Here is a 144,179-nt window from a genome sequence, read left to right on the forward strand (position 1 = left end):
TGTAATACCTTTTACATTCTGTCTTTCATTTGCTGTGGATTCTTCTCGACCCTTTGCACCACCATCTGCTCTTTTTATCAGATGTTTTGCTTGCACTTTCAATTCACCTTGGTAAAATGAAATGTAAGTGGTTGCCGTTGCAGTTAAATTCAACGCTGTTTGAATTTTATTATCCTGCGTTCACAGAGTGCTGTGCTCTGTTGTTTTCAGATGGAAAATCTTTGGTGATTTTTCCAGACCTATAATTTAATGCAACCTTAGAAATGGTCTTGTCAGTATTCTCATGCTGTCCTTTCATCATCTTGTGATTTGGTAGAATAGAGTAGATATAATTATTGCATTATTTTAATTGGTTTAAAATGGTATCATTTGGCATATTTTGTGTGTTTAAGTATTTCAGGCTAGAAAAATAGCTTCAATATTATTCTAAATGCATCTTTTGTGCTTTGTATCTGTCTGAGCTAGGCTTCAAGGAAATAACAGGAACATTAACAACACAGACAAAGGAAATGTTACTCCTATTTGAGCCTTTCACGTTTGAAACCACATTTTCAGACAGATTTTTCACCTCTTCCAAAAATTCATCTAAGGTTTTTGAAATCAAAGTGACAATGAAATACAAAAGCATAAATGGTAAAGAGGATATTTATTTATCATCACAAATAAAAAGAACCATGCTTACTCATCACAGAAAGAAAAAAAGAGAGAGAAGCGCTCAGTCTTTGTATCTTTGCCGACCTTACTGTCGGATGGTTTTTTGAGAATGTGAGTAATAGCACTCTATGAAGTTTGAAATTCATTTAAAAAAAAAAAATCCAAGCCTATACCCATACATTAAAGCCCCCAACCCACACCTCCCATAGTCTGTGCCCCCCACCTCTGACACCCCAGAACAATAATCACAGCATTTTTTAAATCAGTCAGTCTGAGGGTCCTCAGTCTCCAGAAGTCTTAATAACCTGGAAGAGTGTGACATTGTACAGCACCTGGTGTCCGTTGTTCCAGGTATAAAGGACCCTCTCCCTGGGGTTATAGTCCATCATGGAAATATGGGAGTATTGATTGTGGAAGGGGATGTCTGTGTACTCATAGCTTGATGTGTTGGTGTAATAAGCAAAATAGATCTTGGCACCAGCCAGGTGGGAGTTGGTGACATATAGTGTGCCGCAGATCATAAAAGACTCTCCAGCACTGCGCTTAGGAAAGCCTGTGTCCCAAGTCTGCAGCACCTCCAGACTCTGAGGCTCCAGGCGGCTGATGACAATGTTTCCAGCATTAGGGATGGTGGTGTAAACAGCCCATAGGCCATTCTCGTCCGCCATCAGGTCGATGTCAGAGGAGCCACCCCAGGAGTAGGGAAAAGTGTTGTTATAGCCGGCCCCACTCAAACTGCGCTGCACCAGCACACTTCGAGAACGGAAGTGGTACTTGATGATAATGTTGCTCTGGTACTTGTTGTAGTACAGTGAACCATTGTAGACCACATGACCAGTGCCAGCCCAAGGGTGTGGCAGCAAGTGTTGCACAAAGTTCTGGCCCTTCATGAAATCATTCATTGTGCGATATTCCAGGACCCGACGTCCCTTGAAGTAACCGTCCATGGACCACACCTGTGGAAAAAGGAAAAATGAATAACATCGGAAAAAAAGGTCAGAAAAATAAGTTAATGAGAAGGTCTCAAGATTACTGGAGAAAAATATTGTTGTGTTAAACTTGACCTTTCTGTAAGAAAATGTAAGTCACAGTTCATTATCAGTAGCTGCAATGGCCTAAAATAAGAATGTTTAGTGTGCTTGTTTGAGTGTGTGTGTATATCGATTCTCTGAGTTGTGCATGCATCGATGTGTGTGCAGAGCTACTGATCTGCCAGGCATGTGGGAGTGAAGATGTTGCCTGCGCTTTGCAGTCAACCACTGCTTGTGCTCCTTGCCCTTTCCAGTCCACATTTACAGAAAATCAATCCATTTAGCAACTCTATCTTTTTCCTCAAGCACTCTCAGCGGATCTCTCCACTGACATGGCCCCTCTCTGGCTGCATTTCCCATCTCATTCCCTCAGTGCTCTCACTGAGGCACAGTTCAGCTTTTAATTGATTCAATTAAACTGCAGTTGGCTTAGATGGTTATTTTTCTCTTGAACATTTGAAGGAAAGCTTTGCTACGATCTACTGCTTTTTCTGATTCTCTTACTGCAATTTTTCTTTCTTGTCCCACTTTTGCTTGCTTCTCCATTGTAGAGTAAGTATTTTCAAATGCACAGAGGAGAAAGGAAGGGTATGGGAGGAGCTGATGGTGAAGAGACACAGCGGCTGAATTATGTAGGAGGGGAGATTATAGAGCATTAAGCGTTGTTTCTCCTATGCCTGCTAATTTGGGTCTCTAGAATAGAATAGGAGACAGAAATTGAGTAAAGCAAAGCTCTTGCACATTCCGATTTTTTCCTCCTTTGCCTTTGGCTCATGAGCAACAATGAAATTTCCCCAGAATGATTATGATTATTGCTGCGGATCTTAATGTGGCATTGCTGATGTATCTGCCTATTAATACTCGGAGAGATTGAAGTGATTGAGCCAGGTGATTAAAGACAAAGATCAGGACATTCAGTCACAAAAATTGACCTTTTCTGTCCACAACACCTATTTAGGCTGTTATGATTCATTGCAGGAAAGAAAAAGGCCAAGCTCATCTCTCCTCTTAAACTTAATCAGTTTCCCTTCTCTTCTACACATGGCTAATAATGCAGTCTTCCACTTTTCCAACACCACCATTTCATCTCAGTCACCATAGACCACCCTTAATCTTCTATATTATTCTTCCCTTGTCTCTTTCCTGCTGCTTCTTGCCATGTGCCTGGCCGTACAAAACTGCATGTCATGTCTGATCAGCTGAACCCATTACTATATCATTTGGGTCCAGAGCACACTCCTGGTAATTACCCAAGTGATTTGGAAAACTTTTGCCCAAACATCTCATTCATTTCTCCACTGATGATGAAGTGATTAATCAGCTGGAGTTGTAGTGACAGAGGAAGACAGGGAGGAGGGAAAGATACGCTATCCATCAGTGGCACAGCTTTGGATTCCCATTTTTCTCACTCTCTCTCCCCCTTGAAAGCTCATGAGAAGTCATTTTCATGGAAAACAGTGCATCAGTCACTGAAGTGCCGTATAGTGGCACTGCCCTGACACATATTTTCTTCTTTTTTTTCCTCACTGAGAAGGTTGACTGTGGTTATCCTCTTTGCTTGGTTATCCTAATAATAACAACAACAATAATAATAATAATAATAATAATAATAATAATCCTGTGTTCCTGTATTTGTGAAATGCAGCAGTTGAGAAACTCACTCTGTTGTCGGAACTGGGTATCATAGTATCTGTCATCCAGGAGCCGAACCTTGACCCTGATGCACGTACTGTGATGGGATTACTGACGCCAGTGAGCTTCCCACAGCCTGGAGGTCAAAGAGGCAGAAGAATTAAGAAAGCATGTATGCCTACATACCTAAGAGGCCACACAGACGCACATGCACTCAGGTGATTTCTCTATCAGATCACACTAGTTTTCTTTTATAATTCATCTGAAATATGGCATTGCATTTGTTTTGGTTCAGATTGTTCAGTTCAATTGTTTTCACTGTAGAAGTTTAAATTTTTGTACACTAAGAAAATGTACTATTTGTATCATTATCTCAGATAAATGCGTAGATAAATATTTTGTGCAGTCATCTTCTGTTGTCTTGTTTTCATTTGTGATTCTCCACAATGCGATCTTGTGTTTGCTTTTTGAAATCTGTAATACACAAAAACTGGTTCACCGACTGACTTTGCGGCATCATTTTTATATTTCCATTGTTGTTTTACTGTCCTGGTTTTTACCCAGTACTCAAAAAGTGAGCATTATTTTTTTTTTTTAATTCTCTTGGTTCATTTTCAAATGTAAAACTATAATAAAACGCAAATTAGCTAAGGGCTAAACTGTAACTGCAGTCTTTTTTGTTAACTCATCAGTTTATATGTGTGGGGTTTTTGTAAAATCATCAGTTTAAGCTAACATATTACACACAAATGCAATCTATTATTCATTCCATTTTTCTAGGCCAGTTTTTCTCAATTTATGCAGATCATTTGAGATCAGAGCAACGTGGAAATGTTAACTACATGCTACAGAGTTTTGACCAGCGATGATCCTAGTGTAATCATTAATTCTGTTCTGTGCAACTGTTGTCAAATTGATTAAATGCTGCAATGATATATGGTAATACATTTTTAATTGGGTAACAATGACCACATACAAACACCCACAATCGTTTCCATATATACCAAGTTTCTGCATGCAGGAGTGGAGTCTGGTTTCAAGTAGCAGGACTCTCTGTCGCAGCTCCTCATAATCGTAGGCCCCCATCTCCTCTTGGATAGCCATAAGCACCAAGGACAGATTCCTTACTTCCTCCCGAAGACGCAGGATCATCTTGGCATCAGTCTTGTACTGTTCCAGCACTGGCAACAGGGGGAGCAGCTGGGTCACCTTGTCTTTTAACTCCTGTGATAGTTATCACAGAAAAGGGGGAAGAGGATTACACCCTTAGAGAATAGTCAAGATAGGGGACACAACTGCCCTGTGATAGTCAGTACATGGGAGTGAGTGCAATCTTCCCTTGGTGTTTGTGGTTCATAAAGCTTATGTCTCCATTAGGTTCTGGTTTATCTGTTCAAAACTATAGACCTTTGATTTTTAATGAGATGTACAACGTCTATTCTTAATATTTTATGTCAATACCCTGAAATTAGATGTCCTTTTATCTTCTTTCAAGGACAAAAGGAATATTTTATCTATTTAAAAAGCAAATATTTTGTTTTTCCATGTCTGTAAATACAGTTTTACTTCCTTTGAAAATATTTTGGATTGGAAAGCCACCTATATGAGAAACACTATTCAAATTGGCCAAACGCCTGTGATCTGTTTTGGGTGATGAAACTTCACCTACTTGCTGCAGTTGCAGAGCTAGTTGTAAATAAACTTGGACTGTGACTCATCGTGTGTTTAGAAGTTAAAAGAACAACATGTCCGTAGGAGTACAGGAAGCTGCAGGAGAACCTGGCTGCCTACGTGGAGAGAAGTGGGTTCAAGAGAGAATTGGGCGCATCAATAAAGTGTGGCCGCCACAGGAGGGACTGTTTCCTCCTTGTTAAGGTTTATCGTAAATCTGGTGATGGAGCAGCTCTCAGCCCTGTGGCGCCACATCATAAATCTCATTTTCACTTTTTCAAGAAGAGAAAATTCACTCTCGTTAATCTCCCGCACTCTGCCATCGGCAACTTTAAGCTGCACGCATTCATCAGCCAACCTGGTCTGGACAAATCCAGCTTTTTCCCCTCTTTGTTGAATTAAGATAGATCAGAAGATATAACTCATTTCATTCTGCATATTTTAGTCATCTCAGGCAGTGCTGATGAATTGGTTAATTTTATAAACATCTTCATTACCTTCTTTGGAATGGCTTTCATAAAACACACTGAAAGCAAAACACAGGCATTCGTGCTTGTCCTTGTGCTGCAGTATGGACCCAGCAGTAAAGCACACTTATCATTTATCAAGCCATCTTTTAATCAAACTATTTTATGGTCCATCTAATATCTGTAAGAGTGTGAGAAATGTTAAAAAACCCCAGTAGGACAGCCTGCTGACAGGAAGACAAAAAGGCTTACTAATAATGGCAGCTAAGCCCTAGCTTGTAGACAGATAAGGTAGAGATAAATGTGAATGTATGTGCCTGTTATCTAAAGGCAGACAGCAGAATGTTAAGTATATCAAGTAGTAAGCTCACTGAAGATAGAGAACAAATGGATACAAAGAGACAAATGCAACCCCCCTCCCCCCCATAAAAAAACCCCATACTTTTTCTAGGTCCAAGAATTTAATCACTCATGAGTGTGCGATTTACTTGGATTTCTCTGTGCATGACAAAAGAACTCATATAAGACTGGAAATGAATTTGTGTACCTATGTTTATGCTGCAGTGCATCGCGAGTCATACAAAATTTTATTGTCTGTGAAGAGCAAAAGAGATTGCAATGCATAAGTTTGGCGAGCAGTGCCAAATCAACAGTGTCTGCATTCACTTGACAATAATATACACACATATAAACACCAACACACACACTGTACATGAGGAGACACAGAGCCAATTACCTGAAAGCCCTTTGGATTGAGGCTGCGGGGATTTTCAGAGGCCACCTTCAGCTTTCCATCTACCACTTTCATTAGACTCTCTGTGTTTCTGACATACTGTAGATCCCTGTACGTCCTTAGGTCCAGCACCTCCATTGACTGGCTGATGTTCTGAACCTGCGTCACAAAAACAAACCCACAATGACACTAATGATCGCGGGTTATCTTAGAGGAGGAGTTTTTTTTTTTCTCATTTTACACCTCAATCACAGATCATTTATTGTAAGTTTCATTTTTGCAGTTGTTCATTATTTAGTTTAAATTGCAGTAAATGAGTCAGGCAAGAAAAAAAGTCCTGCTGTAATCCTGCCTTCGTAGTTTGGGGTTGGCATGGGTTTTCCAGATACACAGGTGGGGTGAACTGAAAACTTTGTGGCCTCAGCTGTGAATGTGAAATGTCTATAAACTTGTCCTTTACTTGTCTGTAGGCATCTTTTTTGTAGTACTCGTGTGCAGATACTAAAAAAAAAAACTAAAAAAAAACTTCTGCTCCCATTTCGTTCATATTCCAAGTTAAATATTACAGCCAAAGAAGAATGTGGAGGTGGCTCTGTTTTTGAATTTAAATATGTTAAGTTAAAGAAGTTGGTTGAAACTACATAATCTGTACTGTTTCATTCATAAGCTGTAAAAATTACTGAAATAAAGAATGGGCTTTAAAATGTACACTAATCACACTGAATATAGAATTAGGCATACAACTCTCAGTTTAAATAATTATGATGACAGGAATATTCAACAGTGATGACAATATTATTTCTATGGTTAAGAAATACAACTTCACAATCTATGAAATTTAAGAACATTCTTGAAGAGGTAGCTGCATCATTGTCACATTCTACAATCAAGAAATGCCTTCACGATAGGAAATACAGAGGGTTTACAAAATGTTACAAAATTGGTACAATCAAACACAGGAAGGCTCGACTTGGCTTTATCAGAAAACATTTCAAAGAGCCTACAAAGGTCTGCAAAGAAAAAGAAATCTACCTACCGTCTGTCAAACATGGTGGAGGCAATGTTGTGACATGGGTATGCGTGCTGACCAGTGGAACAAGGCAACTAGTGTTTATTGATGATGTGACTGCTGATAAAAGTAGTAGGATGTATTGCAAAATTTAAAGGGCTATATGCTCAGCTCAGATTCAACCAAATGGTGCAAAATTGTCAGATAGCACTTCCTAATGCAAGACCCAAAACATATTGGAAAAGAAACCCAGGAGTTTCTCCAGGTTAAGAAATAGGATATTCTTTACTGGCCAAATTATTAACCTGAAATCAATCCAACAGAGCTTGCTTTTCAGTTACTCAAGACAAGCCTGATTGCAGAAAGGCACATAAAGAAATGGCTAATGAAGGTGGCTGCAGTAAATGCCTAGTGGGGCATCTCAAGGGAGGGAATGTAGCTTTTCAGCTGAGTCTCTGAAAGTGGGGGACTATGTGCAGCTAATCTAATAAAACTAATCAAAATTAAAGCTGAATGTCTCTACTTTAATCACATTTTCACTATCTGGTCTATAATCCATGGCAATGGTGTGCAGAGGCAAAATTACATTAAAATGTGTCATTTTTCAAAAGAAGTGATATAGGGGTAGGATTTAGTCTATAACTGCTAACTGTGTGATTTGTGGACTTTAATACATTTAATGTGCTGCTAAACATTTTTAAATGTGCGTTTTGGCAATTTGAGCACCACAAGGTCTTTTCCATTTCTTTTATTTATTTTCAAGGGAAGGCAGGCATTTCTACAGCTGAAGGTGTGCAAATCGCACATAAAAAACACTACAGGTCAGAAGAAAGTTATATATGCTTTTATTTACTGTCAATTTTTATATATATATATATATATATATATATATATATATATATATATATATATATATATATATATATATATATACATATTAATAAAAATAAGTAATGAAAAAGAAAGTTGGCAGCATGGGGAGGTTAAAAAGCAGCACAGTCCTATCAAATCTGTCGAGATAATAAACAAACAACGCAGCTATACATGACTTTCAACATGCAATGAAAGTCAACAAGTTTCACTCATATAAAAATGCTACAGCTATGAAAATAAGGATAGTAAGCTCATGATCATGACAGCGTGCAAAAGGTAATGGATGCCTATGAAATGTTACTAAACGAACCTCGTGGAGGAGCAAACATGCTGTTAAGTAGGCGTTTATTGAACACTCAGTTTTGCACTATGTTTAATTTTTACTAAGTACTCAGCTTATTCACTTTTGACAGCCCACTCTGTTTCTGCATAACCAACCTACTGATTCATGCACCCCCTCATCTCCTGCACGATGCACTGAACTGGCCAGAAATCAGTTGAACATTGATAAATATTACTGGGCTGTCGTGTATACTGGAGGCGTATGGGTACATATGTACAACTCCCCACAGCAACAGACGCCCACCCACAATGACATGCGCAATCAAAACTCCAAGCAAGCAAAATATACTTATTCATATCACTCCTAACATAAACAAAAAACAGGCCAAGCTCTCAAAGGTCAGCGTTTGGAACAAATTCTACTTTGCACCAAATGCTTTGCTTGCCTACTCTCTGACAACCCACTCAATTACTTTGTGTCCCTTGTTTTCTACAACCAGTTCATTCCTCATGTGCTTCATGAACCGTTCTGGTTATATTTGGTCAGAAAATATATCCCTTCACTAATTAAAAGTTGCTTTACAGCACTACATGTGCATTAGATGGAAGAATGTGGAAGGGTAAAATGTTCCAGCAGGATGGACTCTAAACAAATGCAGTGTCACCACCCTCCAGGGCAGTTGACAGCTGGGACCACTCAGTCCTCTGAGTTGTGGCATTTCATGCTTACCTTTGGTCACATAAGATTCTCTCTACACTCACCAGCTCAGATGAATCAGTCACAGGTGTATCTGCTTCTTGTCCAGCGCGATGACTCACTTTGTAACAAATCCTAAAAACTGTCTTTATGTGTATGGCTGACTTTGGCCTCATATCACTTTTTTTTTTTTTTTTTTACCTCAACACAGTTACATAGAGAGGTTAAAAGAGTCCATAAGGTGTTTAAAAGTATGTTGTGAGCACTCTTGCACAGTATTCTTCAGGTCAGCTCTGCATTAAATGGCATTTTGTCTGGCTTTACAGAAAGCTGAATAGAGATTTTGCACAAGGCTACTTTAAATTCTTTGAACAGAGGGGCTGTTTTGACATTGTTATTGTATCCTTGGCTTTCTTTGTCAGAGAGAGATTTTGTGGATCTGGTCCAATCAAACATTTCACCCGAATGCTCTGAGTTCAAATGAGGATGCTTGGTGGGCATGGAACTATAATGTGCTTATACACAGAGAATAACACGTAGTCTTTAAACTAACGTCTTGTGTGCAGCTGAAACAGCATTGACCCCAGGTGTCCTCAAGCTGGGCTGTGGACAGTAGTAGATGGGAGTGTTTGGTTCTAATAACTAGTGTCTTACAAGTAGTGTGCATGCAAGAAATTTAGTTTTTTCTTTTTTTTCTTTTTACAATGTTGCATAATTCCATTTGAGCATTTCACCCACCACAGCAATTCAATCAGGTCGATGTCTGGACTTTGACTTGACCACTGCAAAACACTGATTCTTTCAGTTTTTAGTTGTTCTGCTGTAGATTTGCTGCTGGGTGTCTTGTTGCATGGACACATTTTGGACAAGGTTTAGCTTTCAGACAGGTGGCCTTACATGAGCGTTAATATTTAACATGCTAACTGATGCCTGTAGAGTCTGAAATGTAGCTCTCGGGTTTTTTTGCCATTTCACTGAACATCACATTGGGTGAATTTGTTGTGATATCCACTCGAGGGAAGATTGGCAACTATCTTTTCCACTCATGCATAATCTTTCTCATTGTAGAATAATGGACTTTAAATAGTTTAGAAAGAGCCTTAGAGCCATTCTCACCAATATTTGCTTCTTTGAGATCATTCCTTTGTCTTTTCTCCATGGCATTGTGTTAACACACACCTGGCCAGGAAACTACCTCTGCCGTTATAGAGGTGTCCACATTAGATGGTCAATTAATCAAGTGCATTTGATTAGAAGGACTTGTCTGCTACTTACCCTCTTCATTTCTAAAGAAGCAATGTACTTAGTTTTTCAGAAGACTGCATTTATATATGATTGTATGACTCATTTGAATCACTAAGGGGAAAAAAATGGCAAAGTACTGTAAGCCATTTATTTATTTTAATTTAATCAATCGCTTACTGTTAATCAATGCAGGCTGCTTTGTTACAACAGTGAAAAATAAAAATCTGGAGACGGGCAATAAACAAACTGACTTGATCAATCCATGCAACACTACTCCAGCCAGTCAGCAACAAAGGGGTGTTTGTACTTGTATGCAGGGCAGGAGGCCAGCGGGGAAAAAAGCTGACACCTTGCTTATACTGAACTCCAGGACATATTTGGAAACAATCAAAAAATAAAAGGTCAAAAGGGAAACCACTGAAAGAAACCACACTGGGATCTATGTCGGAAATGCTAATTATAATTTTACAATGGCATGCTACTGAAGAAAAAAAATCTATAAGAAACTACAAGCTTATTTTAATAAAATGTGTCATCCTCCAACCTGGATTAACAACACCGGTGCAACTGGCTGTGAGATAAGTACTCAAGAACTGTATGCAAAGTACAACACCAAAAATTATATGTCGAAAATGACTTCACTTTCGTTAAATGGGTGGCACCAAAATCGAGCAGCCCTCTACATGCCGGAACATGGAATTAAAGGAATTAAAGGAAAAAACTCAGACAAAAGAGGGGGATGAGGAAATAGTATTAATGTGCACTTGCTTTGCGTTCAGAATTAATCTAAAGTTTTCCAAATATAAACAGTATTTTATAATATGCACTTTTCATATACATTTTACCAGGTTATTTTTTTCCCAAAGGTTCAGAATGAAAATGAACTGAATCCTGTCAGTTCCCAAAGAATTATATTTACCAAAAATGAGGGGGAAAAAACATCAACATGCAAACAGACTAGTGCATTTTTATAGTGCATTATTATAAAACTGAACTTGCAGTCTTTTAATATATATAAAAATCTATTCTTTACACACACACACACACACACACTGTAAGAGCAAATATGGAGACTATAAAGGAATATATACTTTGCATCGCACAAATGTGTAGGTGAACTTCTCTCACCAGTTTTACTGAGTTTGTCTCTTTATGTTCAAGGCTCTTCCTTTTCTGTCGGAATATGCTTCGTTTCAAGTGTGGATGAGTGTGGATTTTGTTAGTGTGAACATGTGCTTTAAACAGGAGCAGACAGAGACTGTCAGGGGAAAAGGGAAACTTCAATGAGAATGAATGCAATATGTGAATTCAGGTGTCTCATTGATCCATCAGGGCCTCGGAGCTTATTCAGCATCTCAATTTACCACCACCTCTCCTCACAAGACCACATCAATGTCAACCCCTCCTGTCTTTCCTCTCCTCCATTCCGCTTCTTTGCTCCTAGGCTTTCAGTTACTCGGTGAAGCCAGCCTCTCTTTCACCTACTCACTGGTTTTGATTGTCCAAGAAAAAAAATCAACTGTACTATGAATGAACTGGAGAGCAGACCGAAGATACTCTGCCATAGCCCATCAAGTACTTGAAAGGTGTTTAACATCATTTCTCTGGTTTCTACTGTTTAAACAGACATGAATACAAATTAAATGAATTAAATAAATAAAAAGAGACAGGTGTGCTGCCTGTAGATCTGGATATTTAACAAGCCTCTGCGGGTCATTTATGAACCTACCTGTTGCCTGACCTTAGTTGTGTGTTTGTGTTTGTGCACTAGGTATTAGCATGCTCTACGTGTCAGTCAGTAATGCTTTACTGCATCTAAATAATGCCTAGATTTATTCTCTGCCTGTTGAAAACTGCATTCATAATACACACTACATCATTAAATGCTATCAATATCACAAGTAAGCACAAAAGCTCTAATGAAATGTCCTAATCAACCCAGATTTGGTGACACAGTATTTAATTTACAAGTCTCCACCTAAAGTACTTGTAATCTTCACTGACTTGTTAAAAGTTAATTTTATTAATTTCTATCTCATAAATTTATATTTATAATAGAAACATTGTAAGGCTAAGGTTCAGTGAATTCAATTACATGGGTTGGTTTTTGGATATTTTTCATTAGCAATTCATAATTCATTAATTTTCAGGTACTCAGCTGCTCAACAACAGTCTTCTGACTGGTGTCGTGTTCATATGCACAACTGATCAACTGCGGCGTAAAGGAAAACCGTTCACTTCAGCAGCCTTTATGTGACAGACGGCGTCAGACACGAGCCCATTGTGGCAGTTTGTGCTTGCATGTCTGTGTGGGTAATACTCGTGTCCCAGTGTGGGTGTGTTATTGACAGCTGTCACCTTCTCCATGAGCTGGCGAAGCTGCCTGCTGCGTGGGTCGCGGTTACACATGTTCTGGGCTGGTGCAACGACGGTACAGATACACTTCCCATCTGCGTCCTGTGCTGAACTGTAGATCTCCCAGCCCTCCTCTGGTCTTGGGTATAGAGCCTGCAGAAATACAGAGACACATATATCTTACAGGCATAAAATAAAAAATAAAATATGGTTGTTTATGTCTGCAGTTGTTTATCTGTGCTACTACCAAATTGGCTTTTCAAAATGCATGAGGGCAGACAAGATATTTTATTCTGCCAGCACGCATCAACGGTAATCTGAAAAGTGTTCCACCCTTATAAAACGTGTCTAAGACAATAAATTTATCTAATACTTAAAAGTGTTGCATAAAGCCTTTTGAAGAAAATAAAAGACTCTTTTATACATCCTATATCATGATTGGTTGAGCCTATTCTGTCACCATAAATTAGCTGCAAAGTCATAATTTCTCTATTACATTACTTTTTTCTTTGTGACTCTTTCAGAAATGAATCCTCTCCTAAGAAAATTAATGACAATTGCTCACCCCAACTATTCAAAACCATTTGCAGTTTAATTTCAGTTTTAACTGGAGATGAAGAGACTGACAGAGCTGGTAGTCACAGTAATAAAAGACACCAGCAGGGAGAGATAGAGGATAGAAGAGTCATCTAGAAGATAATGGAGAGGGTGAAAGCTGAAATGGGTGTCGATTAAGATAAGACAAGACAGACTGGTGGAAAATACACAAATGGATGGAGAACACATTGACGTGACAAAGACAGAGCAAGAATTTTGTGGAGGATGAAGAAAGACAAAGATAAATTGGTGGAAAATGGGGATTTCAAAGAAAAGAGGAAGGAAAAGGGATCAGAACAGGCTGTACAAAAGCACAGCATCTAATAAGTTTGGACACAGAAAGGAAATGGAGCTGTTCACGATCGATAATGCAGCCCCTTACCAGTGAAGGAGGGGAGAGGCTAAAAGGATGGATGTCTCTCTCTCTGTCTAATCCAATCAAAAGCAGCGCTGTGCGCTTGCAATCACACATGTATGCATTACACAATTTACGCAAAGGTTTTTCTATTCTGATTTGCTCATTTACATTGCATCTAGCATAGCCAGCATATGACGCAAGCTGTAATAAGACAAGAAAGAGCCGTTTTGGAGATGCAATTAAGACCCATCCATATAAGAGGTCGGAAAAGTCTAGAAATAAAATGTTATGTCTCAGCTCTGTGCCTGTCTCCTGCTTTCCTCTGAGCAGTGTTATGCTGTGATCTCGTCTCCTTGGGTCGGGGGATCAGATTAAAATGTCTTGGGGGACAGGGGGACTGTGTGATTGGAGTGTAAAGTAGCAACCACCCTGCGAGCCAATGTGCTCACTGTCACATCTTGTCATTCCTGCCAATCCCTTGGCACTCCACCCCCTCTCCACTCTTTCTGTTCCCTCTTTCACTGCCTTCTTCTTCCCTTGCAGTTGCAGAAAGAGCGTATCTTAAATCTGACTTACTTTAAATCGAGGGATGGCAAACAGACTATAGCTATGTGAGAGACTTAAATATCCTGTGCCAATAGCAACAATAAAGTTCTACGCGTAATTCTTATCACATTTTCTCTTTTTCATTATATTCAATGCATATTAAATAGACTCATGAATTATTTATATGACTGCATCTAAATTTAATTAAGCTAAGTAAGGAGAAATATTCTATTCATATAGTATTAAATAGATATATTAGCTATATTTCAGGATGACTGAATTTCTACTTTCCATGTGAAAGACTCACCGTGGAACGTATTGGCACACTGGTTAAAATATCTTTACAGTATTATCAGTTTTGCTGCATATTTTCCAGTCCCTGCAGTGACTTGCACTTTTTTCTGTCACTCAGTGCCTTTCTTATCATTAGTCTTCCTTCTCCGAGGCAATCGACCATCAAAAGTCTATAATATGGTGATACAGAGGCACAATAGCCAAAGCCAGAGTTAAGACAAAAGAGCCAGTCGCCACAGCAGAACCTTTCATCTTTGTCTGATGGTCTGTTTCATTCTGCCATTGCCTTGGCATGAGGGAGTTTGTATGTATGTGTGTGGGTGTGGGTGTGTTTGGTGGGGGGTGCATCTTTTTCAGCATCTACTTCCCTGCTCACGTCTCACTCACTGTCAGGTTTCTGTATGTGCTGAAGTCTGTGGCTATTCTCGCGTGTGAGAGCGGTCATCTGTGCTAAAACTTGTTCTGTCATAATGTCTATGTATATCAGTATGAGTATGCTTCAACATACAGTACTTACATACATTCTTGTGGAATAATACATACATTGTGGGATCACACTGAAATGCAACTACACATCTGATCCACACCCTCAAGATGCTATGTTTGGAAATTCCTGCAGCTGTAATGCATGCTTACTTCACAACTATAGAGTCTATGTAATGGCTGATATAATACTGTGAATGTGTGTAAAATACTAGAATGTGAAGTCACAGCTGGTTACAAGCACTTTCATTAAAACTGGTACCCTGCAGTGTGAACAGGTGGAGGTTTTCTAGATACAAACGGCAAAATCTACTTAAGCTGCTAATTCTTAAGGTGTCTGCAGTCTTTGGTAAAATAATTCTGCATATCCACACACCTAGGGCTTGTCCGCTTATGCACGAGATATTCACTTTGGGCTTAGCTAGATTTTTGCCAGTGGATGCAGAAGTGTGCATTAATTTTTCATATTGCTATCAGCTTCAAAGGGAGCCACGGTCGGTGTCGCACCAACTTTTTTTTCTTTCCCAAATGAAATCTTACGTAGCGGGCAGTAGAAATTCAGCAAAATAAAATCAGAGGCACGTTGGGTTTCGTCAGAAAGGCATCTACTGTAAAAACTTTGCCAAATAAAACATGTGGAGCTACTTGCTGTGGCGACCCCTTGCGAGTAAGGGAGCAGCTGAAAGTAGCTTCTTTTAATATCAGAGCCATGTCAGCCTATTATCATGCTTTCTTCATTTTCCAACATGTTTAATATCACGCTGTGCTCTTCCTGTGCTTTTCCAAGCCAGAGAGCTTTCACAGCAACCAATCTTCTCTTCTGTTCATTAAAGTTTCATAAATGCTGAGCTGAAATTAAGAGCTTACTTGAATCACTTCCAGTTTCATTACCACCCACCTATCCGTTCAGCACTAACTTCACCGTGACAGTTTAGGGAGCAGGAGAGAAAAGGTAATTCTTAAATGCAAATGTGCCTTGTCCTTATATGCTTTGTGCCCAGACGGATCTTTATATCAGAGCTAGTGATCTCTCACATTGAACATAGCGTCATAAACTTAAATATGTTTTGGAATGTATTAATATGATATTAATATGAGGCATCTCTACAGAATGGGTCATTGACATTGGTTCATTTAAGACAGTCAAAACTATGTAGTCTAGCAAACATCTCATTAGTAATGAAAAAGGCTAATTTCTCAATATCTTCCTTTATCCATAATTATGTTCAAGATATGCAGAGTGAAAACGAGTGTGAGTAATGTTTGCATACTGTATGCAGCTCGTGTATTAGTTTGCTACACTTGAGTAGAGACGATAACATAACCTGAGCTGTCGCCGTGCTATCAGTGCGGCTATCTGGAGTACCTAAGGTTTAAAGGATGATCCTTTTCTCCCAGACACAGATGGTGGTTTCAGCAGAGGGAAGGCGTTTAGCTCCCTATACCAGAAATTTATCCATTAGATGTATGGGATGAAATAAAATATGTAATGGACAGGTTTGAAACTGTAACATGGCTGCTATGTAAAAGCCCATTAATGGCGAAGACAGCAGCAATGAAAACAACAGGAAACCACAAAGGGTTGGAGAAATTAAAAATCAATTGGGTTTGCTCACTAAAATGAAAATTACTCGTTAATATTTCTGGATTTCCCACTTTGTGCCAACTCAGAGTCTCCTCCATTTCCATGACCTCATATCAGATAGCCTGGATGCATGACGTCCCATCACCATCAGCTGCAAACATATCTTCAAACCACAAACTTCCATCCTCCCAAGGGAAAACTGATCAAAGGAGGAACAGCTTACTTTCATAAGCAGAAAAGGAGAAGTTGTGCTTTCAGAAAGGCTGACGGAGAAGAGAGAAGTGGCTCTAATTTCCTCTAGCTTGGTTTAAACGGTATTCAGTTACAATGCTGATTGACAACTTTAGGGGAATCTGTGCTGAGATAAGTGAAGATTAGATGCTTCTCCACTGTTTCCTGCTGCAGAGAAATCAGAGCTGATTCCACCAAAAAAAACTTACTAAGTTAAACCATTATCTGAGTGATTCTCTGTAGCACAAAGAAACTAAGACTGCTTGGTTTTGTTAATGATTAGCAAAGTTTAGAGGTATTATCCAATTAGACATTTGAGCTGGTGGTATCACTGCTGATTTGCAGGATGGACTTCCTCTGGCGTTTCATTAAACCAACCCTGGAGCTTGCTGCTGTAAAGCCAGAGTTAAATGAGATCATAAATCTACAGCTCCCTACTTTATGAGCATGACGGGAAGTCTATTATAACTTTCATAAGCAGCAGGCAGAAGGGGCAAACAGGCAGAGGCAGGCACAAGTTGTGAGATATGGAAGAGAGCTGACCACTACACTGTGAACTGTCAACACGGCTGAGAAATTGCAACACTACCGAGGATGGACAGGTTAAGAAGAGGAGGAGAGGTCGAGCTGTACACGGAGAAAGACAGAAGACATAGAAGAAGATGAAATCTAGACGTCATTGAGAAGGGGGATTCTTATTCAGGAAATAAAATATGAAGTTCTACCTAAATAATCTTTTTCTTTCCTTCATTGTCATCCAGCAGTGCCAGCTTTCATAAAAAATGCTTTACTTTCCTTTCCTCTCTGTCAGCAGAATGATGCTTTATGCCAGGCATTAACATCCATCAGTACTTGTCCCCAAAAAACTAGACATCTGTCTCTGTTGCACAGTGTTCGATTTTATCTATATTATACCCAAACAATCGGTTCTCATTTTCAGATTTGCCAGTTATTGCTATAATTGAGTGTATATAGATAAACATGTCAATGCACACATTCACTCTTCAAATGAACAATCAGTAAATCCCTAATGCCAAAGCCAGCTGCTGGGCTTTAAAATAATAAAGACACCAAGTGAAGTCCCAGGTCTCCTCTGCTCCCAAGGAAAGTGATTAACACAATCAGCTCAGCATGGTTGCCAGTCAATAATATGAGTCATAAACTCATCATGGCCCTGTCCCTACTGCCTCATTTTGGCTCCCTACTGCCTTTCTCTCCGTCTTTCTCCATCACCCTCATGACTGCCGCCTTTCTCAGTGGCGTCCTGCTCGCTTTCCATCTGCACCCACAACCCGTTCCAATCCACCTCACACTTGAGTGACAGTGGGGGTGGGCATATGCATCAAGTGTTTTTTGAAGAGGGGGGGTTCTTGGAGAGGTTAAAGAAAATGACACTCGCTGGCACTCGGCATGAGTGCGCAACTGCAACTCTACACTTTTTCCAGCCAGCGCCGTGCCAGGTGCCGTAGTGAAAAGCATTTGGATTCTGCTCTTCTGTTGCAGCGATGCAAGATAGCTCTATCATGTCTGGTGCTAAACACAGGCAAGAGAGTGCCAGGGTGGCTTATGTGAGAAAACACTGTGTAAACTGTTATAACACAGTTAGTGTTTCATTGGTAGAAATATGGATTACAGAATTGCTTTTGAAAAATGGAGGAATTGCAACAGGCGTGAGTCCTGCAGGGTGGAATTATACTCTTATAATGACAAATGAACCATGTCAAAACCCTGATTCCCTTTTCTGGGATCAATGCTTTATGCTAGACGATCACATAATTAATTAAAGTTTAAAACAATTGAAAATGATCTTTTATAGATTGGCTGAGCTTGTCGCTGTTCCCACTGCATCCCATTAACCTGACGTTAGATTACACTTGTCAGAATCCCAACTGAGATAAATTTAATCGAAAGCAGCACAATGAATGTAAAAAATAAAGTGTGCAAATAAAAGCCTGCAGTCGTATTTAATTTTTAATCCATAGCTGAGAATCAATTTTTACAATACACTTTATTGGATTCCGCAGTGGAAGTGATAAAGTTTACGGTCTCACATCCTGACAGAGGCTGCGTGACCCCAATCAGTTTCTGTGTCCTGCCTCTTTGTACACTGACGTTTGTTGTTCCATTCTCTCCTCTGATGGTGAGAATATTTTATTCAGACTTCTTCCTCACAGCTTTCTTAATTTAGATATCAAAGGGAGCGTCACCACATGCATACACATCCAGGCACCCTGCTGCAGTTTTATTGAGAGGAACCTATCTATGCCAGTCTTGTGCACACATACATGTATTTATTTATTTATTTTTATCTATAATGAGACAGTTATCCTTGACTTGTGCTGTGTTCACTGAAAGTGTTGAGAGATTCAGTGATTATTATTATTATGTAGAAAAGCAAGCATTTTTCATCTCAACAGATTTTCAGCTTTAACTTAGAGCACAGCAGGGTTCGATTCATGGACAAGCCTTTTTTTATTATGTGTCTCGCACTGTGAATGTGTCCTTTTATTTCTATAACTAAGGACAGACAGCTCTTTTTTTTTTCAACGACAGTTTTTGTAGGTTGAACATACTAAGCTGAAGAACGCCAAACTGCATTAGAGACTTGGTGTATCTTGTGTCTCACAATTTATAGCAGGTGATGTTTGAATTGCAGTAGTTGTTTATGGTAATTACTCTTTTTGGAAGGCAAATTTGGAAGTCTCATTATTTCTCCTAAACCTCTGCCCGAGATAATAAGTGCTCTCCTTGACACTGTTTTCAGCTTTGAACATCGTGCTACTTCTTTTACTTGAGTAGCACTTGTCACTTGTTTGTCTTGCGGTCAGACAGAGAAGATATATATGCTATACTAAGAAATTAAAACTCATTTTTAATCCATGCCTTTATGTCTCATTGACCAGAACTTGATAAATAATTGGAAAAAAGTGCAGAAATTTATCAGATATACCCCTGGTATCTGCTGTGTGTCCACACAGCACTTTAAGAACATTTCTTTTTAAATGTATAACACTCTTTATAGATGAATAAATCATTTTGCTATCATAATAAAAAAGATGATTTAGTGTGTACACTCTGTCTGGCAGGTTTATAGCTTTAACTTGTCTTAGCAATTCTTTATAGCCACGCTTCTTCTGTGTAAGTGTTTCCAGGGTCTCGTCTGCTCATTAAGGAACATGGTTCTGCACTACACAGATGTGTACAAGCACCCAGGCAGTGTTGTGCTCAGTGCCATCACAGAAAGGCCCACATGAATTCAGTCAGCTGTGTTCTTGGGTCAGCTGGTTAGAAGACAGGCACAGAAAGCAAGTGAAGCAGACTTGGAAAATAGCTCTGAGCTTAGAGAATATGCAATGCAGCATGCATGGGTGCCAGGGTGGAAAGCAGGCAGGCAACAGCTACTGGCATGTTAGCACCAGAGTGTCACAAGACCACAGCTAGATTGTCTTTGATTCAAACTCTAAACAATTTGTGAGTCATGACTGCTTCTAAGATCATCACAGGCAAAAGTCTCATTAATAGTGACGGGACTTTGAAGCAAGGTTTTACATTAAAGTTTTATTTGCTGCCATTGTTTATGAGCGGAGATTATCCCTGTCTCAAAGAGAAGACATTTCCCATCACAACAGACTGTTACACAGTAATAATTTGTGGCACCATCAAACGGGCTCATCAGTTTTGTTAAAACTTTGATGAAATGAACTTCAGTAGCAACATTTTTCCTCCTTTGGCAGTGAATTAGGGCTGCCTCAAAGAAAATATCCACTCATGACTATTTATTGTATTTTATTGTATCCAGTCTTTTGAAATGCAAATGATTAAGCTTCTGATCTCAAATCTTGTTTGGAAAGAGTTTATTGAAAATAAACATGGCGATGTTTATTTTTATCCCATCTGATCCTGAGCAGAATGAGTTGGTATAGAGAAGAAATCAGCGATTAACTAAGCCATAACCTCTAAGGAAAACTGGAATAATAGAATAATATAAAAGACTTATAATCCAAACATTTCTTACCTTGAGTTCTGCTCTAAATTACCCGACATATGCGCAAGTTGTTTGAAAGATTAACAGTTTGAAGCAATTTTCCAGGTGCTTGACATTTTCAAAAAAAGATATTACTGTCTGAAAGTGTTCTTTAAAGGGGAAACATTTCCACTGGCACACCACTGCTACATTAGGAAGACATAAAGTGGTAGATTTATGTTTTAACAAGCCACTTTACATCCTAAAACTCTTCTTACCACAGATGGACCTTCACCCCTGAGACAAGAATGTCTAAACATTCCGTGTGTACATGTCTGAACACACAAACACTGTCATGCACAATATGCATGCGAAACCACACATCCAGATGGTCACAGACCTCTTGGGACTTTCAATTTCATTCTGTCTTTTTGAACAGACCAGAACATTTACTTAATGGGTAAGCTGCCATAGAAAGACACTCAGGATAGAGGAAAAGCGATCACTTACTGCAGATGATCCGGAAAATATTACATTCATTTCTTTCTTTCTGTTTTTGTTTGTTCCCTGTCTGTCTCATTGTCTGTGTTACCTCATGAGAAAGAGAGTACAACATTATGCAAGCATTAACCACTAAAAAATATTCAAAATAAATAAATAAACTGCTGTTTTATTTATAAAACACCTTAATTGCCCTTATGACCTTTCAGGATGAGGCCAGTGTTTAATTTGAGGCGATAACAATCTAAAATGCTTAAAGATAGACATAGCAAGGGAGGAATAAGACATACTCAAAGCTGTAAAACTGTATTAACCTCTCGGTGTTCCTCATCACCTCCTTCCCACCCTGGAGGTGACTGACAGATAGGATCAGCCTGAGCATCAGTCAGGACAGCTCTCTACCTCCTGTCACCCTGGCAAAAACATATGGTCTCCTGCAAACATCCACACTTAGACTGTCCGCCACTCACCATCACTCACAATCACAAGCCAACAATTCTGCATCCTTATACTTATGACTCTCCCACAAACATATGCATCATTCATGCTTCACTGAAACCTTGTTCTCACATGCGTATCTGTCTCCATCGTCTCTCTGTTAACACAACGTGGGCTCTTTTATTCTTACTCGCGTCTTCACACGTCTCTCTGAAACCTCTCTTCTGCTTCTTCACTTTCTCCCTCTGTCTGCTGCTGTGTCACTCTCTTTAATCTGTCACATTCTCGCTTTCTTTCTCACATGCACAACAGCATGCTCAAACAAAAACACTGCACACGCACTTGCAAATAAGCAAAAAGAATTGATACGCACGCTGACAATCCTTTCTGATGTGCCCCCTCTGGAGATGGTGGTTCCGTTGAGTCCCACCAGAGAGGGCAGAGTCTGAGACATCCAGTTGGTCACCATGGCCATGGTGCTGAGAACTGCCCCGATCTTTAGCATAGGAACGCTCATGTTTGCTTCCTGTGGGGCCCTGGCACAAATGGCCCAACAGCCAGCCCTGCCCTGCCCTTCCCTAGACCTCAGCTCCAGTCAACCCCACTCTGCCTCAGACAACCTAGCCAGGGAACCAGCCAGTCAGCTTGTGCCTGAGCCTGAGCAGCAGCAGCACCCCCCACAGCTGGTACAGCACAATTACTAGACCCACACACCACTTTTTCAGTCAAAGGGATGGGCAGAGGCTGGTTAGAGGAGAGCAGCTCACATCCAAAAGCACCACACTGGAGCCTTCCCTCTCAGAGTGACTGCCTTAGCTTCACCCTCTCCCTCCCTCCCCCACATTCTCGCTCTCATCTCTCTCTCCCTCTCTTTCCACCTCTCTCACTTCCTTACTCTCCTCTTAGCTCTCTCCCTCTCTCTCCCCTCCTCTCTTCCTCAAGATGCAGAGCTCCGCATTGGCTGCCTCTCCGTCTCATCCCCTCCCAATCAGCCCTTCCTCTGTTCTTTCCAGCCCTGTTTTGCATGCATGTATCCATTCTTTTTCCTTCCCCTCTCGTTCGCTGACATTTGCCTGTTCTTTTATGACTCACATCTTGATGTGTGCGCGCGTGCACTTATTTCTTAAGCAGAGAGATCTGAGACTGATTTCATAGGACTGATCTGTGCTCTATGTTAAGTGACATGTGAATGCCCAGGGCAACTGAGTGCAATGTTAGGCACAGGAGACCATCCTGCAGTTTCATCATCGTGTTTGTACTAAAGACAGGACTGAGAATGTAGACCGGTGGGTGTTTAGATTAAAAGGTTGGCTAAGGGCTCATCAGTGAACATGGGCAGGTGGTTTGGCAAAGTGGGAGACATGATGTGGGAGAGATGCAGGTGCTCCAACCCACGGCTGCTTCTGACAGCTCATCTTTCATTCTGCTTCATGACATATCCTAAATTAGCCTGTAGCTTGTACTTTTAAAGAATCAATGTCGGAGTGATAAGAAAAGTATCTAATGACACTAACTTCTTGATGCTCACTGTGTTAATTTACTCTGATGTTACGTCGTGTAATTGCAAACATCTGCAAGAGGACTGCTTTTTTTTTCCAACTTGGAATTTTGGCTTAAAGTTATAATAAACCTGCGTTTTCTCACTCATCCTGGTGCTGTGAGATGACCTGCTGAAAAAATGATGCTTAGATTACTTTTCAAGTAGCAGAGTTTTATTGTTGTGATCAAACAGAAGGTAAATCAGTATCAGATAGCTTACCAACTGTTTCTGTCTCATTTTACTGTCATTTCCCTTGGTGAAAGTCTGGTTTGAGCCTGTGTCAGGCCAGACATCCAGCATGTTCTGAAGTCTAGACCGATTTCGTGGAAACATTTTGTCTTTGAGATCATAGCTGCTTGAATTTTCCGCTCACCTCTACAATGGACCAGATGGAGCGGTATGAAAATTGAACCATGTCTCAAGCCTCTGCTCACAGCAATTACTGGAAAGTTATTTGACGACTGGCCGTGTCATTTTATGCCCTAAATGATGACAGAATGGCTTGCTCAGGCAAAACGGCCAGGTCATCCCCTTTTCTTGCCTTCTTCCTGGTCTGCTGACTTATTCATTTTGTCTGCCATGGCTGGGCTCCCTTTCTCAAGCAGTCACATTGGATGAATGATATGGGCTCTTCTGTGTGGGGTGTACAGTGAAGTGATAATCAGAAGAGACAGCTTTCTGAGCCCCATCCAAAACACGTCAGCCATCCTCAACTCACCTGCTATTGCCTAAGTCGTGCTTGTTTGTGCCCTACATGTGGCAACACTGACCCCTTGTGGTAGCCAGTGGAATTGTAAACAAGAGCCGTCAACATACAGCAGGTGATGGCCACTGCCTGTCGTTGTTATTGAGCAACACGGAATTTGTTGGCAGGTAGCTGTCACCTTATGAAAATTCTTCAAGGAGATATGAGGGTGAATGTGGCAGCACTGTTTAGAGTCACACTTTTCCATGTCTAACAGAGGTTTTAGTGAGAAAGGTAAAATGTAATGTGCATGATAGCACACGCACGCATTCACACGTGACCGCGCGCACATACACGTACATGCTTTCACCTGTTTCTTAAAAAGGTTATTCTAATGGAGCCCACGGGCATTTTAAAAATATACTCTTGTATTCATCTTTCATTATTAAATTAATAATATAACAGTTTGCTTCTTTTATGTTTTCTAACAAACCAGTTATATCTGTATATTTATCTCTGGATTATAATGTGCATATACAGGTCTCTAATGTAATTATATTTTTTAGAGCTGAGTCTTTTTGATTAGTTTCATTTTATTTCAGAAGGTTTTGTTCACATATGGAGGTTGAGGGAAGCAATATTTTACAAATTCCCTTACTGTTTGCTTCCTTGAACACATCATCTGTAAAGCATGCAGTATTGATCATATTCACAGGGTGGCAGCAAAGATTTAAGTATAGATACAGACATCTCTGAGTCTTTATTCCGTAATCAAATGAGCCAATCTTCTCAGGTTTCTCAAAGAAAAGCTGGTAACAAAGAAAGATGCCTGAGCGAAAAGGAAATTTAGGATGATGCTTAATATAGATATAGATATAGAGATCAAACATTCAATGTGCAGATGTGGCAACTAGAAGAAGTAAAATATATTTCACTTTGATTCGAAGAAAAAATCTATTTATTTGTTTTGCTCTTATTTTGTTTTTGCTTGTTTTGTTTGTTTGTTTTCTTTTTGTTTTTTTGTTTTTTTGTGGCTCCAATTTGTGCAGTTTGGCTGCTGAATAAGAGTTCAATAATGCATTATGCAATAGCAAGATAGCACAGAAAATGCTGAGAAAGTAAAAACACACACATTACTCTACACTTCCAAGGATGTTTTGACAGATTGCTGTTCCTAGCCCCTACTCAACAATTTCCATCATCAGAAAGACTGGCATCATGCCAATCTAAAGTAAAAACAAACTCTTATCCCCTCCTGTGAATGAAAATAAGGCAATACAGCTTCCGTTTTTCCACTATGTCATACTCAAAATTTCACAAAACATAAAAGGACATACACAGATAAAAGTAGTTATAATTTGTCTTTTTTTTTTAAATCACAGACGCATCTTTGCATCAAGCTCAAGCTCTGAACTTTCTATTTTCAGATCTCAAAATAAACCAAATTGGTATCATTTAGGTCAGTTCAAAGAAAACTGTTATTTCCATCAGCTGTAATTTATATTTGGCAGCATGGCTCTCGTCTGCAACCAGCAGAATGAGAAATGTGGCATTAGGTACGTCAGATATGCCATAAAAGTTGGAGCTGTGGTGGTGGGTGGGCTGCAGAGTGGCCTGCAAATGCAGTAATGGTGAGAAGGCTAAAGCAACCTAAAGACCATGTCCTTTCTGAGATTTGCCAATTAGATGAGTAGAAGGGTATCAACTGAGCCTTCCGCTGGTGTAGGCTGACACAGGTCTATGGCTGAGCTGGATTTAATGGCCTGCCTGAACTATTGCTATGCTCAATTAAATAAAATGACCAGAGTTTTGATATAACCATCTACAGTCAGCAGCCATGAAGTATTCTGTACTAGTTATGTACTGCTCCAGCAATTAAACAGAGCCCCAGACATTGTCATATAATGTTCTCAGAAGTAATAGTCCAAATAGGTCAAACTAGCCAAAAAATAGTGTAGTCCTGTAAGGTTATTGTGATGGCTGCTTTGGTGTGCAGAACGGTACGACTGAAGTAGATTTGATATACATAACCTCAAACAGAGAAATGATTCATTCTAAGGAGCATATTTTTTAGATGAAAGATTATGGCTGAATAAAAATGCATCAAGTTTCACATGGGAGGAGTTTTCTTAGCCCTCTATTTTCTACTAGCAGTGTACACAATTATGTATTCTTCAGTCTGATTTTTTTAGTGCCAGTAACAAAACCACATTGATTCCGTGCCTGCTAATTGTGCTGGTTAACAATATTGAAGGAGGCTCATGTAAGATCCAGCCTCATATCTTTTCCCCGACGTTTGACTTTTGCACATTTATCTTGCTTTTTGAAGCATCACTCAATCAAAGTCCGCTGCTGATAAGTGGTGCTTTAGCGGTTGCTGTATAGATCATGTTTCCACTGAGCTCTTTAAAATTCCTTTCACAGACTATGGGTCATATGCCATCTTTTGTGACTAGATGGACTAAATAAATGATGGCAAAAATGGGCGATGAGGACAATCTGTTATACTTCAAAGAATTCCAGCCTCTGCCAATCAACTGTCTAATCACAAAGTCTGTTGGCGGAACAAGCTTTTATTAAATATTAGCCAGAGAGGAAGTCAGCCATTTAACCTGTATTAATTTAATCCTTTTTGATTAATTTTCACTGCCATTCCATTCCATATCATTTTGACTCGAATAATTGGCCAGCATAATTTTCTGCATAACTCTGCTGTGTCATTGTCTGCAGTTTTTTGTCCCTCCCTTTTGTACTTCTTCACTGTAAATGTTATATAGCCTCTAAGAACCCTCACTGTCTCCCTTTTGTTTCTCTGTGCTTTTTGGGCAATGAGAAAAGATGCACATGATGTTTAACTCTTGTTCTGGCAATACATACATTACTGTGGAGGGATGCATGTTGCGAAGCTTTGCAGCACAGTCACACCAACATGGCCTTGTGTTGTTATTATAAACATCTAAAAAAAAGGCCATTCTGCTCTTGCCTGTGGGTGTGGATATAAAGGGCATTTTTAATCAGTTCAAATGGTGAAGCTGCCCTCCAACTACAGAAATGGAAACACTTGTGCACACCCATGGGTGGCAGTAGAGCGCTACAAAGTCCAGAGGCTATAGGGACAAGCTTTGGGTGAGACTACAATACTAGGGAACAGAAAGCACCAAGCACAAGCAACATTGTCACCAAGCATAAATACACAGCCAGCTACAGATTCACAGCTAAAACACAGAACCAAATTACACCTCAGCTAATTACACAGACCTCTATCATCATGATGCAGAACTGTTATGACTGAAGTAGCAAGGCTTCGCAGAAATAAAGCCCCCGCCTGAGCGCTGAACGATAGCGGAGTCATCTGGCTCTAAGAATACTGGCTATTTTTCTGAGTCATAATTCATTAATTAGCTGATGGACACGGAGGCCCACTTCCTTCTAAATGTATCAAGATCAAAATCAGCTTAAACAAAGTGTGACCTCATTACCATGGCAACTATTTAAATCCCGTAAATAGGTTGTACCCCAAGGTTCAGGCCAACAGACACACTGGTATTTGCAACATGGAATGATTAATCTATTAATTGCTCCTGCAGGCCTCTGATTAAGGAAATTCATCTGGCGTTTTACATTTTACAGTAGTGACAGAGACCATGTGAGGACTGTATACACAATTCAAGACTTGCGTGCATAAAGTACAGAGGACACGCCCTTTTCTGAAGAATATGGTCAATAATTCAAGTAGTGAACAATCATCTGACCGCAGAGATGACTGACGATGATGAGTATGAATAATGACAGGATATATGACGCTTGCATTCAGACCTTGCATGGGAGTCTGTTAATCTTGAACTTGCATCAGGGTAACTTTTAAGCTTAATTAATCTGATGACAATTAGGTAACCTTAGGTACATACTGCCCGTGAGAGCTACAGTACAGCCCATTTGTTATGTTCCTCCTACGTTTCGATTTAAGTGTGGGTGTGTTCACATATGCATGCCGAGTTTTGCCTGTGTATGTCAAGGCTTTTTCACATTTGTGTCCACTTCCATGAGCAACAGCACTTTTTCTCCACTGAGCTGTGAATTTTTCTGCATTACCCTTTTATGGTGCTTGCGTGACAGTCCTGGTTAAGCTGTGCAATGCGGGTTAAAGTAAAATAAAACAAGGAACGTGACAGCATTAGCATCAGGCTAAAAGCGCTTAGCTAAAATAAAAGTCATGAACAGGTGAGAATTTGTTCTTCTCACCTGTGGTGTAGGAATATGTAGTAAAGGAAATTAATTTGGTTAGTGTGTCTGCATGGCTATATTGACACCAACACAATACCTTACTGCTGAGCTTATTTACTGTCTTTACAATATAGCCCATAAATCCCATCTAATCAAATCACAATGAAAGCAAGAAGATCCATCCACAGACAAAGCAAGACTGAAGATTGAATACACATATCAGGCTCCTGAACCTCTAATATTCTCGACTGAGCTCACAGAATGGTCAAACTTACAGTAAGATTTCAAGAACTATTGTGCAGAGAGTGAGTAAAGCATTTAAATCCAAGCCAAACTCGCAGACAGTATTTCTCTTTTACCCAGCACACATGACATGAAAAAAAAACAATCTTGTATAATATACCGGGTAGCTTTCTGAATATACTGCTGGAACATGCATTCAAATTTATTCACAGAAGAACTGATTGCTCCTGATTGCTCCCTTGATTACAATCCTAACTGTCTATGGGGGGTTGTACAGTATTATTTGTAGGATACGATAAGCTGTATGTGTTTGGTTGAATCTTAGATAGCTCAATCAGGCACAAGCAGGGTGCCACATTTTGCTTTGGGCTTGGAAAAAGAAAAGCCTTGATCAAACCAATACACAAGGACTACATGTGGCAATCAGCAGCAATGCATTCTGCAGCCCAGCATGGCTCTATGTTCTGCTCCTTCTCGTGCCCTCATCACCAGCTGAATGTGACTCAGTGCAGCCCTTCCTGAGGCTTGATACGCCCAGTTAAATTGCCCCCCTCCCCACCCAGACACACACACAGAGCCACTGCACATATGTAGATGCGTGCAGACATGCATTGACACTTACAGATACTGTAATACTGTAGTCATTTTCTGGATATGTGACCTGTTTACCAATGTCCCACACACCAGACCAACAGCAGAGCCCATGCCACATATTGACCTTTTCTCCCAGCTAATCATTGATTCTCTGTAACATAGCGAAAGCTATTACTGTAAATGGAGTAATTACTGACAGCAATTTGGAAGTCTTCTTCACAACAGAAAGGTAACAAAAGCTCAAAGAAATCCTCCTAATTGAGACAGCCCCCCCATAGCTACCTGCCTCTTCAAAACAGCCTTTACTGAACTTACAAAATGATTTTTTTCATCCAGATTTTAACTTGTCTTATTCCGAGTGTTAGAAACCCTCAGATATTGAATCACTTTAAGACATTTCAGTTGATAAAATACATGTAATTGACATAACATTTACAAATCTCTATATACAATTTTGCTGTTTAGTCTTAAGAGCATTTTCAAATCTGCTTTAGCATGCAGCATAAGTGCTATTCCACCATCTTATCACTTTACTTTCAAACTGCTTTGTTTCATTAATGTTCTGTTCATGTGTGTTTGCAGTAGAGCTGGTAGCTATTCTTAGATAGCATGTATCTAGTACCTTGTTAGATGACCAAAGAGACAGCCAGTGGACAAAGTGGCTGTGTTTGGTCTTTGTCTGAGTCATTGTTTACAAATGTCACCAAGTCACAAAGTGAAGGTATCACAGTGATTAGCTAAGCACAGTGGTCGGTTACACAAAAGGAAAGTAAGCCAAAGATAACTCTGGAAACAGACAAAAAGGTTATAAAGGAAACTGTGATGCTAATAAGAGGCAGAGAGAAAGACAGCAAGACAAGGAGAAGGATGTAAGATGTATTTTGAAGCTCCCTGAGGTAATGAATTTACATCTTTGTCGGTTTTCTGCCATGTCTGCAACAGTGAAACTAACAGGACCAGAGAGGAGTGGTGAGGTCTTGCCAATTGTACTTTGGTTTGCTGAGAGATTGCAACAGTCAGATACTAAAAAAAGAAAAAAACATGCTTGACATAGACAAGGAGCAAACAATGACCAGAACCTAACAGCTATGTACCGTATATTAGTAATTAAGGGACAGAACCAGCCTGCAGTCTTGTGTCCAACCTCTTTGTCAGAGCTCACATTGAAGCCTCCATTTGTATCCTCTGTCTTCAGGTCATTAATGCTCACAGAAGCTGTAACATTTAATTAGGGAGACATTATTAGTACAACACAGGCCCAGTGTGCAGCAGAGAGAAATCCCTAAACAGCCCCTAACTGAATATTACATTTACAGCCACATGGAATTATGAGGGTAAAGGTTAGCAGAAACTTGTAGATAAACAAATTAGCTTGTCACTTTATACTTTTTTGAGTTGGGAAGAAAAAGCCTGAAAAAAAAGGCTTATTAGAATAAACAGTCCTGTAATAGCCTGTGTTCTTCCTTTGCCTTCCTCCAACTCCCTGCCGATTTCAGCCATATACTATAATCTGCAGTGTCTGTGCTGCACATCAAAATGAGGAGCCACTGATCCATTCAGTGATTACACAAACAAACAGACAGGAAAATATCAGCAAACTGCAATGCGGTGCAAAAATGAGAAGTTTGTACAAATATTATAAAGCGGTAATATTGTGTGGAGTTAGTCAAGTGTGAGATGAGAAGATTGGGTGAGTTAAGTGAGTGGGGAGGTGATAGTGGGAGGAGGGTGGATAGGCCCTAATGGTAAAGAGTAGTTATAACGTCTTCTGCTATACCACATGGGACATTAGTCTGGATCTCTCAGCAACAGATGTAATGTTTAGCAGTTACAAAGCCGTAAACTAATAACTGTAGTAGCATTTGCTATGTTACTGTCTCTAGTCAGTTCTTCTTCAAACATATGAATTACACTGCAGGATTTATGTGAGTTTGTCTGTGTGCTAAACAAAGACAAGCAGCTTTGTGGATTTGTCTGCAGAAATTCTGTTGATGCAAGATGTTGTACAGCCTGCGTTTCACAATGAAGGCACTGCAAGATCTGCAGTGCAACTCGTGAGCGAATGTCTGCGTTCAGATAAGATAAGAGAAAGGTCATTCTTTGCACTAATATTTCATGCAGCACCAAGCACCACCTTTCTTTGCTAATCAATAGCATAATTACTTTCATTGGTGGTCTTTAGGACATGGCAGTCTCCTATACTGCTCGATCCTCATTGGACAAACCATTGTTGACTTTTAGCTGATTGCCATGGGTAAAATGCATTCAAAATAAGATCTACCCTTTAAACAAAGGAGTTTCTAATAACAGGGAAAAGAATTCTGGTGATATTTTTTCTCCTCATAGACTAAATCATTCATTTAAATTTTAACGACACCCGTGCAAGGACCCACATCTGAACAACAACTGAGTGTTTGTGTCATTTTGAAAAGGAAAGACTTATGATTAAAGATGGCCCTTCCGAGATGCAGTCAATAATAATTACATTTTCTAATTTCCTTGATAATTTCCACTTATAAGCAGTTACCAAAATCCAAATCCTTTATGCTTAGATTTTTTTTCCTCATTTTAAATGACCTCTTAATTCATCAAACTATGTATGGGCACAAATCGGTTAGTTTTACTTTGAAAGGAGTCCCACAGTTCACACGTAATACCCTCCTTCTGGGCTGTTTGGAAAAGTTTAGCCCTGATTTTAAGTATGGCAGCTGCAGATATTGATCCTGACATGCCAAGTAGAAAAATGTGGATGACATGTGAGATGTATTCTTCTGTGAAGATACTTGCACCAGCTCATTGCAAGCTGTTACTCTCACTGAGAAGAGTAAGAGATGAGAGCTGGGCCGAGAGGGCCGGTAGCCTGAGGCACTAAGGCGTAAAGAGAGTGACCTCTCCTGAATACCTATTCATCACATCACCATTAGTGTGGCTAAAGCACTCAGCTCTGCTGCTCATACCATATAACAAGAAATACTGCATTAGATCCCATTTCATAGTTTGACATGACTATCACTGCTGCCTGATACACAGCAGTACTTCAACCTGCTTGCTTTTCTCACCTTGTTATGCAACGAGATACAGACATAGTTATCATGCAGCTCATCTACACACACACACACACACACACACACACACACACACACACACACACACACACACACACACACACACACACACACACACACACACACACACACACACACACACACATAAACTCAAAAGTAGACAAACAAGTGTGGACTCTAATCATCATGAGAGCAGGTTTTTATCAGAGCATGGCGCCTTTTTTTCCCTCCTCCAACAAAAATGCCACTCTACATCACATTCTTGTCGCATCTTGTCTGTCAACACTCATCCTGCTGCTTCCTGTGCCTCCCCCTCCCAAGCGACAGGATGCACATGTCATTGTTTTGTCATGGTCATGGCCGTATTGATTAAGCGATGTGAAGCTAATTAAAGACAATCTGCAAAAGAGTGTCGTTGCCAGTGAGGGGAATAAAATCACAATGACAAAGTGGTAGGCCTCTAATTATTATTCTCTTCTCGTTCAAGATGCGAGAGATAAAAAACCCTGCAGACACAGTCGTAAGGCTCCCTCTGACTATTTCTCCTTCTGTCCCTGCTCACAATCTGAGTTTTCATTTTCAGTAACTCTACTCTGTCTTTCACTGTCTTTTCAGTTTCTCTCTCTCTCTTTCTATCACACACTCACTTACCAGCCATGCTGCCCTGCTCGGCTACTCCACTGGGCACTAATTCAAACTCAGTTCACATCCTTTCACTTTGTACTGATACTGCCCACCAACCCTGATCAACACAGCAGCTTTAGTTCACAGCATCTGTCCACAGTGTGTGTGCCTGTGTGGCAAAAACGTATGCATGCACACTATATGCTCTCGGTTATAGTGGATTAGCTTTTGGAACTACACTTTTTCCTACACACACACACACACACACACACACACACACACACACACACACACACACACACACACACACACACACACACACACACACACACACACACACACACACACACACACACACACAGAGTAGCTTTAATATAATTTAGATGCAATATGCATACGCATTTCCAAGAGTATTGCTAAGGGACAAGAGGGGGGAAAGGATGCTTTCTTTTCAGTACTTGAAGTACATTTTGTCCTTTGTGCAGGATATCTTCGTGTTTCTGAGACTGCCATTATTTTTTTTTTAAAATAATAATAATAATAATAATAATGGATTGGATTTATATAGCGCTTTTCAAGGCACCCAAAGAAAAAGATGAAAACATTTTTGTTATGAAAAGTTGCTTTGCTCTAACAGGCTTATCTAAACCTGAGCTTTCTAATCTAGCATTGTGTTATCCATGACCCTACTTATTTCAGGACATTCAGCAGTGTCATGAAATAAACCAATGTCCTGTGCATATCATAGTTCTTGGTTAATATATATTCATGTGTTGGTTTTTAGCTGCATCATGGTCTCTACTTCCAGATGTTGCATTCACATCCAGTACTGCACACTAATGTGTCCATGTATGTTTTATAGAGTTGGAGAAATCCTGGGGGTTTAGGCTCAGCTATCATAATGTAATGCAAGCTGGAGTTCCTTCCACTGGATCATCTTGTTATCGCCCCCTCTCCGGCATGTAGTGTCTTTATCAAAGGACCTTTCTACCTTGCTCACCGTGGGGCTGCAAAGAGCAGCATTGCCAGCCTGCTTGATATGCAGCAGTGTCTGGTCGCTGCTGGGCTCCCACGCCTCCCTGACTGGAGCCTTTAAGCCCTGGCGCAGTCAGAGAAAGTGAGTCTCCCCCATCAATGGCCCTACTGAGTGGCTGTGACAGTGCCACGTGGAAAACACATCGATTAAATGGTTCCTCTTGCCTTCTACTTCCTCCTCTACTGTGCTGTATAGCTCTCATCCTTCATTACCCAAAATGATCACCCTGCAATTGAGTTAGCTTTCAACATGGGAGGCAATGCTGTCACAGTCACACATGGCGGCGAGCAGACGATTCGATGGAACAAAGGTAGCAGGGATCACGAGAAGTAGAAGCAGGAAGAGATGAAAAACTGAGGAGATGAAAGGGAAATGAGAGAGAAGACGAAGGATAGCACAGTTTGAGCAATTCAACCAACATTTACTCTGTCACTTGTTTATCACCCCTCATTTAGTGTCAGTTACTGCTACAGCTCTCTGCTTCATACGATGGATGTCAGCAATTAACTAGGACGTTCAAAAGGAAAACAAAATCCACGACTGAGAATCTGACGTGAAAACCAACCGCTTTTAAAAGAAACAAGTTTGTATGTTGCCTAACGATATGAGCGAGCAGGTAGAGGCACAATCTGTGACTGGTGTTTTTGAATGCACAACGCTCCTTGATGTGTTTCTTCCAATAAAAGTGAAGAAATGTAAAGAGCAACGTTCAAGTAGCAGCTTGCCCAATCTGCTCAGTCTTATGAAAGCTTTTGTATCAGAGCGGGAAGAGGAGCTCTAGGCGCAACAGCCATATTTATATTCCAATCTTCTACACAGAAACCCACATTGCCAGGCTCATAAAAGATTCATCGAGCAGGGGAAAGCAAGGTCGTACAGAGAGCTGGTCAGGAGGTGCCTACTGCAATGCAAAAAAATAAATAATTTTTTTTTAAAAAGAGCCGATTGGCACACACAAACCCACACTCACGTACACCCCAAAACACTGGGTCACTCCCATAGTGACTGTTACTAGGGCTACATGTGTTGTTATCCTTATTACAGGCAGCTGTGTGTTCAGCACTGACCAAATGATCAAGCACGTCTGTGCACTAATTAGCATCTGTCACTTAGACCATGCACTTCAGCAGCCTTAATAGCTTTAGCCACGTTTGTTTGAATCGATTCTGTGAATTGTCTGGCTCTTTGTCTACTGTGGATCCGATTGCTGACATGCTTGGAAACTAGAGCGCAAAGGCGAGAGAGAAAAGGAGACAAAGACAATGTGTATTTGCGAGAAGAAAGAGTGTGCGTAGAGGTGCATGTGTGTCTGTGCTGGGTGTTGTCAGAGAAATGTCACTCTTGCTTAGAGTCACAGACATAAACCTCTGGGAGTCCTGCACCCTCGAGCACACTCACACAGAAGGAAAGAGAGAAAGTGGGGTAGAGAATGCGATATAGGGATGATATTCATCCCACCAGTCAAGCCGATGCTTCTATACTCTGTCGACAGGAAGCATACAAATAACATCCTATGCGTTATATTAGCAGCCAGAATGTTTTGAGAAATTATTTATGCATGAGTCAAACATTGTAAATGCTATAGAAGAGAGATCAGGAGTCAAGGAGGGGGACATAATTTCAAAATATTTTTTAGGTCTCCTGTATGATTTTTTTTTTTTAATCATCCAGTTATTGCTGGTTAAATGTCAGGTTAACCAACCATTTATGTAGAAATGACAAAGCTAAGCTTTCTAATAGTGATTGCAATCTGTCCTCCAGTCAGACAGCTTGGTCCATGTGAATTCTAATGGTTGTTATACGACAGCAGGCTGCTGGATTTTCAACACGACAGAAAACAGCAATAGAGGTCATTTAGGGCCCACACATGCCTTGAGCAAATGTAGTGGACAGTTTGTGACTCGGAATGAGTAAGCGGTCATTTAAAGTGAAACTAAACTGTAATGTTCTATTTGATGCTGGCAAGCCCCTTTTCAAGTAATATTTAAATGTCTGCCAAGTGTGTTGAAGGTTTTACAAAACCTATTTTTTGGTTTGGCAATTGCAAAAGCAAACAAAACAAACACATAACCTATGTAAAAAGGTTATTCCATATGAAGAGGTATGGCCAAGCTTGTGCTAGCTCTACCTCTGGAGGCAATCATGACAGGGAGGCAGTATTAGTCTGAGAGTCAGGCCACTGACCTCACATGCTTCTCTACTCAGCAGTGCACCCGTTAACCAATTACCATGCAGACCACTGCCTGCCTGTGAGGCTCATCCAAGGCACCGCAGTAGTAAAATCAGCTACCCGTTTCACTTTGTCATTGAGACACACCTCAAATAAACTCCCCAGCATCATCAGAACCTAAGTCACCCAGGAGTGAGTTGCGAACAAAGTGATGAAGAGCAGGTAAATCATCATTAAGAACTCAAAAAGCACAATAACCTTCCTTTATCTGTCCCTGCACAGTACTACTTGATCTAAATATAACCGGCATCATTCACAGCTGTCCCAACTTTCAACTTTAATTTTACAACTCATTTGCTCATAGTGGGGTCATCTAATTGCTGGGGTTTTTTATTGTGGGGTCTTTACCTTACAATGGAAACTGAGTCAAACTGAATTTAAGTTTTTTTTTAAAAAAAGTCTTACAGCAAAAAAAATAACCTCTTCAAGTCCTGATTTCCGTTCTTAGTCGTGAATCCATACAGTGTCGGTGCTTGTGAAGATTATTTGTCCCTGCAAACGCGATCACACACACATAAAAACGCCTCTGATGATTAAGCAGCAGGCTACATGAAAGCACATCAAACATTAAGATGAGGGAGTGAACAGTGGACAGCACAAAGGCTCGATAGCTCTCAGTGCATCAGCCCCTTTCTTAAGCAGTATCTCTTTTATAAAACAAATCTCTCACACAATGTGGCATCATTATCGTGCCCTAATTCAGGCCCTACCCTAATCAGTCATGACACAAGCACATACTACTCAATCTCTCCAAGCAGCAGTGAATCAGATATAACGCAACCTCATTATCTGTGGCTGATTGTGAAGCAGCACCTTTGTATATTGATGGGGAGCGCATGAAAGTGGATGCACAGAGGCTAATATAACCCTGCCTGCTCACTTACTCACCCACATCATGCTAAACATGAGTCACAGGCAACACAGGTATTAGTTCACATAGGTAATTATGTGGTGTTTTATTCAAGAAACAGATGAAATTTACAGTAAACTTACATATTGTTGCCATGTAACGCAAAATATGTCTTTAAAACCACATTTTTTAGCAGTGAGTCAATTGACTCATCAGTTATGTGTAAGCTACACCAATACTATGTAATGCTCTTGGCGTATGAAGATATATCTTTGTTGCTGCTTGACCTTCTAATTACATGGGCTTGTGTGGTCATGCAGTGTTAATAATTCATTCAAGCTCTGGAGCTGTCTAGTCCAGCAAGGTGATTTTATCAGCTGTGTCTTTGCCTCTCGCTGGCAGATTTACACCCATGCTCCTGCAGCTTTTCATTTGTTTAATTCTCTAGTTGGAGGTTATGATGCGGCTTGGCAGAGCACACTCAGTCCAGCGTGCTACTTAGTGTCCTTCTTCCTGGAAAACATAGATTCACATCTCTATTCTTAGAACATTATCCAGCTACACGTCTGTTTTCTCAACATTTATATAAACCTTTGCCTAGTGGGTTCTCTGATAATAATGGCAGTGGGAGAATTTCTATAAAGAAATATTTCTGACATACAATTTTTTTCTCTTAGATTTCTACTGTAATAGGCTTTTGGTGTGGAGACGAGGATGAAGATTTAACATGGCTCTGTCACGTTCGTGTCTAGGGAAGGGTTTTTATTATGATCATGTAGCTTTGCTCTCATTCAGCTGGCACCAGGCAAAGCCATTTTTTTCCAAAGGGTCAATGCCAGGGTGGTGGATTATTTAAAACTGTCTCATGTGGACATTCGCCAACCAAGCTTTTTGTCCTGTCTGACTCTGAATGAACAAAGGTCTGTCCTTTTTGTCCTCACATGTAGAAGCACTGTAAACAGCTTTACATTAGGTCAGCTTACAGCATTATCGTTACTGTTTTTTGCACTTGTGTTACTAAAAGCATCTAGATTCTCTGACACTTATGCTGCATCGCTAAACTACTGTATAATTAGCTGAATGTAAATAAACGGAATGTTTGTGCCAAATGATGTTTTAAACAGCAGCCTGATTTACAAGTGCTTGTTCTGTTACACTGCTCGCCTTTCAGCTATAAATTGGCCCTGGCTGGGCAAGTTCCTCCTACAATCATGACACCAAACTAGAATGAGGAAACAAAATTTAACAAGGTCTTACAGGGTAGTATTTTCAAATTGGTTGTTTATCATGATCACTGGCGACAGAAGGGATCAAGAAAATTACTGAAGAATCTAGCCAATTGCTTACACAGGCTCCTGTCTCCCTCTTTGAGAACAACAAGGATTTCTCCCCCAATGCACTTTGTGTCTCAACGGCAAAACACCAAAGCAAGTGTTCATTTCCATCAGTCTCAACCACACTATTATCGGCAGGCTTCAAGGTGAGGAATCTTAAACCAATAAAGGCATTTCTCTGGCACTCACTCACTCGTCTGGGATAGAAGCGTTTGTATTTATTTATTTATTTATCAATTTATTTATTTTCCTTGCCCCCAAAGCCTAAGAGAGAAAGTACACGAACCAATCACTACGCCTTAACCAGTAATTGTGCCGCTCTAGAAAATGAAACAAATAAATCATTTGTTTAATTGGAACAAAATACACATTACATCCCCATCAGGCCCCTTGCATGCTTTTTAAAAGAGCTTGATTGTCGAGCAGGAATATAGTATTCTTCTCAAGTCTTTGATTGTAACATTAAAGTTATATCTATTGATGAAGAAGTCACCTTATTATTCATCTTTATTTCAATTCAATAATTCATTATTTTTAATGTATTACATTAGAGTAATTTTCCAAGCTGCAATACATTACACTCCCTATCTTGTTAATGATGAAACAAACAAAGTATACAATACATGCAGTATCACATATTGATGTAAATCCTAGCTCTTGATTGAGTTTACCTGCATTCTGTCATGCGTCACTTGGTGTGCACATTATAGCAAGACATCTGTGCCAAGGTCAAACAGGTGCCCATTTATATCAGTGGCACTAAGGACCCCTGGGCTTTATGGGCACTTAACAAACACACGCAGTGAACGAACAAGTGCATCTGTCTCATTAAAGCTGTCTAAATATTTCATAAAAGCCTGTGTTGAAACTGTGACTGAAGCTTACTGTGGATATGAGCTCTGCTGGAGTGTTATCCCCGTTGCAGTATATATGCAAGAATTCATCAATACTTTATGTTTGCAATGCAATCTTAAGACGATGGGTGGTGTCATATTTTCTTTCAAACCTTTCAATATTTAATGTAAACACTTACAACAAATTGTCCCCCAAAGGCAGCTACTATATAAATCCACTGAAGAAGAGGTTGAGATATAAAACTGTATCATCAGTTACGTTGTCAGGATCACATTTGCAAGTGTTTACCATTTATTGAAGTGCATCTGTGATGCCGTGTGAGTATTTGTTGAACAGAGAAAGTTGTGTAATTTACAAATTTCCTCCAATTTTGGCCAAATATTTTGGTTTGGATTAGAATATATCAGTTTTTACTCCATAATTAAGCATCAGGGAAGTTTATTCATGCTGGGGTTGTGCTTGAAAATAAATTAGAGTTTTGCACGTTGTTACCACTCTAGGAGTTACACACAGTTCTCCTCTAATACCAGCTGTGCTGTACATGATTTATTTTAAATCTACCAAACAGGTGTATGGCACATCTACTCATCTCCTATAAATTGAAAACGCACAACAGCTTTCCCTCCTTTTACAGGTCAATTGTAATTGTTTACTCGGCTGGTAAACATAAATGAGTGATGTATGGCTAATGCAAATGCAATGCGAAATATTAGTGAATCTGAACAGTTCCAACAATATACTGCATTTTACAATGATAATCGACAGCTAAATGGAGTAACAGGCTGTGCTCATGTTTGAGATGAAAAGTCCATTAGTTTAACAGTATACATTTACTGCAAATACCTAAAGAGCCATTCTGAAAAAGAAATGCAATCGAAGACAATGTAATAGAGAGCTGATGCAATTCTATTGTCCATGAGTGACGGCCATATTATTCACTGTTATTTTTCATACCATTTTAACGTCGAGTATTTCACTGACCTTGTAAATGCACATATATTCCGTGTCATTTGATCTTTGGTGTTATATCTGCAAGACCCTGAGGCCTCTAGATGGCCTTTGCCAAATGGTGATACTCACCTCCAACGTATAAGGAGGCGCTGTCTTCGGTGCTAAATTGACTCAGGCGCGACACAGCGCTGTCCACGGTCCTGAATATAGCTTGGTTTGTTATTAAAGGTATAAACAGCGCTGACCTACAAGGACCATTGGCTAGTTTGTGTGATCCTAGTAAATGTGGAGAATTGTAGCTGGCTTCTCTGTAGACGTTACACTTTCTAATCCATCTGAGTTATGCTCATCACTGCACGTATGTTGACCAGCTGAACCCCTGCAAGTTCAAATGCTCTTGCCTTGGCCGAAAGCTTTTCTGGGTCAAATGATTTACCGTCCTTCACTTTAATTTACAACTGTCACATCAAAGCTCGTCATTTTTCCAAACGGGCACGGCTTTTCTCGAGTGTCATACACGAGAGCACGCCACACAAGCAGGCACACATCCCCAGAAACTACAACCATTTGTTGGCGCTGGTTTGGTACAGTATAGTAATTACTCATGTCTTGCATTCACGGCCACAAATCACACTTCGTTGCGTGACGCTTAAACAGCGCAATATCTGATTCTCGGTGAGCCCCGGGACCCCTCTGTCACTGATGTAGAGGTTGATAGGAAGATCTGTAAACAACGACCTCCAGGGCATCAAAAGCATCAGAGCGCCGACAAATCAATTACTATACTGTCAGAGGAAGATGGTACTTTATGTATTCTTACCATTCCCTTAAGGCAGTGACCATAAATTGCATGACGATATTCTTTTTTTTTAATGTGTAAGGGCTCTAGTTTACGTGGATATGCCATCGACTGTTACAGCCCTTCTTATTGTTATGCTTGAACTTTCTCTCTATGTTTCAGTAGCATGATAGATTGCAGACTGAACTGCGATATTTTCGGATTAATAGGTCTTCGCAGTCGTTTAACATATTTTACCTTCTTTGAAATTGCGATGTTGTTCCAATCAAAGCGTTGGTTCACAGGTATAATGTCAATTTTGAGATTCGTAAATAGGTCCTTCAGGAACTTTTGAGCAATGCTTATTCATCGTATACATGCGTCCTTACCTCACCGGGCATGACAGCTAACATCACAAGTAGGAACATGGCACTGAAGAGATGCATTCTTGTCGAAATGTTCGCGTCCCAGCCGACACCGGTTCCGGCAGCTGTTCCTCCGTGTTTTTTTTTTAATCGTTACTGGGGCGGTTTCTTCACATACAGAGGGATTCCTTCAATGCTGTATCGGCTGTGCGCCACCAGCCTCATCACCGGGACGCAAGGCAGCCCTATGTGGTTCGGTAAAGCAACCAGTCGCGTGTCTTTTGTGGAGCATAGACAGTTTTGCGGGAAGCGAACGCTGAACCTCCTATCTCTGAGAAGGAGAGAAAGGAGGTGAGAGAGAGAAAGAGAGAGAGCGAAATAGAGCGCAAACTCCTGAGATGCTGTAATGAGTCAAAGTGAACAGACAGCGGTCCCCTCCGTCCTGCAAAATAACTGCGACTGAGCGCCAGGAGCTTGGGGGGTGGGGGACCAGAGGTTGGAAGGTGACTGCTGTGCTTGCAAGGTGCCGACACTAGGAGCAGCACGTCTACGTGCCACGAGTCCAGAGAACGAAGTACCACTCTTTGATGCAGCCGAGGTTGGCTGTGCACCTGTGTGTGTGTGTGTGTGTGTGTGTGTGTGTGTGTGTGTGTGTGTGTGTGTGTGTGTGTGTGTGTGTGTGTGTGTGTGTAATAGATAGATAGATAGATAGATAGATAGATAGATAGATAGATAGATAGATAGATAGATAGATAGATAGATAGATAGATAGATAGATAGATAGATAGATAGATAGGTCCTTAAGAATCCGACATTTAGCATTAATGTCTTCCTGCTCATTATGATTGATAGGTAGAAAGGCTGTTAGATCAACATTAATACCATCAATTCAGCTCTGACGTATATCCAATTACAACATGCCAAAACAAAGGGTTTCTCTTGGGTTTAGGAAAATGATAAAGATTATTATTGTTCCGATTACAATTAAAATAATGAATGCTCCAAGCTTTATCCACTCAATTATCTAAGAGATAATTATCTAAGAGATAATTGAGTGATTCTGCTGACATTCATTTAATACCTATTGTCCGAGCCAGGTGAATATAGAATGGGTGTGCACACAGCTTCTTTGGTGTGTGTTCATGTAAGCTGTGACAGGCTGTGTTTGTGGTGATGGTGATGCTTTCTTGGGTATAAAAAAAAAGTATATATTTCAGCCTCTGCTTCCATCTTGTCCTAACCTCTTAAGGATGTTCTGGCTTAAAAAAATCTTTGAGGTAAATGCAAAGTGTGTCATCTGTGGCTCTGGAATCTCTTGACTGACCAAAGACAGCTAAAGCTGCAAAGGCAGGACATGAAACGAAAGGTGTATTGCTACTGAATAAAACATGCCTGTTTATAATTTTCATTGTCAAATCCACACAATACGGCAGTGTTGTTGTGTTTCTTATTTATTTTTCTTCTAAGGACACAGTAGTTAATTCCATAAAACATTACTCTTGAAAACAAAACCCCGTGGCTGCAGTTCAAAGCTTTCCAAAGCTAGAATAGCATAGAATAGTTCAAATAAAGGATATCAACTGTGATGAGTTGTTTCTACTATCCCTTTTGCCCCTGTATGGTTCGCGAGAGGGTTGACTTTCTCCACCCCTGCTGCTGCCCTCAGTGACATAGTGCACACCCCTCTATTTTCCCAGCAGGAAAAACTACAAGGAGGTGAAATGAGTAGCTAGAGGAGGGCGAAAGGCAATGGTGATATCTGAGAAAGACAAACATAAGAATGCATGAAAGATTCCTCCTTCCAGTCATGCTCTTTTCACCAGTGTTATTGTATTTTAGTGTTTCATTCTGGATGCTGTCTTTGCTCATACATACAGTAAAGCATGAGAAGCTCAAGATTGCCATAGTGTGTAAAATTGGTGATAAGTCATTGGCCAGGGTGCCACTGTTATTACTGAGGAAATACTGTACACTCTACTAACAGACTCATCCCTTCTCCTGGTTGCTCTACTCCATCTCCATCCCCTGTCACACTTTGCAGTCCTGGGGCATTCGGAAAATTGTGGGACTGCTTCTTGGGTAAATGCAAACAAAGCATGACCCATTTGTCAAACAATTGCACTATTTTTCTCTTGTTATCCTCAAGTCAGGCCAAAAAGGCCAAGGGAAAGAAGAATGAGACCTCCAGAGCCACTATATGTCTTCTCAGGCAAGCAGGCATGATCTCTCTGTTTCTGTATAAGGCAGATGTAGCACTAAAACCATGATGATCCCAGGGTTACTCTCAGTGATGATCTTATTAGTTGACTGATTCAAGATTCGGGGATCAATTTGACTGTGATCATGGAATATAGAATTGTGTAAGTTAAGTACAAACTTCTTTCATACTACTGACAAAAAACAAATAGATATATTTACATGGATGAATAAATAATTATTAAGAAATGTCGTGATATTGTTGTGGTGAAGGAATAATGTATTCTCACAGCCTGAGGAGAATACAGGCTGTGATAAAAGTTTGGTGGTATGACAGATAGCTCTATATTGCTTGCCAGATATTGTTTATAGCATCCTTTAGGCTTTGCTCAGACACCTCACATAACCAGAATAGCTGATTTAGCCATTTTTAGTTTTCATAAAAAGAACTATGTGATCAGCATCACAGGTTTCTGTGATATTGATTGCCATGAACCTAAAGCTGTTGACCTACTCTCCCTCATCTTCATGGAGGGAAATGTGTCTTTACCTTCTTTGTTCTATAAAACCAGCAGTCAGCTCCTTAGTTTTGTTTACTGAACAGTCGATTGATCTGGTGTTGTATCTGTAAGAGTAGAGTTCTCTCCTTATTTGGACAGTGCGGTTGTACTTCTATAGTATGAATTTGGGGTGGTGAATACACAACTGTAGGGAGCTTCAATGCTGAGAAGATTTGATTTGCGATCTCAACTGTCTGGTATTTTTTTGTTGGGATGTCCAGTATCCACGCCCAGGGAGGTTAATTTGTCAGTCAGTTTCATGGGGAATTTCTATTTAGGTGTTGTTATTTTCCAGACAGTATGAAGACAGGGAGGAGGGCATTCAACATGGCATCCTCTGTGGATGCAATGCAAACTGGTAGGAAGCTGTCTTTGATGTACTGGCGAACCAGCTTATCAAAACATTTCATCAGAATAGAGTTGATTGGTTGTGTGAATGCATTTCATGCTTTGTGGTTCAAGCTAGGATTACCTGAGGTGCTTTTCTCCGAGTTAGTGTGTGCATTGCTAAAATATTTGCAATAATGGAACACACTCAAAGTGGCCTAAGGACTATATTTAACAACCATGGCATCTTGGTGCTTAGGTGTATGTGTGTGCAAGTACGAGTTTGCACGAGTGTGTCTGACTGCCTGCAGGCATCTTGCTTGTCAAAGCATTCTTAAGCATTAAAACACAGCTGTGCAGATGGGGCCATTTATATTGAGCCACCGTTGCCAAGCCTATTATTATATAGATTTTCAATTTCCAAGACTTGACTCTCTTAAAACAATTGGAAAGCAAGAAGAATATTAAGAATACTCTGAGAATGAACTGTGGTATAGAAGCGCTAGAGAAAGAGTAACTACGCTTTGTTTGTGGTTCTAGTAAATCTAAGACAGGTGCATGGACCCAGGGAGTGACTAAATTGCAGAGCGCAGCACAGGCATACACAGACAGTCTAATTGGATTGTGTGACGTTGGAGTACATGAGTGGCTCCATCCATCTAGAAAACATTGGAGTCTGTCCCATAACAGAGCTTGTGGTTTTCATTGATCTTTGTAATGTTACTGCTGCTGCTACTGCAGCTGAGTTATTATGCAGTAGAACTGAAAGATCATGTGCTCCTTCAAAGTATCCAGATCTTTAGTCTATATATAGTATGTTCAGCTGGCATGTGGGAAAGTGTAGAGTTTATGGAGTTCTTAGTATCTGGCTTAGAATGTATGAGCAGACATTAATAACAATGTAAGATACTTCACTACAACATCAGCTTGTTGATAATAGTACAAATAGTGTAACCCTGGCATTCCAGAAAACATAACACAGATATCTAACAACAAAAAAGCAAAGTGCACAGCTTCCTAGAGCATGCATCTCACATTCATACTACCTAATGAATCTCTAATGCCTAAACAGCATGAAACATCTTATTCAGCAGTCCCAAAAGTACAGTGTCTTTGTGCAACCGAAGACTGCCACTGCTAACACTCAGCTGCCTGCTGAGTTTTCCTTTTCACTTCACTAGGGGAAAATCGTTGTTAATCTGACTTTGAAATTTTCAAATATCTAGTTCCAGAAGTCTAGGCTTGGTGAAAAGGGCAACGTGAAGTCATAAAATCTATTATCCTGATGTTTAAAGATTAATAATACAACAATGACAGCTTACTAAATCTCATCTTTCTCTCATATCCTGATAAACCTAGGAGAGAGCCTGGGTTTATCAGGATATGTCAAATAATATAAGGAGAAACACGTAAATGATGGCAAAGTTAAAGCAGTCAGTAGGACAGAAGGTTAAGAATGCAATGTGCCCGACACAATTCTCGGCTGAGTGCCCAAAGGGAGAGGTGTGAAACCTTCAGTGTCTGCCTGAAGATAGAATTTAACATGGCTTTTCACACTCATCTTAAGCTGCTTCACTTCACTACCTGATCATAACCAAGGCAACGAAGACAAGGACAGCTCAGGTTCAGTTGGATTTTTTGCAAAGAGGCCTTGCCATTCTTCCTGTCTGCGCCTCGCCATAAATCAGCAAACATCATCAATCACCATCTAGAAGAACTGTATGGCAGTGTGCTCATGTTGCAGAATCAAAACGGCGAGTTGCTGCCCAGCACAGACTCACAGCAACATAACAAATGAGAGGAGACGCTGGCTGACCTATCAAACATAGAAAGGGATTGTTTGCCAAGAGTTCCATCCTTAAGTAAAGCTATGTACACGCACAATCTTCCTATTGTTTTATCTTGTACTATCCTTTTTGTTGTTCATTGTTTCATTGACAAGTCTTCCTCTGTTTTGCTCTGCTTTTCTCTCCCAGAGTGAATAGTAGTGAGATGCTCCCTGAGTTGTTCTGTTGCCTGTATTTGTGCTTAATTGGATGAAAAGATGATGCATAATGCGGGAGGAAAGAAACATGAGAGAACCAAAGTCCATGTCGCCTGTGGCAATAGAAACCAGCAGCTATTTGTTGTTGACATTTTTCTCTGCTGTTTTTTTTTTCTGCTCCATTGAAACTGTGGCAGCTTCCTGTTTTTTCATGCATTTAGGGTTTTTTCTCCCTTTGCAGCCTGTCTTGGCGGTAAAGTTCCCAAGCATCACAAGATTTCACTCTCCACTGCCACACTCTCAAGGGTGAGCATGTGTTTGTGTGCGTGGAGCTTGTACACTGCGATATGGTGATCTCTGATGTACTACCGAAGGGGAGCTTTGATGTGGGTCTATCTAAAAAAGAGTACAGTCAGGTTCTCTCCATTAGGGACAGAAAGAATGATGTTTACTTCATTGCAAATAACCCGCAGCAGCCAGCGCACATCTTCACTTCCATAAGTGTGAAGCAGGAAATGTGTACAAGTGAACTTGAAAGAAAGAAGATATGAAAATTGCATGCACATTTCTTTTGAGCTGTACTGTTCTTCTGATCAGTACTTAGGAGGGGTAACAATAAGCTCCTCCACCAATAAGTGGTCAGGGCTTTGTGCTCATTTTTAAAGTAGCTCCAGCTAGTATAAATCCTTCAGTGCCCATTTTTATTACTCATTTGCCACTGTACTCTATTTTCCAACATCCACTGTACTCTATTTTCCAGCATCCATTAAGACCCAAATATGTGCCTCAGGTTGATAAGTCCAAGGATGTGTGTCCTTTTCTACTGCATTTTTACGATTTTCTTGTACATTATTTTCAAAATATGAGACAGAGATAGAGATTGAGAGGGAGAGAGGAAGAGATAAAGACCTAGACATTAGTAGGATAGAAAAATGGTTTTACATAATTAAGCAGATAGAAGTGATTACAGCAGCTTATCCACAGAGCACGAACTGCGCACATTCAGCCTCATTATGATGTCAAAGACTCCAAACTGTCGCTGATGACTTAATTACAGTTTCACAGTGGTGCAAATGTTGTAGAGCCATTGTGGCGATTCACAAACCTTTCTCCTGAATGCAATCATCAGAGAAATCAGAGACGGCGCTTATATTCCACTCTATTTTTTGTAATCTTTTTCCTTCTTTTTGCTTTTCTCCTCCCACTGATATGTTTTATCATCTGATTCTGCTACATTTATGGTGAAAAATATAGAAATGAAGGGGATGGAAAGGTTCACTTTTTCCCTTCTGCTTGCATCACTAGGGCTCCTTGCAGTCCTCTGAGTGGTAGTTGTGGGCTGAAGTTGTCCCTCCAGCTTTTGCACTGCTTTGCCAAGCTCCATAGAGGAAGGCCGACAGGCAGCTGAGTGTGGATTCAGCACTTCTCCGGAGTTAGTTTCTAAAGCCAGTCACAGGGGTTCTTATTCTCCAGTCTGCTTCTGCAATATTGAATAAGTGAAGTGCCTGAAGCGTGGAACTGGACACAGCCGAGAGGCAAGATGCAGATTTGATTAATCATTATATTGCAGGGGAACACTGTGCAGAAACGACATGTAGAATATATACACTGGTAGAATGGATGGTATAGAACCAGAGCAAAGGATATCTTATATCTGCTACAATTGCTTATCTTTCCATTCTGCAGTTTTAAATGCCCACATATGTATATAGTCCTTGAGCGCGTACATTGCATATCACACCTGTACGTACATACAGTCACACACACATCCTCAAGCACACACATACAGATATAAAACACATAGTCCCGTGCTCCTTCCCCTGAAGGCCTTCATTAGATAAAAGGAAAACAGCTCTTTCCAGAGCTGCAGTGCAATTATTCAGTGTAGTCAAGCATGTCTCTGTGTGACAAAGCAAATTGCTTTTTCGGTTTGCTGTTCCTGATACAGATAGGGCTTTCAAAATCTGAGGGGAAGACTCGCGCCACTGCTCTCGATGCTGCAAGAGATACCGACAGTTATTTACCCCACTGTGTGTGCTCGTGTTTACAGATGACTTTATACATGCCTGTGTGCCACCTATTTGCGTGGAGATAGCAGTGTTTTGCGCTACATAGTGATGTGTGACAAATATCCTTACTGCATTTCACTGAAATCCACCTTGATTGATAGAGGTTTTGAGTGATATGGTCTGTTATAATCTGTGCAAAATAACTTCAGGCCCTGCACACTCCTTTGATAACATAAGATAAAACAGAGAGGCACCTGCTTTTTTCTGCTATGTAGTTTAGCATGCTCAGTACATTAAGGCTTATGTCCATAAACTTTGTAGCTGCAGTCTGTTTAATTTCAGTTTTAAAGAATAGACTTATAATGAGTTTCACTGACGAACTATAGTTCATACATAAAATATAATACGACTGAGTCGACAAGTTCTACCTTGAGTCTACAAGCCATTAAATTGTTGCTGAATCTAGTAGGTTTAGGAGCATGTTACAGTTGGCCCTGGGGATCCTTGTGGTGAAGGCAATAGTTGAGGCACTTTGCATGAAAGTAGCCTGAAAAAAATACATGACCACTTCCTCGAGCCTGGCAGATGATTATCCTTCCCTTCATGTTAGGGTGAGCGAGAGAGCTGTTCATGGCCACTGACTCTTTATTTATCTTATCCCTGCACCTTCCAGTAGGGTCCCAATCAATAACCTGGAACCTGAAGCGAGAGAGAGAGAGAGAGAGAGAGAGGGAGACAGAGGACAAGTCATCTGAAGAGAGGCAGAGAGAGGGAACAAGGACAGAGCAAAGCGTGGAGATTTATTTCTGCTGCCCGGTGGTTTGTGACCACACACAGGGAGACAAATGCATATGGGAAGCTTCAGGAATCTCCCCTGCAATTATGGAGACTGTCAATTGATTTTGTAGTGGTTTTCATCTCTGTACAATATTGACTAGCTGTATTTTATTCAGAGGTAATTTTAGTATATAATGAGACTTGCAAATAGGAAAACAGAACAATGAAAGTTTGGCATTTATTTGGAGGATTAATTATTGTTTTTGTCCAATAATCTTTTACAAAGACGTGTTAGATGGGAAGTCTTCATAGTGTGTTACTGTGGTGCTCAGTGTGTCTGTGAGAGGAGGAAAGGGCAGGTTAACCCCTTATGGCTCAGAAGGAGGTATTGATTATCATCTGCTCGCCTTTCACCATGTGACCAGGAAAACGCTTGAAACAACACGACATGTTCAAACAATAGTGATTATTGTTGCTGGCCAGCCTGTTGCCATAGGAACAGGTTGTTGTAATGCTGCCAAGTTAGGTAGCATATAAGGGACGGGGTGAGGGAGGAGACCATCTTTCAGGCTGTGAATGCACACAGCTCAGACAAGGAGGGCTTGGAGGTTACATCAGTATTAACATAGGATGAGAGACACATAGAAAAAGAGTCTCGAAGTCTGCTGAGGAAGATGTTACACACTTTGGAAAGCAAAGTAAAAGAAAGAAATTTGGCATGAAAATGGAGCTAGAAGAGGAGGATTTCATCCACTGGTTCCACAGAGCTTTGGCTGCTCACTATAAGCAGTCTGAAGAGCCCTGCATGGGCACTTCAAAATACTCATGATTTATGCCCATCAGTGCTGTCCATATGTGCCTGGAATATCTGATCAATTCTACTGATGTAGCTCCACGCCTGCTGGGTGGGGGAGGGATAGACGGATGGAGGGAGGCAGGAAGAGAGAGGGAGAGAAGGTTGAAAATGGTGGAAAGGGAAGTACACATAGAAAAGAACAGGACAGGATGAAAGAAATAACAAAGGAAGTGCAACAGTGAGAGAGAAAAGAAGCTTGGGCTCACATGAACATACTGACATTTGACTTAGAGATGCTAAAAAGAGGCTAAGAAATGGGAAGAGCGTGAGTGAATGCAGGGGAGATAGAGAAAGAGTGAATGTGAATGGTGTTAGACCCAGTGGAACCCCCTGACCAGTCTAATTACACCCTATTTTCTTCAGAAATAGTTGGGTTTATTGTGAGTCAGTCTTCTGGGACCAGAACCAGTTCCTCATTTTCTCTGAGATTCAATTCCACTCCATCCTCCTCTGTCTTTTACATATAAAACACTTTCTTCAATTATCCCTCTGACGTTCATATCTGTATTATTTGACGCCTTTGCCTATTCAGAGTGACTGCTCATTTCGCCCCACTCTTGTGTGACTAGAATCAATCCCAGGCTCATTCCAAGATGTGCGGAGAGAGTGAGCGTGTGTGTGTGTGTGTGTTGGTGTGTTCATACACCCTCTATCTAGCTGTGTGTTGAGTTTGATTGAAGATAAGACACAGAGCAAGATTGGAGAAAAAGACAGACCAGGGGAGGCAGTGAGGGGTGGAGGTGAGGGCGGATATAATTTAAAAGGAAAGTGCAAATGAGTGTTTTTGTGTGTGTATGTGCACGTGCATGGAAGAGTTAGGCCAAGGAAGTAAGTGTGCTGGAGTGTGTGTTTGGTGTAATGAAGGTGTTTCCAGCTTATCCTTGCCCTGCTCTCTCCCTTGTGTAGGACAGCATGGTTTATTTGAGATCAAATGAGGCTACAATTACACAGTGGATGCCTTTCTCTCTCAATCGATTACAAACAAAAGGAGCATTCCATCAGAGTATTTTAACTTGGCATACAGCTGCATGCATGGTCATCTATAGCTTACTCCCTTATTGTTCCTCAGCTTTGAATCTTTGGGCTGTAAGAATACAGAGAAAGTGATTTTAAAATGTTTTCCATCTAAATAGATGTTTAGTATAAAACTGAAATTGGACTAAGCAGTCTTTTGCAGTTTCTCTCTCACGGAAAGCAGGTACTAATTACTCAAAAGATCTAAAGAAGTGTTCAGCAGATACATTATTTGATCAGAAATTGAATATTAATGTATATGCAACTTAGTTTCTGTACTGTTTTGTGTGTACTAAGCATAAACATGAGACATTTGGACAAAGAAAAGAATTAGTCATGAAAGTAGAGTAACGTAGTATGTGTCACAAATAACCTTTCAAAGTAAATTAATTTATTCTATCATTGATGCATGATTATTAGAACTGAGTGAAAGCATCATGATGGCCAGGTAAGAGTGATTCTCAACACAAAATGCACACTAGTGTAAGAAAATATTCACAGCTCTTATAAAAAACTTGATTGTGTTATAAAAATGTAAATGAATAAAATTCTTATTTCCCCTGGTGAATGGTATTCAGCCATTCACCAGGGGAAATGTCAAAGTAAAAACATAATTTTAGATATCTTTGCTAATTAATAATCAAGAGCACCTAAGCGAGTCTAACCGAGACAAAATGAATGATTTGGCCACAATTAATCCTGAATAAGGCAGTTATATTTGCCCTCAAATTTTCTACTACAAGAAAACTATTAAAGAAAATCTTTTTAAAGTTTATGATTTGGTTCCTTCTGAATGGGAAAAAGTGGCTTTTTATTATTTTATAACTAGGTTAAAACACAGCAACTGATCAGTCGCAAAGTTGGTCCTGGCTCAACACAGTAACGCAGAGATATCAGATGTGCTCCTAGAATCAAAGAGCACTCAATAATTATGAGAGGGGAGCAGTTTTAAAACCAGCATGGCTGGAGGTGGCCAGAGAGATGACCAAGAATCCACTGATCTCTCTTAAAGGACTTCATAAATACCATCCACTTCAGTAAACCAGGCCTTTATGACAAAGCAGAAAGAAGCCACCCTGAGTTGAAAGCATATGACAAACCGCTGGAAGTTCCTAAAACAAACTCAGAGAGCATGGAGAGAAATATTCTTTGGTCTAGCCAGTTAGAAACTGATCTTTTAGAGCACTGCTAATAACATTACATTACCTTAATAAAGGAGAATAAATGTAGAAAAATACAAAAATGTCCTTGAAGAAAACTTGCTCCAGAGTGTACATAACCTGAAAACACAGCTACAACATACAGATAAAGTAATACTTTAGTGACTTTAGGGACAAATCTCTAACTTTTGGTAATTAACCAAGCCACAGTTCACATTAAAACCCCATTGAACATCTGTGGACAGTTTATACATGGTTCTATTCTTGTCTGAAAAGCTCGGCATGATCCGTTAAAGATGAATGTGATTAATACGCATTTGTGTTACGGCCGGGACCGTTTCAGACGAGTGACAGGACTCAAACGCAAGACGCCGAACAGCTCGTAAATATATTTTAAGAATAATGTTTAATGTGCACACAAAATATTCATAAACAAAAGGTGAGCGTAGACGTTAACTAAATAATGATCTGGTCCGGGTCCGGGGATTGGACTGGAAAGCAAGTCACAAAAGGTCCAGGAAAAGGTCGGGGTCACTGTAACAGAATGCAAATGTTCAAAACATAGATAAGGAGGCATATGAATATGTTGTTTGGCTCAAAATCCTCCTTCGTACTGTGTACTTGCCAACGGAGGTCGGAGATGACATGGAGGGGGAGTAATCCGGGTGTGTAAATCCAAAAACTCCTGGCGTGGAGGCAGAGAGGCAGGTAGGTAGTTTTGGTGGTAGCCTGAGGGACTGCCAGAAAGTCCAGCATCCAAGTAGAAGCTCTTCGCCAGGGGTTTAACAGTTAGGTGTAGCTGAAAAAGGGAGGCGCACAAAAAACAAACATACAGTGAAGCAAAGGTGATTCACAAAAAAACACGTAAGGAAATTATGGTGGTGGCCTGCACTGACTGATGTTTAGCAGAGAATCTGGCGAAGAGAGATTGAGAACGCTGGCCTTATGAGTCCCCCGGCTAATTACCCACAGATGTCAACGATCAGCAAAAACACTGAGGCCCCTCCCAGGGGTGGAGACGCCGGCTCGGAGGGAGACACACTGGCACACACCCGGACCATGACAATTTGTAAAGCCAGCTGAGTCTCTGGGAAGCTTTAAGTGCTGCAAAATGAATTTCCACTAAATTAAAGATCTGAATACTTAAAGCTGAGATTCTAGCTTTTGAAATTTAATTTTAGGGTAGAACAGTTGCGCAGTTGTTAGCACTGTAGCTTCACCACAAGACAGTCCTGGACTTGAATCTGGTCAACTGGGGTCATGCTTTGTGGAGTTTGCGTGTTCTCCCTGCATGAATTCTCCCTACATTTGCTGGCTATCACCCATGATCTAACCATGTGCATGCTAGGTTAATGGGTTATTGTAAATTGGCTATAGGTGTGAACAGTTATCTGTCTCTTTGTTAGTGCTGTGATAGACTGGAGACCTTTCCAGAGGGTAACTCAACTTTACACACCATGACAGCTAGGCTGCAGCCCACCCCGTTACCCTCAAGTGGATCAGTATAAAAATGTCATTATTTTGTGGTTCTAGGTTATTGAGTGTAGACTAATTGTAATATTCAAAACTTTTCAAATATTATATTATTATAGTATATCTAGTTATATTGCAACACAGTGTATGAAATGTGAATGAATCTAAACAATTATGAAACATAATGCCCAATCCAGATGTTTTCATTGCCAGATAATCTCTGTTATTTCTGTGCAGTTCTGCCAAAATGTCTGTAGCCTACATTAGTTTACCTGTTACATTATGATTGTCTTAGCTCTTGTGATTTTGTCCTTTATCCGCCTGTCTGTTCTTTGAAAAAACCTGTTTTTGAACATGGTTCTAAGTAGACTGTAACTGCCAAGTCCTTTGAAAGCATTTGAGTCCAGCGTGTGTCCTGTTGCCAGTTACTGTGAGCATAGCTATCCAAATGAAAGAGAGAGCAACATGTACACCATTGAAGTTCTCTCTCTCGGCACATCTGAGATTTAATGCTAGTGGCATTTGATGGCTGAAAAATATGTATTGACTTCTTTTATTTTCTTTTATAATCATTCACTTAATGAGCACTGTGTTTGAAGCTTTCACTAAACTGTTTTTTGTGATGTGTTTGTCTGAGGTTTCAGCAGGAATTAGCACCCCTTACATATTACTGACATCTTTTCATTTGATCATACAATCTAGTCAATAATGCTTTAACTGAATTTCACAACTATTATGCATAGTCAGTTTTGTTTTTGTTCTTTTTAGAGCTCTAATACTGATTAGATAATACATTTCCAGTACTCCATGGCCCATATTTTTCTAAATGACAGATTATTTGTAGTTGTAATTTCTTTTCACCTTTCTACCAGGACAGGTAGCATTTCATGCTTGTTGAGTTTAATTGTCTTAGCTGACAGTGCCAATAAAATAAGTTCAAAACAGGGATCAGTGCACTGAAATCAACACATTTCACACCATATTTGTTTTTCACACATCAAGCATCAGCTCAGTCAAGCTTCAAACATACGCCACGTATTACACAAAGTTATGCAATGGCTGAGTAAACAACTGACTTCCACACAAACAATAATTCCATGATTTCCACTATAAATCCTCAGAGCTCACAGAGTGTGAAAGCAAGCCATGCATATCTAAGATCAAAGACTACACTATTATACATGCACAAATTAGTTTATAAGAATGGTTGAGATACAAAAGCTTGAATTAGGGCCAGGAATGAAATGGTGACAGGGGCTTAAGTGACTGGGTGAATAGAGACGGGTGAATAATGGGCTTGGAAGTACTCTGGAAGTGAGACCGTGTGGGTGGGGTGGTGCTCATTGAGTAATGATGTCATCATTCAGCTATAGCTCCTGTACAATAAGAGGAGGAACTAGCATTTTGGGTGAATGGATGGTTTCTGGGAACTAATATAATTACAAAAGCTGCAGCACACGGACACCTCCACACATATATAGATAGGGGTGGAATTAGGGCAGTGGATGTTAATATTTATTTTATATTTCTAATAATTTTGTCATGCTTAATAAATAACTTCAGCATTCACTTCTGTGTCACTGAGGTCTCAGGGCCTTTTGCTATCTTTGATTGTAGTAATGAATGTTAAGCGAACATCCAGAGACAGGAACTCTGATTTAAGACTGTCTTATTTAGCTGTTTTGCTATTTACTTTTTGATAGATAGAAAGTTAGTAGTAAGGCTTTTGACAGATTTTTGCCTTCTGGCTTTGTCCGAACAGAGAAACAATATCAGCAGCTGCCCTCTGCATTTCTTTTTCCCACCAAGTAAGCTAAAGAAACTGTGAGGAAAGAAGAAAAAGAAACTTTCTTTTAAAAGTGTTCATTTTTTATGTCTTGACAGCTTTCAGAAATGGGATATGTTGTTTTAAAAGAAGAAAATGAAAAAGCTTACTTAACTTTTGACATGCCATGTAATATATCACATAATGCTTTCAGTATCCTCCTGGGTTTGCCTTCTGATTTCAAGGAGCTCCAGTTTCAGATTATTACATGTTTAAGACTGAATTATTTGGAAGAACAGCATGTCACCATTAGAAATGTAATGAAACATGAATGTATGTCCAATATCTAGGTCACCTTTCTTTGGAATTTTTACTTTAAGTTGTTAAAATGAAAGAGACAGACTCTGGAGGTAGCACACAATTCCTCATAACAACAGCATAAAAAGTACTGAATGTCACTTGTTCTGCCTTAGCTGTAATCTTTTGTGCCTTTTGCACTCTGGACCTCATTCAGAATTTACATCTAGAAGGTTTTTCCATATTCAGCAAGGGTCTTGCCCCAGTGGGAGTGGTAGGTGCATACAGGTAATAGCACACGGTGCTCATGCTGTCAGAGGGAAAGGCATGATTGGCCTCCACTCGACAGCAGGCACAAGGGATCCAGATGAAGGGGATATGAACTGTGTGGATGTCTGTGTGGTGCTCATGTTGTTCACCAAATCCCCATAGGATTGCACATATGTGTGTGTATTTTCATATTGGTGTGTTTATGTGCAAATGTGTGTGTAAACATAGAGGAAGGGCTGCTTTTCCAGTCTGCTGGCTGACAGACAGTCTCTTGGTTAATGAGCAGCTGTCGGCCATCACTATTCATGAGCCCTGTCACTCACCTCCTCTCTCAGCGCACCAGCACCTGAAACCCTGAAACCCCTAGTCTCTCATTAGTACTGCAGCAGCAAAGAAACACATCAAAAGTCTCTATATCACAAGGATACATTCAGTCTACATCATGACTGTAATACTTGTACTTGCACATAAAAAAGAAGATATACCGTACGCAGAGCATAAATGAAGCCTGGATCTTCATTAGAATTCAAATTGAAGCATTGTGCATTAGAAGAGTAGGTTTATTCAGGAGGCAATGAATTCAATCAAAACATCATTGCATTTTCATCAGATGCTGAAACAAGCAGACATTTGAGACTTACTGTAACTAGAAACCTCTGTTTGGTGTGCCCTGGAGGAAATGAATAGAGAGCTGGGGGTTTAACTAAAGACCTCTGTCTGTGCTCCATTCATACGAGAAAAAGTGAAAGAAAGCGAAACACCAGCATGAGTTTTTTATTTGAACATTGGCCTGTTTGCTATGTCTTTGTCAGCTATATCCCAGAGAAACAGGTCAGGACTTATCAGTAACAAAGACAGGAACCTTTATCTATGTGTAATGAAATAAAAAATAACCTAATGTTTGAGGGGTTGAATTTACAGAAGACTTTGTCGAAAAGCTGGAATTCTTCATGGATTTCTTTAGATTGCAAAGTGTAATTTATAACAGACACTGATTCTGTCACCAAAAAAAGAAATGCTATTCATTATCAACTTTTCCTGGATGCTTTTGCACCAAAGAATTCCCACTGTAGCAACCAAAGCCAACAACACACTCCATTCGTATGCACAGTAAAGACAGCATGGGGCTTTTAAGCGTTAGTGTTCGATTATGTAGCGAAAAGAGGGAATCAGAGTAAGTGAGTAAGACAGACGGGTAAAAAAAACAGTGCCTGGAAGAAGACTAATTCCCAATTGTAGTCTGAGAATATTGCTTCATGTCTCCAGTTAGTTCTAAATTATTAAAGAGCGACAAAGTCAGGCCCAATTGTACTCATTACTGTTAAACACATGAAAGCATAATTCAAATGCTGTCAGTTGCGCTGTCAAGCCAGGAGCAAATGATGCAGTTTATCTTTCTAGAAAGAGTATTGATTACTTGGACTTATCCATTTAGGTAGTATAAATATAAGCTGGTATAAATATATAGATTACATTCCACTGGCAGGTTTATACAACCAACAGGGAAAATGTTATTTCCTACCATTGAATGGCGTCTAGCACCCGCACACTTCAAGCAGAGTATTTTGTCTTTGCAGTTCACTTCTGCTTTACAAGATTTATGAAAAGTGTCCAGGTGCCCATGAAATGCTGCCACTTCTGATTCTCTCTGATAGAATAACAACCTTGTTAGTGCCACTACTGATGCATTGATCACTCAGTGAGTGAAGTGAAGACAGAGGGAAAGGAGGGGGAAAGATGGAAGGGGTGTGACTGAGTAAGAGGTGGAGGATTTCTTTGCATTCAGGTCCACAGACAGGAGACAGGACTCACTGAGGTGAATGGAAACAATTTGTTTCCCTCGCTTTTCAACTGAAGTCTGAGCCAATGTGTTCTCAGAGCTGAATCATTCGGTCTCTGTCTTTCCTTTTCGCTCTTTTGCTCACAGCCTTGTCTGAGTTATGGCAAAAAATCATTTTGTATTGAGCGATGGGGTAATGCTGCTACCACTCTCTCACTTACTCTTGCTCACTAACAAGTCAGAAGCACACATGCATGTGAAACATAGCTGAATACAAGCCCCCTCTGATTATTCCTCATGTCTTTCTGATCAGGGCTAAGTTTGTTCATTAACACTGTCTGCCTTGAATTTATGAACATCTGTTCACGTTCAAATTGCTCTGAGTAATTCATCCAACTCTTGCCTGTCTAGTGAATGACTACCACTCTCTTTTTCTCCCATCTTTCTGATTTTCTGCATTGCTCTACCTCTCATTCTGTCTTTCACCCAATCTGGTAAGTAAGACACACTGATTACTTTGGCTGTCAGGAAAGACCAGCAAAAAAAGTTGTCTTCCTTTTACTTAGGACTAAGTTAACTTAAGTGAGGCTGGCATGGCGGTAGCAGTGCTTGCGGATTTAGCCGTGGTGGTGCTGAGAGTTGCAGCAGACGGAAAATTACGAATAGGATGTGTGTGCTGGAGGTGGCGGGGGTGTTCTCAAGCTGTGTGTTTAAATCTGGGCTCTCTGTCTGCCAGATAATCATCTGACACTCTCAGACACACAGGGCCTTGGGCTTCCGAATCATCACTGAGCTGTTTGTCCACTCGCCCAGGGATTTCTGTTTCCCTCCCTCGCCTTCAAGTCATTTTTTCAAACTGCTTTACTAATGTTAGCTTTGTTGATAAGCGCTTGACGGAAAAGGCATCCGTGGAAATGATTCCCCCAACCCTTCATGAGATAAAGGAGCTGTGGATGGGACCTGGCAGGCGAGGTGCCTGCATGCACGCTAATAAGAGAACCCCTGCTCAGCGGCAAATGCTCATGATTTTTACATGCCCACACAGACACACACATCCAAGCCTATGCATGAAGGACCATGCTCGTGCTTGAAATGATCCAAGTTATTCCCCACCAAATGTACAGTACAAGATGCTAAACTGAGAGCAGCATGCACACGTGCACACACATCAGTGGGTTGGAAAATAATGTCTGCTGTTATCTACTGTGACACAACATCCGCATTTGGCTGGACGCATTGAGACCAAGGATATGTCCCCGTTCTCCCAGAAATGTAAATGTTTCCACTGACTCTCTCTAATTAATCGTAACATCTGTTTAATTTGTTCATTTCTCACTGTGACTTTGTGACACGTTCAGCTTAGTTAGAATCAATGTCACAGGAGAGGAGCTGAGGGAAGGGAAAACTAGAGGGAGAAAGCGGGACGACCAGACAGTCCAACAACAAACAATAGAAAAATATCTAACATTTTCAGCTCCAGAATAATGAGACACTGCGCAAGAGAGTAGCAGCCACAGGGAGCGAGATAAGAGAGAACAGAGACAAAAAGGATAGTTCAGGAGATGCCATCATGTTCTTTTTCCCAGTATGTGGTATGTAAGAATTTTGCAGCTGCGTTACAAATGTAAACCTGGGTCAACTCATTTGTACCAGCTCCAACCATTCATAGGTCTTATCAGATTGTTCATGGAGTAGATGCAATGCAAAGCTAGCCAAGACCAAAGCTTACAAGGTGATATATTGTGCATCACACGGATAAGGGTTTTTCATTAGAGTGCAAACGTAATTAAAAAACAAAACACCACTGTACCATCTTGTGGAAATTGCGCCTTTAGCAGTATAACATTTAGCAGTATAACAATGGTCAGCAATATGAAAAAAAAAAAAAAGATAAATTCGTTTTTGTTTTAGTTTTTTTTGTTTGCTAATCTTATGCAGAATTATAATTGTAGAAAACAATTGCTTACATACAGTTTTACCTTTCTTTTCAACATTATATCTTGCATTGTATTTTTTTTTAATTTGATATTGGTAATATGAAACACGTCTGAAAAGAAATAGAAAATCCGTATTTCATGGTACGTTGTTTTCCCATCCACAGTTTTAAGCACCACTCTTTGTATTGGGTATGTTCATATCTGCATGCTTAAAATGCCATTTTCCTGACACGAAAGAGCAATTCCATGGTATTCTCACAGGCTTTCACAGAGCTGAGCTCCCAGATCAGTCGGATGAAGAGCTCCTCTCAATGCTCTGTGCATCTGTGTGTGATGGTAAAAAACACACCACAGTGGTTTCCAAATGATTGTCATATTTGACATCGCAATTATGAGGATTTATTTGGCTATATCAGCATGTCAGAAACATTATCATCTATCAGCAGAGATGGTATTTGTGCACAGCACTAACAAAGGCTTAGCACACAGCAGAAACAAAATTTTGGAAACAATGTCACAGGAGTGGTGGGCCCTAAGATGGAATGTGGACAAAAGAAAAGGGCACAGTACTGTGGAAATACCATATTGACAGTCACATTGCTCTTCTGCTTGATCATTATTCTGAGATAGTGGCAACAGATGACCTTTCGTGGTCAAGAGCTTAGTGTGGTTAAAATTCAATTGAGTGGAAGAGAGCAGAAAGGAGAAAAACATGGTAACCTTTATTCTGCCATTGATGCTAACCTTGAACAATGGTCCCAAAGGGGATGAGAAACTTGTACTCTAATGTGAGCAACAGAATGGGCTTTAGAGTGTGTGTATATGTGAGTGCTGTGTATTGGAATGATTCTGTGAGAATTTACTAATCATTTGAGTCTATTTCACATAAATAGTCATTTTCACAGCTCTCCCTTTTCTAACAGAAATGATTACATTTCCACAGCTTATCGTCTATTTCTTTACTGACCCCGTCTCTTATTCCTGCTATCCACTGTTTCATCATTCCCTTTCTGTCTGATCTCCACCTTCCCTCTTGAGAACCAAAAGAGCGCTAATTGAAATAAATGAACTGGAGAACACATCAGAGTAGATTGCATCTTCTCTGTGAGGATTCTGACTGAATGCTTGTTAGGCGAATGTTGCAGAACTAGTTTGTATTGAAGAGCATGTCTTATGTATTAAACTTTGACCAGTCATTGCAGACAGTGACATGTAATCATGGCCGTTGTTCTAACCTGCTTGCCAGGTTGGGAGAGGAAAACAAAACTAAATAAACAAACAAATAAAAAAAAATCTGAATTATTTTTGTTTGTTTTTATTTGGACACCAACGTTTGACAAATGCATTCGTTTTTCATTCACACAACAGGCTATTGCTCATAAAGTTCTGTACAGTATATAAAATTAGTACAACAAACACTATACATAGGAGGGGCAGTGCATGATGGGACAGGAGGAGAGGCGTTAATGATGGCACTGTATAAATGTTAGGAAAAAAAAACAGAGCAAATTAAACATGCTAGATACAATTAGTCAACTAATTATGTTACAGGAGGTATTTGGAGGATTAAAAAAATGTAACTTGCTAAAGGAAAAACTAATAAAACTTGCACAGAAATCTAACTTCTGTAATATTTCACAGCTCCATTTGTTAATTCAAAGAAGACTGTTTAAGCCAACGTACAGAGACAGACTGTAGTAATAACATTATCTAAAGCGAAATCCCAGAGCTGCTCCACAGACAGTGAATAATGGAATTACACTTGTGACACTACAAGTGCACCCATGGTAATTTTACTGAGACGTGACAATCTCTGATGCATAGCTCTACAATAAAAAGGATTTTGAAAAAAAAAATCTCCACGGAAAATGTATGATGGATCTACTTCTGCAACATTATTAACTCCAGTTTTGATGTTATAATTTCTACTTTAGGGGCTATTAAGCTGCTATCTAACTGTAATAGCAAAATATAAATTTGGTTTAAAGCTGGTTTTTCCATTTAAAGCCTAAGTGTTCTGAATTGTTCCTAACCTCCTCTTACAGGCCCTGTGAAATTGGCCAGAAGATGTGCAAAAAACAGGAGACTAGTCCCCATCCTCTGAGGATGGTTCATGCTGCTGAAAGAGCAGTAACCCTCTCACTCTCTAGTCCTATAATCCTGCCCAAAGATACAAACAAACAACATAGTGACACAAAAATAACAAAATCGTATTTAGCACCACTGAAGAGCAAATTGTTCCAAGTGAACAGCAATGCACTTTGTTCAGATAGCAAGATATGAACAATACAGAGAAACAAAAACCTCTGAGCAGGGCAGAAAAATGAAAACAGGTTGTGTCAGCAATTCTAAAAGCCTTTAAGAGAAGCTTGAAATGTCTTGTGGTTTGAAGGACTGCAGTTCAGACTAGAGAGCATTTAAACAGCATATTCTCAATTTGTGCCTTACCTCAATCCAGGTATTGAGGTATGCCACAGCAAGTATACAGTATACCACAGTAGGGACAATATTACGATGACTTACACACTACTCTGGTCTGTAGAAACATGGGCTCAAAAAGCAGTCCAATCAAGGAAACAACCTTATTTGTTCAAGTAAGTGTCGAGTTCAATAACTAGCTACACCAAATGAATACAAATCAAGGCAATTCACTGAGCAAACTGCAGTTGAAGGGTAAAAAGGATAATTTATCATTCCAGCACACAAGAAATTAATTATAGTGCTTCTGTGTAATTAATATGCAAGGCTAGTTCACAACTGCTATGCAATTGGCTTTAGAGTAAAATCCAAGCATGCAAGAGTGGCAACATCTCTGACTTTTTTCAGTCTCAGTCTTTGTTAAACATTAGATACGAAGCACCACTCAAGTGACCATTACCAGTAAAATACAGACTATTCCTTTGTGTGATTGGAGAGATCCATCTTGTTTGTGAAAGTGGTCATGGTCAAGTGGCATAGTCCTTGAAATTCAAGAGGATCATTTACAGCATAGTGAAACAATGAGGAAAAAAACAAAGACACAAGAACAAATTAAATATATTTAACTGAAATAATTCCCTTTGGTAAACGTGCTTTGTTCTCATTGTTGCATATCTTCTTTCTTACTATTATTCCCGCTGCTGGAAAGCCATAGAAACCATGTCATTGGCTGTTGAAGAGTCTTAAATAAAACCCACCACATACAGGATCATAACATAATAAATATTGTTTGGGGCAGCAGTTAAAGCCTAGTTTCTCTTGCTGAAAACTTGCTGCGCAGGCCTTTGTATGGGTTTGTCGTTGCCAAAGCGTTAACCATTGAAGCATACTTTTCCAACTTGGAATCCAAACTTCTGGTTGCTGCCGCCAAAGTCTGCCGGAGCAACATCTATAATAGGAAGTAATTCTGCTGAGGGGGAGTCAATCTCTAAGACAGTCTTTTCCTGACCTTTGCGAAGCTGAAAGAGAAGAATGAAAGCAATTAATGGAATTTGCTCGGTTTAAATCGACTACTACCTCTCTCCACTTTCCTCTTAATCCTAATTCAAGTCACTGATTTGGTAGTCACCCATGTACTGAATCAAACACTAGCCGACAACAGCAACACAATTGACAAACACATTAGCTTCATTAAGGTTAATTCCCATTTGTGCAGCTAGTCCCTTTCCCTGGCACTGTCACTGTACTGACCTGGCATCCATCATGCACTGCATTGATGAAAGGGCTTTTGGCTTGTGTCAGCTCCTCATCGTTGCTCCCCCGGAAGCGGAGGGCATGCTGGTAGGAGAGGGAAGTGCTGTCAAACCAGCCTGCTGAGTTCTGGCAGTTATAAGTGAAGGACTGCTTGGCCGTGGCACTTAGTAGTTTCAGGAAGGTCAGCTGAACTACATGAACAGGGTTCCCATCTCTGTCATTGTAGGAGAACTGAATGCCACAGATACACAGGTATTAGTGTTCAAGCTAAGCAAAAAAAAATGTTCAAAACATCACTCAAATCTCACAGAGTACACGGAACCCTCCACTTTCACCCCAACAATAAGGCTGCACCTCACTGAGATTAGGAAAAAATAACTTGTTATTAAATAGTTTCAAATTATAATGAAGGCATTTACATGTGCAAGGGTGAAAATGACAGTGAAGGAAAATTAGAAAGCAATGGAATTAAGGGAAGGAAAAAAATAATCTATTCCAATGACCTGGTGTGAATGAGTCAGTGAATTACAACTGGCAGCTCTGTGATTATCTGAGAGGGTTATGAGACCTCTAAATAGGTGCACATGAGAGACCACGAATACTAGTCAATGAGACACAGCTGCCAGTGACTGTGTGAGTCATTCTGACTGCTGAAATCAAAGGCTGGCAATATCATATTAGCTATGTCATTGCATGTGATCTACTAAATTATTATAAAATTACACAGTAAAGAGATTTACAGAGAAGCACAAAAATATGTTTGCAACCAGGTGCACTTGGATGGACACACAAACGTACATCTACAGAATCACATGAACATAATCCTAAACATTAGTATCACTCAGGTAAATTACCCAACAGCAGCTCGGATAAGTAGTTTACCTGAAAAGAACTGCCAGGCGTTTGGAACTACTTGAGATTAATGCTAGGAGGTGGGGTTGGTTAGGTTTAATAATATGTTTATTTTTGTTGTACCTGCTTGCCTCTCCTGAATTGGCTGTACCAGCTTCCTGGTTTCTCTTTGTTCCATGCTGCTAATTTCACCTAGATACAAAGAAGAACACAAGTACTGTTTGTAGTGCAAAATTATAAGGATCGAGGGATATAGTGAGCAATTTGTTGTCTGATTTGTGCATTTCAAAGACTTCTATCAAGAGACTGGAGACTCACCATCTCCGCCTTTTTGTCAGGGAAGAGACAGGTCTGTCCATCAGCAGTGAAATTACAGAACACCTTGATGGAGTCTCTGTTACACCCCTGGTTAGGATCTATCCAGTAGTCACCTGCAAAACCCACAGAATAATGGCATCAATCAATTACACCAAATGCTGATATAATGAAAACAACTAAGGTAACAAAATGGTGAGCAGCCTCTTGACTTAAAAGGGTGAGGGTTAAAGAAGATGCACATCACTTTTCTTTGAAGTAGATTTCTGATTAAATATTTGTTGGCACCAAGTGGTGAAAGAAGCATTAATTACTAAGCATATTTCTTGCTAACCATCTTTGTATTTCGGTTGAACCATCATGAGCTCTTTGCATGTCCGAGCAGGGCTCTCAAAGGATCCAAGAGGCCGTCTCATGAGCTCCACTTCGTTTTTCATAGAAGACAGCGTGGCAAACACTTCTTCCATTCCTTCAACTTCCTCCAGAGGCTGGTCTCCTTGGAGGGGCTCCTCCATGTCCAATTCTATATTGTCATCCCTAGGTGGGGCTGCTCTTCTTGTCCGTTCCGAGTGCCTTCTTCTCTTCCGCCTGCCTTCCATGATAGGAAGGGGCTCAATGATTGTTGCAGGCAGTCCCTAAGGGAAGCAGAGTCAAAAAGGGGTCAAATAAAAAGAAAGAGGATAAAACCAGAACTGAGGTCACAAAGTGGATTATTGCAGGTACTCACTGGAGGTCCTGGGGGACCAGCAGGACCCGGATCTCCTCTGGGACCAATGACACCCTGGGAAATAGAAGGGGACAAAACTTTATGTCAATCACGTCTCACCTGTAGCCTCTCTAGGGCCTCTAGGCTAAATTCTGACATTATCCGGCCAGATATGGATGCCGCTTTAAAGGATTATCCAGCTGTGTGCATCAGCACGCTGTGGTCAAAGCCTTCACTCTCAAGACACACTATACTAGTTTTCATAACATCACACAAACCAGAGCCAAATCCTATTAAAATGGAAAAATGGAAAAATCAGACACAAGGCAAGCATGGCTGTACAGCAGGCTTTTAGTTCCAAAGACATGCCGTAAACACAGCAGAGTATTATGATTATGAAGCATGGTACATTTAAGCCAACAAAGGTACTTTCTCTCTCTTCCCCAGCATATGTTCCCAGCAGCTGCTTACGAAGCAGAGGTGTGAACACAGGAAGAGCAATGTATAAATAAGAGAAATTACTTAGCTCACCGTTTCTCCCTTAGATCCTTTCTGGCCAGCTGCACCCTAAGAGAGGAGATGATGAGTATGTTAGTATTAAAAACATACATAAATTTTTAGCAGCTATTAAAGATTAGAAAATGATCTAATTACTCAAGAAAGCACTGCAAAATACTAATCAGGCACCTTCTCAATAGCAACAATAATCTGCAAGCCAGCTGCTATGTTGGGTCATAATAAGTTATTATTTATTATTTATGCATTTCAAGCTTGTTGAGGTGTGTTTTACATTTGTACAAATTATTTTACGAAAAAGTATAAACAAGACAAAATTTACTGACATAGCTGCATACAAATGCTCATGCAAATACTAATGTTTTGGCCTTAGCAAAATCTAAGGATCCACCATGTATGGCCACTCAAAACGATTATTTATACATGTATGCAGTAGATGAAAAAGAGGACACTGTCTTAAGGGCTGCTGTGTAACACTTACTGCGAGTCCAGGTGGTCCTGGTGGGCCAGTGGGTCCAGGAGGACCATTCATACCCTGGATATAAGCAAAGATTTATCATATCTTGTTTGTAGACTGACGTTCTGCATGTATTGGTGTTCCTTGCTGCAACCATATATACCTCATCTCCTTTGGATCCTTGTGCACCCTGGTTTCCTGGCAGGCCTCTGTCTCCTTTCTCACCTGGTTCTCCCGGGGGGCCAATTAGACCAATCAGCCCACCATGACCCTGCAAATAGAGACATGGTTCATCATCACTGTGTCATTATATTTAGACTGGTGCAAAACGGCCTCTCTGTCGAAAGCTAAACACTCACTTTATCGCCCTTGCTACCAGGATCTCCTCTTAATCCTGGGAGTCCTGGTGGCCCCTGTTTACACAGTCAAATGTATTATTTACATCAGTAATGTAGAGTGTACAAAATATAATTTTTTCTGTTTTCATTATTTTATGAAAACCGATTCAAATATTAGCCACATATAAGAATCCTACTATTGGTCCTGGTGGTCCAGTCTGCCCTAGCGGTCCATTTAATCCTGGTTCACCCTGCAAAAAACACACACACAAAATATCAATGTGTATGGTATTCAAAGTCAATTTCAGTTTCCTAATATTATGCCACCTTTGAATAAAAATACAATTTTGCATCCATATACATACCGCTGGACCTGGAATGCCTCGAAACCCTTCTGGACCAGACCTTCCTGGCTGTCCTTGGGGTCCCACTGGGCCTGTCTTCCCCACTGATCCCGGGGGTCCACTTGTCCCCTACAGAGCCAGAAGACAGATGCAAGAGCAAGGCATCAATAGCAAAATAGATCAAAAAAGGATTCTTCAGAGAGATCACTGTTTTTTGAGCTTACCTTAGCTCCCTTCATGCCTTGCTTTCCTTCTTTTCCTGCAGCACCGACATGGCCCTGAAAAAAACAGCAGAGAATGGCATGAGCATGAGTATTATCTGCAAATAAACACTTCATATACCTATACATGCAAAAAAATATATATACAATATATATACTGTAAACTACGATTACCCTCCTTCCAGGTGGTCCTGGAGGACCAGGCTCTCCTGAAGCCCCTGGCGGTCCCTGCAGAAATAAGAGGGGAAAAAAAGAAAAAGAAATTCCCATCAGTTGGAAAGAAACTGGCAACCTTTACTTAATGTCACTGTGTCAACAAATGAACAAGATTTCAATTAATCTTATAAAAAATGAATGTTAAAAGAAACATTGCTGTTTACTGCTTTGCCGGGATCTCCACTATCTCCTTTAGGTCCTGATGCACCATCGACTCCCTGAACAAATCAATGTAATGTAAGAATAGAGACTAAAAAAAATCAACAACAACAACAAAAAAAACCAGAATACGACAGTAAATAGAAACATTAGCTCTGACCTTGACACCAAGCTCACCAGGGGGCCCTGCATCTCCAGGGAATCCAATAGGACCCTACAGGCAAAAGCAGTGAGTTAAAAAAGCATCATATGTGGCACTAAAGGACTAGCCGGCCTAATAGCAAGAAAGCAATAAAATGTCACTGATCTGCAGAGACTAACAAGGTTGCCTTTGGGTCCGTCTTCTCCTGGTGTTCCTCTGGGCCCAGGGGGGCCAGCTGCACCGGGAGGACCAGAATCCCCCTTTTCTCCGACATCGCCTTTGGGACCCTGAGACACCAGCAAATGTAATGACAATCCTTGAAAGGTTAAGGAGCCTAAGGAAAGATAAAATGAACTTAAAAAGACCAGAAGATGGCATAAAGGTAATGTGACTCACAGCAATGCCAGGCTCTCCAGCTCGTCCAGGGTCTCCAGCTTCTCCATCATCACCCTGATGGTGAGGGAAAAATTGATAAACCTCTATACACACAAGTTCACGTTTACACACACACAAACCACTACTATTCTACTGTATGTGCATATGCACACACGTGTCTTTACTAATGGGAAACGCTGACCTTCTCTCCAACAAGTCCAGGCTGTCCGACTCCACCAGGCATTCCAGGTGGGCCCTGTGGCAGGAGGAGAGAGAACAGCTTGAACTGCAGCATCATAAAACAAGAGTGAGTTTCAAATATTCATCTGATTTTTGAAAATCAATTTTTGCAGCATTCTGCAGTATTTTGTGTTTGTTTGTCAGCAGTTTTCCCACAGAAGGCAGAAACTGGAACAGAGTTTTCACAACACAAGAAAATACTGTCAGATTTGCTGTGTGGATATTGTCTAAATCACAGAGGGTGGATATTCTATTTCCTCTCTTTCTATCACTTGGTTTGTTTGTTTGTGCAAGTATGTTATTATGCACACACATATGTCAGTGTACTTTGCCCTGTGTCTAGAGACAAACCCAGAAAAAAACATGTTTTTGGTAGAGTGCACAAGCCTGGGAGTTGAATACAGCCACGCACTACTACTGAACTCCTGCTGTCAACTGCTTTCCTCACATGCTGTCTCACCCCCATTTCACTCTTTCCCACTATTCCATGTACCGTCCATTTATGGATCCAACCACCTCTGCACCGCTGTATTTCCAAGCTTCCTGTGATGAAGCAAAAGTGTGGCTCATATGCTTTCTGCAACTTGCTGCTAAATAATTGACTGGCATGAGAGGCTGTAGAGGGACGGCCATTACTAGAGGTAAATATAACTGCCTCTCAAGGATAATAGTCTAATACTTCTTAATGATTCATAGAGCAGTAAATATAACTCTCTCCCAGGGATTATATCCTAATTCTATTTAATAATTCAAGTTTCAAAGGCAGCGTGGAAGGAAGTGCTGAAAAGAGACTGTATAGATGAAGGGCTGGAAAATACAAAGCATTGTGCTTTGTATTTCACCGCACGAGCTATTACATTGGTATTTTTGATAGTACTGTGTATCTGTTATTTTAATGCTTGCACAAGGTGTGTGTTACTTCAGTATTTACAGACTTTCTACTTTTAAAATGTATTAAATGACAAAAATGCTAATGAAATCTTAATGACTAATTTTCCTAAAGACCAGATCAAGAACAAAGAATAAATATTTTCAAAGTTCTGAAAATGATCTGAAAAGTTACAGGATCATGGCAGAGTAATTATGAAAAGTTATGCACATCTATTCATCACGAGAGGCAAATTAGAATATCTGGTAATACTGATTATGCTGATTAGCATTACTAAATCAAGCAAACTGTGCTGGTGCATTTATTGTTTTAACTAATTTAACACTTGTTTCTTCACTTTGTGCATTTTCCAGTCCATGTTTTGCATGCACATGAACAGCTTTATAAACATTAAGACTAAGTCCTGAACAAAAATCTATCAGAGAATTTTGTAGCCAAAAAAGATTTCAACTTTCAGGAGAAAATGCCTCTGACATTAAAATCAGTTTAGATGAAATAAAAATGAATTTAGATCATGCTCCACAATGAGTGCTTTGAGATTTTTCAAGACTATGGGCAAGTGATGGAACTTTTTGTACATGTATAGTTGTCTCTTTCTTTATGTTTATTGAAACTACCTTTGTAATAAATGTAGTATAATAGTGCAGTATTTATATCTAGGTATGTAATTAAAAAAGATATTTTAAAAAATGAAAAAATTACCTCTCCCCCAATTGGCCCTTGAGGACCGCGTGGACCCGGCTGTCCTGGAGGCCCCTGTGAAGACAGAAATGACATGTTTAACTAAAAATTATAACGATAATAATAACAACAGAAATGCAGCTGAATGTAACTGAATGTAAGTAGTGCATTAGCTGGTGCTTTTAAATTAAAGTCCATGTTGAATTGTTTATGAAATGGAACTAAGTATCTATGATTGCTATCGTAGTGACACGGTGAAGACATCCACACAGGTCAGACAGTTATCCTCAGTATGACACAGGCTCCGATTCGTTCTCAAATTCCCCAAACATCCTCTCTCATATTCTCTCTTATTAATAAGAAACATCTATCCTGTGATGTGCAAGACCATATTCTTCAAACCAGGGACAGCATGTGATTTGACTCTTCTGTGTTGCTCAAGAGAGCGCCAAGCAATTAATCCTAAATGTGCTCGGCTTCAGTTTCAGTTGAGTAGATGCTGAGCCGCGCTCTGAATCACTCTGAAGTCTTGGAGGGAACCTTGTGTTGCAAAGACACTGAAACAGAAAGACAGACAATCTGCCCAGAGAGAGACTATGTGGGACTAGAGGAAACACATATCCTTCTGGTGGAGAAATACTTCGGCATTAGGGGGAAGAATTCTGTGATCCGCGGCACTCACACATGAATGAAACTTCCCCACTGAGTCCTCAGCATCTCTCTTCTCTCCCTCTCTCTTGTTTTGGTTCCATTTTAATGCATTCCCTCCCTAATCTGGCTGTGGAGAAGAGGGGCTATAGAGAATCTTGTTGAGCGTGTGTTCATGGCTGACAGCGTTGTGAGATGACTGTCACAAAGGAGGATGCTCATTAGACGGCCAAGGCTGAGGCTAATCTGATTAGCAGCTGTCACACCGTCTTCCTGCTCACAATAAGAGCCCCGCCTCTTCCTTCCACTCCATTGCTCCACTGCCTCCTTTCTGTCACTGCTTCTTTTTCTGTTTTTATTTATCTTATTTCTTTCTTTCACATACAGAATGACCTATTCATTTCCTGGGATAATCTTTCTTACACATGAAGCCAAGGTCTATTGGGTACTACTACTTTTCAATCTTGGCCTTAAATCACAGATTAAAAATGATGTAGCGATATTACAGGTTAATGCATTTAAATAGCTTTCTTTCAACTAATAATAATTATTTATAAAATATAACCAAATGCCCAAATTTACATGCCAGATTTTAATGACTGACCTGTCAGCATAACATTGACTGCTATGGAGCTAATGAGGGACTATAAGAAGTCTTAAGGATTGCTCATTTGTTAAGCGTGTCATTATGTCACTGCTGTGATATGTCTCTACTAAAATCTTTTGCTCGCTATGATATTGTGCATGCTGGCTCTCTGACACGGCTTACTGGGATCATTACCTGGAGCGGAACCGTAGTTAACATTATTAGTTTCACTTGTGCTTTTGCTGTTATGACAAGTCACACTGCCTGCGTATCAAAATGTCTGTTATTGGGAAAACACAAATATAGCTAGGTTTTCATAAATTCCTCCAAGGTGGAATTTGTCAGCTATTACGGTTTTCAAGCATGTTTTAAGGGGAACACTACTGGAGGCATTTTCTTAAGCACTTGTCCACATGAGGTCCCAGAGCAGCTGGAGCTCAGCTATCACTGGCCAGGAGGTGTTGGGCATCCTAGGAAGGTTGCCAGTCCATTGCAGGGACACATACAGTGATTCCCACTCACATCCATAAATAAAACCAATTTAGAATCACCACTTAATCTAATGTGCATTTCTTTCGACAGTGAAAGGAGACCAGTGTATCCACAGAAAACCTACACAAGCTTTGACAGAACACCCTTATTTCAGGATGTAGTTGACTCCTCTTTAATTTGTGTGCATTTGGCTCACAATAAACTGGAAAAGCCAAGACTGGATTTTCTTTGGATATCAGTCTTACCTCTTGTAAAAACATCAGCACTAATCACTGACCTCAGAAAAACCAGCCCCACGCAACAACACATCCCCCAATTTCAGGGTGGTAAATGTTAATGATTATCGGCAGAGGAAAGGGTGACTCACAAGTTTAAACCGCAGCAGCAGATTCAGCACAGCTGGTGCTAATGAACTAAATAGGTAGTACTAATTAAAGCTCAGGTGGGGCGTCTGTGTACCAACTATTGACTGCAGATACCTTAAAACTGTGCAATACAAACACCAGAATCTTAAAAATAAAACAATTTTGCCTCCTTTGTTGTCTCATTAGAAGTCTTTTTTTTTTCCATAATAAGCAATTTAAAGAAAAAATGTATATCCTAAAATAACATTTAGCTATTACATCTTTTCATTGGAGCCATCTCTCTAAAATAAAGACATATTCTATTATACACTTACTGAATTTCATCACTTATTCTTTCTTTAATTCTTTTTATGTTTATTGTCCTGGAGAAAACTATCATACTCATAGATATTCTATTATTTTTGTGCAGCTGTGTATATCTATCCAGAAACAGAAATTGTAACAAAACATAATGAACTAAATAGTGGTGCATTTTTTAATGAATTATTCTAATCTTGCCAGCTTTGTCTTTCCATCTCCTTTTAGTCCCACAGAAAGGGGATGGTATTTGTTGTTCCGCGGGAAAATGCAAAAGTAATAAGTCAAAAGGAATGCTGGGACCAAGAAAAAGCAGTTTCATTTGTATGAGCTGGGCAATAACTTCTATAATCTCACACATAATAATGCTAATAAGACCATTTTCCTCCACTTATCCAACTCGGGGCTAGAGTGGGGGCTGAAGCCTATCCCAGCTGTCATAGGACGAGATGAGGGTTACACGCTGGACATGCTAGACAGCCTGAAATTTGCACTCACACCTACAGCCAATTTAAGATCATCAAATAATATAACTCAGATAATTGCATGTCTTTGCACTGGGATTCAAACCTTCTTGCTGTGAGGTGACAGTGATAACCACTGCACCACTGTAATGCCCAATTTCCTCATCATGGATGAGGAAAAATGTATATCATGTGAATGTGTAAAGTGTAAATTTACACACTATTTGCAAAGGCTACGGATCCTATGGTCTAATATCTTTCTTGTAAATAATTGTTTCCCATTACTAAATACATACATACAGATACAGTTTTCAAAGAGATTAAACTGTTCTTGATAAAGTGAAAAAATTAAAGAAACATATTTAAAGGTTTTTAGATGAAGTGAGAAATAGTGTTTAATACTGAAAAAGATTATGGGTAGTCAAAAAGATAATGATGTAAGATCTCAGAGAAGTGATGAGTCAGAAGCAACCTGAAAGCAGCAGTGGACCTAATGGACATGAGATGAATGATGTATGTGCTGAGATTGCTGTGCAGTATTCACCATTGAGCCAACATGCCCACTCTCTCCTTTCTCCCCTGGTGGTCCTGGCATTCCCTACAAAGAAGTATAGTGATAGGCATGAGAAGGGAAAGGAAATACTCTATTATAATTATGGAGACATAGTCACTCTTGAAATTCAGTGCTTTTTTTTTTTTACCTGTAGTCCAGAAGGACCAGATCCTCCCTTAAAGCCTCTAGGTCCTTCATCTCCTTTTGCCCCATTCATGCCCTGCTGCCCACGAGGACCTGGTTCACCATCTGCACCCTAAAACAAACACAGACGCAGACAAGTCCGCATTGCACAATTGCACAGTTCAAGCCAACCTTTATGGGTTTTTTTATTGTTTTTAAATTGTGGCACATACCGGCAGTCCTGGCTGACCCACAGGTCCTTGAATTCCAACAGGTCCTGGGGGTCCCTATAAAGGAGCGGACTGAAAGTTCAATACATATTTACTGATGGAAGAACACGATTAAAGGCTCAGGCTTTCTAAATTATGACAAATCATTCATAACCCTTTATCCCCCACCTCCTGGTGATTCACAGTCATGCTTATACTTAAAAACGCATACTCACAGCTTCCCCTTTGTCTCCTTTGCTACCCTTCTGGCCTGGTACTCCTGTTTCTCCCTATCAAGGTAAGTGCAAACACATGAAAAACTAAGTCCAAAAATCAGCAAGAACAAAGGTTGCAAATGTTAACTGTTCACTACACCTTGTCTCCATCCTCCCCTGGAGGCCCAGGAGGTCCTGCAGCCCCTGGCAGCCCTCTTGGTCCCAGTTCTCCATCACGCCCAGCTGGCCCTGGAGGTCCTTTCTCTCCCTAGCAAACAGATAGCAAAACAGCATATATCTATATTATATATTATAACTGTTATTCTCATTAAGCAACACAACACATTGATTAATGTGTCACACCAGGAAAAAAAACCCACTTTCAGGAAAGCAGACATGATCACACTTATATATCCTCTCACTGTCTTCTTTACCTTTCTCCTGCTCTCTGGCTCATAATATCACATTCCAAAGTGAGAGCACACGTTGCTTATTACCCAGTGGTGGGAGGTGATTGTACCATACGTGTTAGTGGACATTGTTGCGTAAGAAACAAAATTAGCAATGTTCCAAATCTTACTGGCTCGCCTTTCTCTCCCATCGGCCCAGCAGGACCAATGCCGCCAGGGCGTCCTGGCTGGCCAATAGCGCCAGCCGGCCCAGCGGGACCCCTCTCTCCAGTGGAACCCTGGAAAAAAGAAGAGATAGCGAGGTGAGAGAACTATATCACATGATTCACTATTTGATTTAACGCAACGGTCACGATCACTGGTCACCATGGAAACAGCCTCCTGCTTCATATGTCCTAGTATTCTATAAAACATAGCGGCAGAAAATGGAGCAGGGAATAGGATGGGAAAGCAATTTCAACAAATTAGACGTACAATAGGTCCAGCGACACCTGGTAGGCCTTCTCCCCCCTTCAAACCTGCAGGACCCTGGAGACACAGAAACAAACAGCCTTCACAATCCTGGGACAACAAATCTTTTTACACCTTTAATTTGCAAAATTCTTAACTTGGGATCTAAAGGCAATCACATGAATTAGAGTACCTATAGTAAATGTAAGTACTCTAATTAAGTGCAAAAACCTGACTCATCAATTGCTGTTAGCAGTCAGCACAGTATAGATATTAGGTATATGAAAATTTTTGTTACTGTTTGGCCAGGCGTCCCTCTGCTCCCTCTGAAGCCTTTAAGCCCAACAGGGCCACTCTTCCCAGGGGCACCTAATGGACCTGGGTCTCCCTAGAAAGAGCAAATAATTGGCCTTCATATACCAACCAGACAGTCACACCAAGGAAGAACATTTATCACTTATAGGCCATCATACACTCGAAACTGTCTGGTTTCATGTGTTGTTTATTAGAAAATTAGAGGACAGGATGAGATCCAAGAGATATTCTGGCAGTGCTGAGAGAGTCTTTGGGCTTTATCTAATATAACAGTGATAAGGCAATACTGGTAGGTGATTATGAGCCAAACATCATGATGAAAAGTACTCACCTTGGCACCCTCTTTTCCGGCAGTTCCTGGTAAACCATGCTCACCTGGTGGCCCTGGTGCACCTGGATGACCTCTATCTCCTGTTGGTCCTGTCTCACCAGATTTGCCCTAAAAGCAACCATAGCATACAGCACATAGCAGATGGTAGGTAGTTATTGTAGATGTCATTTGTGAAAAACAACCAGTTTATTAAAAATTGAATTAAAAATTGTTGATTTTCTTACCTGTGGTCCAACCACACCCGGGGGGCCTGGGGGCCCATTCTTTCCTTGGAAGCCCTACAGAAAAAGAAGTGCTAGTTGTGACCCTCTGTCACAATTGAGGGGAGCTGATCCTTTTATATGATGATTGATTATCAAAAGGCATTGTGTTTTTATCAATTGTTTACAGTAGATCAAAAGTGACTCACTGGTTCTCCCCTCTGACCTGGATGGCCTGGTATTCCATCCTTTCCAGGTGGACCCTGCAAAAGAAGAATTTTCTGATATGACTATAATAAACAAATCATCAAAGGTCAATATAAATATTGGGTAAAGTAAACCAAAGGACAAACACATTGTAGCCCACTCACATTAGGCCCTTTGGGTCCTGGTTCACCGTGTCTTCCCTGTGGTCCTCGAGGACCCTAACAGATAAGGCAGGTTATCAAAACATAGCTATGATGCCAAGATTTCACACACACAAAAAAAGGTGCTAAATGTATCATATTTATTATGAAGTAGTTAAAAACATTACCTGTTCTCCAGGGGACCCTGGAGGACCATCTTGTCCAGCAGCACCCTAACAAATTAAAAAGGCAAAAGGCAAATGAATGTATAGCTAGACTCAAACTCAACTCAAACATTTTTAGTTTTCGGACTGCCAACAAATTTTTAGCTTTCCCAAATTGCTCTTTGAGGGTGAGAGTATAAATTGAAGTATCCCCTTCTAGACAGTAGCATGCCAGATGGCCTGCCATCAAGAATTGCAAAGCAACAACCAGTTTGCACTTTGTCAAAGCATTAATCCATACTTTATGAGTTAGCCAGGTGTGTGTAAATGTGTGCATGGACATAATCTTTGTTTATGACACTACATGTACCTTTTCTCCAGGCTTTCCAGTTGGTCCCTTTCCTCCTCTTCCCCCGTGGGCTCCCTATTGGAAAACAAACAGCAGGCTTATTAGCACATTGATGAATTATCAGGAGGTGGAACACAAATATGTTGTAATATGACAACATTGTAGTGATGTAACCGTGTGAGTCACAAGTTATCACATTGATATACCATATATAATTAGACTGAGTATACTTGGGTTTCTATATTAAAATAAAATGGTGTGTAGGCAGGGCACCTAAAGCTGTACTCACAGTAGGACCTCTTTGCCCACCGGTGCCTTGCTGACCAGCTGGGCCCTGCATTGTAAAGGGTAACAAGTATTCATCAGTCAGTTACTTCAAATACATATCCCCTACATAATAAATGTAAATGCAAATCGTGTGAAAGTCAGAATGTAATGTGTATTAAAATGTTCATATAGCTCTCACCCTTCGTCCTTTCTCTCCTGGGACCCCGGCCACACCAGGGAAGCCAAGTGATCCCTGGAGACACAAGTAGAGGTTAATCAGCCTCAGCCCTCCATTTATCAGACATCACCCCTAATGTCTCATTAACTTATAATTAACTACTGTATCAAATTAAAGCAAATCTAATCCATGAGCTCAACACAGCCTTAAACACACCATTCATCAACATGTAATGAATTGATGTCACTAATGAACTATAAATAAAATAGCCTTTTTTAATATGCTATTCATCATCCTTTATTTTTAATCAGACAGGAAACAGTCCAGCCAGTGACACACATCTTTCTTCTTAAAGCTCTGATAAAGGACCAGGGGATACATTAACTGATCATAATAGCCCATCAACACTAAATCACCTTAGGACCTTGTCTTCCTGGGTATCCTGGCAAACCGGGCACTCCAAGGTTACCCTGGAGAGAGAAAAGACAAAAAATTGAGAAGGAAGAAATAAGGCAAGTATTAAATAGAAAAACCCATAACCAGTCAAGATATTTATAATGTACTGCACATTATTATTGTGCCAAACCAGCAAGCAATGTCTATATTACTGCATAAAGTGATGACATAAAGATTAATAGCTAATACATGCACACCGGTGCAGTGGCAATTTCGCCTCAGGACTGGGGTATAATGCGTCGTAATAAATGTAAGGCCATTAAAATCCATATGTTCAGTATTTTTGTGAAATTTTAAACTGTGATTTTATAGGAAAGGTTTGTCATTAAATAACTGAAAACTAAGCAAAACTAATACATAACTTCGCTGCTCAGTTAGATACAAGTTTTCTTCTTTGGCAGTCTATCTTGAAGAAAAATGTTTGTTTGTTGTTTTTTTTTTAATAGCTCCACCTTCTCGCCAGATATCCCTGAAGCACCAGTATCTCCTATGGGTCCAGCTTGACCCTTTGATCCCTCTGGTCCATCTTCTCCACGAGGACCTGTAACTCCATTATCACCCTGAAGTCATGAATGAGAGCAGAAAGCAAGTAAGAAAAATGTATCTTAGTCAAAAGACAATAACTAAGAGAAAACAACATAGAGGCTTGTTATTAGATGTCACTCTCACCATGTCTCCCTTGACACCCATGTCACCCTTGAACCCAGGGAAGCCATCTTCTCCCTGTCATTCATTGTGAAGTGGTAATAACTGGACTTTAAACACCATCATAACGATAAAATTTGTCAAGTGTCCTTGTAGTTGCAATCCATTGTTTGGGCATCAGCAGAAAAAGAGAAGTTCACAATCTATGTCACTCACTTTCTCTCCTTTGCTCCCCTTTAGACCTCGAACTCCATCTGCTCCCTTTGAAAAACAAAAACATCCAGTTTAAGAAAACTAAGAAACCAACATTCAAGAAAAAAACTCTGGACTTTATATATTATGCAACTCACCTGTATTATCACAAATGAATCAACTTAAAATAAAACAACTGTAAATCTCTATTGATTTTCTCTTTACATAAAATTGATCCATTTTCCAGCAGTTATTGGCATTACATTCATTTCATGGTAAAAAATCCAACAAGGGCTTCCCCTGGAGGATTTAAGAAACCCAAACCCAAGCAGAAAGCCTTTCTATGACAACTTCATATTTTATTCCACTCTTTCAAAAGCATAGTCAGTCAAAATGGACTACTTTACTACTGTATGTAACATTTGTTCTATCCATCAAATGCTTCTCATTTGTCTATTGGCAGTCCCCTTGAGAACTGAGGTGCTCTCCCTCCATGTGTCACCATGTAGCTTGTCCATCATTGTCTCACCTTTACTCCCCGAATCCCTGGGTAACCAACTGGTCCCTGAGCCCCTGGTAAACCCTACATGAAAATATAACATTATTATAGTACTCTTTTTAAAATAAGAAGTAGCCAGCAAAGAGGCAATTCTCTTATTAGATATGGATAAACAATGCACTCAGTGACTTTTTCTCTTGTCAGACAAAAAGGAAACAAGACAAGCGGATGAATCTGAGTGCATGCTGCTTACACTAATGGACTTAGGCTTTTTTATAATAAAGATGGCATTGTAGGGACACAATGATCATAATGATAAGCCTTAATGTTAATACACAGATGTAGATTTGGAAAAAAAAATATGACATTGGCATTTTGATATCTTGATCCATTACTGCAATAGACAAGCTTCAGACATGCAGATACCCACTTGGATGCCTTTTTCTCCTGGGGGGCCCTCTCTTCCTGGGTGACCCTAAGCAGGAACAAAAGTACCCGTTTGACTTATCAGTAAAATACATGATTATTATATCACCTCAACATAGGAATTTCTGTTTGAAAAGTGAAAAGCAGGAAGCTGCATCAGGGCTGAGAGTGAAGCACCATTATATCTCACCAAGTTTTGCAAAAAAGTAATACAAGAACCATTATGTATAAAAATGTGTTTGACTTCCGTCTAAAATTAATCCTTGTAAATGAGAAAAGCTTCACTGTAAAATGACTATTATTCAAAATGCCTTGCCTTGGATCCATGGATCCATTTCAGAAAATGCCTCCTATGTCCCCCTACCGGCAAACCACAGAAAGTGTAGGTTAGCCAATTTAATCCTTGCCTACTTTTCTGCATTGTGTGTGTGTGTGTGTGTGTCTACATACAAACAGCTGTATGCATACACAGTTTGCTTAATTTGCAAGGCAAGTTTATTTATATTGCACAATTCAACAACAAGGTGATTCAAAGTGCTTTACAGAGAAATTAAAAAATAAAAACATATAAAAAGGATGATTTAAAATGGAAAAAAAGGAAGTTTTAGAATTTAAACTTAAAAATGAAACAGATGCAGTGGGTAAACAACTCTCTGTTTCATAAGCTAGTATCTTTGTCTAGATACTATTAAAAATTAATAAATAGGCTTATTTATTAAAATCTGTACATAAATGCTATGTTTAAACTGATTGCAGTACATCAGCTGATGGTGACTGGTGCATCAGTAGAAAACTCTGATACTGAATATAAGTTGTGCACAGACACAGGTTTGCGTGTTACTTACGGGAGGTCCGTCAATGCCTGGCAGTCCCTGCATGCCTTGTTTCCCCTGGGGACCCTGTATGGGACATAAAGAGGTATTAATACTAGAGTCAAGCTTCAGATGCATAAAACCTCAACTCATCACTGAGTGAACAAAATTTCCACTTTGCTGCTACATATTGTATTTGTGACCAAGTCTTTATTATTTCTTTTATCAGTCTGGCTTTATGATGTGCAGCACCCAAGACTGTCCCAGGTGTCTGTTATGCCTGTGTGTGTTTCTTGTGTATTGATTTCTTGTCTAGCTCCACATTGCCTGAATGGGAGCCAGAAGTGGCTTGGTCATACTCCCCTGTTCAGCCTGTCTCCTTTGAGTGTGTGATGACAGGGTTCATAAGGGCACAGCTTTAATTTTAAAATTAAGTGAGAGACATGCTCCCTACCTTCTCTCCTGGCAATCCAATGGGACCCTGAGGACCAGGCAAGCCCTACACCAAAACAAAGCATCAATCAAGTTAAGTGTTGCGTTTAGCAGACGGCTGGGAGCCTAGATTTGCATGACTCTGTGTGTTTTAATATGGTGCATTTATGTAAGAGCCGTGAATAATAATAGGATCTATCTGAAAATATGACAAACACTTCTTTACATGACTGTAATGTCATTGACAGCATTTTAAAATGACACTTTGTTGCTGTCGGGTACAAAATGTTGTTTCTACTGAAACAGTCCTTTCGTTAACTAACAAAACAGCCTCTTATATTGAATCCTTTATTGAGTCATGCAAATGTATAATTAATTTTTATATGCCCAAAAGGCCAAAGATACTTTTTAAACCTAGAGAAGAGCAAGTAAACCGTGAGATGGAGTAACAATGCAAAGAAACAAGTCTTCATGCACAGAAAATGCATTCTCGATGCCAACTGTGTAATACTGAGGCGATTAACTCTCAAAGTAACTTTTCTGATGATGAAATACCTGCACTCCAGGATTCCCCTGTTGACCTGGGGGCCCCATCTCTCCAATTGGACCCTAAGAACAAGAAACCCTGGTGATCATACAGTCTGTCCTCACATGATCTTGGTCCAATGGTTGTATGCTGACATCACATGGGGCGATCGTGGCTCAAGAGTTGGGAGTTCGCCTTGTAATCGGAAGGTTGCTGGTTCGAGCCCCGGCTTGGACAGTCTCGGTCGTTGTGTCCTTGGGCAAGACACTTCACCCGTTGCCTACTGGTGGTGGTCAGAGGGCCCGGTGGCGCCAGTGTCCGGCAGCCTCGCCTCTGTCAGTGCGCCCCAGGGTGGCTGTGGCTACATTGTAGCTTGCCATCACCAGTGTGTGAATGTGTGTGTGAATGGGTGGATGACAGGTTGTGTAAAGCGCTTTGGGGTCCTTAGGGACTAGAAAAGCGCTATACAAATACAGGCCATTTACCATCACATGACTGGTTAATATTTCCATTAGCAGTTAAACCTAAGTTGCTATGATTTTTCTAGTGTAAATAAAGCCAGTAATCATTGGTACATAATAGTAGGTTTGAGAAGATGTGACTGACCGGGTTGCCCTTTGACCCTGGTACTCCATCAGTTCCTTGAATTCCCTGACAAAAAATGCATGTCAATAAATGTTAGAAAACAGCAAATTTAATGTCAAAGTTTGATCAAAATATGGAGATAGTTCGACAGTTTTCTTGTCCATCTTGCATATCGATGATTCATGCAATAGAGAGGCCTTTATAGAGTTGAAGCAGCTGAATAGCTTTGATCCTGTAATTCAGTCGATGTTGACTTACCGGTTGCCCAGGTGGGCCAGGTGGCCCCCTTGGCCCAACAAGACCTCGAGGACCCTGGAGACAAAACACAGCAAATAGTCAGCAGCTAGCCTGCATTCATGATGAGACTGAATGAGAGTGGAATACTAAATCATGAATAAAAACTAAGGAGAGGGAGAAAAACAAGGAGAGACATAATACACTTTGGTGTGTGTGTGTGCATGCATCTGCTTTGTATGTGCTAGCCACGGAGACTGTGCTAGCCTGTTAGCATGAGTGTGTTTGTGTGCTCTGTTTTTGTCAGCCTTCCTCTTTGTAGGCTGGCCAAGCCACCTGTTCCAAAGCCACATCTGTGATCTCCTGGGAAGTGATTGATATGGAAATATAATCATTCGGGCCAGGATTTTATCTCTTCTCTCTCCTACTCTCTCTTTCCACTTTCCTCACTCCATCTCTCTTATCTCATTCACCACCAAACAAATTTCTGTCTTGTGTTTGTCTCTTACTGTGTCACTTTTTCTATCTTCCTCGCTCTCATCAACAGTTAAATCCTCTCCTCTCCTACGACTTTGTAGTTGAGCACAGTTTTCCCAACATGTCTTACTGCGCTCCGTTTCTTCCTGCACTCAGTGATCCATTTGGAGGGACAGAACCCTGCTGAGCCCTAACCTCATCTACGGGGAGAAAGACAGTGTGACTCATAACCAATTAACCAATGTTCACTGCAGATGCACAAAAACGACAGCCTCTTCAGTGGTGCTGTTAAAATCTTTCAGGGATCCTATAGTAATCTCTAGGTATAATCTCTATGACAGAACTAGAATGCTATACCTTTGTATTTGAGATGCCTTTTTTCAGTGACCTTTTCATTTATAATGCAAAGGTGAACCCTGTGACAGTGTTACTTTAATAAGGTGTGACTGTCCTAGTGTTTTTAACTAGGCGCTGTGTATTGCAAAATATTGTTCAGTGTTTCTGTACATGAGAAATACAAGCAGCACAGTTTATACTTGTGTAAGTTCTGCTGTATGCTTTGGGCAGAAACTTCAGTCAGCTGCTAAATAAAGTAATCACCGGCAATCCCCTCTGGGTTTGCTGGAGAAATCGGTTTCTGTTTTACTAGTTTTTATTTTATTTCTGTATTAAAGAGCGTTTAAAGCACAGACTAATGCATAGATTAATGCATCCTTTGAATCAAGAATTTATCCCGTCGAGGAACGCCACAAAATAAATATTTTCATTAGAGACATGCTGTGATGTGTAACTACATATATAAACAATATCACATTTAATTTTTCTGTATGTGGATACTCACAGGTTCGCCTGGTTGCCCTCGTGGCCCAACAGGTCCATTAGATCCCTAAAATAAAAGGAAGGACACACATTCGACACAGATTTTGTGTGCCTTTCTTACTCAACCTTAGGCAGGGATACATTTATATCCCCAGAGACATAATCTGTGGAAATAGCTCATTAAAGAAATTCACTGCCTGACAGATAAGGCTCAACTATCTTTGAGCAAAGACTAATAGACCGCCCTCTCAAACCTTACCCGCCAGCTTGCATAAATTGATACTATCCTGACAGAGCTTCTATCTTTCATATTTTCAATTCTATTGCAGGGTTGTATTAGCTAGCTTTTTAATGTATTTTGCAAATGTAGTTACCAAATGAACTCAGGCTAGCCAAGCGGAAATAAAAAAAGCAGGAAGTTATAATATAGACCTTTCATCTACTGTGAAGTCTGCTTCGACATGTCGTGGTTAACTGAATAAATGGTTTTATTTAATGCTCTGTGAAGACCTTCCCTTTAACTTTCCATAACAGAAAAATTAGAAAAACTATTTTCAGCGTGAAATTAAATTTTGAGAGGCATTGCACACTTACCCTCTCTCCTGGTTCCCCGACAGGCCCCTGAGGACCAGGCTTTCCTCTGTCCCCCTACAAGAAAAAAGCATTAGCGACAAGCCTCAAGATGTTTAGGTATGTTCTGTTTATAGCGAATGCTTTTTTTTAGTGCACCCTGTCATCACAGAAGTCACAACAACCATTACGGTCACATAATGGAAATAAACATCTGCTATACGATGTGTAAGGTATTCATGCATGCTATGTTATCATGTTGGTGTCTGAATGACTAAGTGCTTGAAGTACAGTGACTGTATCAAGTAGCCAAACGTAACTCACTCTGTGCCCCTTGTTTCCTGGGAGACCTGGGAGGCCGTCAAAACCCCTGTCGCCCTGCAAAGTAATAGAGAACCAAGTGCATTAAACCCTGAAACACACACATATGGTAATGTGTAAACATTAGCAGAATTGTAGTGAAAGTCTCCCCTGGCAGAGCCTCCCATCTGCTCAGACTGTGCATCGGGAAGAGAAAGTGTGAAGATTAGCTGTAGGTCTGCTAAAATGCTGCTTTGACTGATAAAGACTCTGCTGTTCTGTCAGACACATCAGGGAAGACTGAGTTATTTACTAAGCGCTTCCTGCAGCTCTTATATATTGAGTTGCCTTGTTGTCAGTAACGTATAATAAGCTGGGGGACACTCGACACCTAAAGGCTTACTCTTGCAAGTGGAGATAGTTTGTTATTGTTTAAGACCTCGCCACCTAAACATGTGTGTTACTGTGTTCATGGAAACAGGACAATGAATTCAAGTAAAGTTAACAGGAACAACAATAATATCGTCCTACAAATTACAATGCAGCATTCACACAAACACACAATCTAAATGAGATTGTAGAAGAGCCAAATGTGTGTGTACTGGGTGTAGCTCATTTGAAGGGCAGTTCAGTATAATTACAAAAAAACTCACCTTTGTGCCAGTTTCACCTGGAGCGCCACGACCACCGTCCGCTCCAGCACGGCCCTATGAGATACAACATCCAGATCTGATTCACCGTAGGCCACTCTACGCTACAATATACTTTTTACACAAGCTGTAGACATAAATGTTTTCAGCACTTAAATGTCCAATATTTAAGATATCTCACCCTCTTGCCTGGCCTCCCATTAATTCCAGGGGAGCCTGGCAACCCGCGTGGTCCCTTCATGACAAATGAAGAGAGCAAGACAAATAGGAAAAGGTGTTAAAAGGAAGGCAAGAGGACAAATGGAAATCAATACCATGACAAAAAAGATAAAGAGGCTATAATCCAAGGTAGGCGTGAGGTAAAAATTATGTCTAGTCTTACAGCAGAGCCACTTTCTCCACGTTCTCCTTTGAGCCCAGAGGAACCTGGATCACCCTGGGAAATAAAAGGTCATGCATGACATGACAAAGAGGGGAAACTCAACTTTTTCAAATGTATATACATGTATACAAACATACTCCTCAAATATAGACCCAAACCAAAAAATTAAGAATGAACTGAAAATAAATCATCTAAAAATTGTTTCATTTTTCCATCTCTTGGGGTTTTTTTTGGTTGTTTTTTGGGGTTTTTTTTTTGGAAATACAGACAAATTTCTCAATTTAAATATACCGAGCAAGCGTAATGATGAGGTTAGGGTGGGAAAGAGTGACATGAGATTGAGCTTGGTCAGATAGAGTTTAAAGCTGGGGGTAGAGGACGTAGGAGCCCTTGAGATATGATGTAAATTTGATAAAGGTCAGAGAGAGAGATTCATACCAATGGGCCCGGTCGCCCTGTAAGACCAAGCGGGCCTGGAGGCCCCCTGAGTGACATCTGAAAGAAAAACAACATTATGCTTTATGTAAGCTAAAGAATGTACCTACTGACTTGCTACATGCTAAAAAATATTCTGATGGAGAACTAAATCTCAGTATGCAGTAATGTTGTATTGTGAATTTGCTTCTTTGAACTATACCTTGGCCTGTTGCAATATAGCTTGTGCTTGGGCCTGCTGGGGGGACACCACTGGCCCCTTCTGGGAATCACCTCCAAACTGAAACTGGAGGCAATGACAAGCAGAAGTCACTACTCACTGCAGATTTCCCAAGCATAAAGCTAGTTCAGTCACACAGCCCCCCCTTGTGGTCTTACTACTACACCACATGTGGAAAAAGTGTACTCTTTGTGCGTTTGTGTGGGCATGTTTCAGTGTGTTTAAGGTCTTACTGGTAGCATTAACAGTGTTCCTGGAGGGCCTGGAATCCCATCAGCCCCGGAAAGACCAGGCCGTCCTGGGGGACCCTGAAAAGTGAAGACAGGAAAGGGAAGAAAAATAGCTTGGCAGTGAGTGAGTGAGTAAGATTGAGAGAGTAGAGATTGAGAGAATTTTAAGAGGATGGGTTTTGTTTTTAAGATTAGGGGTTAAAATGTCACAAGATCCAGTTGTGACTTAGCTTGTGAAATCAATGCAAGTCAAGAAGATGTCCTGTGAAATCATGAAAGTTCTATGGTGTGTGCAGCATATCACTGGGAGAAAGTAAGAGAAACACTTGGAAGCTAGACGAAGAGGAAAACAATCCAATCTTTGAAAAAATAAATGTTGCTTTGTTTCTACAGCTTGTCTCACAAACGCACACATGCACATCCACACACAAGACTTTATATTCTGTATACACATTGTGTGAGTTGTTTTATATTTTCTGACTACTGAATGAATATTTTAATAAATCAATGATATTTTTCCAAAAGTTGCCTTTAGTCTTGAATTTTTAAACCATTTCCAACAGTAACACATAATTAGAAATATTTACAATTGTGTGATCTCAAGGGTAAATAACTTTCCTTATAACAACACGTTGAGAATAGCCAATAAAATAAGTGTTAATGATTTGCTGAAGTATATGTCGGCAAAGTGGACTTGAGTAAGTGTTATATAGTGCGTTAAAGATATTGTCCGTGAAAGTCTATGTCAAAGCATGGCAAAACGCTGGAGCATAAACATCAGTAGAGTATCACCATAATGCTTTTCACATCTTCATTTGTAATACTTAGAATAAAAGTTAAGCTATCCAAAAGCATTATATGTGATAAGTAAAGATCTGTGAAGAAGAAGGGTTGTTGCATTTACATTAGGCTATTAAAATAATCCAGTAAATATTCTATCTCTATAAAAGTGTCAAATTGTCCTGTGATAGGAATAAATGTAATACTAAATAACTGTTCAGATGCAGTTCCTCAAAAGATCAAGCCAAGGTGAACACTAAGGTGGAGGAATGTTGTTAGTGCTGCTTGTCAGTTTGCCTTTGTTTCATTAAGATTCAGGTGCGACTCTATCTCTAAAACTGCAAGATAATTTTCCTTTGTGGTTGCAGTAGCATTTATTCATCCACTCAATTTGTTTTTTTTCTGCTACTAGGAAATGACAGAGCATCTGCTGGTGTCTCTGTATGTAATTTGGCATATTTTCTATGATGAATCATAGACAACAACATTTGTGAGCCAAAATGAATCCCTGAACTCCTGCAGGTTCATTTCAGCAAGCCAGGACATCTTGATACTGCGGATGTGTTTCACATTAAGGTCACAGTTAAATTCAGAGTTGAGTCTCACAGGTGATGGAAAAGACTGAGGTCAAACTAATTCACTCTACATTTAATGAGTGAACCCAAGTCCTAAACCTCACTCACCAAGTCACCGGGATCTCCCCTGGGTCCTGGAGGTCCTACTGGACCAGCTGGTCCAGGAGACCCCTGTGGAAGATACATTTAGTCCATATTTGCTTACATAAATGCAATAATCGTTTAATCGATAATCGGCTATACATATCAATTCTACATACTAACTACTGTTCAAAAACTTAAGGTGCAAGTGTTAGGCATAACAATGTCTAACACTGAAAATCTCAGCATTTTGCACCTCATCTGAAAAGTTCAGGTGGAATTTGTTTACCTCTGGCCCTGGTAGCCCTGGGGGTCCTTTCACTATTGTACCCTAGAAAAACATGGAGAGTATCAAGTTATTTTCCATACTCATAGCCAAACTACTAGCCTATTCATTAAAAGTCTGTAACAGTTCACCGGTTCATGAATAGCTGGCTCTCCCTTCTGGCCTTTCTCTGCTCTGAGGTTACCCTGAGGAGGGGTAAAAGATGAAAAGATGCGGACTGTCAGAAATCACTTAACACAGGCATGACCACTCACTTGATGTATGAGGTCACTGTGAGATTTACCTCTCCATCCCATGTCTGAGCCCTTTCCTGCTTTGCAAAGTCAAAGCCATCCTCGTACATTTCATACTCCTCATACTCTAACTCTGTATCATTCTTGAAATCCTCATATTCAAGAATCTGTTAAGGAATAACAAACTATTAGCGACTGGTGTAGTGAAAGCCAAATAACCTCACAGTGTTTCTATGCTGTGCAGAAGACATTTCTTGCGTTTGCGTTTAACCTACCTCATATTCAGTAACATTTGGGCCGACTGTTACTGTAGAAACTGAGAGATTATGATAAAGGTCTTCTAAAAGGTCATCTTCATACTCTTCCACCACTGGTTCCCTTACAGGTGTGTCCTCCTGCAGGCGAGCACACAGACTTAAGTGAGTCAGAGCAGAGATTAACCAGGCGGCACTGGGCATGTCTCTGTGCCATGCACTGCCTAATAAAAACACTGCATTGTACCACATGGATGTTAGCAAAACAGGTGGATTACATGGGAGTACACTGGTTAACCAAGATAAAAGCTTACAGGTGTGCAGTTAATTACAGTGTTTACAGTGTTATTAATTGACAGACTACATCAGAGTCATGTGACAGCATGAGAGAGGCTGCTGCAGCAGCAGAAGCAGTGTGAGTGTGACAAATTAGTTTATGTGCAAATTATAAACAGACAAATACATAGTGGTGGTAAGTGATTGCGGAGGTGAGAGGAGGAAGAGGTGCTCTCTAAATATTAGGGGAGTGATTGGTTAGAGCTGCAAATAGTGGGAGGGATTGGAACGGACAGCATCTACAGGCAAATTTGTCTACCTCCTCGGTAACCTTTGACACAGGCAATGTCCTAGGTATGAAAGTAGAGGCTTCAGTTGTGAAGTCAGGTTCATGTGTTGGTATCTCCGTGAAGGTCTTGTAGAAAACATCAGTTGGAATGGTAGTTTCTAGGGTACTCTTAATTTCTGGCAACTTAGTTGCCTGAAAAGTTTCCTGGGTTTGATATGGAGGCAGTGTTGTGGAAACTCTAAGGAAGCCTTCCTCCAGAGCTTCCTCTTCGTGTTTTTTCTTTCTGGATCCCCTCTCTCCCTTGTCCTTCCTTCTACGTTTGCCTTTAGAGTCTTTATCCCTCTTCTTTTTGTCCTTTTTTCCTTTCTTCTCCTTTTTGGGGACCTCCTTTGGTTCAGCTGGCTGGTCACTTTGCATCAAGGCAACAGACCCATATTGGGAGGTCTTTTATGAAAAAGTAGAATGCAAGATGAGGACATAGATGGAGGATGGAGAAAAAAACAAACACTGCTGTAAATGAAAATCATAGAAATAGCCTGCTTCAGGAAAGCCAAGAAATGTAATCAGGTCCCATGACACCCTTACAGATGCCCACTGTAAGTTCCAATGAGCTGATAAAAGCCTGACACAAAATATGAAATGAGAAGGAATACACAAATATAGATTCTAACAAAACACATTTACTTGATATTTACTTGTGTGCTTAGAGGTCACAGTGCCTTTAATGCTACAAATTTGTTAATTATATGCAAAAAGTGTTCTCTACTAAGTGAACAAATGTGAAGGACTGCACCCTCCACAGCAGCCGTAGTCTCTCATGTTGCCCCTTGGGAAAATTAAGTGCCCACCCCTGCTCCAGACTGACGTCCGTTACATGTCAGTGTTAGGAATGGCCCCTGCCTGAAAATGATGTTGTAGGTAAAGTCTGTAAAAGACATCAGCGACATGAATTAGAGCCACTTTTAAACAAGCTCAGCGTGTAAGGGAGAATGATGGGAAGTAGGTCAGTGAAGTGACAGATGCTGACATATTCTGGACTCAAGAGTTCATTGCTCAGCTGTAGCTCTTTAAAAGCCAGCTGGATGACTATCGAAATGGACACACAGTCCCATTAATGAACCGTTCTTACATGATCATCAGTGGCTTGGCTCAACAAGTTGTGCACTCATAATTTTTTCACCTATGTTCATGTGGCATATGCACAAAAAACAGACAAACACAGAAAACATTGCGTGTGGTTCATGAAACCGACACACACAGCTGCTTCCTTCCTTTCATCTTATCTCTATCTTTCATACAGCACCAAAGACATATACAGTAATTTATGTCTATGACAGATACATCCCTTAAGGAAAGGAAGAGCTATTATATCATATTTGAGTTATGGGCTTCTGGCACTGTCTATTTTGCCAAAAGAGCATCTGACCATAGAACTGCTCCACTGCTGGCTGTATTTAAAAGAAGATACACTTACTTGCCCTATTCTGTGGTAATCGTCCAAGTCTCTTTTTAAAAGCCCTCAGAACCTTTGAAACATGTAGCTGTGTGCTTTTGCTTCTTTAACTGATTGGCTGTGAATTAAGTGTTTGGCAGCCAGAGAGACCTGCCATTAGGGCAAGAAGGAGAATTTCACGATACTGCTTAAGCGTTAATACACAATGTTGGGCTAGTATGAAAAAAAGACAATGACACAATATGTACAGCATTTTAAAATTTCCAGGCCTTCATGTTCAGACAAAAACATAAGCCAGGATTCTACGGTTATTTAAGGTCACCAAAAGCTTGGCTTCACTGTAATGTTTGAAGTGTCAAACATTTTTCCAGTAGGCATCACCTCCTCTCAATGGCAGTACTGACCTCCTGCAGGTTCAGAGCTTGGCTGTGATAGGGCAAAGCTGAGTCACAGTCTGGTATGTAGTTTACACAGTAGTTGGCAGCAGCCTCACTGTCCTCCACAATCAGCAGTTGTTGAATATCTCCCTGAAATAAAAAAAAAAAAGTCAAAAATAAAGAAATCATGCAGCTGCTACTGCATGCTGAAAAGACATTTGGGATGGAACAGAAAATAGAAATTAAACACTCCAACTTGACAGATGCTATGAGAACATCTGGCTACATAGCTAAATGTAAAGCAGAGGGTTGTAAAGGAGTGCCACAAACTGTCAGCAACAGTAAAATTGTTACTGACTATTGGACCTCTTTTTGGCCATAACCCCATGAGGGGCCCAAGTGTGTGCACGAAACAGTCAAGCAGCTCTCTACCATCCTGCCCTGTGGGCAATGCCAGAGTGTATATATAGACACACAGAGAGACAGCATGGCTGTACCCTGCAGCACTGAACCCAGAGCCTTTTTTGGCTTTAGCGGCCTTAAACGCAAGACAACTGTAAACTTCTATCAACATCATATTTCACATCAGTCCTTCTTGTACTAAAATTTACAAGGTTAATTAGTTTATAATGCCAATGAATACTCATGATACAGATATTATCAAGAAAAATATCAAAAATAATGTTTAAATAAAATTATATAAAAGTATATTTAAGAAAATGTTATATTTTAACTATTTTTTTGGCTGAGATCACAACATTTTAAAGGATGAATAAATACAAAAATAACAAACACAAGCTTCATAGTAAAAGAATAGGAGCTGCGGGGCTAATTTCTGTGAGACATGGATCAGAGAGTAATTGACAAAAAAACACAGTGCTGCCAGCCCCACAGGACAGTGGCTGATGAGGTTTTGATTGAATTAGTGATACAAATCTATGTAACTGACACGCTATAGCAAACATACTGCCTGGTGAAATGTGTCCAGGGACAGTTGGGCAACCATTTATAATAAATTAAGTTAGATTAAGCATTTGATTTTGTGGTAATTGTAGCCCCATTGTAATCTCTTTAATTAAGATTTAGCTGCCAGAGGTGAAATAAATCTAAACACATCACTTCTCCTTTACCCACCGCCTCATATTTCTTCCAGCACAACTCAAATCAGCAGCGCATGTCTATGCAAAGCCTTGATCATCGTGAACAAAACTGTAATCCTAGGAACTGTTCAAACAGTCATTTATGCTTTAATGTATTAAACATGAAAGGATTTGTTATCCATTTATCCCTTTTTTCTTCCTGTTTTGGCCAAAAGCCCATGTCAAGCAAAGAAAATTATTGCACTCTAAGGTGTGATAGAGAGAGAGAGGGAGAGAGAGTGAGAGCTGCAGGGAGATGGAGAGAGAGCGGGAGAAGGCAAAAAGGAGCTAATCCAATCTAATCCAATCTCAATTCAAGATCAAAGGAAATGCTTCCACAGACAAGTTTTCCTGTTTTTCTTGCCTAGCAGGAGCCCTCTCTTCTTGAAAAACACAGCAAGTGAGTGTTGCACCAAATTGTGTGTGTACGCTGCCATTATTCATTTAGATTGGGGCAAGGACATCTAAAGAGGCTATGTGAGGGCGTGTTGAAAAAGGAGTACACCTCAGCTGAACCTGCAAATTTCCAGTGACGCCCAATCTTCTTTCATGTTGTCACACATGTCACTGTGGGCACAGGCTCATTAATGTTTAAAAGTCCACTCCACTTCCCCCTGCTGTCTCATATAGGGTGTGTTGTGCCAGATAGCCAATAATCTTCACCAAATCATAAGTAACTAGGCCTTCTCTGTGGAGTTGTCCAGCCTTCGCCTAATCAGATTTCTTGTGTGAGTCATAATCTTGTGTGAGTGAAGGAGCTAGAATATAATAAGCGATCTCACTGCAATAAAACTGCATTTTGACACTAACAGATGCTCACGTCTAACCAAAAACATCTGACTATCATCAGCTATGAGTCATTAGCGAGACAAAATTAACTTTGACTTAAAGAGACTTTGATTAATACTTCTCTAGTTTTTTAATGGTAAATCTATGTATGCATTTCAATAAAGCTAAACTTTAAAGATATGCTTGACAAACTTTGTTTCAACATGCCTTACAAGCAGAGCCAAAAATATTTCTTATTTCCTGTACTAAGCGAGACAGAAAGAATTTCCTAACAAATAAATAGTGGGCTGGATTTTATCTGTGCAGTCAGCATGTTGGAGACATACAAACAGGGCACATAGCAGCCAAAAAGGAGTCCAGTCAGACCTAAAATTTGCTTTCCTATAAAGAGCAGGGTATGAATGCAAAACTTCTGCAGTCATTTGTAAGCAATCTGGAAGCAATAGAGACATTAGTGGCTGACCAAAGTCCCCATGCTCCCACGCTGAGCTCCCACGGTGGGAAAACTGGGCTGGAACACTGACCTCCTCCCCAGAACCAGGGTCTGGGAACAGAGGGCCAAAGGTCAGCCTACTTAATTTTTTTTCCCCTGTGGCACCAGCCTCACCCAAGGTGTACAACTTTGATAATCAGATAACATATGTGAGAAATGTGTCTTTTATCGACACTTGTATCAACAAAAATATAAAGTTGAACAAACTATTTTGGGTTACTTAACGCTCTACAGCAAACAAGATTTAAAGACTCTGATAGACTAAGCTGATTGCACACTTCCTTACACGTGACCACAAAAATTGCATGTATTAAAGTAAAGGATGGATCTGATTAAGGATGGTCTGAAGAGTATTAGTCATCACCACACATTTGGTATCATCATCATAACTTTTCACAAACGAAGACGAATAAGAGCATGGGAGTGTTTTTGGAGCAAAGCCAGAGATTAAACAGTCTCCATTGCTTCTGAACAGGGAAATTTATAGAGCCCACAAGGAGACACATTTCTTAACTGAAGTGGGGATATAAAATAATTTAACAACTGGAATGCCTGAGAGGAAAGGGTATGAAGGGAAGAGTGACTTACAACATGAGATGGTCAACTAGATTATTGCACAGGAAAGATTAAAAAATGTATGGACAGGGTTAAGGAATTAGTTATTGATTATATATGAGGTAATCTGTTTCTATTGGTCAAAAAAAAAAAAGACAGAGTGAAGTTATAATAACCCTTCCTCTGGATGTTCATAATTTCAGATGCAGTCTTCCTTTTTGCAGACTGTGTCGCTGATGGAGAAGGAAAACTATTTTATTAACCCAACTATATAACTTATACCTCTACTAAAATTAACATCTTATACCTTCTCTTTTTTAAATTTTTTCTTGCTCAATCGCTGAATAGAGACAAAGCCCTGGAGATATAGCAGGGGAAGGGGCTTGAGCCCATCTCTATTTTATGCTGTGGATGACAGACTTAGAGTGGAGCTTCATTGGGAATGACAATGGGGCAGGGGTTGTGTATTGTTATGGAAAGCACACAGAATTATTTATGACAAAACAGAGGGGGAAAAAAAACACAAGTTTTTTTGTTATGGGTTTCTTTTTTGGCTTCTCCTTTTTTCCATGCATATTGATACATGTGAACAAATCTTTGTAAGTGAACAAGGATTAAATCACCAGCTGTTTCAGGTAGTTATATGCTGGCAACCCCCCTCAAGAAATGCATAATTATTGGATTTGAGGTGGGCTTGATTAAACTGGTCATATCTCCTTGCTACTTCCTCTGAAACACATTTCTTTTTATATTTTTTTTGTTCAATAGCACTTGATTAACATTAGTGCCCTGTCATCCCATTCTTTCTGCATTTTCCCCTTTTTATTCTGTAAAATGTTGTTTTTTTTTACAGTTTATACTTTAAAGTTTGTATTTTGTTGTCCTGTTTCACAGGCTGATGAATGCTATATTATGGCAGACAGACAGATAGATAGATAGACTCATCTTAGGCAATAAAGAGCTAAATTGGTATTAGTATAAAACATTAAGAAGTTCGAGAGGCTCATAAACACGAACAACTCATGCAAATGAAAACAAGGTCATCTTGTCAGATCATTCAATGTGCCCTGCATTGCATTGCATATCAGTGAAACTAGATATTTGTATACCTCAATAAATTAATGCACAAAGAATGCACACTTGATAGGAATTGACTGCATGGTTTGCCTCAACTAACTCTGGGATGCAATGTTTTGCCCAAGAATATTTTAGCATGTGGAGACTAGAGGAACAATTCATAGCCAACGTAAAAATAATCTATTCAAACTTTTATTTTTTGTCTGCTTAAACAGATGTGCAGAAATCTTGAGTGAATACTAAAAAACCCAAAACAAACAAATAAAAAAAAAAACAGAAAATTGTACTGCCTGAAAAACTATAGAAACATTTAGATTTGAGCTTTATTTTTTCACAATGCCCTACCTCAAATATTTCTTCATCCAGCAGCCGTGTCCCAAACACAGTGACACCCTCTGTGCTGACTACAGCATTGTCCCCTCGCAGCAGTTCAACGGTCTCTACTTTCTTGCAATCCAAGTAAAGGGTCACAGTTTTATCCTGCACACTATAGGCTATCCGGTGCCATCTGAAAGAAACAAAGATAAAGGGAAACTTAACAAGCTGCTAACCTTTGTCTGTTGAAGGATTAAGAAAGTTATTGCAAATGCAGTTAATATCATTTATGTATTTATGCTGGTGCGCTGGTTTGATCTACCAAACACACAAATCACCTTCACTCTAAATTTTTATAGGTCTTATGTAGAAGATATCAGCCCTCAAACTACCCACTTTCCATCAGCAAAGTTGACCTTCTTGAAAATGGGGTACAGTTCTGGTGCTGGCTGCCCGTCCTGATCCTCATATAGGAAGACAGGTGACCGGCCTACTTCGAGCCCCAGCTGTTGTACTCCCTGGTCATCATACAGCGAAAGCAGGAAAAACTGGGAGCCCTCTTTAGCTCGCATGGTAGTCATCAGGGAGAAATTCTCAGGAAATGTGGTATCTGAAGGGAGAGAGGAGACAACAGGAGAGAGTTGATAAGTCATACAAGAGAGAGCACAGCAGGGACCCGTCACCCTCACTATAGTGACAACTGAGTAGAAATAATAATGGTAAAAACTATTGCCAATGAAAGACGTCAGCCCAGGAGGAGCAGTACGTGGAGTTTGTTCATACTTCTCATGGAGTTTCTTTCTTTATATTACATTGAAAAACTACTCTGTATAAGGTCTTGTAGGAAAAAAAAATAGCCCATTACCAGGGAAGAGCTGTTTGGTGGGAGCACTGAGCTGGATCTTTTTGATCCTGTAGGCCAGGTCTGTCTCCTCTGTGTCTCTCCTGCTGGTGCAGAGACCAGCCTCCAAGGACACCCCCTCCATGTTCTCTGACAGCTTCAGCATTTGCAGAACATCAATGGAATTAGCTGGAAGTGAAAGAAAAGAAAAGAAATTAGCCATCTGTCTGTAGTTCTACATCAGATAAAACAATTTAGTGGGTTTTTTTGTTTCTCATAAACTGAAGCTAATTTTCTCTCTTTCAACAAGGTGATGTTAACTTGCCTGACTTCCATATTTTAGCTTTATTTCTGTATTCTTGTATAAAGAACTATAATAAACATGCTGAGTGGAGGTTGTGTTTTTGCTTGTCACTTTAAAACTTAAATTCTGCCAGTGTGACAGCACTTTTGTGTCTGGCTGAGTTAAGTGCTGGTTGCTACCAAGCTGAAAGGCAGGGTTTAATGAGGCTGGAAGCTTGTTTGAAAGTGTGGAGCCTTCCTGCTTCCTAGGAGTCGGAAGAGAAAAGCTCCTCTGAGATGTGGCGGCAGGTGGCCAGACTACTGTGGGTGTTATTATAGGACTGGGGTAGTACAAAGCCTAACCATAATCCTGCTCTAGCACACCTGGCAGCTGACACCTGCACACCACTCACCCTGCAGCAGCTAGCAGCAATATGCCCCCCATCTTGTTTATCACACTGAACAATTCACTGGTTTAAATTAGTTCATCAGTGATTCATTACTTAAACATATTTAAGTAAGATATCTAATTTTAATATTAATTTTTTTCCTGAAAAATGTAACATCTATGGTAACGGGGTGACACTTCTTTTATTCCCATGAAATTCCCTTTGCACTTATCTGAACAATAGACAAAGAAATCAAATTAATACCATGACGGTACCTGATCACAGTAAAATGACTCATTCCAAAGCTGTTGAAATCTAAATGGACTAAACTTCATTACTACATCAAGCAAGAAAAATCTTGAAAGTAAGAATTTGTTTTCATGTAAACGCATATATCATTAAATTATACTTATTTGCAATAAGCAGAGCAACTTTTGGCCTGACGGATATGAAATGTACTCCAGTATTAAGTCTCTCTCATTATAATGAGCCTGTGCTGTATGCTGTTCGTGTAATTTTAGATGTTCCGCTGATAAAATGCTGCTATGAGCATTAGCCAGGATCAGAGCTTTGTGTGCAGCCAGTCCCCCACCAGCTGCTAGAGAGAGCCACTCAGCACTTAGCATTCCAGGCATCTGAAATGAGGATCCTAAACCCAAATTGCCTCCTGAAGCTCTTGTCCCTCGAACAGAACTCTCCTTTTATCTCCTTGTTAATTAAACATATGGAATGAGTTTACTGTTGTCCAGACAGTGCTTACCGAAAAAAACACTGTGTTACATTTTATGCCATTATTTATTTGCATAGCATACATCCTTTATTCAAATAAGCTCTGGGAGCTCACCCTCTCAGAAAGCCAGCATGGCAACAGGGTTGTAAAGCTAGTAGCCAGGCTTGAACAATGTAAAACAAAAAGGACAGATCTAAAAGTGTTTAAGATCTCAAAGATTAAATTTTGCATTTATGCGCAGTTTTAAACAAGCTTTGTAAATTAAGTAGTTACAGAAGGTCCTATCTTCTTTCAACAGAAACTTTGCACTGTTTTACTCCCACACACTGCCCACACTTATAACCTGATTGAGGACTGGCATTCCTTCCTGTTGCAAATTTCTGGTTGTGGTTTTCAGTTTCTCATATTCTCATATCTTTAGGGAGGCTGTGTTAGTTCTTGTTATTTTCACTGTGCAACGTTTTAAGAGTTTTCCTCAATACCTCAAAATTATCAACAATAGTATCACAGAGATATGTTAGAGGTACCTGAGTTAACACTATAATTGTATTAATTTCATATTATCTTGTATGTCTCTTTGCTGCGTACAACCATCAGGTTGAAAAATAATGACAAATGGCTAATGGCAGTGTATTTATGTATGTAATCCTTACATGTAGCATTACACACGTAATAATGCTTTAATCAATTTATTTATTTATTTATTCCCTGCAAAAATACATTTATACTGAAACTTATTAAATGACTTCATTACAACACACAGCTTCTCTTCTACCAATCCCTGCACACTAACATCTATAGCCATAGTTACTATTGAAAATACACAAAAAAAAATGCATTTAGTTGTACCTTTAATTTATAAATTTGATATTTACTAAGCTCAGTTTTCCTTCTAAAGATTTTGCTTACTTTGAAAGAAATATTAGAAAAACATGTTTTTTAATTTGAACTCGTGAGTATAATTAGGCAGAGAAGAGTGACATAATAAATTAAGCACATATTACGTATATTACAGGATCAGGTGCTGAGAGAGGCAATAAACAGATGGGTAGGAAAAGCATAGCAAGACTCTTTGAATTATTATTGAGATGTGATCAATAAAAAATTATATGCGCTGTCCTGCTGGTTAAATTTGCTACCAAAATGAACTTGTTATAATCAGTTCACCTTTGTGACACTTAATATAAGCAAGTCACCAAAAAAAAAAAAAAAAAGGAATTTTCTTAACTGCATGTGCAGTTCAGGGTTGCAGGAGCCAATCACAGCTGTCAGGAGAAGAGATAGGGCACGCTGAACCTTAAACATGCAACCAGCCGACCATATGATGCCAGAAAACAATTCATCCTCACATTCATTCTAATGACCAATCCAGAACCACCAAGTAGCCTAACGTGTCTTTGGACTGTGATAGAAAGCCAAAGTGAATCCATGTACAGAACAGCCAACTAGTAAAGCCAAAACCAAAACATTTTGCCACGCGACATCAATGACAACCTATAACCACCACACCATGGTGCAAATTGATGGTCAGATGGATGGATGACCAAAAACTCTCTGTTGACTGCCTATGGAGAAGCAAAAGACGTAGCACTCTAGAGTCCCCTTTTTTCATCCAGCTAAATTCTCACTAAATAGTTAAGCGTTTACATTTCTGTCTTTATTTCTAACAAAAGTTTACTTTGGACTTCTCCTCATGTCTGGGATCTAATCCTTAATGTTTGTATTTCATTGAATTGGTAGATTCTCTGTCTAATCCCAAGAGAGTTCTTCATTGCTCTGGTGTGGCCTTGTTTGATTCCTGACTGCAAATCAATTTCCTTTGCAAACGTAAGTCCAAATCCAGTATACACACAATGTTCCTCTGTCTGAGGATGCGAGGTCATGAGGCAATGATGTTTGGAACAGTCTGAATAATGTTTTAAACTAAAGTCTTGTGGTTTTAATTATAGAGGATTTGTAACATTCTGTCAGCAGAATTTAGACCAGCACCTGACAAAATGACCAATGTAAGCTAATATAATTTGCTTTTGAGCACAATTGTTAAATTACCATCCACAGATTCATTTAATAATGCAACTACTGAGTCATAGAAGATTTTTTTTCCTCTAATCACTATGAGCTTTAAAGCTGTTGACCAATTCCAAACATTTTTTTAAGTATGGACTGACAGGAGACTCTTGACCTCTGTCTTTCACAAGATAACAAAGAAAAGTGGGAAAACACAACAATGTCACGGGGAAAACTCTGAGACAAGCAGCAGGAACTCCTTCGAAAAGGATCCATCCATCAATTTAATGGGCTACACTGAAAGAAAGAGAAAAGAAATGGCCATGGATCTGTTTGGTAAGCTGACTCAGAGGGCATAGGAAGTCACTGTCCTGACTTCCTATGTCCTTAAATCAATCAAACTTTCACTGCTGTTACAGCTTGATAGATTTAAGGATGACTATCCCTATTTCACCTCACACCTTATCTGGCATAAAAGGAAGAACTAAGAGTGGTGGAAGATTGCCAAATGAAGTCTGGATCAGTGAAAGAATGTTATCTATTCCCTGCTTTGGAGTCTCTTATGTCACCTTGAGTTGTGTCAGTTCTTGCATCCTCCTTACCTATCCTGCAGCACTGACTGTCTGAACAGGTTCTGCTCGCATCTCATTATGCTTTGCAGTATTCGTGCCCTTACCTCACCCTTCAAATTATGTTAATTCTACAGAAACTTGGGAAGAGTAGCTGAGCATAAAAGAGAACATCTGGTACGGGCTACTGATAAACAAAAACGGTCCCCACCATTTGGCTGAATGTGCTGTGAAACAGCATCAGAAATTCTCAAAGGACTGATGACTCAGAATGTTTTCCAATCACGCCAAAAGGTCAGACTGTTTGGAAAAGGGCTGAAATGTCCAGCAATTGCACAGACACCAGGCATTTTTTGAGAATACTCACAGCTAACATGCACTGAACACTATATGATGATACACAATCATCCATATAAATGCATACAGTTCAATGCCGTAAGACACTTGTCAGTCTGTTTTTTTGTTTGTACTTTTATCTTTGAGAACACCATGTCTGCCCCACAAGAATGACAGGCACAGTTTTCCTCATAGTAAAAAGCTCTGCAGTCCAACTCAGAGTTCCCATGTAAATACAGCCAAACAATCCACATCTCTCTGTGCCTTCTCTGGCTGTGTGACACTTGACATAATCTCTCCATCGCCTGCGGTCATACAACTTAGCACCACTTCAGTCGTAGATAAACATAATGTGTTCTCTGTGTTTGAAAAGCAAATGTCTCCAAAGACATTCTCTGTGACTCATACCACCTACGCTCACAACCATCCCTGAAAATACCCCTCACACACACACTACTCTGTCAAAAAGTACTGAATCCTGAAACTGGGGACTTTTAAAAAGAAATGCAGCCAGGAAGAAATCTCAGCAATAAGAACTTCCCATAGTATCTTGGGCCACACCCTGAGATGAGTGGAGGAAGAGAATCTCACATTTAAAGACTGAAATACTTTTCAGATGTAGCTTATAACAAATGAGACAGAAAACATGTGCACATGAAGCTGAAATACACAGGCAGTGAATTATTCTTTTTAGATGGGTATATGAAATCCATCTAAAATCTATTTATTAAAATCCAACTCACCACAAAATCTGCTGTTGTGACAGAATTTCTTCAGAAAATGGGAAATGTTGTAAAATATTGAATGGTATTGAAAATGATGACAGACACAGTGGTCGAATAAATCCAGACACATTTTCCCCCGTGGCTGCAAGAAAAATGGCCTTTAATCTAATTAAGACTTGGTGTGACCTTTTGTCTGGGTCACGACTGTGTGTGGACAGGAACTCTCTGAGCTGCAGAGAGCTAATGCATGCAGAAGAGACACGCAAGCACAGAAAAAGAATAATAAACTGTCTGCACACCTAGTCACAGCAGAATAGACAAAAACTGTTTATAGCTCAGTTCTAGCTTTAACATTCCCAGAGGAAGAGAAAAGCACTTTGGAACACTGCCTTTGTAACAGTTTCTCTCTCACTAAATTAATTACTGTGTCAAACACTTTACTCGTTTGCTTATAAATAAAAGTAACTGAAGCACAAGAATACATTTGTGCAAACTACTGCAAAAGCATTTTTTTCATTCTTTGGACATTGCTTATATACTGAGGCCACAATAACCTAGTATTGACTAAATATCTCTCGTGCCATTAAATCATCAGTCATAGTCAAAGGATCTTTAGAGATCTGTGTGCATGTGTGGATCAGGCTTGTTCTGGCACATTCAGCTGAATCTCTCTGAGCTTAGGATCCGGGGATTCTGGAGGCTGGATCAGTGCCTTGGGCTTTTTGTTGTGTTCCTCAAGCTGTCCCTGTGCCATTTTTGAGTTGTGGAGGGTGCGCTGTTTAATGCTGGGGAAGCTGCTGTTTTGAGAGAATGCCTTTGCCTTTGGGGTTGTGTTTGGTCTGGAGCAATGTGTAGGTGAGAGTATCCCACACGAATGCCAGGACCAAGGACTCAAGGTTTTGCAGAAGACTACTGCATTTGAACAAGATGATCTGTGTCATTTATACAACATGGCAATGGTTTAAATGTTGTGGGTGATAGGATTATGTCTGTCTGTCTGGCTGCTTGTCTGTGGGCAAGATAAAGTCATCACACTGGTGACCAAAATAAAGGTTGACTATGAAGAGAAATATGTAACAGCCCACAAAGAGACTTTTTAGTAAAGGGCACCAGAAACAAACACCCAAAGTCCTCCTTATCAGATGTATGGATAAATATTGTTACCCTGCCAAGCCAACTTAAGTGCTTTTTTTCCACAGCATGTGACTGTCTAAGAAAGTGTGTTTCACAGTGTCATCATGGCAAAATTTGCTCTAAGATACACCTTGGGGGTGGGGAACGTCATTGTCATTTTGATTTTTTGGCAGAAGCTTCAATGCCTGTCTGTATGTCTTTGACCGGATTTTGTCAATATGATGGGTGTGGTCGGAGTCAAGTCAAAGTATTATTTTGAAAGCCTGCAGTGCATAAAAATGCAGAGATATTTATTACACTGAATTTGTTGTGTTTATAGATCTGCTTTTGGTTATCACTGACAGTTTAGGAGCGTGTCAAGTCAGCAGTTGCACAGATGGTGGCTGGGAATTTTTGTTAATCATTTTCTCAGGGGTAACGAGTTAGGAAGTCCTATTAATGGGGTCAATCAAAGCAAGGATGTGAGTAAACCGGACAACCTAATTGAATATTAAGTGTTCTGTATTATGTAAACCAGGTATCTATCATATGCTCTCTTCATAATAAGAACTTGATCTATCTCAAGTCTACGCTCAAAACAATCCAAACAGGTGAACGGAAACAAATATTACAACAACATTGCTGATTGTCAATGTAGGTCACTGGGCATATGTGGTTGTTTGGGCTAATGCCCACATCAGTAATACTTTTTGTGTTGACACTAAATGGTGGAATCCAGTTACACATTTTGCTCCAGTTCACATCAGTACCACATTCTTCAGTCTCCACAGTTTGTTTTGCTCATGTTTGCTCACAGCACGACAGGCTAACAGGCCAAAAGCTGTTTGGCCCATAGAGAAAACACCTGCCCATGAAGGCCCATAACTGGACAGGCAATACACACAAACATACATAGAAACACACACATTTATACTACTAGGCTTGTCAGGACTTTCTTTCACTAATGTAAATCCATTATCTACTGCAAGGCTCACAATGGTCCTTGTTGATTCAAATCATCAAGCCCTGGGCAATAGTGAGGAAAAAACATGCACATCTATGCATGACCAAGCCCATTTTAGTTTCAAACGCAAGCTGTCATCTAGACTTTGATACATAACATTAAGGCAGCTTTATGGAGAGCAACAGGGTTTCTAAAATCAAAGCAGAACACAGTATTATAAAATAAAATATTCACAAACTATGTGTAATACAGGTACAGACATGACTATTTCATTTTTGCTCCAGAGAAACAGTATAAGTGGAACTCAGAGACCAAGATTACTGCAATGTTAGTGGTTGTACATGGTTTTAAATGACTTTGATAGGAACTCTTAACGATTATTCAGAGATGGTGCACGTGATGGATGACTTTGAAATAACTTTTCTGAAGTTCAGAAATGTGGATATTAAAGCAAATGACAGTCCACAGGAAGCCGTTCCAGCTAGTCTCCCAAAAAGCTGCTTGGAGCATCCAGTGATCAGGAACTCAGAGTCATAGAAGCCTGAGGGGAAGGGAGTTTCTGGAAGCCAGATGTCCATTGAATACTATAGATTGAGGTTTGGCGCCACAAAGCGTATAGGCATCATATCTAAAGATTAAACACTTGGGGGAATTCCAAACAGTCTGCTTCATCACAATGTCAGAGAAGCAGTTTTGATGTGATACTTGCAGCATCAGCAAGTAAGGACAGATATCAGCATATCTAACACTTCTCATGTTTAATGATTCAATTAGAATAGCTTGAACTCATTTCGCAGGAACTAACACTAGAGCTGTAATGCCTCTTTTCTCATTCTCTATGCTGATAAATGCAGCAGCCTTTTTTCATGTGTTTTTATTTGCCAGTAATTTGTTGCTGGATCAAAGGCGAACAAGCTTTGCTGCCATCCTTTGGGAGTCTGGTGAAGGATCGGCAAGAAGACTGAATCAAACGGGACACAGTGAGGGGGCTGTATGCACAATTTGCCCCCTATCACAGGCAAAAGCAAGAGGAGCAAGATGATGTAAATGATGTGATAAGGCACATAAAATAAAAACAAATATCCCATACACCCAGACTTTGAGCGGACTAAAAAAAGAAAACAAAGAAAACAAAACTGAGCAGAAACACATCGAGGCAGCACAACAGAGGATTCTAAAAGAAATGAACCATGCACATGTCCAAGAACATCGCACTTCCTGTTAGCAAACATGACTACAAAGTACTCTCTCATCTCCCGAACACACACAGAAAGCATATGGGAAAACATTCTTGAACTGCAGTACACACAACAAACACACACACACACACACACACACATGCATGCTTAAATTCACAGGCACAAGACACACACATTATCAGCCACATGTGCATATCTAAGACTGTCATATCTGTACCACCATATGTCCTATTCACTCTTTTAATCATGTGAGGCTCTCACTTCACAGATCCTCAATAGAAAGCAATGGACACCATGGACAACCGCTGTGCCGCCTGAATGCCACTTGTGTCTATTGGCTCACTTCCTCCTCTCTTGATGTTGTTTGAGCCAATGAATTCCAAAAATCTTGCCAGTCATAAAAGTAGGTGAAGCCAAAAAACCAAGACTGACAACAAAATATGTGTAACTACTTTGGAAAGACCACAAAATCCCTTCATCACCAAATCTGTAAACTGCAACTCTTGTAAAGAAGTAGTCTGCATCAGTTAATGATACTTGTGCCAGAGACCTGCGTGGGTGACAATTAGAAGTGAGCTACTTGCCATGTCGGCAACAAGCAACTCTTAAAATGGCTGCATCAATGGCTGGTTTTTATTTATTTATTTTTGAAAGTGCAACAAATGTGAAGGCCTGGACACTGTGACAGACAGATACAGCTGTTTGATAGTCACCAGATGTCTTCTTTTTTGCAGGTGGATAACTGGAAAATGTGTCCAATGATTACATTCCACCATAGTGGAAGTGGGTCATATCAGTTACTGTGCAAATGTGATCTGAGATTCAAGTCTGCAATAAAATACATCACTATAAAAGTGTACCAGAATCAGGAAGGCAGTAGTAATATGTGCATTAATTTAAGATCTGTGTGCATTAAACAGATCTATGGAAGGAATTTTAATCTGCCCACTTGCAGTGTTTCAGCCATTCGCAAGCCAACGTCATACCCTCTTTCACAGTAAACCGACGCCGGTCACAAGCAAACTCAAACATGACATCACACATCTCCTTAAATCGCTGATTTACACCTGACGCATGAAGGACATAGCCCAATTCAAATCTTGGAAATATCTTTGATTAAAATGCAACAAGAACAGGAAAAGCTGAGGAAGCTGCTAAATACCCTCCCAGTGCAATGAGGCGGATAATTAATCTGTCATATGCAAGAAGGGGTTATATTACAATCATCTGCACACCTCTCAAGCATTCCGACAACTTCTAAAAGTCATTTGAGTCAGCTTGCAATTTTAATCCCAGCCCGAAGCGACTCTGTAGAACACGTAGCAGCATCAACAAACCATTTGCAAAGATTTAAATGAGTCTAACACACCAGGAACCAAACTGAATCTAAGATGAAGGTGTGAAGATCTGCGCTAATAACTTTGTGTTGGCTAAAGGCCAAGTTATCAATAAAAGAGTCTTTAAAAATAGTCAGGGAAACTTAGATGAAGGGGACAAAGCGTCAATCAGACAACAGAAAAGTCTATAAGGGGGCATAAAAAACATTTTTGCATTTTCAAGGATCTGTATTGTACATTTGAGTGTCCAGCTAAATACTTTACCCGCTTGTGTCGTTGTTACATGAAGCAGAACAAACAGAAACAGTGTTAGTCTCCAGCGCGACCAGGTCCTTATTAAATGGTCCATCTTTCAATGCGGGGACCTGTTTCCAGACCCAAAACTTTAGACTGCAGGCGTTGTTGCTGCTGGAACTAGGCAGCCATGCGCGAAGAAAAGGAGACAAGCCAGTGTGCAGCTCCACTTGCTTGACTGTTGAGAAGTTTTGTTGTGGTGTCTTCTCTGAGGTTCGCTCTGCTCCTCTAATTCAATTTCTCCCTCTCGCCATCACTCCTTCCCTCCCTGTTCTCCTCCTCCGCCTTGTCCCTCCCACAGGACGGTGCACTGCGTCGCATGGCTGCGCGGTGCGCCTCCAGGGACTCCATGATAAATCACGTTTATTACTCGCGTAATTTGTCAGTTCCCACTTCTGAGAGGTTGTCATTACCCACAGACAGCGTGTAAAGTACAACAAATTTACCTGGTAACTTGTCATATAGATTTTTTTTGCAGAACTAAATTAGAACAGGATGACACCTGAGTCAATTAGATACAAGATTTTTAAAAACGGATCACTGGAATTTTTCGTATTTTTATTTTACGTAACAATGACCCTACGAATGCTCATGTTGATGGTAATATCTTTTTTAATATATGTAAATGTCAGTATTTCATTATTGTTATTTTGCTTGAACACTGTTTGTTTATTGGCTGAATGAACTCAGAGAATGAGCCCACCACAGCTCAGAGTCATCCTTTTAGAAATTAATAAAAGGGGCTGGGCGGGTCCTAACTTTAATTTTAGTGGCTATCCCATAGTAGATGTCTCTAATTTAGTCAAACCCACGAGAAAATAGCAGGGCTCTATCTGCACAAAACACAAACATCCACATTGTCTCACTTTTTTGCAATTTTTAAATGCCAGTTAATCTGACTTAAAATATCAAGAAGTAATTTCTGTTTAACGCTGCTAAGAGGAATGAGAAGAAATGTCTTAGGTATAGGTGACATCTTTCCCAGTCATCTGAGCTCAAACGTGTAGCGATCATCACTTCTGGGAGCTGAATACATTCTGCCAAAAATCTAATTAATTCCAAGACAACTGTATTCAGTTGAGGCATGCTTTAAGATAAGACTTGTGAAGGCCTTGTCTAATTGGAATATTACCAAAGATAATGATTCTAGAATCCAAGCTACAGAAGGCTTTTGTAAAAATAACTGGGAGATGAAATCCCAGATAATATTAAAGACAAAATGAGCCAAGTCATAATATCTCAAGGGAAAAGAGCCTCTAACCACAGAATGTAGAAGGCCTCAACTCAGTCATTTTCCAACAGAGCGTTTCCATATCATTTCAGTCCAAGCCAAATGCTAAGCCCCAAATTATTCAACATCATTGACCTATGATCTGAATCCAGAATATGTTCTTTTTTTTCTTAATGGTTAAATAAATAAATTCAAACTGTTAAGTTCAGTATCATTAAAGTTTGTTATCATTTAATAATCTTCCTTCAAGTTCTTTAAAATAAGAAAACCTTTAGGAATATGAAATATAAATGTATTTCCTGAATTTCCTCAAAGTGAAATAGTCCAAATTGTGGGAATAAGTGTGGGCCTAATTAGAAAGAGTACAGAAGTGGTAGCAAGAGATTAGAGGAGCGTTGACAGAAACAGATGACTGGACACACTGATGTTGATTTGTTAGGTAAACAACAGTCTCCCTGACCTCCCACAGTACAAGTTTAGCTTTAGCCTGATTTAGGGCCACATTCCTGGTAGCTTTTAGCAGATAGTTACTAAGAGTCTAATAGGTAGTCTGAACTTTGAGTGAGAAATACTTTTAGAGCGTGTGCTATGTACCTTTGTCCTGTGTAACTTAAAATCACATAACGATGGACAAAAGAAGTTACAGTTTCTCCTTTATTCAAAACAAACAAACAAAAAAACATGACATTAATTTTTACTACGTGAATTGAAAATTGGGACTCAAGCATAATTATAATTATTCATATAATGTGATAACTAAAATTAGGTTGATCCTTTTGACTCATTGCAGCATTTTCTCATCTTCAATGAAGCAGAATCCATAAAACAGCCTGATGATTTAAATAGATTTACCTTTTCAAGAAATTTACAATAAACACACAGATGTTTAAAAAAACTCCCAAATCAGTTATTCTCTTTATCCTGAACTACTGGAGCCACTTTTTCTACAAATTACAACTCACGAGGAAACACAGAGACTTTTTTTTGGTGTGCATTTATTAGTTTAAAAGTAGGAAATTGGAGATGAAGTTTGGCAAGAAATGAAGAAGAAAAAACAAACAAACAAATGAAGAATCTGTTTCTGTTTTAGTTTTCATCACTGACATTCCTGTTTCTACATTTTTATTTCCTGGAAATGATCAAATTATAAACACAGTAGTGGAGTGTAAAGTTAAAGGCATGTGACAGACTGAAAGCAACTCTTTCTCCCTCTGCAGGTCACTCTTTGCTGATAAATAACTGTCCAGTGTTTTTTATTACATTATCACAGAGAGAGTGGAAGTTAAGAAATCTGTTGTTATCATGTATTAGACTCTACTGCAAAACCCAAGTAATCCACAAGATGAGCACATGAACACTTAGTATTACATACTAGAGATACAAAGACGAGATTTCAGTAAGATCTGTCTGCTCCCAGTGTTGGAGAACTTGCTATAACAAGACAAGAGGCCAATAATCAGGAACAGAAATATGTATGTTTTCAGAAGGAAACAACAACTGACTCTCTCAAAATGCCAAAATATGATTTATGATCAAAGATACTTTTAAAGTATTTTTTTCTAGTATGCAGTCATTATGAAAAAGTTGAATTACAGAGCATCTCGGATCTCACAACATTATTTCCTTATGGGCTTTCAGTGTCATTCATTTACGAATGATATAAAAACAATGTTATTCACTTTAGCCACTGTGGTAACTAATCCACTATGACTTAATTACCATTACTTATGAAAGAATTATGACTAAGCCTTGGACAAAAAGTGTTGCATTTTTCTCTGCAGACTGCTAACATCTGTCTGTAATACAAATTACACAGAGAAGCAATGCGGATTCGGTGCTCTTAGTTAAAACAATGAAAGATGTGGTTGGATGTTGGCGAGTTCACAAGAAAAACAAACAACTGACATCCCTATCCGATCAACTGACGTTTCCTCTATTTGTGGAGAAAAATGTAGGTTAATCTGTCAAAGGCTGTAAAACCCCTGATCTGTCAACGCATCCCAAGAGATACGTGAGCGTGCCACCCACTGTCTGCTGATGATAGGACTTCAATATATCAGACAGCATGTGCTCTTACATAAGAGTGTTCACATAACCGCAATTAGCCTATATACCAAATCATCACATAGTGGGTTCTTTTGGAACAACGAATGGATGCAGGATTGCTTCATTAAACATATAACTCTACTCTACACAGCTCTTTACCAAATCCTGCTATAGTGACAGTTTCCACATTGTTCCTCTGACTCTAAGGAAGTATGTGGAAATTTTCACTTTTGCATTTGGCTGGCAACTAAAGGAAAACCGCCAGTCTGGTGATAATTATAAACATTAGAGATGGGAGGGGGGGACTAAACTAATTAACATTTAAGGACCATGTCTGTTAAATGAGCTGCTCAAACAAATAGGCTAAATGAGCTGAACCAATGGCCACACTCATGCTTACCCTCCTGTGTATCCTTGTCTATGCCGTGCCACCATGATTGTGCTTTCTTCTCGAGACAGAAAAGTAATTAAGAGGAAAATTGGTACGGTAAAAAGAAAATTTCAACACCAAATGAAATTCTTCCACACATATCTGGAAAGCTGCAGTCATCCACAGTCCATGAGGACATTTAAAATCAGCAAATTATTTGGTCTAAAGAGTTACAGTATGGTTCCACAGTGGAAGAGTGAACAGCCCTCGCAGGGATCCATCTGTGTACTTTCTTGGCAAGAATCAGATGCAGCTGGCACCATGCTGTTGTTTGTCTTTGCTTTCTTTTTTGACCGTCCTTTTACTAACCTGTAGGTGCATGACAATGTTTTCCTTTAATTTATGCAAAGAAATTAAGGGCCATAGTAAATGTTTCTTTTTTTATGTAGCCACACAAAAAAGGGTTGTGAACCAATTTTTTTTGATCTTTGAATATTGAATGCTGATGTCCAAATTATGCAGAATCGTGAGCTGTTATAAAAAAGGGCATTTTTTGTGCTTAGAGTTGTGACTTTGTTTTTAGAATTGCTGTCAAGGTTGTTCATTGTATGTTCATTGAGTGATCTGTTACAGCAGCAACTTGAACTCTTCTTCTGGTGCAGCCTGTGAGCTTTTCTTTTAGCACTTCAATTAACACTTTTTTTGCCCCAGAAGCCCACAAACACTATCACTGCTTTCTTTGCACCCATTCTTCCCCTCTTCGAGTCTCCCTCCTGTGCATCGACCCCTAGCTTCTCTTTCCCTTCTTCTCTTTCTTCGCCTCTGTTCTCATGAAGTTTGCATTCCACACCTCCTCTGCAGACTGGACACAAAAGAGCAGAAAGCGCCACTCCTGACCTGTAGCAAACATTCCAGTCCTCTAGACCTTTTCAAACAGCTAGAGTCCATTATCCATTCAGGAGCATCAGCCAGAGCTGTCTTGTTTTTAATGTTACTGCACTGAGATACAACTAACAGAGGGTTAAAACGATTAAAGTACGCCTGGTACTGTTTGATGTGAAGTCGTGAAATATTACTGAGAGAAAGAAATGTACATTTGAAGCATAAAATTTTAAAAATGAGAGGAAAATGTTTAAATGCTTTGCTATTAATTTGTTATAACAAGTTTTAAATTTCACTGTACATTTAGAACAGTGTCTCTAATCACTAAATGTATGTTCAATTATGAAGGAGGAAAACTTTATACTGTCAGCTGGAAAAACAGTGGAAGCTCAAGGAGCATCTGTTCATGTATCCTTAAAGTCTGTATACAGGAAATTGACTATTAAGCTATAAAAGTTAGGGTTAGAGGGAATAGGAGTGCCATTTTCATGACTTGGACTTTGGCAATGAGGTTAGAGATGATTTGGGTCTTTAGGGCACAGCTGTGCTCAGAGGTGTCTGAGTGAGGTGAAAAGTTCTCAGCAAGTATAATGAAAACCATTCTGCTTGAAATGAGGATTTGATGCTGCAGGCATACAAGTATAGATGTGCAGAAGAGAAGGTGGAGAGGAGAACATTTGAGGTTAAATGAGGAGGAGGGTTTACAACAAGGCATTTAAAGCAGAGAAAGCCTATGGCATGGAAACGCACGCATGGGCTTGCATTATACCTTCCCCTTTGTCTCTCCGAATTCCTTCTTTGTCTTAGCACCTCAGTCCTCTGACATTCCACACAAATAGCTCAGAGGCTGACGGACATCACTGACTGTCCAGTACACCTCCTTTTCTGCATCTACACCTGCCCATTTTGTCCAGAGGCACAAGAAAAAGCATGCGAGGAATGTCCAGGCATTACTCCAGCAATTTACATTTACATTAATTTTTCTTGTACAGTTCTTCTTGTATCCAGTGGCAGATGATCATCTGGGCTCTCTCAGAGGAGCACAACTGACTCCATAAGAAAAATAACAAATAAAAAATATAGACAAATGATTTTAACAAATGCGGGACACTTTCCCCCCCTAACAACCACCTTTAACGGCAGTTTAATTGGTCAGGAACCATGTTTGTTTTCTTGCATCCAACCATCAATAATGGGCAAGAATTTGGGTTTTACTCCCAATACCCCTACCTATTATCAAACTGTGGTAACTTGATGAAACCCATGCATCATATAGTTAATGTTGAGATAGGTGTTGTTTGTGTTGGATTTATATAAAGGAAAGCAATTTATATAAATTAAGGAAATTTGTGGCAGAAAAATTCAATCGTTGACCTAAAACTAGCACAACTGATGGTAGAGTTTTTAGATGTGCAGCAGATGTATCAAGAAGGCAATGTTTTTTTGTAAAAAATAAAAGAACAAAAAAGATATTATGAATGTAGAACGTAGTAGTCAATAGTGTATTAAATGTTGCCACAACTTCGTGTATCACTATGCAGGGATCCAATGCAAAATGTAACCTATTTATAGATATTTTCAAGCAAGAAATAGTGGAGTATGTTATCAGAATCAGAATCAGAATACTTTCTTAATCCCGAAGGAAATTAGGGGATTTTGTATGTTTTTTGACTTTATCATCTGTTTAATTAAAAAGAAATCCTAATTATTTTGCATATATTAGTGTTTATTTTTCTTTAGGTCTTATCACTTCACTATTATAATTCACTATTTGTAACTAATTTCACCTTGATTTAATTATGTATAAAAAAGACAATAAGGGGTACCACCAGTAGTTATAATGCTATTTTTTAGTTCTTGTTATGTATTTACAATTTCGATCTTAATATATTTTGGTTGTAAGAAGATCTACACTTCACTGTTTTCTTTTAAATTTGGCTGGACACTGACCCAAAAATCCACTTAATTTTCCTTTGCAGCTGTCTACCTGGCTCTTTTATGGAAGCCATCCCATCAAGTGCTATGTCATAGAATAGCTCAGCCTGTATTAGACTATATGTGTGTGCTCAGTTCAGTGAACTAACTTAAAGCTTTAAAGAAAAGTATAAATGTTTTTGTACTTTGCATTTTGATCTGTGTGTTATATTTATGAGAGTGAATCAAGGAAAATGTTCATAAATAAATGTTCCTTTAAACTTATATGTATTTATTTTCCTGTAGTTTCTGCAGGTAGTTTTAATATACACATTTATATATATCATAAACAGACAAGGAACCATATATATGCTTCATTGAATTTGATTTGTAACATAAAAATAATGCATTTTGGAAAGTCCATGTATTTTAATGAGTAGCCTATGTGGTGACTTATTTTTGTGAAGACGACTCTTGCTTTAAGACTAGTTTCTCCTAAGGTCTGAGTGATGTTTTATTCAATTTTATATATTATATATATGCTCAGGCCTCAATGGGCCATAAATAATATAAAAGGTCATTAATTTGTTGCTAATAATTGCACAGTTTTTTTCTTATTTTGCAGAACCATGAATAATATATAGGCATTTTTTTTTTCATATATTACTACTTTTGGTTGCTTATGGTTTTACTGATCTGTTCTGGCACTTAAATATCAGTAAGCCAAATGATCGAGTATAACCAAGTATATAACCTTAATTTACACTGAAACACCTGCTGTTGTAAAAGTCTGGTTTATCTGACAATGCAAATTCTGTTACTTTAATGATCTAATTTTAATTTCTGTTTTCACTGTGACAATTAGGTTTTAAATAAGCTGTCATTAGCTTTGTGAGACAGCAAGAAAAAAACTGGGTCTCAATCAGTGTAGGCTGAAAGTCTGCTCTGTGTTGTCAGCAAAATATGGTCTTTATCACAAGCAGTGATGACTAGAAGTCTATGACAATCACTTTTGTACTGTGTGTTCTAATTTTGAATAGAACAGCCACAGAAAGCATTCAGACCCCTTCCACTATCATTTTAAATGAATATAATTGGCATTTTCCCAATGTACTCTTATGAACTCATGATAATAGTGCAATTTTGTTTATAGAAAGGATTAGAAATTTATTAAAGAGAAAAAAAAGAAAATCTCTCATATGTAGATGTTTTTATACTTTTTGCTGTGGCACTCTGGTCTGTAGTCGGGTGCATCCTGTTTGCTTTAAATATCCTCATGATGTATATACAGCTTTACTGGAGCCCACCTGTTTCAAACTAAATAATTTAGAAAGAAACGAATAGATCAGGGTAAAGCAAATAAAACCAGGAATTCAGAAGCATTTCTTAAGTATTATTTGTAGCGCAGTAGCCTCAGTAATGGATGAGGTTTGAAGCTACTAGTTGTCCTGCTGTATTGAGTAAAAGGGCAAACTGGGAGGTGACCAAGAACGCAAAAATCACTCTCAAAGAGCTTCAGGACCTGGAAGAACATGCCAGCACCTCAACAAGGTTAGCTGAATTTAACCAGTCTGGCCTTTACGGTTGAACAGTCCCTGAGCAGAAGGCCTCAAGATATATTTCCAAAATAGCATTTGAAAGCATTTGACAGATGACACAGATGACATTTCTTTTGTCCAGTGAGTGAAATGTTGATCTGGGCAGACCTCAAAACATTACATTTGCTTAAAACCAGGCACTGCACATCATTGTCTAATATCATCTGTTGTTGAAGTGTGGTGGTGAAAATATCAAGCTGTGGTGTGCTTTGCAACAGTGGGAACAGGGAGCTAAAAGAAAACATGGCACTTCACACCTGCTTTTGAATCAGTCAGATTAACTTTGACAGGATTTGCCAAAAAAGTGTAAAATTGTGTAAAAATGGGTAAATTGTTCTATTTCAGCAGTGCGAATCGTGTAAGGACTAAACCAAAAAAAAAATGCTACTGAGTGCCAATAGGTGCCAAAAGCCCTTAATTATCATGTTGAATTAAGGTTCTTATTTGATTTATTTAAATACAGTAGCAATCCCTAATGTCATGTTTTCATGTATTTAATAATTGTTGTCAATGGAAAAATGCTAATTCTATTTCTTAGCTGAACCAGCAATACCGGGGAAACAAGCAGCTACAGGCAGCTACAAGTTTACACCATCCAGGTCCACATAGTAGTTAAATAAATGCAAAGACTTTTGTAAAAGGGAAATGTAACCATAAGAATTGTAAGTGGAAGTATGTGAAATACTGATTACTTTCAATAGCTTATTCACTTATTAGTCACTTTAAAATAGGCTCCAGCCCCCGTGATCCTGATATGGATAAGCAGAAGAGAATGGATGGATGGATAATTACCTTAGATTACTCTTTAGAGCAAGGGCTAGAAGCATCCACCATATATGTCATACCATATAAAGCAGCACAGAATGACACCAAATGACCATTTCTCAGCATCTCTTCTTCTGACTATCACAGCTGACAAATCTTTCTTGACATTAACAAATGCAGCTGACATCAAATAATGACCCTTAACTAATCAACCAAACAAAACGACATTAACCTCTGAACAGACGTATTACAAACACTAATTCACTAATTTTATGTGTGCACTCTTCCCCAATCATATACCATCTTCCTGAACAACCAGTCAAAACTTTGATCAAAAAGCATAAATGTTTACTCTTCTACCATTGTGTGAGAATCATTCCTTTTTCAGTGTAACAGTTTGCACGTGCTTGCATCACATTTAGCAACAGGCCCAAACATGACAGACGCTGAGTACTGCTCTACAGTATTTCATCAGAAAAAAGAAGCAAGTTTCATTTGAGGTCTTATCAGAGCACCTTTGACCCCTCACAACATGAGCCAAGAACAGAGTCCACTGGTCAACATAACAGCCATTCGGTAACAGCACTGCTGAAAAACAAACTCTGAATATTCTTCCTATGTTTTTAATAGCCTTATTACCTGAATGGACAACAATATCGCAGTTAACATTGTTTATGTTATTTTGTGCGGGCACGATGAGTTCAGAAAGCCTCGGTGCTATTTCAGTGCTCTGCGCCTACCTTACCACTAGGTGTCAGTGGAACGCAGAGCATTAAGTAAATACCTTTCAAACTAAATTTCAGCAAAGGTTGGAATGTTTTATAAATAACCTAAAGCTGGAGAGTATATGTGTGTGTATTTCTCCGTGTGTCTGTGTGTGAAGCTATATGTGGACCTGTTATTTTAAAAGCCCGTTTAAATAGTGTGCTTTAGCTTATTTTTAGTTTATGCTAAGTAGATTCTAATTAAATTAACGTATTACAGTGTTGAATCATAGGATAGGCAACTTATTGAAAAAGCCCTGATCAAGGTTTTATCTGGAGCATTGTGACGATTAACTCCATGATTACTGTTACAGTTGCTGGGGTCACCAACTCAGAAATCAAATAAGCACTGCCCCCTCCACGCACGCGCGTGCACGTCCACACATTTTTAAGGAAATTAACTAGGCTACTTTTTCTAGGGCAGTCGGCACCTATCAAGTAACTGCAAGGGGTGTTTGCGGTATCACGTCTTTTTTTTGAGGGGGGGGGGTGTGTGTTTACTGATTTTTATGAAACATGTGACTGAATTAGGCGCTCACATGGCTGCTGTGGCTGCATGATCGGCTTTAGTTTTTTAAAGTTCGGTTATCGGTAGCTCCCTCGGCTGGGACCATCTGGAGCAGAAGACCCCTGAAAAACACTGCGCGTATACGGACAAATCATGGCGAACAGTGGGCAGAAAGTTGTGCTGATCACCGGCTGCTCCTCCGGCATCGGGTTACGAATTGCCGTCATCCTGGCCAAAGATGAAAAGAGTCGTTACCATGGTAAATGCGCTTTCTTCTACATTGTTTGTTTGATCGGACCTGTTTGTAACAAGCCTGCAATATTGTGGTTCGCTTGAAATACAATTTCGTGCTTATTTTTCCCTGCAACACGCTGCAAGCTTCCTTTACGCATAAAGTTTGATCAAGTTTCATGCGCAACGCTCCGTCTAAACGCTCATACGTGATCTAGCGTGGGTTAAATTAAAATGCTAACCCCTGTAATATCGGATCCATATCCCTTTGTAAGCACTGGGATTCAGTCGCCCCTTTGACTCGACTATTATCATCTGAAAGCGCAGTTTCCAGGGTAGGGCTCTGCAAGGATGCCGCTTGCCAGGCAGGATTCATAAAAGAGGTCTTGTCAGTTCTCTTTCAAGTGACTTCTCCAGCACAAAGCCCCCTTTTATTGCAGTGAATTGTAGACCGCCTGCTCCGGTTTAGTGCCGTGTCTAATGTGCCCATAGTCCCCTCACTGGAGCGAGTGTTGAAAGGGGGACAAAGTTTGAGACCTGTACAAGCGAGGGTTCACTCTAAAGCAAGGGCCTTGTTTGAAGTCTTCATTGGTAGGCAGTGGAGTTAAGGTTTCACACTTTGACACTGTTGGTCCTCTCCTGCTTCCCAGCTATTATTAATGTCACTGGAGGAATTAGAACTGAATAAAAAAATCCTCCTGTGTCAATCTGTGGAGCCTCAGACAGAATTATGTTAGAGGGGTTTGTACCAAGAGCCTTGTGACCAGATTTTGTTTTTAGCTATGACTCTAAACTGTATAATTTGCCATAAAGCTACAGTCAGCCCTTTCTTACTTTGACAGGTTATGGACAGTTAGAATTGTCATTATTAACATGGTATGAACAACTGGACAGGGTTCAGTAAACCTTGTTTTTTTATTTTGTTTTGTTTTTTTCTCTGTCTCTTGTTAGGGGCCACTGGGATATGATGGGATTTATTACTGCGAAATAGATGAGGAAAACAAAACCTCCCTCCCTCCCAACACTCGTTTGGTTTGAACAGTGTGACCTGCTTTCAATAAGGCCACATCTTGGCGATTGCATTGATCTGCTCTATTCCTTAGGAAATCCAGCCGAGATTAAATATTGCGTTGTGCATAAAGTAGGAATTAGTTGCAGTGACATGGATGAAATTCAGAGAAGGCCTTAAAATACCCCTGTGTTTGCAGTGTGGTTCATTCAAGAATAGTTAAGCTGCCCAGTTGTAATTCCTTCAGGAGCATTTAGAACAATAGACCTCTTGTTCATGTCTCAATCAAAACGCAAAGCTTTCTGTTGCTTCCTTGAAACCCTTCCTGGACACCCTGGTCTCAAGTAGACCCAATTACTCTTCATAAGATGTTGTTTATGCGTAGAGCATATATGACAGACACACAGACAGACAGATAGATAGACATTGTTATACATCATGTTGCATCAGTAACACTGCACAGCAGTCCAAGCCTCCACAGCAAAGTGGTCCAAATCTGATTACTTATCCAACCTCATCTCTGTTCACATGAGAATAAGGTGAGGATTTGCTTTTGTCTGCCAATGACAACAGGTAGACTTAGGTGAAAATTTGAATAAGAGGTTGTTTATTCCTGCCTATTGCCATTGTGCAACACCAGTGCCTCTGTTTTCTCAGTTACATAACGCCAGTCTGCCAAGTGTAAGCAGAGCACACAAAAAGGAAGAAGCTGTGGAAGCCAAGTCAGCGGCGCTTATATTCATTGTTGTTGGTCATGGTAGATTCCTCCGCTTTATGTAGGTTAATGTTCCCCAGCGGGTAAAGTTCAGAGGAAATCAATTCTGTCCCCTGTAAACTAACAGGCGTGGTCTTTTCCAGGAACTCTGACCCACACGTCTGAGTGTCACTATCTGAGCATGTGTGGGTGCTTGTTTGTTTTTACACTGGTGTGTTTGTCCAAGAAAAAAAGTTAATTTAGTAACGTCACTTGAGTCCTCTGTCACTTCCTCAGCATTAAAAATATAATGATTGCATTAATACTTTCATATTAAATGCAACAGTGATAGTCAGAAAAATGTGTAAAGGCATTAATATCTTAAAATAATAAACTATTCCAGTACTGATAATTTTAAGTGCTCCTCACATTCCTAAACATTTCTTTGCCTCTTCAAGTTGTGTTACATGACACTTTTCCGCTATCATATCTATTTTTGCAAAGTCTGAAGCCACATTATCTCCATACAGTTCTCTGTGTCTCCCTATCAGTCATTGCCACGATGCGGGACCTGAAGAAGAAGGACAAGTTGGTGGAGGCAGCTGGAGACGTATATGGAAAGACCTTGACGTTGCTTCCATTAGATGTGTGTAGCGATGAGTCCGTCAGGCAGTGCGTCAATAACGTTAAGGACCGCCATATTGATATTCTGAGTGAGTGGGACACAAAGTGTATATCTCTTTAAAAAGCAGGTCATGATGATCGATTCTCTGTCCTTGGATAAGTGTATGTTTGTTTTTTTATTATGTGTTTTACAAGAGTTTATACACAGAATTATTTTTTTAACATATGATGGAACACTATCGTTCTGCTTCATTTTATAGTTTTGCGTATTCAATAGAAAGTCTATGCTATTTATAATATCATAGACATAGATTTTATTTAATCACACACTGGGGAAATTCAACTGTTTACAGCAGCTCAAGAATTAGAGATGTATGCAAAAACACTATAATATGTACAGATGGTTACAATATGAACATAAAGTGCAGTGGGAATGATAATAATATACATGTATTTATAAAAAGTAAAGCCCTGTGCTATTGCTAAAGTTATAACAACAGTTCAGGACAAAGGCTTTGATTATTTGTGAAACAAATATTTTAAACAGTAGTTGCACTGCGCAGTTGACACTTAGAGTATGTGGAGGGAGGAGTCTGAGTCTTAAAATTCCAGTGGTCAGAAAGATTATGGACCAAAACTGAATGGGCTACCACATTAATAACCCGAGAGAAAGATAGCTGAAGCTAAGCTTACAGCACTGTGCAGCTGCAATACTTTATTTTTCTGAATAGTAATCCTCACAACTAAAATCTCACAATGTGTGATCCAGAATTTATCAAGTAATTTTATAGTGCAGTAAAGTCCATTTTACCAGATCTTCTGAATACGTAACGCTTTTCACTTATGGTCCTTAAACCTTTAGCCTGGATAAAGTATCTATTTATAAACCTGTCTCCATCTTAGTCTAAATCCAGCATTAAATCCCCTTTCGCCTAATTACTCAAGACCCAAAGGCTCTTCAGCCTGGTGTTACGTCAGACCTTCATGTTGTTGTCACATACTGACATCTGGTGGCAGTATCAAGTAAAACCAGCTTTATCAAAGGAGCTTGTAAAGAAAAGCGTCTGGACTTCTTTAAGTTGCTTGAAGACATTTCACCTCTCATCCGAGAAGCTTCTTCAGTTCTAAGGTCAATCTGGGACTCTCTGCCATTTGACCTTAGAACTGAAGAAGCTTCTCGGATGAGAGGTGAAACGTCTTCAAGCAACTTAAAGAAGTCCAGACGCTTTTCTTTACAAGCTCCTTTGACTACGATGACCTGGATGACTGAGAACCTTCACAGACATAAAACCAACAACTAACTAACAAATGGTCTAATGAAGTAATAAAGTCAAATATCGCTCTATTTCTGTTTGTTTTTGTTTTTTGATCATTGCATTTATGGACAATGCATTATCTGTGTGTCTGTTTCCTGCCAGTCAACAATGCAGGTGTGGGCTTGCTTGGACCTGTGGAAAGCATCAGCATTGAGGAGATGAAAAAAGTATTTGAGACCAACTTCTTTGGAGTGGTTCGTATGATCAAAGAAGTGATGCCAGACATGAAGAAGAGGCGTTCAGGGCACATTATCGTCATGAGCAGCGTCATGGGTCTTCAGGGTATGAGTATAATTAGTTATGCATAAGAAAATTTGTAGTGCTATTCTAACTGAACGTCAAAAACATTTTGAGAATGACAAATTACAATAAACCATGTAATAGACCGTTTATTGTAATCTATTAAGCTACATGTAGGTTCTAAATCTGGCAACTTTGGTTAGTATAAGGCTTACTGGATTCCTGCATATCAAAAGAGAACATATTGAATATACATTTTGACGATTAAACAGTCAACAGTCTCCATAATCACTCATAATGACTTGCAAAACACTCTGCACGTGTTCCAAAATTTTAGCTTGGTATAAGCTGACATTGTTTTATCCAAAAGGAAAGTTAACAGCAATTTTATCTTTATGGTTTGAAGTTATATCTGTAGATTTCGTAGATGAAACTGTTAGGTAATTTAAATGATTTTTTAAAATTCCTTATTATATTAATATTATTATTCGTTGGTCTCTGTTTCACATTTCCAGTAAAGCTCTGACAACTTACAGTAATTTGAGTCAAACTGCAAGTTCTTGCAAAGAATTTTTAGTGTTTGTTTTAACTTGTTTGAAGTAGCATAATGGTGGCCTCCAGCAAAGCAGGTTGGACGCTTTCTGATAAACTGCTGAATTAGCTTGCATAATGTCTGACACTTGTGTTGTCCTGCCTGCTACTTTTTTTTAACCCTAGTCCTTTATCTGTAAATCAAGTGAGTGATTTCTATTCTTGATTGAGTACTTTGAAGGAGAGGTGCATTGAGCTTCTTTATCTCCTCTTGTTGTTCTTTAATCAGGTGTGGTATTCAACGATGTTTACACTGCTTCTAAGTTTGCAATGGAGGGCTTCTGTGAGAGTTTGGCTGTGCAACTGATGAAGTTCAATATCAGGTAGATTGCCCTCTTTCCGCTATTCTTCCTTCACATGTGTCTTTATTTTCTACTGAAAATACCATCCCCACTGATCACACTGTATCTAACTTACCCCAGGTTGTCCATGATTGAGCCTGGCCCAGTGCACACTGAATTTGAAACGAAAATGATGGAGGATGTGGCTAAGATGGAGTATCCGGGTGCGGATGCTGACACAGTTCGTTATTTTAAAGACGTTTACCTCCCATCATCAATAGATATATTTGAGGCCATGGGCCAAACACCAGATGACATAGCTAAGGTAAAAGAATTGGTTTCTAACTCCTACACTGAACCCAGTTCAGGAATTTGTGTTGATGTTCTGCGTGCAGCCGTTAAAATGTTCTGTTGCTTCTTATCTTTTCCAGTGCACTAAAAAGGTTATTGAGTCAAACAACCCACGCTTCAGGAATCTGACCAACAGCCTCTACACACCCATTGTGGCCCTGAAATATGCCGATGAGACTGGAGGCCTGTCTGTAAACACATTCTACAATCTACTCTTCAATTTCGGCCCTCTCATGCACATCACCATGAGCATCCTCAAGTGTTTGACGTGCAGCTGCCTGCGTAGACGCACCATCTCACCTAACTGAAGATGGAGTGTGTAATTCTGTCACTTAACTTTAACCTCCCAGTTTGTTGAACGGAGGTTTCCTGAACAGACTAGACTAGAGCAAGTAACCTGGAGAGAAGAGCCACCTTTTAGTTTAAAGACAGAGCCACAATAAGCTTCTCAAGACAACATGCACAGCTGCACAAGTTTGTCACAGAAATGTTATATATAGGGTGACCTCATGTACTGACACAGAAACATGCATACACCACAACACAGACATACAAACAACACACACATTGGATTATTGTATATATAATATGACGAGGAACTCATGCCAGAGTCTGGGTAGTATGACAAGAACTGAACAGCTGCTTTGTAAGTTGTTGGATATATATGTTGTTAAATGAAAACGTAAAGATGGAACTTAAGATTGAAACACATGGACAGATGTCAAAGCACAAGAAATAAATTAAGATGATGAGAGAAACCATAAAATTATTATAAATATCACAATCACAATACCATAAGTTGCAACCTAGGTATTGTTTCATTACTCATCAGAGTAATGACATATAAGACAGAGTCAGAATATATGATAAATATATATATAAATATTTCATCTTTTGTTCTTCAGTGCCCTTAATTTTATGTTCACCTTAATATAATGTTCTCATGGTCATAACTGCTGTTGAATCATATTTCTAATCTTTGATAAACTGAATGTTTGTTTGTTTTGGTTTGGGTTTGTTTTTTCAAGTTTTACAAAGGGCTGGATCAGATACTTTTACCAAGCAAATTAATGGAAAAAATAAAGTGAATTCTGATTTACTCTGAATGTTTTTTTAAGAACACAAATAACAAAAAACGTGACCACTTTGACTTTGAAAGCTCTCTGTCTGACAGACTCAGTCGACACCACAAGGGGGCGGCATTTCACTGTTTTACCCTGATTCCGAACCTGTGGATTACACGGGACATGCACTGATTTTTACAGTATTATTCACACAAAAGCACAGTTTTCAACAAAATATTCCATTTGCCTGAAGTAGTTCTGGGGTCCTGACATTGTGCTTTCTGGCTCACCAGTATGGTTTACTGAGACATCTGGTGCAGTGAAATTTACTTCACCTGTGTTTTCCTACTGCTGAGAAGCAGCTGAAGTTGTCCAGGAACTGGTATCTACTTGAGACAGACAAGTAGGACAATATTTAATTAAATTAGTTTGAGAAACTGGCCATTACACTTATTTTTCACTAGCTATATTTGTAACAATTTATCTATTAGTAATAAATGTATCAAGGTTAAACCCTATGGATATTTTGAAAATACTGGTTGAAAAAAATATAATAAGAGAATGTGTTCAAAAATCATTTTTTAATTTCATACACAGGTCAAAACAAAAACTCCTGCATAAGGCCAATTTTTGAGCACACACTTAAATTTTTGTCAGTGAGACAAATTGTCTGTGCTCATGCACAAAAATTAGCATGTGTTTGCATGCATGTGAATGTGTTATAAGACCATGTCTATGGGCCAAGATAGTGATCTGTTGATGGATATAAAGAGGTCATGGCCTGCTCCCCATCAAAACCCCTCCCTTGAACCTCCAACCCTCTCACACACACACCCGGCTTTGTGCCGTGTGAGAGAATGTGACCTGGTTCCCATCCCTGAGGAGGGGTGAAAACTATTGACAACCTCAGACACATTTTGCGCAGCCCCGAGCCTCCCTCTCCAGCTGGCCCTCTTAGCCTATCAGGCCTGGACCCCCTGGTCCTGGTCCACAGTGGATGAGGCCTGCAGTATGGCCAAAGCAGTCTAGCCATTCTTCCTACGCACTCTGCCCTATCACATTTTGCTATGACCTTCCATGCACAAAGATGTTTACGCACACCTAGTCTGAATGCACGGACAGTGCAACTGGTTGCAGACCTGTAATTTCTGCACAGTGTACAATGAGTGCAGTGCCTCGGCTCTGTGTATGTGTCTTCATCAGAGGCGACAGCTCTGCACAATGGAACAAAGACACTGTCAATCACAATCAAATGGGTGTGTGTACAGGGGTTGGAGGGGAAGGGGAATAGGGAATCTGAGGAGGTTGGGGGAGGAGTCTGTATGTTCTGAATGTTCAGGGGGATGCCAAGACCCAATGTGGGACACCGAAGGCTAATGGCAGGGGGTGGTGTGTGTCGCACTTGGGAAAATGAGAATTAGGGTGCCTAGACCTGAATGGAAGACCTATTTACTAACTGAATGAACACAAGAGTTAAAGCAAAGTCTCATTAAACAAGAGGTCTTATTAAACCATTGTTTTGTACCTTTGTTTCACAATTGAGAATGTCATTGCAATATAATGAGGGTAATGCAATGTGGTTAGGTCTTCCCTTAATTGTAACCCTGTCACAATTTCTGAGCCTGTAAACATACTCTGGCTCTGCCCTTATGCAGCCTTGATGTGTACTTAGCAGTCAACCACTTGCATTTTCGGACAGAAAATATATGAGTACAAACAGCTGAATGAAAGAAGGAGAACCTCACTAGTTATCTTTGGCATGTTAGTGGGATACATTCTTTTCAATCTGTCTGCATGGGCATTTTACCACATCCAGCTTTCACTGTCATCATCACCACCAAATAACCACACCTAAGCCTGAAACCGACAGTAATAAGAAAACAGAGAGTCAAAGATCAAAAAGAAAAGATAGATGCAAAGGGCAGAAATTTGTGAGAACCAAGCTGTGAAAATGAGGGCAGACAGGAAGAGAAGGGAAGTGCAAAAAGGCAAAGAGAAAGGGAAAGAGACAGAGCCGTGGGATGCTACTCAAAGTCATGCTGACGTCTAGACAGGGTGCTTCAGTTTCATCCCAGGTCAGCTAGGATTATCCAACTTCTATTTTTACTCCAATTTCTATTTAAAAACATTTTGACTATCTGTGAATAATATTACAGAAAAAATAATAAAAACGGCTGCATTAATTTCCATAGGAACAGAAAGGTATAATTGAGAGATTAACTGTGTATGCCATAACTATACTTTGTACTCTTCTGCATCTTTCTGTGCTCTGTTGTCTTCTCCTTGCACACATCCTTACTCGTCTTCCTTTTTCACAGGAGGCTGCTGTCCTCATAAAAGTTTATCTGAGCAAGCTCCTCCTCCTCACAAATTGTTGCAATTTATTTCATTTTAAACAACACAGCCTGTGTGTACGGGAAACAATTGAACATCATCATATCAACCAAGAATTTGCAATTTGTTCAAAGGAGTCAGAAACTGCTTTACTGGTACGCAGTAGACATTAGACAAAATTTAAGTTAAAGCAACAGTTCTTAAAGGTTTAATGCTTATGGGAGAAATGGGTTTAAGTGGCAGAGAAAACCTGGAACGAGGCTGCATAGGGTGAACGAGGCTGTGAATGGAGATGTAGCCACATGGGGCACATAACTATCCTTAAAGTTGAAGTGAGGTCTGAGGGGAACTATCTGTCTTCATATAATAAAAACAGGAGAAGCCCTAGTTGCCCTGTGGCTGACTTTTGGTAGCTGGGTTCATTAGGGCAGCATAATCCACAGAGAGAAACAAAAAACACAACCTCTTCTCCATCTCCCTTGTTTTCTGTCACTTCTTGATTTCTGACATTCCCTTTCTCTTTCCTTTCGTTATATCTGAGCCACACTGTCTGGCTCCCCTTTCCACTGTCCTCGATAGCTCCACTGTGCAATGACCTCTTACAGACTCAACATGGGTCACTTGGAGAGGGCGTCATTATCTCACATTCTGAGTAGAGCTTGTTTTCAAGGTCATTCAGGATTATTTAGAATAAAAAAAAATCTTGGCCCTCGCCATACAAATTGTTTTACAGACACAGAACTCCTATTGTCACAGTCATTATAACATTAGTGTTGTCCACTTTCACCACAGCTCTTCCAGAACATAAACACTCTGTCAGGAATTTCCAGACCACGACTCAGTTTGCCTACTACCAAGTCGTATTGTTCTGCTTTGTTCATATTCTCAAAATTACCAGTTTGACAGACTGCCGTCCTGTGATTAGAGGGTTCAATCTGTGTACAGGCATTATACATCTTAAACAAGGGGATGGTGGTTGATTGTGCGGGGCTTAAAGATGATGTAATCTGAGCTGGGGTAACACGATCAGCTTTTTTTTTTTTTTGGACAGTGAGGTCAGCCTGGTGTAATATTCCATAAGATAAGCCTGACAGCAAAGCCACTGGCGTCATTGCACAAATCTTACTCAAAACCAGAAACTCCTGTTTGAGAGGGCAAGACAAGGCAAGAAGCATGAGTCCAAAGAGAAATGAACAAAAGCACAATCACCAGTATGACCAGGTAGATTAACAAATCTCTCTTTTCATACTTTTTAGACAACTCCTGTTTCTTTCTCTAAGTTATAATCTCTCACTACATCTTCCTGTTTCTCTTACTCTGCGTTTTAATTTAGTGTCTGGGAATTTCATGCTGTGAAGCATTTATATTTTTAATTTACAGAAAAATAACAACAGGCTTTGCTTTCTGGTTCAACCAACACAGAGGAGGGAATATTTCCAACCATCGGATGCTTTTAATTTGTTTCTCAAGGATGGTTGTGTTTCCCCTTATGCCTCTGGCAGCCAGAGTTTAGTGGATGTTCATGTGCATGCATGGATGAGTCAGATGGAAAGAAGACTACACAGATAGCCCTTAGTCCTTACTCTCTGTGTGATACAGTTACCTCATCAGAGAATCTATTGCTGTTGAAGTTTTCCCTTGCCTGGCAACCCTGGCTGTATCCCAGCCTCTCTGATCAGCCCTGCCATGGGTATGATCTATTTACTGTCGCCAAAGATGAGAAACCTAAAAGGGTTCAGGCACACCCACGCCAGGAAGCCTGTCTTAACCCAAAGAGGCCAGATCATTGTTTATTCAGCTTGAGTGCATCACATTTTGGCAGCAACGGTGAGAGTGAATAGACATTCAAAATCCAAGTTCATAAGAACCTAATTATAACATAGTTTAAAAAAGTCCCTCACTTAAGCATATGGAACATGCTCACAGAATGCAGAACCAATAGGCATGTGATCATCTCCTTCATTTAAGATGAGATGAACAGTCTTCTTTGTGTGGCATTTATGGCTCCAGCAAGACTGATTCTCCTCACCCCCCCACACACACCCCCGATTTGATTTATTTATTTATTTTATCAAAACAAAAGAATGCCTCCTCCGATTGACCGTGAAAAGATGTTCATAGCTTTGTGCCGAGTGAAGAGATGTCTTTGTTGTTATCTCCACTGGTGTAGCCACCTCCATTTGGCTCAGTCTAATCAGAATACAAACACGCCTCTGTCATTTGGCCGGACTCCCTCTCCATTTCTGTCTCTCTCTCAGTGTGTCTGTTATTAACAGATACTTTCAATGACTTTCTTCTGCTTCCCCTGCTTCCTCATTTTTGGATTTTAAATTATTTCTCCTCCTAACTCTAAGCAAAGAAAATCACACCACAGCTCTCTTCTTCTCTCTGATTTGTTTTCTTGCTTTCACATTCTTTCTATCTAATCTACTAGATGATGTGTATCTCCCTGAGGCTCTAACAGAGAGACCTCACACACATTAACTTCGCTTGTATGTGAAAAGCCTGGTTGCGGTTGCTGGGGGGGAAGTGTTGCACTGTAAAGGGCACCCCTGAGGGAGAAGTACTCTTGTTCAAGCTTATAGTGCAGGTAAAGGTAGCTACATGAGCATGAATCAAAACAAAATGCCTTCAACAGAACCTGCTCAGAAATGCTCTGGACAAGGAAAATTTACACAGAATTTAAGGCAGTATCACTGAAACCCAAAATATATATACAACATAAATTTGTATGTATAAAGCTAGCACTTTTTAGATTTTCAAATGTCACTTTCAGAAATAAATAGTTCGCAGTTTTCAGTATTAAATATTTAAAATCTTATTGGGAAGGGCCTCGTATTTCAAAACAAGGACAATATGTGCGACTGCAACTGCTCTCCCTGTAAACTTCAAGCCTTCAGGCAGAGGGAGGTGGTCATAATGTTGATAGTGTATATGTGTTGTGAAAAAAATCTTTTGATAATGAAAATAAAACACATGTTCATTTTAAATATCACAGGTTAAAAAAAAAAAGGCATCTCAGCTTTGTGCCAGACTAAACTTAAAATATTTCTTTCACAGTTGGATTTGGGTATTTTCATAATTGTTTCTGCATAATGCTAGAAGCAGATTATGTAGTCATTTGCCAAATACTTACTGGGCTGTAATGAGTAAAAGAGCAACAATGGAGTTCACTTGGGATGGCAAAACCGCAAAAGGGGTGCAGTTCTCTGCAGGTATCTGGACTGCCAACAGACTGGGAATGCACTCTCCCTGCTGAACTATAAATTCCACTTAAGTATAATATTTATCATGGACTAAATTAGGAGAGGGTAGGGAGCAAAGAGGTTAGCTTAACTGGATGTAATAACTTATTTATTACAGAACAGACACTGCTGTGAAGCTCAGCTTAGTTCAATGTTCGTTATCTAACTTTGCAAACTTAATAGTGCAGTGACATCAGTTGCATGAATAAATTAGATAGATGGACAGTAGAGGAGATGTTAGTATGGTGGCCTTAAGAAAGTTCTGGGTTAGAATCTGTATGTCTTCTTAATTAATAATTCTAAATTGCTCATGAGTGTGGGTGTAAATTTTTATACTGGAAAAGAATCCCCTGAACTGGAAAAGCTGTCAAAAATGGATGTATAGCTAGACAGCTGCTTGTGAGAGCCAAGGGTAAAGAGATCTCCATGCTGGTAAATACTTGAAATTCACTAAATTGCATGGGAGATACTACTGTGGCATTGGCTGAATGTAGGCTATGTTAAATTTCTAAACCTTTCTGTATGCTACAGTAGTGCTATTCAAAGACTAATCACTCATCCTGCACATAATAGCAGCAAATAACATGTCCTTATAAATAAAGTTTATAAATAAATTACTAAATTTGAATAACTTTCCCTATATCCTTTACATTTGTTTATATTTTGTATATATTTAGGGCCTGAGTTAAAACTAACTTGAGAAAGCTGTGTGGGGTATTTCTGTTTCTTCTGAATAATCCGAATAAATACAAAATATAGTTGTTTAAATTATGATTTGATTTGTTAGGGGAAAAAGAAAACAGATCACTCATAAGTCTGTGAAGGTTCTCAGTCATCCAGGTCATCGTAGTCAAAGGAGCTTGCAAAGAAAAGCATCTGGACTTCTTTAAGTTGCTTGAAGACGTTTCACCTCTCATCCGAGAAGCTTCTTCAGTTCTAAGGTCAAATGGCAGAGAGTCCCAGATTTAAACCCAGTGGGAGTATCCCCCCCAAAGAGGGACAAAAGGACCCCCTGATGATTCTCTAATCACCTGAGCCAAGGTGTGAAAATGGGTGTGGGTCCCAATCAGCCAGGGTTTTGGATGAGCTCATTGTGAAACCTGGCCCACCTTATCATGCGATTTCCTGAGGTCAGATGGCCCAGGATGTGAGTGGGCGTTAAGGCGTCTGGGGAGGGAACTCAAAACTGGATTATAGATGGCAGACAGTTGGTGTCGCAAACCACCGCCTCTGTTCAAAGATGGTCGCTCACAGTGGACATAGATGGCTTCTTTCACTCCTCTTTCAAACCATCTGTCCTCTCTGTCCAAAATCTGAACATTGGCAACCTCGAAAGAGAGTCCTTTATCCTTAAGATGTGGATGGACTGCTAAGATCAGTCATAACTTTTTTTTTAAAAGCAATACACTATGTTATAGTATTTTATTGCACTAATAGTTACATTACTTTCTCATTATTTCATAAAATGACCTGAAACACACTGTCTCATAATTACCAGTCAATAATATAAGCTCTAGGATCTTTCTTTTAGTATTTACATACAAGCACAAACCGATTCCACTCTAGAAACATGAACAGCTAGAAATGGAAGCTGCAGACTGACTGTTCATCATTGCTTTTGTTACCTGTTGAAGTTCAGGGTCTGGCTGCTGTGCTGAGGTTGGCAATGGACTCAGATTTATTATCATTGTGGGTTCTTGGCTAGCTTTGAATTAGCATGCTGTCTGTACAGATGCTTGCAAAGAGCTGAAGCTGAAAACAAGTGAATGTAGCACAAGAGCACAGAAGCAGGTTGTAACTGTAATGTTATTACTGAATTTAGTGCAGTAATAGTTACATTAGTTACATTACAGCAATACTGACAAATGTGTGATTATGGCAGACCCAACACTCCTCAAATGGCAATGTGAGAAAAAAAAGTAAAACAGCTAGAACTTGGAACAGTGGGGAACCTTATCAGGAGTCACTGGCCTACCAAACAGCTTGAAGAGCCCCACAACTTTTTGGGAAAATATTCTGGGGACTGGTGACACAAAAGTTGAACTTTTTGAAAGGCTTGCACTGATTACATCTGATGTGAAACTAATACAGCATTTCATAAAAAGAACTCACACCAACAGTCAAACAGAGCAGTATTAGTGTGATCTGGTCACAGGATGTTTTGCTGCTTCAGGACCTGGATGACTTGCTTTAACTAATGGAACTATGAATTCTGCTCTCTACCAGAAAATCGTGAAGAATGACCAGCCATCAGTTTGTGCAGTGAATCTGAAGCAGACTTGGGGCAATGATCAGAGACACATAAAAAAAATCTTAAAACAATGAAAGTTTTGATTGGCCTAGTCGGAGATTATCTGACATGACCGTAAACTGGCTGTTTATGCTTGAAACCCCACCAATGTGGCTGAATTAAAGAAGAGTGAGCTAGAATTCCTCCACAGAGATGTGAAAGACTCATTGGCAGTTACTGCAAATGCTTGACTGCAGTTCTTCCTGCCAAGGGTGCCACAACAGGTTATTAGGCATAAAGGAAATCATATTTCAAAAACTGCATTTTACATTTACTTGGTTAATCTTTCTCTAATATTTGTTTGATCATCTGAAACATGTGAGTGTGACAAATATGACAAATGTTTGTGAAAAAAAAATCTGGAAGGGCACAAATACTTTTCACTGTGGATCTCTATTGTTAGTGTTCATTTGTGCTTAGGTCCTGTACAGGAATTTGGTCACGAAAATCCCAGAAGACCCAAATGTCTTCAACCAGATTATAATTAAATGTTTCTATATCAAATTAGAAGGACCAGACCTTTCACCTAGATCAGGGCCCTCTCCATATTTTCCCTGACCTATGGAGAATGGCCTAACTGTGGTATTTGCCAAAGGTCAAGTCTGCCATGAGTACTGGGCAGGACCCCACTCAAGTGATCGCCCACTCCCTTGGCATTTTTTCAAAAATGAACAGAGTAACATGTTTGGTTCATGGTGGGAAAAGCATCCCTTGGAATGTGACTTTGAGTGGACAGTGTGGGACCAGAAAGAGGGTCTTCCCTTTCTCAGGAAAAAGCCCTCTTCTCCTGAGGCTGGGGGGAGGTCAGAGGTTGGATGTACCCAGTGCCCACTCGCTGCAGCACACAAAACCCACAGCTGATGGTGAAACTCCATCCAGGAGCCCTCGGGGCAGGAGTGGAAACAGCTCATTGCACAGCTAGCAACTCAATTCTACTTATGCTGATCATACAAATAGACAAATGCATCTGTGTTTGCGACTGTCTGGCTGTTGTGGGTTTCGCTCACGTAACCTAACTGTCAATGTGACCTCAAGTGTGACGAATGAGCAATGTTCATCAGTCATGTAGAAATACTAGGTGTTGAAACTTGCAGCCAAATCTTGGAAACAGGGGAGGACGACATAGTACAAACAGGGACATTCCTGTATGTTTTCATTGTCTTGGTTCTTGAGGTTAGGGGTTCTCATTTTCTTGTTCATAGCCAACTAGTGGACTACCTCACAAAGCCACTTTTCATTAAATCCAAACCTAGTAAAAGGAATGCTTACTATTACACGATCAGAGTTGTTAACCAAATCTTTTGGACAGAACATGTTTGCCAGGTTCCTGATATTTTTATGGCTTGTTCGTATTCAAAAATCTGTCATCTCAATCTCTAGAGGTATTCTCAATGAAACATGAGTGAATATTCCCTCCAATATGATCCCCACCTCCCCCTTTCTTGCTCCTCTTACAACACAAGCCCTCACAGGAAAATAATAAACAGATGAGTAGGATGGGAACAGCTCCCAGTAAGAGCAGCCAGGCACTTAGGCAAGCGAGCTTCAGTGTTTTGGTTCCCAGGGTGGAAGGAAAAGGGCATGCCTCAGCTTGACAGTCCCAGTGACTGAGCAGAACCAGAAAAACTTGACAGAAATTACCGTTATCTGTCAGTTTCATCCACAGTTTCCAGTTCTACACACCCACTTGCACAAGTCTGTACACACAATCCAAGGAACTGAGAGTAAAGCAATAATTTCAACATAAAAACCCTCCGTGAGGGTAAGTTGTTCTGTCTGTGCATGGTTTTGCTACAAGCAGCTCCTGATGATTGCTACGATGTCTGTTTGTAATAGGTTGTTCTTGCAATTGGGTAATCTTGGATAGCAAAGGATTCTCCCAAGCTTGTGGGCACAGACCTGTGCCAATGTAATCGGCAGACATACACAGACTATTAATTATGCAGTTTTGCAGTAACTCCCCGTCTTTCTTTCACACATACTGAAACAGCCACTTGCACATTTCTTTTATAACACTACAACCACTAAAAGTCTCAAAGTGTCTCTATGCATCTTATGCGCATATTGCAGAGATTTCCCAACTCACCCTTTTCAGTGTTCAAAAACACATTCAGAAATGTTCTCTCAACATTTAAATACACAGACAAAAGTACTGGCTTTATTTCCCCAGCTCCTTCTGTCTCCTTCATTCTCACTCTCTCTGTGCTCTGGCAAGGCTGGCTTTTGCAAATTAAACACAGATCTCCCATAGATGCAGGGCTGACAGTTACTGCTACGTGCCGACACTACTAAAAGTCTGGAGGTCAGAAGGTCCCTGAATACAGGATTATCACTACTGATTCTCTTGAGCAGGATGAGTATTTTAGCTGGCTTTGGCACTATATATTTTTGTGTCACTTGGATTCATCTGTTGCTTATTGAAGAATAAACACAGCTTTCAAAGAGGGTCCATTGTGATTGCAAAAGCACTGATCTGCATGTATAGTCATGTATGCACACGCAAAGAAATACATGCATTGCATGCACATAAATTCAAACAAACAGAAAAAGTGGATTATACAGGACGTACGATGACACCACAGCAAGTCTGAGGTGATGAAAACAGCTGTGTCTGAACTTGATCATTGTGTGTGGGTCTATGTGTGCATGTGTATGTGTGTGTGTGAGTCATTCTAGCGTCTAAAAGGTCTGACTTGTGGGAGTCTCTCAGCCTCCCATAAATGACTCCTGAAGTTACTCCTTAAACATTTACTCCTGTTATCAAGAAACTGATGCATGTGCAACCTGCTGCTGTTTGTCTTTTCATATCACTACTTCCTTTTTCCTTGTGTGTGTGTGTGTGTATGTGTGTGTGTGTGTGTGTGTTTGTCTGTGTGCATCTGTCTGTCCGTCTATCCGTCCTACAACAGAAACATGGCCATTCCTCATCACAGCTATCTGTGTCTATCAGGAGCCACTTCAGTCAGTAGAACCCCAGGAACAGACACAGTGACAATCATGCTATTCAAGAGAGTCAAAAAAAGCTTACACATGTGCTCAAATGTGGCTGTATGTGTACAAAGTGTTTTTAAACACAAAAGAGAACTTCAGAACAAAAGCACCCCCCCCCCCCCCCCCCCAAAAAAAAAAGAAGAAAAAAACCCCACAAAAAACATGCACAATCCCCAGCAGTCTGTGGCAGGAGCCTGGTCACTGCAGTGACTGTGGTGGACGGTTTTGACAGAGAATTGAGAACTGAGAACAAGCCCATGTATGGTGAAATGTTGCAGACCCTCATTCTTCTGGCCTTACGGAACACTATTTTGGAGCATTTTGAAGTCTCCCACGCAAGCACAACAATTTTGGGGTTAGTTCATTTATTTATCTTTTATGTTTTTCCATCTAATGAAACCCTAGAGAGGACGTGTATAGTTGTTTTTGGCCTTTATGTCAGGGAACTGAGAAGGAGGGGTGTGAGCTTGTCTGCATGCCTGAGTGTGTGACTGTACTCTGAATATTCATTGCATCAGGATTTGAAAAGCTTACACCAAACCATCATTGTGGCCATGACTAAACATCCATATCTGTGACCTATTGCAAAAAGTGGGTCTGACTAACCCTTTCACTGTAACAGATTGAACTTCTGTACTGGTGCAAGCTTTATGTAGCTGCCATTTACAGTTATTGTCCTATTCAGCAAGGGGAGAAGGGAAATGGGATAATGGCATGGGAGAGACCCTGGGGAAGTGTTTCTCTCACATATCTTCTAAAACGGGCCAAGACTCTGAGGTTATTATCCATTTCTGTTCATATTTTCTTTTTCTTTGTCTGCAGGGGTGACCCAGAAATTAGTATACAAATGCAAGTTTGGCAATACGAGGGCTAGGAAGAGTACAGACTCAATCTATCTATCATTTTTGACTTGTCTGTAATTGTATGTGGCCCTACAAATCAGCGATGATAGCTTTGTTAACCTGCAAGTTTTATAATGACAGCAGTATAGAGTACACTAATATTCTTTCAGTGAGTTCATGTAGAATTTGTCAACACACTTATTTGCTTTCCCCAGACTGATTGGCGATAATCATGTTCATTAAGCAATCAAGACGTAGAAAAGACTGGGAACATTTACACCTAATTAGTTCTCTCTCATGGATTTGTCATTATTTTACAGTGTGTGTCAATGAATGACTTGAGGGGGAAAGATAAAAGGGTCACTAAGGGCCATTTGGATTGTGAATCATGAACCATGACAGACTTTATTAAATATTTCTGTTTGGCTAAGACCCTCATAGAGTTGTATGTTTTTGAAAGCAGTCTGTGAGATGAAACAGGGGCTTTTAGCAGCAGTGATGTGTGACATAATGCTTGACTGGTGACAGTTTTGCTCTGACCACAAACTAAGCTTTCACAGACTTTCAATAGGAAAAGTAAATTTAAATATCCATCAAAGTGCTTACTTTTTCACCCACAACAAAGTCACTGATAACTTCTTTTTATCTTATTTCAAGGGGAAAAGAAATCTATAAACAGCAGAGCCAGATAACATATCAAGCAATGCTGGGATTCAACATCTGATAGCAATTGAGAAAATATGCCCTTAGATGAATTTTACATCTAATAGTTGTACAAATTCACATTCAGTACATAACATAACAACCATAACAACATAACATCAATTTTGGAAAAATGTAATTTATCTATATTTATATCTTATTACCACCAATCTATCGCTCCATATTCTTCTTCAGGGTGATGTTGAGAGGGATGTGAGGGCTGGGGTGGGAGGTGGGTGGGTGTGGGGGTGCTATCCCAGCTGTCATAGGGCAAGAGGCGGGTACACGCTGAACAGGTCACCAGCCTGTCGCAGTCTAACACATTGTTGCAGCTTGTCATGGTGTAGCTAATTTCAATACATCATCATTTTTTCTATTGTAGAATTGAAAGCTGGCAGGTAAATGTAGCTAAATAAAAAGCTCAATGTTTCTCTCTAAATTGTAGAAGAATAGAGGTCTTAAGCAGTTGTTAAGTAGACGTAAAAAGAAAAACTATTCAAGTAAACTTCTTGAATATGTCCTTTAGTGCAGCACATGACTAAATGTGCTTATGCATTTCACGCTGAATCTGTTACTGCAACCCTCTCCAGGTGCACATTGGCCTTGCTGTTGACCATGAAATCTCCAACCTCAGCTCTTTACTTTCTGCTGGTGATAACTATGAAAGCTTGTAGATGCTTTCATGAACCCTGATGTGGGCCTACTCCGTGGTATGCATGATAAGACTTTGGTTGTGGTATAATCTATTTTATGCCAGCTTTATCATACAGGCCCCCTGAATGAGCCTGCATAGTTTTGCTGAAAGTGCAACAATAACACACCTTCAACACTCTATTCCCCCTCTATCTCTGAAGGGATGAGTGTTAACAGACTATCTCACAGAGATCAAGTTCCAAACTACACTATCATGCCTAAGAAAAACTCACAGAGCAAGATAAAGCTTGCAGAGTAGATACATTTACAAAGAGTTTTAAATTTTTCACAGTAAGATTAATTACTTACACACTGACAGCTAAACTTTGAAAAATATATATTCAATCTCTTTAACAAGCTACATATACAAAGTTCAGTTTCTTTTTCTTCTCTTATGCTGTGTGACGCGGTTGGTCAAGTTTTTGGCACCCAGTAAATAATGACAGGAAGTGAGTTCATTGTGTGGAGGAGTAAAACTCTTAGATTCTTTAGAAACAGACCACTGCCATCTTGGTGAAGTGAGACAGAAGGTTTCCTGTCTAAGCACACCTTTTCTTTCTTCTTCACTTCCTTGTTTTCTTGCATGCATCCCCCAGATCAACAGTAGTTATTGCTGTGTTGTGTATGAAGAAATGATAGGTGGAATAGGAAATACACTTTTCACTGGAGATTAGAATTTCCCTTGCGTTTAAGACCCTCATCAAGATTGTAAGAACATGTGTGTGGGAGGAGGGAAAGAGACACAGCTCATGGTTGCAATTTAAAGATGCTTTTTTTAGACACTCTTAAATGTGGGAAGTCAAAGTCATTGAGCCTCGGGCGTCTGTGGGAAGGCAAGCCTGAGATCTGGGAGAGAGGGAAGTTTAGATCTCCTGATGGAATTCTCTCACTTTCAACCAAGAGGGGCTTTTGGTTTTCAGGGGGCCATAGGTTTGTTGAAAGTTAGGAATGCTTATTTACATTAGCCTGATTCAGTCTGTCACAGTAACGAGGGAGGCATACAAAGTTAATCTGCAGGAAACTGCACATGCAGCCCACACCACATGCAGTTCCCTATAATGTGGGAAACTTGAACCACATGACGCTGTAAATACTGGAAGAAGTCCTGGAACAAAACCACAGATTATAGTTTAACCAGGGGGTAAAAGTCAAAAACGCTAGTGTGATCTTGCTACTTTTTTGTGTGTTCGAGGAAAAAGAGAAAGAGATAGTGTGAAGAATAAGAAAGTAAAAAAAAATAAAATAATAATAAAACAACTAAGACAGAGACAAAGTATGCTTATAATGGTGCAAAGTGCATCTTAGCCTTTCTCACTGGTTCCCAGAGTCTGAGCCAGCTGGATGGTAACTGTCAAGTCTTTGCTAGACAGCTGCCCTCCAAACTGATTAGAGAGAGCTGGCTCACTTCACCATTGAGCAACCATTGTGCTCCTTTGTTCAGTCTGAGCTTGGTGAAAATTTGAAAGCACAAGAAAGGTTGCTTTGGTTCAGCTTTTCACTGTCTTTTCTATGTTTGGGATATCAAATGTGAGCAGATAATCCATCCTTGTGAATGACTGATGTCTGTGAAGTTAGTGTACCATGTGTCGGTAAACACAGAAGATAAATTTGGAAAAAATGATGCAAGTTTTTGAATTTCCATATTCCTAAAATGTTCCTTCAAAAAAATGAATTTGACAGATGTGACAGCTGACCAGTGACGTTGCCAAAAAAATATCAGTTGAGTGCACGGCTTTTAAAAAGTCAGTGAAATGTAATCTACCCATCTGTAAAGGGGCCAGGCTAGTCTGTCCTCGTCACAACAGAGCACAATGAAAAAGAGCACAACCTCCAGAGTGTATGGCTACAGAAGTTTTAAAAACCAGAACGAAAGTGTCACAGTCCAGCCACAGGTCTCAAGCTGTAGCATAAGAAATCAGATACCCACAAAATGGACCTGCTGCAGAAAAAGCACAAAAGGGGGTTCAAAGACACAGGCATGCAGATGAGGCATCTCAGTGGAGTCATGTTGAGTAAGGGAACATAAGATGTACTGATGTGGAGGTCAGCCAGGCTTTGTCTTAGAGAGCATTTCTTGGCACAATTGGGTCGTGGCAGGTGGTGAGCAGATTTTGTTACCTGCACAAGAAAGCTATCATGCACCTGGGTACAATCATCAGCATTTAACTGAATTTTAAGAAAGTGACTGAACTCAATGTAAACAATTTCTTCAGTCTATATGTACTCACAATAATTACAAAACACATTTGAAACAGTCGTCTGCATACCTGAAACCCCACAGTACATAGCAATGTTGTAAAATTGTATATTTTATTTTTTGCATAGAACTAAAAAAGGATTTTTGTGGAATGGAAAAGGAATCTTATGCTTGAAGCGATGGCTCCTCGCATGATTCTGTCCAGCACTGTTGCTATCAGTGTGCATGGTTGGTTTCAAGTTAGCAAATCAGATTCTGTGTTGGTCAAGCTGTGTTATCTGGGCTGCTACGGTCCACCAGTCCACCCATTCCGAGCTCTTAGTGGGAGTGCAGTTTCCATGCAGTCATGAACTATAAAGGAGTAGTCATGTTGTCCCCTCGCAGTACTGTGGGAAAGTGCAGCTCTTGCTTCCTCTGCTTATTTGGACCAATCTAGTTATAAATGGACATTGAAAGCAGGCAGCCCTAGAAGGACAGCCCAGAGCCCTTTAGTCACATTAGCCTCTTTAATATTGCCTATCTCAAGAGACCAGAATTCCAAGAGAGAGGTGCTGGGGGGCACAGATTTTTCCATTCAAGAGAGTGGGAAAAAATTCACCACTATGTCTTCAGTGTATGTTTAACTTGAGATATTTACAATAGTAATTTAAACTGTCCAAAACACGTAGTCCCCAGAGGCCTGGTCAGAGTTCTAATTTGCTTTTTTTTTTTTCTTGATTCCTCTTTTTTCCCCATAGTCTTCCTCTTTATTTCCAGTGAGAAGGAAAACTTGTAACATCAGAATATTTTGAAACAAACTGTGCCTGTTACACAATTGTGCTGCCTCATACTGCAACTCCATGACAAAGTTTTAAAACCAGGCCTTATTGTGCAAGTTACATTCCAGGGTCTACTAGATCACCACAAACATATTCCATATCATTCGATTACAGACCTGCTGAAGTCAAAGCACTCACAGAGGAGCTTCATTGTTATGTGTGGTGTCAGATCAGAAGCCAGTGGGAGGAGACAGAGCCGGTCCTGGTCTGCGTTCCTGGCTGAGGTTCAGATTGGACCCACAGCTGCACAGCAGGGTCGTACAGAATCTTGGCCTGAGCTGAGCCCTAACAGGTGCTGTGTTATAACTGTCTTGAAACCCCTATCTAAATGTTGATCCCCTCTTGCAGACGCCGATGGAAAGGCACTGTCTTTAGCTTGCTATTAAACCCAATCCCAATCTGTGACCAAAGCAAAAACCAGCATCAGGTCAGGCCTTTAGACAGTCACTAAAGGCAAGAAGATGAAGTAAACATTCAAGAAGAAAATCGATGCTATGGCAAAGAGCAAATAATCATCCTTATTCTGGTCTATTAACTTGTACTTTGAATTCCAATTATTCTATTCCACTGATAATCTCACAAGCACCTCTGTTGTCTCTCTTCATATAGTCTTTAGTGCTTACAGTCTGACTCACTCAAATTCTTATTTAGCAAATTTCCATTACAGGTTTCGAATAAGAAAAAAACCCAAAGAAATTGTCCAGTCTACTCGACAAGCCTTTGCTATGCTCTAGAATTAGTTGGATATAGTAGCTGCAGCTGCCAGTGTCGCTCTGTCCAGTCTGGCGTAGAACTGCATTATACTTTTAATGGGTGATTAGTGTCAGATATCTGGCTGTTGCAGCCTGGGCCTCAACTGTGGGAAATGGGCATGGTGGGTACACCTGATCCAAGGCTCAGTTTAGAGTTTCCTCTTGTCTAAAGAGGAACAGGATGATCTAACACACACAAAACCCAAATTAGAAGGCCAACACTACAAAATGATTAATTACGATAAGTAAACCTCTACCAACTCACTGCTTCTTCAAGGGAGCATAAAACACATTTTTACCTGAACATTTTTTCCAGTATCCAGTATCACACTTTGACTATATTGCTCCGTGAAACTGAAGAGGCAGGCCAGATTCACTGTATGAATGCTGCAGGATCAGGTAGGTAAGGTGTGTTCACTACCCAGGTTGAATTCACAGTTCGCAAAATTCACAAAAACAGCTTCAAAAAGTGATATTTCACTCACTTTTTGTTGTAAAGAAAACAGAGAGAAACATCAAAAAGTTAGTCCTATTGTGTCACAAAATATTTCATTAATGAGAACTGTTTTTAGGGACAATGCTACATACCACAGTTAGTAATTTACTACTCTAGCCTAAGGTAATTTGCAATTCTTTCTTCAAGATGGACCTTAAGAATACATAAAAATGAGAAACACATTCACAAGTAATAGGAAACAGTCTACTCTATACATTCGAAGAAGTGTTTTTTTTTTTCTTTAACATTTGGGTCTTATTACAAGAATGGGTTCCATTTTAAAAAAAAATTATTCTGTACAAAGAAACAATAGCTCAAGTATTCTGGTTCCACTTATCCCCAATATCAAATTTACTTGGATTTGGCTTTTCCATTTTTATATTCTGCAAGGGCTTGCAATCTGAATCCCCCAATGGCTCCCCCACATCAGTGGACTGTATTGGCATATGAGTGATGAAGACCATGTGCAACAGCTCTGAAAAATCATTGCCACCTAATCACCTTAATGTTGCACAACAGCCTGCAGCTGTTTGAGAACACTGGGTGATGAAAACAGCTGAAATGCAGACATTTACATCTGGTTGTGCAATAAATCAGTAGACATAGACACTGTTTTCCGTACTTTATTTCTCTATTTGTCTTTGGGCTTTGTCTTTCTTCAGCTCTGTGTGTGTGTCTCTCTTTCTCTCCAGTCCTGGTTCTGGCACAGCAGCATGTGAATGATGCCCCTTACCACAGCTAAGAGCAGTGGGTAGACAGCAGTCTGTGTGACGGCTGTGGTGTCCTCTCTAAGACAAAGGCAACTTGGCAGGCTGTTGGGCTGCGGCTGGATCAAAAAGGCCTTGTTTATTGGACCTCTCCCTCTTTGCACTCATCACTGTGTGTATGTGTGTGTGTGTGTGTGTGTGCGTGCATCCGTGCTCGCTTGTGTGTCTGTGTGTGCGTGCGTGTGCGTGTGTGTGAGACTGCAGTCTGAAGTGTCTGAGACTGGTTCACTCCTCGAAGACAGGAACCACTCAGACCACACACAGGGCCTCTTCAGGCACCACAAAGGAGAACCAGAACAGAGACTGACACACTCACTATGCATATGCTATCAGTGTGACTTTTTTATTCACTCAGTTTCTTTCTATATTAATTTAAAAGACAAGACAGGATTTATTTTTCTCACTGTTGACATGTTCACAATTTTAGGCTTCAAAGTCTTTTTTGTCCTGTTTCTTTACTCCAATCCCTTCACCAACTCACAGCCTTTTTTCTTTGATTTAACTACAGTGTGCTCACTCACAAAAATGTTCTGCTCATGTGATGTGTTTTCCCATGGTGCTAGGACTGGAATGTGTGCCTTTTAAAGGTGATATATATTTGCTATTATGCTGAGAGCAAAGACCTTCATTTCTGCGATACAGATAGAAGAGCAAAGCCAAGGCTGAAAACCAGTCCCTGGGAGAATTACTCTACTCTGGGTGTAGGGATGATATGTGACATTCAGACAGAGAACCAACAGTGGTGAATCGTATAACAACAGCATCAGGCAGTAAGTGGTATGCAAGAAAATGAATTAGTGTTTTTAAGAAACTGAGCATGATGAGTAATAAAGATAAGCTGATAGAAAATCATGTATAGACAGGTTGCTATCTTATCCTACAATCAACCGTTGAGTTCCCAGAGATGCACTGGCACTGAAGGCTGACACAAGTACAGTACAGCTCTATCTTGTTATTAAAGATAGAGCTTTGGAGAAGAAGAAGAGAAAAAAGAAGGACAGAAAGAAGAAGAAGAAGAAGAAGAAGAAGAAGAAGAAGAAGAAGAAGAAGAAGAAGAAGAAGAAGAAGAAGAAGGAGAAGAAGAAGAAGAAGAAGAGGAGTTTTGGGCACCTTCCCTACCGTTTTTCCTCTAAATGTTATGTGTTTGAATAGCAGAGCGTATGTATTCTCCCACATCCTCCTATCTCTGCCCTTGATTCCCACGGTAAGCACAAGCACTGATGGGAAAAAACCAAAAACCAGGGACACTAAAATTCCAGGATTCTTGCGGCCTGCATCAATCTGTCAAAATTTAAAAAGGGGAGGAAAGATAGCTTTTTGAAGAGAAAATCCTCATTTTCAGTGTTAGTGTTTAATGTCATATATTTAGAGAGAGAAAAAACAAAACTGGCACCTATATAATTATTTCTTGTGCTGATCTTTGTTATGTTCGATGAAATTTTAGTGCAGGACTAGAATTTGTGTGAGTAATAATAGTCACTTTTATTAATCTGTCTGTGCATATCAAATTATGTAAAGTGGTGGTGGTTTATGTAAATTGCTGTACAGATATTCCACAACGGTGCTCTGAAACAACTATGCTGTTGGAAGAGTGAAAATCCAAACACATGGATATTGAACTGTAACTGAACTTTTGGAACCACGCGGAGCAAACTCTTCAAGTTGTTTCTGGTATTTTTATTGTATTGTTTTGTATCTGCTGGCCTAAGTTTTCTGGTGTAGCATCTAAATCTGTATACTGACACACAACTTCAATGTTCCTATAACTGACTTCATAACATGTATGTATGCATGTTCTGTCTCATCTGAGTTTTTCTTTAACACGTAAATTTTTTTCAAGATGGGTACCTGTTCTCCAGGATAAGTTGGGATTGGGGTGAAGGGTGGGGCAAGTTTGATTTTTTTTTATCATAATATGGAAAAGTTTCTAAACTGGAGCGAAGTTCTCACAAAGTAAAAGGATTTTCATCCATATTCACTGAAGGCCACTGAGCACTCTTATCTCCCCCTCATCGATCCAAAAGTGGAGAGCAGTTTTTTTCCCACACACTCTTCACTCAGCAGCCTAAACAAACACATACAAGCTGCCATCTGCATGTGGAACAGGAGATTTAAGTTAAGGCACACTGAGAGGTCATTTGCTCTCACCTCAGTGCAGTGACCTAGCTTTGATATATGTGGAAAAGGAAGGAGAGGCATAGACAAGGATGAATGTAAAGAGCTGGACGTGACTGAAAAGTGGAAAATATTAGATATTGCAAGGTGCCAGGCTGAGTGACTAAGCCATAAAGTCGGCCCTTGGTACAAACAAAGCATGTGTTTCTGTCATCAGGAGGATTGCGTGTCCTGAGTGCCTGTCACTTTAGGAGTTCTTGTTGCTTTGAACAAGTCTATGTTTGGGCTGCAGTTCGCTGTAGAACACAGATGAAACAGGTTGCAGCCTTGTAAAAGTAGGGGTGGATCTTATATAAATCACACATGTGTGTAGAAAAGACAAAGCATCCAAATAATGCCAAATCCAGACTGTGTAACAATGGAAGCCCCACCTGTCCAAAGAGTTCAGTCAACTCAGTCAGGGTTAAACTTATTCTACTATTTCAATCGCTCTGCAAGAGAAAATTGTTCATAACCTTGTAGAATTGCAAATGCAAGGTCAGTTGCTTTTTCCCCCCTACAAAGTCTTGTGCTTTTACCATCAGTCATCCACTCAGCCCTACTCCAAGAAATGACATGCTGGAAAATTAATCTTGCAAGAGTTGTGCTGAGGGAAAATCCAAGGAAATCCATACATTAATCACCTAGGCCTCTTCAGTACAATCACAGGAAATACTTTCTGGTTTCAAATGTTTTGCTGATGTTTTGCAGTAAATGTCAAATGTAATCATTTTCTAAATAGTGCTTTCCATTCGTACATTCAGCCTTGATTTCTGCAACCACAAGGGTGATGGTGCCTAATTGTGGTGAATAAAAAGTGGTTAGTTCTGTTAGGAAGTTGTAACAGATCCACAGTTCTGTACTTCTTTAACTCTTGCTTATTTGTTAAGATCACTCCTGAAGAATGGGAGATTTTATATGTATAGGGAATTTCTGTCCTTTATATGAGATCTGATTCACATATACATATCCTATGTAAGATCCCATGTAAAGGGCAGAAATTCCCTACATGAGGGGGTAGGCTTCCATGCCCTTATTTGCAACCCCCTTACTCCCATGCCTCAAGCCCCACTGTGATTCTGTTGACCCTCTTCCTTCGTGTGCCCCTGAGGCTGCTCTTATTGTACTGTGAGGGGCTTTAGAGCTTCCTCCGCCCTGTTTGTACTCCAGGAAACAGGGGAATTAAAACAAGCTGTTGAAACAGCACTTTCATGGGAGCACAAGTCAGGACCCCCAGGATGGCCCTTCTCATACAGTATATGTGGGAAATCCAGCTGAAAAGTTTACTGCTCAGCAGGAAGAAGTCTGTGTCCCATATATTCACAAGATTCTAAAAATAGATTTAATTCCAATATGGACCAATTGCCCAATCACAGTATATGACAAAAACACATGCAGCATGTATAAGAGAATTTAGTGGTGTGGGCCAAGTGAAGCAAAATCATCTCTGACAAAACACTGGGAAATGTGTGAGTAACATATTCCGCTTATTACATAGTACTTGTTTTACTGTCGTAGCACATCTGAAGGCATGTTTTTGTCAAAGTGCAATGTCAAAGTGCATGTGCGTTGGGCACGAGGATAAGGAAAATAAATTAACTGGCATCCACCAGTTTGAAACGCAGACATTTTCCTAGTAATTACGTCCCATAAGGGAGCCAATAGTGCAATTAGGGGTTAGTACAGAGCAGAGTGTGGACCACATCTGGGCTCCCTCAGGGACTTCGTGTCTCAACATGTTCTCCAGAGTGTGAGAACCTCAGCCACTAAGCACACCTAAAGACACAAAGCTGCTCCAAATACAGGACCACATCATGATTTTACATGACACATTTTACAGTTAATTTTAGACTTTAATTTAATTTTCCACTTGTTAGATCTTTTTCCAAATTTCTCACATATTTATAAAGTTTCACTGGCACACCAGAAACAGTTTTATTTTCATGGCCATGTAGGCAGGATGCCATGGCATGGTGAGAAGCCTCCAAGAGATGAGATCTCATGACACACGATGCAGTCATCACAGGACTTTTTTCTATCAAACAACGGGTGGTTGCAAATCTTCTTTTCTTCACTATAGCAGCATGTGCCCACGTCGCACCAAACTGCCAGAAAGACCCTTTACTTTGCTGATGGTGTAATTACTCCGCATAATTACACCATTTACATGTGAGCAGCACAGACAGAAGTTCAAGGATCTTAAAACGTAGCTTAGATCCTAAAAAAAAAAGCCAAACATTCCAAATATAAATGTAAAATA

At 39.9% G+C, this 144,179-nt stretch overlaps 3 protein-coding genes and 1 long non-coding RNA gene across 7 annotated transcripts; 1 reads left to right on the forward strand and 3 right to left on the reverse strand.

Moving 5' to 3' along the window:
* Positions 1-627: 627 nt before the first annotated feature.
* On the reverse strand, positions 628-41,482 carry olfm2a (olfactomedin 2a). 2 transcript variants are annotated; one of them, XM_026164621.2, is made up of 6 exons: positions 41,045-41,482; positions 12,653-12,802; positions 6,192-6,347; positions 4,322-4,541; positions 3,347-3,453; positions 628-1,610 (listed from the first exon to the last, which is right to left on the reverse strand). In XM_026164621.2, the coding sequence occupies exons 1-6, from the start codon at positions 41,099-41,101 to the stop codon at positions 936-938; spliced, it is 1,365 nt and encodes a 454-aa protein (XP_026020406.1). In that variant the 5' UTR covers positions 41,102-41,482; the 3' UTR covers positions 628-935. The 2 variants fall into 2 exon arrangements, with proteins under 2 accessions (XP_026020406.1, XP_026020405.1); XM_026164620.2 differs by lacking the exon at positions 41,045-41,482 and adding an exon at positions 22,020-22,300.
* A 10,808-nt stretch (positions 41,483-52,290) lies between these two features.
* On the reverse strand, positions 52,291-52,969 carry LOC113020005 (uncharacterized). The gene is made up of 3 exons (XR_013908761.1): positions 52,800-52,969; positions 52,529-52,702; positions 52,291-52,437 (listed from the first exon to the last, which is right to left on the reverse strand). It is a non-coding gene; the product is annotated as an uncharacterized LOC113020005 (long non-coding RNA).
* A 7,755-nt stretch (positions 52,970-60,724) lies between these two features.
* Positions 60,725-105,431, reverse strand: col5a3a (collagen, type V, alpha 3a). Of its 2 annotated transcripts, XM_026164623.2 has the most exons (67): positions 105,130-105,431; positions 95,239-95,403; positions 94,770-94,983; positions 94,404-94,566; positions 90,033-90,155; positions 88,206-88,619; positions 87,632-87,751; positions 87,407-87,523; positions 87,255-87,308; positions 87,127-87,168; positions 86,865-86,927; positions 85,405-85,479; positions 85,154-85,237; positions 84,955-85,011; positions 84,517-84,570; positions 84,316-84,369; positions 84,138-84,191; positions 83,509-83,562; positions 83,209-83,262; positions 82,637-82,681; positions 81,343-81,396; positions 81,106-81,150; positions 80,529-80,582; positions 79,996-80,040; positions 79,575-79,628; positions 78,734-78,778; positions 78,334-78,387; positions 77,829-77,873; positions 77,637-77,690; positions 77,420-77,527; positions 76,928-76,981; positions 76,533-76,586; positions 76,356-76,400; positions 76,088-76,141; positions 75,742-75,786; positions 75,578-75,631; positions 75,416-75,469; positions 75,231-75,284; positions 75,007-75,114; positions 74,659-74,748; positions 74,385-74,438; positions 74,081-74,188; positions 73,661-73,768; positions 73,522-73,575; positions 73,310-73,363; positions 73,102-73,209; positions 72,945-72,998; positions 69,570-69,623; positions 67,941-67,994; positions 67,760-67,813; positions 67,543-67,650; positions 67,382-67,435; positions 67,227-67,280; positions 67,021-67,074; positions 66,850-66,903; positions 66,647-66,754; positions 66,479-66,532; positions 66,303-66,356; positions 66,107-66,214; positions 65,968-66,021; positions 65,502-65,537; positions 64,992-65,045; positions 64,599-64,899; positions 64,268-64,380; positions 64,073-64,141; positions 63,095-63,328; positions 60,725-62,862 (listed from the first exon to the last, which is right to left on the reverse strand). In XM_026164623.2, the coding sequence occupies exons 1-67, from the start codon at positions 105,212-105,214 to the stop codon at positions 62,716-62,718; spliced, it is 5,619 nt and encodes a 1,872-aa protein (XP_026020408.2). In that variant the 5' UTR covers positions 105,215-105,431; the 3' UTR covers positions 60,725-62,715. The 2 variants fall into 2 exon arrangements, with proteins under 2 accessions (XP_026020408.2, XP_026020409.2); XM_026164624.2 differs by lacking the exon at positions 88,206-88,619.
* A 9,695-nt stretch (positions 105,432-115,126) lies between these two features.
* rdh8a (retinol dehydrogenase 8a) lies at positions 115,127-121,673 on the forward strand. 2 transcript variants are annotated; one of them, XM_026164625.2, is made up of 6 exons: positions 115,127-115,496; positions 117,723-117,884; positions 119,214-119,393; positions 120,172-120,265; positions 120,365-120,548; positions 120,655-121,673. In XM_026164625.2, exons 1-6 carry the CDS (start codon positions 115,391-115,393, stop codon positions 120,880-120,882), a joined length of 954 nt encoding a protein of 317 aa, XP_026020410.1. In that variant the 5' UTR covers positions 115,127-115,390; the 3' UTR covers positions 120,883-121,673. The 2 variants fall into 2 exon arrangements, with proteins under 2 accessions (XP_026020410.1, XP_080156911.1); XM_080300785.1 differs by having other exon boundaries at positions 115,152-115,496; positions 117,702-117,884.
* Positions 121,674-144,179: the final 22,506 nt, after the last annotated feature.

Source organism: Astatotilapia calliptera, chromosome 4 (genome assembly GCF_964374335.1).
Source record: "Astatotilapia calliptera chromosome 4, fAstCal68.1, whole genome shotgun sequence".
Classification (NCBI taxonomy): Eukaryota; Metazoa; Chordata; class Actinopteri; order Cichliformes; family Cichlidae; genus Astatotilapia; species Astatotilapia calliptera.

What these genes read in the sequence shown, in the direction of transcription:
- olfm2a (XM_026164620.2), bottom strand. Translation starts at nt 22,163, where the DNA reads ATGAGCGTTCCTATGCTAAAGATCGGGGCAGTTCTCAGCACCATGGCC. An exon ending in TCAATCCAAAGGGCTTTCAG is followed by an intron (nt 4,542 to 6,191) that starts GTAATTGGCTCT and finishes TAACTATCACAG; the next exon opens with GAGTTAAAAGACAAGGTGAC. An exon ending in TACCCAGTTCCGACAACAGA is followed by an intron (nt 1,611 to 3,346) that starts GTGAGTTTCTCA and finishes CTTTTTCCACAG; the next exon opens with GTGTGGTCCATGGACGGTTA.
- col5a3a (XM_026164623.2), bottom strand. Translation starts at nt 105,214, where the DNA reads ATGGACCATTTAATAAGGACCTGGTCGCGCTGGAGACTAACACTGTTT. An exon ending in GGGGAGATCCCGGTGACTTG is followed by an intron (nt 85,480 to 86,864) that starts GTGAGTGAGGTT and finishes TTCACTTTTCAG; the next exon opens with GGTCCCCCAGGACGGCCTGG. An exon ending in CCGGAAAAGAGGGTGCCAAG is followed by an intron (nt 74,749 to 75,006) that starts GTGAGTACTTTT and finishes TGCTCTTTCTAG; the next exon opens with GGAGACCCAGGTCCATTAGG.
- rdh8a (XM_080300785.1), top strand. Translation starts at nt 115,391, where the DNA reads ATGGCGAACAGTGGGCAGAAAGTTGTGCTGATCACCGGCTGCTCCTCC. An exon ending in TGAAAAGAGTCGTTACCATG is followed by an intron (nt 115,497 to 117,701) that starts GTAAATGCGCTT and finishes ATCTCCATACAG; the next exon opens with TTCTCTGTGTCTCCCTATCA. An exon ending in CTGATGAAGTTCAATATCAG is followed by an intron (nt 120,266 to 120,364) that starts GTAGATTGCCCT and finishes AACTTACCCCAG; the next exon opens with GTTGTCCATGATTGAGCCTG.